The sequence below is a fragment of the Bos mutus genome, chromosome 11 (assembly GCF_027580195.1).
Source record: "Bos mutus isolate GX-2022 chromosome 11, NWIPB_WYAK_1.1, whole genome shotgun sequence".
Lineage (NCBI taxonomy): Eukaryota > Metazoa > Chordata > Mammalia > Artiodactyla > Bovidae > Bos > Bos mutus.
Window position 1 is genome coordinate 106,231,258 of NC_091627.1, and position 144,179 is coordinate 106,375,436.

The 144,179-nt window shown below is 39.7% G+C and overlaps 1 protein-coding gene and 2 pseudogenes across 2 annotated transcripts; all 3 read left to right on the top strand.

Annotated features, from left to right (window-relative positions):
- Nucleotides 1–9,965: 9,965 nt before the first annotated feature.
- Nucleotides 9,966–86,045, top strand: ZC3H6 (zinc finger CCCH-type containing 6). 2 transcript variants are annotated; one of them, XM_070380068.1, is made up of 12 exons: nt 9,970–10,758; nt 40,082–40,262; nt 47,483–47,605; nt 55,993–56,245; nt 60,144–60,277; nt 68,645–68,761; nt 69,352–69,463; nt 74,126–74,235; nt 75,313–75,563; nt 75,870–76,360; nt 76,682–76,915; nt 79,871–86,045. In XM_070380068.1, exons 1-12 carry the CDS (start codon nt 10,727–10,729, stop codon nt 81,343–81,345), a joined length of 3,513 nt encoding a protein of 1,170 aa, XP_070236169.1. In that variant the 5' UTR covers nt 9,970–10,726; the 3' UTR covers nt 81,346–86,045. The 2 variants fall into 2 exon arrangements, with proteins under 2 accessions (XP_070236170.1, XP_070236169.1); XM_070380069.1 differs by lacking the exons at nt 55,993–56,245; nt 60,144–60,277 and having other exon boundaries at nt 9,966–10,758.
- Nucleotides 86,046–117,295: 31,250 nt separating this feature from the next.
- LOC138990014 (olfactory receptor 10AG1-like) lies at nt 117,296–118,526 on the top strand (annotated as a pseudogene).
- A 22,849-nt stretch (nt 118,527–141,375) lies between these two features.
- LOC102269237 (olfactory receptor 10AG1-like) lies at nt 141,376–142,324 on the top strand (annotated as a pseudogene).
- Nucleotides 142,325–144,179: the final 1,855 nt, after the last annotated feature.

Here is a 144,179-nt window from a genome sequence, read left to right on the forward strand (position 1 = left end):
ATGGATGTTAATGTATTGGTCTTGGTTCATCAGTTGTAACAAATGTACCACACTAACCTAAGATGCAAAGAATGGGGTAAACCGTGTTGGGGGGGCAAGGGAAATTTGTACTTCCCAGTTTTTGTGTACATCTAAAACTGCTCTAAAACAAAGTCTATTTAAAAAAGACTGTTGATAGGGGACTTTTGTGAAATGAAGATGCTCAGGGTTAGTTGGAGGGGAAAAAAAGGGTGGGTATTAAGTGCTAAGAGGATACAGAAGAGAAAAAAGCACATTGGTTGGGAAGACTCCTGAAAAGGGATATTATTTGAGCTTTGTCTTGAGGTAATTTCCATTGGAAGAGATGAAGTTAGAGGTAAATGGGCATCATATGCAGACAGAAATGTATCACACCAGGAAAATAAATCACACATTTGAAAAACAGGGAGTTGGGAATTTTTTAGTTTTGCTTAATATGATGCCAGTATAAGGTTAATCATGAAAAAGAAGTCTCAAAAGGTAGATTGGCCCACCCTACGATAGCCTCACTTGCTTCTTTTTTGGGGAAGGACCATTTGACTCCTGGCCCAAATCAGGGTCTACTTCACAGACAAGCCAAGGGAAGTTCTCTGAAGCCAGACATTTTCCCCAGGGAAGTTGTACCTTCCCCTGTTGTTCATGCTGTTGGCAGTCACCTGCTTTTACACATGAAGCATTACTAGGGGGAAAATTGAATTAAGGTAGTAACCTTTCACTGGAGGAAAGGGCTGTTACTACAAAACTCAAAGTATTACCATGCATACTTTTTGACATAAAATGTCCATCGTATAGCAAAAGATAATCAGGCTGCAAAAGGAAATTAAAATGATATATAAGGGACTTCTCTGGCAGTCCAGTGGTTAAGACTCCGAGCTTCCACTGCATGGGGTGTGGGTTCGATCCCTGGTAGGGGAACTAAGATCCCACATGCCTCAGGGCATGGCCAAAAAGAAATTAGCAAAATCAGGAAGCAGGAAAAACTGACCTGAAAAGGCATCAGATACTAGATTTTTCATATAAAGACTATAAAAGGCTATATATGTTTGTGGTAGGTTGATTTCCTCCAGTGGCCCCCGTTCTCCACCTTTCCCTATATCTGCATCCTTTACAATATGACTTTGCCGCTCCTCCCATCCAGAGATGGACTGTATTTCATTTCCTGTTTAATCCTCCTTAATCTGAGTTGGACTTAAGACTAACTAATAGTGTGCAGCGAAAATAGCATGCCACACTATGAAAAACATGATAGAGGTCCCTTAAAAACTAAAACTAGAGTTACCCTATGATCCAGAAATCCCACTCCTGGGAAGATATTTGGAAAAGATGAAAGCTGTAATTTGAAAAGATACACACACCCCTATATTCATGGTGGCACTACTTACAATAGCCAAGACATGGAAGCAACCTAAATGCCCAACGACAGATGGATGGATAAAGAAGTTGGGGTACATATACAATGGAATACTACTCAGTCATTAAAAAGAAAGAAGAAATGTCATTTGCAGCAACATAGATGGGCCTAAAAGTATCACACTAAATGAAGTGTTAGACAGAGATAGACAAATACCATATGGTTTTACTTATGTGTGGAATCTAGAAAAACAAAAGAAATGAACAAACATAACAAAACAGAAACAGACTCATAGATACAAGGAACAAATCGGTGGTTGCCAGAGGAGATGGGAGTGAAGTAAGGGAAGGAGATTAAGAGGTATAAACTTTCAGTTCAAAAATAGGTAAGTCACAGGTTTATAATGTACCGTATAGGGAATTTTGCACTGGGTAATAAATCCTTTGTTGTGAGGAACAGTCTTGTGCATAATAAGATGTTTAGCAACATCCCTGGCCTCTCCCCACTAGATGCCAGTAGCACTCCTTCCACACTTGTGAAACCAAATATGTGTCCAGACATCACCAATGTCCTCTGGAAGGCAAATCATCCCCATAGTGAGAACCACCGGTCTAGAGTGATTAATTCCCAAAGCAGGAACGCTTGGGACATGAAGATAGTTTAATTAAAGTTGAGACAGCCATTTGGCCACTTAGAAGTTCTTAGGCCAGTGAATCAACAGATAAAGAAAGAGCTTATTATACTGGCTGGGGTGATTAATTGTAATGATCAAGTCATCCTGCTTGTACAATGAGGTTAAAGAAACTCAGGAGAATTCTTGGAGGTATTCTAATTAATTCTATGTCCTATTATTAAAGTCAGTAGAAAACAAAAACCCATAAGCAGTACTATTAATGGCCCAAACCCTTTAGGGATGAAGATCTGAGTTATTCACCAAGAAGGAGTCAAGAACAGCTCAGGGCAAAGGGAATGTAACAAAAAGTAAAGGGAGGAGGCCGTTATTAAACACAACTGTGTGACCAGTAGCAAAAATGATTGTAACGGTTATGAATATTTCATCCTCGATTTGATATAAATGTGTATAGTGTTAGTCGCTCAGTCGTGTTGGACTCTTTGTGACCATGGACTGTATGTAGCTTGCCAGGCTCCTCTGTCCATGGGATTCTCCAGGCAACAATACTGGAGTGGTTGCTAGTTCCTTCTCCAGGGATAACTGTGTATATGTACACATAAATGTGTGTGAAATATAATTGTGTGTACATAAAAAAAATATATGAAATCTTCCTTCTCTCATTTCCCTACTAACACATAATGTATTAATAGTAGTTAACTTTACTTCTCTTTACTCAAGTTATTTGATATGAAAGGAGGAGTGTGAGTGAAATAAAAGAAAAGTTAGAAGAATAAACATAACCCAAAGATGAAAAAGAGACTTTTTATCTTTTTTAGGGAAGAGGGTTAACATGTTTTTGGCTGAACATGGTGTAGTAGGACCATAATAGGCCAAACTATGATTTTGCTATTGTCTTTTCTTTTTTTGGCCATCCTGGGCCTTTGCTGTGGTGCCTGGGCGTCTGTCTCTCTAGTTGTGATGTGAGGGCTCAGTGGTTGTGGCAGGCAGGCTTAGTTGCCTCATGGCATGGGGGAATCTTAGTTTCCCACCTATCCATTCATGTTCAGTCGCTCAGTTGTGTCAGACTGTATTCAACCCCATGGACTGTAGCCCACCAGGCTCCTCTGTCCATGTTTCGGGCTGCCAGTGAGTGAGCGGGTTGCCATTCCCTGCTCCTAGTTCCCCGACCAGGGATCAAACCTGCGTTCGTTGCACTGGAGGCAGTGGATTCTTAACCACTGGACCACCAAGGAAGTCCCCACTACTGTCTTTAATCTGGATGGAAGTTAAGTACCAGTGAAAGAGGTACATATGGGTGCCTAGTTGAAGTGTGTGTTGGTGATTCTGTAGTGTGTCATCTTGGCTGGGCTGCTCTATGTTGTGCAGGATTCCTATTCTTGCATATTTCCAGTTAGAGTGGGCCATAAGAGAGATTTTGCACAAAATTCGGAAGGTGGAAGTGAAATAGCAGTCATATTGTTTTTACGTTCAGAAGGTCAGTGAAGGGGTGACAGATGTTGGTGCAATACATGCACATTTATCTGCTAGTTCACCTTCTTGCTATGGGGCAACAACCAGACCTTTAGCTGACCCACCTTCCCACAGATCTGCCTTTAGCTTCTCCAAATTCTGGGCAAGGTATGTTTAACTTCAAGATAAAGGGCACAAGATTTTCCTTCAGAGCACCCGCATCACAAAAGTTGGGTGTGGTAAGAGATGAAGATAGGTTCTGGTTTGTCTCCTAGGGATTCTAGCTCATTTCTACTCTCCCTCTTTACATCCAACTCCCCTTCCTGAGTCCTTGCCTTGAAGATCTTAAGTTCTAGACTCAGAGAAAAGCTTTACACAGACTATTTTTAACAGTTCCTACGATTGCATAGGGCCAATTGCCTGTAAATCTGTCTCCTAGTGATTCTGCTTCTCTGAGAGAAACTTGATTAATAAGATGGCCTTTCATAGAAAACTAGACAGGACTGAAGGGGAAAGTGGGTAACCGGAAGACAAGTCAGAAGAAATTACTCAGAGATACTCCCCCTTTAATAAAGGAATCTACGAAAGAGACTATTAGAATTAACAATAATAAATCAAAATGTCTAAATATAATTAACTTTAACCACAAGAAGAGAAGAGAAAGAGAAAAAGGTGGATGAAATATTTCAAGGGAAAAGGCTAGGATTTTTAAGAACTGATGAAACACATCAATCTACACATCAAGAAATGTGTATACATCACTCAACAAATACCAAGCAAGATCACTAAATGAAATTCACACCTGGGCACATCTCAATAAAACTGCAGAAAACCAGAGAAAAGTTTTAAAGTAGCCACAGAAAAAGAAGTAAATTTGATGGCTTGATGGAATGTTACTCAATAATTAACTAGGAAAACAAAACAACTTTAAACATCTGTGTACCTAATAAAATATCCTTATAATATATGAAGGAGAAGAACTGGTAACCCCAACATCATAGTGAGGGATTTTTAACATCCTTTACTTGATTGATTTATTAAGTGGACAGAGAAAAATTGGCAAGGATATAGCTAATAAATGTTTCGAAGTTAATAGGCTAGACCTAATGGACAGGTATTAACAGTTCTGCACCCAACAATGAGAGAATTTTATTTTCTTAAGCACACATGGGGTATTCATAAAAATTAATCATGTACATAAAGCATCAACAAATTTTAAATATAGATATTATACAGACCATGGCCTAGGTCACACGATAGTTGAACAAGAAGTGAAGGATGAAAACTTCAGACTGAATCGCAGAGCAAGAACCTAACCAGAGCCTGTGTTTAGTCTTGGACCCCTACCAACAGCTATCTCGTCATTAAAGAAACTTAAAACCTGTTTTTAGTTAAGCTGTATAGTTGAGTTTTCATTACATGCAATCAAGTTCAATTTCAACTGAGTAGGTATCCTTGACCCCACTTAGCATTTTGATAAGTGCAGGCTTCACAAGTACAAATTATTAGACTCTAAGCTCCATGAGAATAGACATCCCAGGTAGTATATCTGTAACTTTGCTCAGAAGATAGCATGATATGTCAAGCATAACGATCAATAAATCTTTCCTGAATAAACAAATGAGTGAATCAATGCTCCCAAGATTAAGATGCTGGGGGTGGGGATAGATAGAGTTCAGTACATACTTTCACTACTGGAAAAATAAACATCACGTTTCTACTGCAGATGAATGTAAGTGATATCTTAAAATAAAGACTATTTTTGGTTTTTTTTTTTGCATCAGAAAATGCTTTCACAACTGCTGAGAGCTGCCACCGAGTTCATTATCTTTGCAGAATAATAATAAAGAATTTGGAGGAAGGTATTTAAGAAACAGGCTTCCCTGGTGGCTCAGTAGTAAAGAATCTGCCTGCCAGTGCATCAGACGAGGGTTCCATCCCTGGGTCAGAAAGATACCCTGCAGAAGGAAATGGCAACCCTCTCCAGTATTTTTGCCTGGGAAATCCATGGACAGAGGAGCCGGGTGGGCTACAGGCCATGGGGGTCACATGACTCAGTGACTAAACAACAAAGATAGTTAAGAAGCAGGTGTAAGGAAGATCTGATATTCTGAAATGCCTTTTTTTTGGGGGGGGGGCGCCCTGTGGGGCTTGGTGATCTCAGTCCCCTGACCAGGGGTTGAACCCTTGTTCTTGGCAGTGAAAGCACAGAGTCCTAATCACTGGGCCACCAGGGAACTCCTCTAATATGACTCAGTGACTTCTGAATTCTACCTTTGAGACAAACGCCTGAAGTGTGCTATGGACCCATCCCAACCTTTACCATCTGAGGCTGTCAGAGAGCATGAACTAGAGAAGATGGAGCCTGCCATGCGTGTCAGTATCTTCATCTCATTTGGAAGCAACATTTTGAAAGCACTTTTGCAAAGTCAGGGCTGATATCCAGGTGCTTGGGGGGGTTTTGGGAAAATTCCAAAGAGTGTGAATAAAACAGGTATTTATTTGTAACCTTAAAGTGTACCATATAGGGAATCTCCCCACCCCCAAATTAACTCCAACCTGATGTCCTCATTCTGCGAGATACGCAAAAATCATAATTGTATTGGGGTCCCCCCCACCGTTACCTTGAGCCCCACAAGCAGTTAGGAACTTTACAAGCTCACAGGAAGATTGAGGAAAAGGCCCCCAAATCCTCCACTTAGAATGATCACCTCGGAGATCGTTTTTGTCCAAGGTTGACCAGTCTCTCTCAGTCACATCATTTTTGTTATGGAATCTAAGTCATATCTGAATCTTTCGCAACCCCATGAATTGTAGCCTGCCAGGGTCCTCTATCCATGGGATTCTCAAGGCAAGAATACTGGAGTGGGTTGCCATTTCCTCCTCTAGGGACTCTTCCAAACCTAGGGATCAAACCCAGGTCTCCTGTATTGGCAGGCAGATTCTTTACCACTGAGCACCTGGGAAGCCCAGGTTACATTAGACCACTGAAAATTTTGCCATAATTGGGAATATGGTTTACTGAGCTTGTTCTTACTGCCCTGGGGCAAAACAAAGACGTGAATTTTTCTTAATGTTAAACGTATTCTTGGTGTTAAAATGTCCTTTCTTTTACAAAATAACCATAATAAGGTTTGTTAAAGTCTTTATTTGGCAAAATACTGACCCCTTTATGTAAATTACCATTTTCATGTGTGTGTGCGTGTGTGTGTGTGCGCGCGCGCGGGCGCACGTGCATTGGTGATGAGCATTATTGTAAAAAATAAACAAAGCCAGATACTAGTTAAAGCAGTGAAAACATATTTTATTCGGTAACTGCTGACCAGAGAGGAAAGAACTGAGCTCCATTTCGACTTGTGCAGAAGTGATTGGGCACGTTAAAGGAAGAATGTAGGATGAAGAAACATATATTGTATAATTCAATTTAGATCGAATGTTTAGAAAAAGCAAATCTATAGATAGAAAGTAGAGTAGTGTTTGCGTCGGGGTAGGGGTGGCAAGACAGGACATAGGCACTTGGGTTGATGGAATGTTCTAAAACGGAATGCTCGAAATGGCTGCACAACTTGGTAAATTTACTGAAAGTCGCTTAATTGTACATTTAAGAATGGGTGGATTTTATAGCATATACTTTACCCATAAAGCTGTTTTTTTTTTTTTTTTAAACACAAAACTAAGTGGCAGCGGCAGGGGCAAGGCAAACGTGCAAAATTACAAAGGGTTCAGTTCAGTTCAGTCGCTCAGTCGTGTCTGACTCTTTGAGACCCCATGGACTGCAGCACGCCAGGCCTCCCTGTCCATCAACAACTCCCAGAGTCCACTCAAACCCATGTCCATCGAGTCGATGATGCCATCCAACCATCTCATCCTCTGTCGTCCCCTTCTCCTCCTGCCCTCAATCTTTCCCAGCATCAGGGGCTTTTCAAATAAGTCAGCTCTTTGTATCAGGTGGCCAAAGTATTGGAATTTCAGCTTTAGCATCAGTCCTTCCAATGAGCACCCAGGACTGATCTCCTTTAGGACGGACTGGTTGGACCTCTTTGCAGTCCAAGAGACTGTCAAGAGTCTTCTCCAACACCACAGTTCAAAAGCATCAATTCTTCGGCACTCAGCTTTCTTTATAGTCCAACTCTCACATCCATACATGACCATTGGAAAAACCATAGCCTTGACTAGACGGACCTTTGTTGGCAAAGTAATGTCTCTGCTTTTTAATATGCTGTCTAGGTTGGTCATAACTTTCCTTCCAAGGAGTAAGCGTGTTTTAATTTCATGGCTGCAGTCATCATCTGCAGTGATTGGGTTGGGCAATTCTTTTCATTAATTCTTTTAATTGTAAATTCTTTTAACCCAGCTGTATCTGCCTGCTGGCCATGACGGAAGTTAGACCCCTCTTCCTACAGAGACTCAGCAGCAGAGGCTTATTTTTCTGATGATTACATTTCAAATGAATGGCTTTTAGGTCCCTGAGAAAGACACTCTGGTATTGTGGGAGAACCAAAGGAACACGGGTCAGAAAGAAGCTCCCACTCACCAAAACTAGAGAAAAGCCTGCGCAGCAATGAAGACCCAGCACAGCCATAAATAATTAAAAAAGAAAGAAAGAAAGAAAGAAAGCTGGGTTTGGTTTAGTCTTCACCTTAAATGTTTTATCTGACATCTCTGAGCATGTCTAGATTCCAAACACATAGCTTAAAGGAGCATGCCTCCTGCCCTGCCTACCACCCACATGGTCACTCCCATTAGCTACAGTAAGATATAAGATGGTAAAGAACTCACTTGCAATGCAGGAGACCTGGGTTCCATCCCTGGGTCAGGAAGATCCCCTGGAGGAGGGCATGGCAACCCACTCCAGTATTCTTGCTTGGAGGATTCCATGGACAGAGGAGCCTGGTGGGCTACAGTCCATGGGGTCACAAAAGAGTCAGACACGACTGAGGGACTGAGCATTCAAATTCTAATGTAACTCCAAAATGCTAATTATTGTTACTCCAGACAAAATGTATCTGCTTTTGAAAGATTTCTAGAAATGTATCACATCCAAAAGTGGGGCATGCCTGCAGAATAATCCACCAGTGTACAACTCCTGTCCATGGCTTCATTCAACTTAGAAAAAAAGAAATGTGATTTATTTTTTAATATGTATATCCACATTTCAAATTTTAAAATCTAATTGCAATTGCTTCTAAATGCACTGTTGTAGCCATGAGTTCCGGGAAACAAACTCATTCAGGACAATGCAGATAGTGGAGTGCAGTCTGTTACACCGGCGGGCCCAAGGCAGAGTCTACTCTTAGCCAAGGACCCTGACCAGTTTTTATGAAAACCTTATATACCCTAAGTGTACGTGGCCAAACCCACCTCCCCAAATTCCCTGAAACTAGTCTGAACAAAGGAAGAGAAAGATATTTTCAAAGTTAACCCGTGATTCATATGTCTTAAGCCTAGGTAGTTAACCGTGGACAATTATCAATAGGCCTGTGGTCATACCCCAATCAGCATAACAGAATTTATGATTCTATTTGGTTACACAGATAATTAGGGTATTCTTTTAGACAATGGGGAGTCTAGGTGTGAGCCCTGGGGTTCTTCCATTCACAGGGCCTGGTTTTCTAGTTGGTATGCTGTTTCCATAGATACTGGGCATATAGCTCAAAGTCCACAGTCCGGCCCAAGATGGAGTCCTGCTTTCAAGATGGAGCCTGTTCTGTCTGTTTCCTCCTACAACACTACAAAACACATTTAACCCACAGGAAGTCAGATATCTGAGAGGACCAATCAATCCATCATGGTAGTGAAAAAAACAAGGACATTTCTTCAAAACTAAGTAGCACACTAGGCCAAAATGGTCATTTAAAAATTCCTTTTCTAAAGACGGGGGCTTCCCTGATGGCTTAGTTGGTAAAGAATCCGCCTACAATTCAGAAGACTCCAGTTGGATTTCTGGGTCGGGAAGATTCCCTGGAGAAGGGAAAGGCTGAGCACTCCAGTATTCTGGCCTAGAGAATTTCATGAACTCTCCGTCCAGAAGTGTAAAGAAATATGATAGCTGTTTTATTTATAAGCTATTCATATGTGTTTTGCATATAGAATAGTGATTGCTTTGATTCTTTTAGCGAGTGTTCTGTCATTATTAACCAGAGAGGTAAATTTAGGATTAAATATCAGAAAAGGCTACATGCCAAGCTATTTTTCTCAAAAAATGATTATTATTATTTTTAAATGTCGTCTTTCCTTTTGATTCTGCATGTTAAACGTTGTTGTGTCTGTGTTGTGGTTGGTCGCGCAGTAGTGTCAGACTCTTTTCCAGCCAGGCTCCTCTGCCCATGGGCTTCTCCAGGCAAGAACACTGGAGTGGCTGCCATGCCCTTCTCCAGGGGATCTTCCCGACCCAGGAATCGTTGTTGTACAAGAAGAGATATTCATTACAACCTTGAAGGAGAAAGTACATTTTTCCATTACTTAAGCAACGAAGGTTTTTTCTTTTTTTAAATGACGACTCGGCAGCCGCGTGCGGATAATGGCTTTATGGGGCCCGTTCGGTAGGGCACGTCTGTAACTCCCTATCTTCTGGAAGCGAAGTCTCGCAGAGAAAACCGCGAATCGCCGCGGACCGGGCCGGGAGGCGCGGAAGGACAGCGGATCCCCCGGGACGCCTCCCCCATGCTGACTACTCCAGGCGCCGCCCGGCCCCGCCATAAGAGACTGCCTCCTCCGCCACTTCGCAGGGGAAGCGGGAGAGTTCGCTCTCGAAGGTGATTGACGGGCCGCGTCCTCCAATGGCCGGCGCGCTCGGCCCCGGCGGGCTGGGCAAGGGCCGCGGCACGCGGAGGAATCTCTCCTGCCCTTTAGTCCCGGGCTAGGTGTTGCGGCAGGCGCCATTTTATCGAGCCGCCTGTCTCGGGTGCCGCCATGTTGGTGAGGAGAAATCACCGTTACGGCCACTGTCCAAATCCCCGCGTCGCTGCGCGCCGCCCGCCCGCTCCCAAGCCTCAGCCACCGGCGGCGAATAGAGACTAAAGCGGCAGCGCCGGCAGCGCGGGGCCGTGGCCCAGTGTTTGCAGTTAGAGCCCCACCTCTCTGGCGTGGTTGTTAATAGACTGGAAAGTCTGTGTCTGTGTCGCTCACTAGTAACCGTGAGTTTTTACCACTTCGTCACCTCCCGGCGGCGGCCGGGAACAGGTACCCGCAGGCGGCGCAGGGATTCTCCCCGCGCCCCGCCGCCGCCGGCCTCGCAGACCTGCCCTCCAGCCCCGCCCCGTTCTTGACCAAACATGACAGACTCTGAACATGCAGGGCACGACAGGTCGGGAACCCTTCTTGTCTGTCTTTCTGTCGGCGGAGAGGAGGGGTCTGGGGCGGCGGGAGCGGGCCGGGGCCGCGCGCCTCCTGCATGACTTAGACGTCTCTGTGTGGCTCCATCCGTTCCCGTGACGTGCGCCCGGACGGAAAGCCCGGGCCCGCGGCCGCGGGGAGGCCGGCCCGGCCGCGCCCGCCTTCCCGCGCGGGGGCCTTCCCGGCCGGCCCCGCCCCCGGTCGCACGTGCGAGCCCCCCGCCCCCGGGCGGGCTCGGCGGCGGCGCCGGGCGGCTGCTGCGCGCGGCTCGGGGCTGAGGTCCAGCCCGCGCTCGGAGGAGGCGGCACCCGGTGCGGGCTCCGGCCTCCCTGCACAACGAGGACCCGCCAAGAATTGTCAGTAACTGGTGATTTCTTTTGACTTCGACCCTAGCTCCTGAAAATAAACATGCGTGTTTTTTTTTTTTTTTTTTTGATCTCTTTTTAGGAAAAAATTTAAGCAATCCCAAAAGCCGTGTATCTGTTACAGGCTTACCTCTCGCAATTGGAAATGGCAAGTTTCAGATGTTGAATACAAAATAGTTAAGATTTTGCAAGCCTGCTCAGTGTAGCACAGTTTTCTCCTACTGTGCGAACTCCATGGATCGTCCAGTCTAGCCCGATTTTCTAAATACTATGTATCATTTAAACATTTATCTGAGATTTGGGGTTTTTTTTAGTTTTTACTGTGACTTAAGAGGCCCATTCTTGGTTCCAAGGAACGGTTTGGGGGGGTTTACATATTTTAAATAGTGCACTTAACTTTTGGTTAGTTTTTTAATTTCTGTTGCTATCCAACTTAATAAAAAAGAAAGGGTGTGCTTTCATTCATTAAAACTGCTGGAACAAAATCCATTGCATCTGATTCTTGTTTAGAATATTTAAAAGATCCAGAACCTCGCAAATTACTCCTTTGCAAATGAATTAATCAAAAGTGTACATTGTACTCTAGGTTGTATACAGATTGCTGAAATTTTACTTGTGGAGTAATGTGACCTGCTTTTGGTAAAGTATACCAAACACTTTTAAATCTAAAAGCAGAAATCACAAACATTCCAGGAATTTGAAATATCAAAACATCTGACAACCTTGAGAGGAATAAAAATGTTATTTTAACAGTTTTGGTACTGTAATAATCAATGTAGGTCACCAGAAAGCAAGTCAAGTAAACATGTAATTTTTAGAAAGTCAAAACGCTCTTAGAAAAATTACGGGCAGGTAAGCTTGCACTTGACACATTTTTCATAATTACTTTCCATTATCCTGTTACTAAAATGAGAAAATTCTTGAAAGGGGTTAATCAATACTTTGACAAGTTTCGCACTCTGAGGATCTGTGGACAAACCAATGATGGGAGTTTGCTAATGCAGCCTAAAATTCATTCTTTTGTGTGGAAGAAGGAACTCTGTTAGTTCACAGAGCAACTTCAGTATGTAGAATTATGTATTCTACATAAGGAAGAAGCCATGTTGCCAAATTTACAGATCTTGATTTAATTTGCTAGTAAGGACCAGTGATGCCAGACTTCAAAAATAATTTGTTTTAAAATACGAATCAAAAGAAAATTACTGAGTCAGAAGTTAAAAATTAAATTTTAAACAGTTCTTTGTAAGATATATATAACCAGATTAGTAGTAGGAATTAAAGATTAAGCAGTAATGTATTTAGTTTTTTTTTTTTTTATTGTTTTATATTAGGATTAAGAAAACTTTTATGGTGATTTCTGAAGCAGTAAGATTAGCTCAGTTTTAATTTATCCATTTGTTAAATGACAGTATTTTTCTGAGGCAAGAATATAGATTTTTCTTTTTCACACCTGTTTTGGTCAACCTGTACGAAAAATAACTATTTAAAAACAAAGTGAACTAGGAGTTGGGAGAAATGGTTCTAACTCCCAACTTTGCCATCTTCAGCTTTGTGAACTTGAGCAAGCTTAGTTTCTTAATGTGCAGAGGGGTTAGAGGTTCTCATCCTTCTCTGCGGACCTTTTTAAAAAGTATTGAAGTCATTTCCATTGGTCTGAGCTGAAGATTTCTTAAAGCTCCTCAGGAAGGTCTGAAAGGTGAAAAGTGAAGTTACTCAGTTGTGTCCGACTCTTTGCGACCCCATGGACTGTAGCCTACCAGGCTCCTCCGTCCATGGAATTTTCCAGGCAAGAGTACTGGAGTGGGTTACCATTTCCTTCTCCAGGGGATCTTCCCGACCCATGGATGGAACCCCGGTCTCCTACCTTGCAGGCAGACACTTTACCATCTGAGCCACCAGGGAAGCCCTTAGGTAGGGCTGCTGCTGCTGCTGCTGCTGCTGCTGCTGCTGCTGCTGCTAATTCGCTTCAGTCGTGTCCGACTCTGTGCGACCCCATAAATGGCAGCCCACCAGGCTCCCCCGTCCCTGGGATTCTCCAGGCAAGAACATTGGAGTGGGTTGCCATTTCCTTCTCCAATGCATGAAAGTGAAAAGTGAAAGTCAAGTCGCTCAGTAGGTCTAGTATGTACCAAATTGAAAACCAGTCTACGAGATCAATATTAATCTTAGCTAACCATCAGAATCACTTTGGGGAATAAAGACTTTTGTCCTGCTCAGAGCAACTGAATCAGAATCTCTAGGGAAGGATTGTAATCTGTAGTTTTTATAAGGTCCCTTGGTAGTACTTAAGAAATTTGTGGGAAAAAATGGACTAATCTGTGGAATCCCCAAATATTCTGTTTCCATGTTATAGTTACTTTATACTGTAGTAAAAATTTCCGTGAATTAGGTGGGAAAGATATATGACTTCTGGTATTTGGAGCTTGGCATTTGTCTCAATTCTGATATTTTGAAAATTAAGGTATATTGTGTGAGTGCAGGAAAAAAGTTAAATCTGATTTTTATTTTCAATTGCTATAATCATACAAATTAAAATATTACTATGATAGTTTACATGAAATTCTACGTGTAAGTGGAAATTCACAGAATGCACAATTTTTTTCTTTTAAAAAATTGTTTTATATGGTGAACATTTTGCATAAAATTTGTTTGCCCAAAGAGTAAACTTATTAAAAAATGCCCATTTGTACTTTCCTTTAAATAGTTTCATTCCTGGAGTGAAAACATTGTATTTTTATAAAGTGTTATGAATATAAAAATACCTATAAATAAACTTGTGGCTCTGTAGACTTTTAGTAGAGGACTTCTGCTTAGAATTAAATCATTGAAGGGAGAAGGAGTTGGGCAAGACAAAGGGAGATAAAGTTCTTGTCTCTCTTTGCATTCAGGTCTTCCCTTTCATCCAGTTCTTTTAAGCACAACTCCAGGTGCCTACCTTTATATTTCAGCTGAAATGTTGACCTAATAAAAACAACTCAGAAATAACTCTTAAAGGCTTGATACTGTGAGTCCCTGCTGAACACATCTGCAGTTGAGAAGGAAAGATAAAATATACACCCAAGTAACTGTTACATAATTTTTAGAAATATGCTAAAGGTAAAAAGTTTTATAGGCCCTACACTAGGAAAAAAGATAATTTTAACATGAATTGTATGAAAGTTTGTGAGTCTCAGAGTCTAGTTAATAGGAGGTGTGGGTAGTACTTTGCTTTGTGCTCCTCCTGGGTTGTGTCTGACTCTGCGACCCCATGAACTGTAGGCCGCCAGGCTCCTCTGTCCACGGGTTCTCCAGGCAAGAAGCCTGGAGTGGGTTGCCATTTCCTACTCCAGGGGATCTTCCTGACTCAGGGATCCAACCTGTGTCTCCTGCATTGCAGGCAGATTTCTTCACTGCTGAGCCACCAGGGATTCCCAGTACCTTCCTTTGGAAGGAGGGTATTCTTTGCCCATTAGGAACAACCTTCCCACCTTCCCATTCTCTCCCTGCTTTCCTTTCTTCCTCATGTAAACCCAGAATAGCAAAACTCCAGCTAGTCAGAACTGTACTAGTTTATATGAACTGTTCCTTTCCCTCCCTCACATAGTGATTGAAACCTGACACCAGAGTGTGAAGGGATGAGGATGAAGATGGTTACACTTTTCTTTTGTAACTGGGCTTTCCTTTGATTCTCACATTAATCCCATGAGGTAATACAGTATTGCAATGCTCAGTGATTTGTCTGAGGTCCCACAAATAGAGCCCTGGTGAGAATTCAGGAGTACAAACTCCTACCTAAAATGTTATTTTTAACTCTTCATTAGTTAAGCATGGGGAATTAATTCAATAAATTCTAGCCTTTAGTTCTTGAATTGTTTGGGATTGTAATGTGGTATATTTAAGACAGCCCTGTATTCTGAATAAAACCTTGGTTCTGATCCTAGTTTTTCCTCTAGGTTGGTTAATGCTCTTTTCTTTTCCATGACTATTTTTCTTGTTTGTGAAATAAGGTGGTTGAACTGAATTACTTCCAAACTCTTCTACTTTAAGAAGTCAGTAATTTTAATTAAAAAAAATTGCAGATGGCTTTTCTTACATTGGAATTCACTTTGATGCCCTACACATCATCTGGTTTGCAAATATGTTTACTGGAGTGTCTCCCCTCACTAGGCAATTAATTAATTTATATATTCTTCCAGTTTTATTGAGTGTGATTGACATACAACACTATAAGGTTAAGCAGTACAGCATAATGATTTGATTGTATATACATGATGAAATTATTATGGCAGTAAGTTCAGTGACCATCCATCATATAAATACAAAATTAAAGAAATAGAAAACAATATTCTTTTCCTTCTGATGAGAACTCTTAGAGTTTACTCTTAACTTTCATATATAACATCCACCAGTGTTAATTACATTTATCTTATTGTACATTACATCTCTGTGCGTGTTCATGGATGCTCAGTCATTCAGTCGTATCTGACTCTATGACCCCATGGACTGTGCTCCTCTGGGGTTTCCCAGGCAGGAATACTGTAGTGACTTGCCATTTCCTACATAACAGCCTTAGTACTTATTTATCTTATACCTGCCTTCATCCGATTCCTCCTCCTGCTTCTGTTTATTTTTAATAAACCCATTTTTAAGTGTACTGTTCAGTAGTGTTAAGTATATTCACATTGTGGTGCAGCCAATCTCCAGAACTCATCTTGCAAAACGGAAACACTATTATTATTTTTAATTCCCGAATCTACTAATTTACTATCAAAACTGTCAAAATGAGTTTTTCTTTAGCAAATGTAAAGCACTCAAGGTATACCTCATGTTCAGGTTTGATGTGGAAAGCACTTTGACTTTTATGAAGACGTTTTTCTTCTAGCCCCTCATGAATTGTTTAATTCACTTTTAAATTTTGTTCATTAAATTTTCATTGAAAAGACTTCTATGCCAAATATAGTGTTAAGCATTGGTGGAAAAAAATCTGAATATAATATCACTGATCTTGCTCTCCAGGATCTTATGATCTAGTAGGAGAAACAGATTGATAAATACATAGTTATTTTTAACACCAGAATGGAGGTAGAGACTTCGTGCAGTGGTGGCATAAATGGGGCCTCAGGGAGGTATGAAATAACTGGGTCTGGAGGATGAGTAAAAGTTTGGCTAAGCGGAGGCAGAAATATAAGAGAAGCTTGAAGAAATGAAATGGCATGGTAGGGTCGGGGATGATAAAAGTGTTAGTATGTGAAATGTGGACAACGTACTTTGGGGAATGAGGAAAAGGATGAAACGAATTAGGAGTCAGATCAAGGATGTAAAGATCTCATCAAAGCTTTGTAAGCAGGAAAATGATCAGATGATACGATACCTGGGGAAAAGAAGAAAGTATGGAAGGGGAGATCAGTAGAAGAAGTTAGGTAGCTTTCAGTCATTCTTATTAAATATCAAGCACTCTGTATTTAATATGTATTATTCTGGACAGCAGCAGTAAAGAAAAAATTCTTTACCTAGCGGACCTTACATTTTCTTTGGAGACAGAGAAAGACACTAAACATTAAAAACAAATGTGTTAGATAAGCAGAAAGGGAGATGGGGCGTCCTTTGCATTTAGGAAGGATGTTTCTATTTTAAATAGAGTTATTTAGGGAAGCACTTAATGAAAAAGAAGCATTTGAGCCAAGCCCTCAAATGAAAGCAATCCAAGTGTAGTACATCTGGGGGAAGAACACTCCAGATAAAGGGAACAGAGACTGGAGCCAGGAATGAGCTTCATGTAATTAAGAAAAAATCAAGGGAGCAGTGTGGCTACGGAGAAGGCAAGGGCACCCCGCTCCAGTACTCCTGCCTGGAAAAAACTATGGACGGAGGAGCCTGGTAGGCTGCAGTCCATGGGGTCGCTAAAAGTTGGATACGACTGAGCGACTTCACTTTCACTTTTCACTTTCATGCGTTGGAGAAGGAAATGGCAACCCACTCCAATTGTCTTGCCTGGAGAATCCCAGGAACGGGGGAGCCTGGTGGGCTGCCATCTATGCGGTGGCACAGAGTCGGACACGACTGAAGTGACTTAGCAGCAGTGTGGCTAGAGAAATTTTGAGCAAGGGTCGTCGTGCATGCGTGCTGAATTGGTCATGTCCAGCTCTTTGCAACCGCTTGGACTGTAGCCTACCAGGCTCCTCTGTCCATGGGATTCTCCAGGCAAGAATACTGGAGTGAGTTGCCATGCCCTCCTCCGGGGGATCTTCCTGACCCAGGGATCGAACCTAGGTCTCCTGCCTTGCAGGCAGATTCTTTACCACTGAGCCACTAGGGAAGTCCTTGAACGTGCTAATAAGAGACAAAGCTAGATGGGCAAAAGGGCAGTTGTGTGGGGCCTTGTAAGCCATTGTAAGAAACTTAGACGTCCCTCTAAATAGTTTGGGGACCACTAGAGGATTTGAGGAGCCTGGTAGGCTGCAGTCCATGGGGTCGCTAAGAGTTGGACAGGACTGAGCGACTTCACGTTCACTTTTCACTTTCATGCATTGGAGAAGGAAATGGCAACCCACTCCAGTGTTCTTGCCTGGAGAATCCCAGGGACGGGGGAGCCTGGTGGGCTGCCGTCTGTGGGGTTGCATAAGTTGGACACGACTGAAGCGACTTAGCAGCAGCAGCAGCAGAGGATTTGAGCAGAGAGGGGCAATAGTGTGGTAAAGAGTGGTTAAAAAAAAAAAAAAGGTGCTGCAGTGACGCCAGGGAGGTGAAAATGGTTGGATTTTGGTATCGTTTGGAGGTAGAACCAATAGGATTTGCTGATGGATGGATGTGTAGCATTAAAGAAGAAAGAAGGCAAAGCTACTGTGAAAATGTGGAAATGCAGAAATTGGGCAATGAAGACCTGATCAAAATAATTGGCAATGAGAAAGCAGACAAAAGGCAACATTCATGAGATTATTTCTTAGAGTTGACAGAACTGGAGATAAATTCCATTAGGCTTGACTCTTGTTCTCCACCCTGCATAGTCCTGTCACTCATACTTGGCACACGAGGTCTGCTTTCCTCATTAGGTAAGCTGCCTGGCCACTTAAGAGATTTGAGTTTGCGACCTCTTGTTATGCAGCGAAGTGTTCACCAGAAAAGACTGGCAATCTAACTACCACAAAACTTAAGAGGTGGGTGCCTTTGAATTTGCCAGGTCAGTCCTTCAGTCTGGGGCTGCCAGAATATTCTTTTGTGCATAGATGCCCCTGGAGGTGTATAACACCGTGGCCCAGGTTTAGGTTTTCAGATTCAGAAATTGATCAGTCTCAGAGCAGATTAGACATGGGGATGTTAATTCATGCTCAAAAATATTAACAGTGGCTAGCATTTATTTTGGAGAAGGCAATGGCACCCCACTCCAGTACTCTTGCCTGGAAAATCCCATGGATGGAGGAGCCTGGAAGGCTGCGGTCCATGGGGTCGCTGAGGGTCGGACACGACTGAGCGACTTCACTTCCACTTTTCACTTTCATGCATTGGAGAAGGAAATGGCAACCCGCTCCAGTGTTCTTGCCTGGAGAATCCCAGGGACGGGGGAGCCTGGTGGGCTGCCGTCTCTGGGGTTGCACAGAGTCGGACACGACTGAAGCGACTTAGCAGCAGCAGCATTAATTTGGTGCTTACTGTGTGACAGGTTCTGTTCTCTGTGCTTTTCATGAATTTAATCTTCACAACAACCTTGGGGAGTAGTCCCTCTTTTTACAAATGAGGAAACAGATAATAAGAGATTAGTAAATATCCAAAATAAGCAGAGTAGATCACTGGGAGCGCAAATAATCTGACTCCAGAGTCTACACTTTTTGTGGTTGAGTAGACATCTTCATCACAAGAAAATATGTATATATATAGAAGAATTCCAGTTAGCTATTAGATAAAAGGGGTCCCAAGTTAATCATTAAAATTACAAAACTACATAAAAATAACAATCTGTTTATGAAAGTGTTACAAAAGTAAAAAGCCTAGATTTAGGACTCATGATACTCAATATTATATATATATTGCTGTTCATAATGAACTCTCATTTGGACCGTATAGACAGAACAGATATTAATGTCTTCATTTTATAATTTAGGAAACAGATTTAGAGGATACAGAACTTGGCCATGGTGACTGAGCAGCTGCATGAGAAACACAGCCTGTGTCTCATAGCTTTCAAGTTCACTACTCTGTGTTGCCTCCATTTTCTTATAAAGTTAGGAAATCTGGTATCAGATGCTGGGTTGGGTTTGGGACAACTAAAAGGGTTTTGTTTTGAAGTATTACTTGATCATGGAAAATTTTCATCTGAGTTCATTATAAATTTATCTTACATGACTAAGGGTTTTTCTATGTTTTAAAAGTGAAATTTATAAAGAATACTGTTTTTTCACATTATTTTTAAAGAGATTATGAAATGAGTTAAATGAACTAACTTAAATCTACACATTTTTAACTATAGAAAACACAAGTTTCAAACTGTTACGGGCATTCATTGAAGATTCGGAAATTAATTGAAGATTCGTAAGAGGTCAGAAGAACCAACACCTCTTTGCTTGAATACTGGCAGCTGACAGTAAAATGTTAGATTGCTGGTGCTTGTGTCTGGGGTTAAGTTCTTTATAACCTCTGTGCCCTATAAAGGAGGTTGTGGGTTGATTTCTGTACTCTTGGAGTACTTGGGAATCTGTTTTAAAATTATGTTTTGTGCAAGCAAATGAAAAGTAAAATAATGCATGTAAGTTAGAAATACCTACATATTTGACAGTATAAATGCAGATACACACATTATTTTTTTTTCTGTTGCTAAATGTCCAAGTGCGAAAACCAGTATTTGACTAAAGCTAGGGCTGAAGCCATAGATTAAACTTTTGGAATATGTGGATAAATCTGAAATATTGTCCCTTAAATTATTATAATTTGTTATTAGACATTTTGCTGATCTCTCTTTTAAAATAGGACATGGGAGTACAGTAACAATCATTTTAAGCACTGCCTGTTGTTAGGTTGCTCCTGTGACTGCTATTGTAATGCACACGATAGTGAATAGAGGATCATTTTCCACTGAGATTAGTGGAATACAATATAGTTGAGGGAACTTTTTTTTCCTCTAACATTTTCATATATATATATTTAATTATCTGGGGCAAACATGATTGATTATGCTGAATATAACTGGAGTTTTTTCTTCTCATGAAATTCAGTTCAGTTCAGTCACTCAGCTGTGTCCAACTCTTTGCGAGCCCACGAATCACAGCACACCAGGCCTCCCTGTCCATCACCAACTCCCAGAGTTCACTCAAACTCATGTCCATCGAGTTGGTGATGCCATCCAGCCATCTCATCCTCTGTTGTCCCCTTCACCTCCCGCCTTCAATTTTTCCCAGCATCAGGGTCTTTTCGAATGAGTCACTTCTTCACATCAGGTGGCCATTGGAGTTTCAGATTCAGCATCAGTCCTTCCAATGAATATTCAGGACTGATTTCCTTTAGGACGGACTGCTTGGATCTCCTTGCAGTCCAAGGGACTCTCCAGTCTTCTCCAATACCACAGTTTAAAAACATCAATTCTTTGGCATTCAGCTTTCTTTATAGTCCAACTCTCACATCCATACATGATTACTGGAAAAACCACAGCTTTGACTAGATGGAAATTTGTTGGCAAAGTAATGCCTTTGCTTTTTAATAAGCTGTCTAGGTTGGTCATAACTTTTCTTTCAAGGAGCAAGCATCTTTTAATTTCATGGCTGCAGTCAATCACCATCTGCAGTGATTTTGGAGCCCCAAAACATAAAGTCTGTCACTATTACCATTGTTTTCCCACCTGTTTGCCACGAAGTGATGGGACCAGATGCCATGATCTTAGTTTTCTGAATATTGAGTTTTAGCCAACATTTTACTCTCCTCTTTCACTTTCATCAACAGGCTCTTTAGTTCTTCTTTGCTTTCTGCCATAAGGGTGGTGTCATCTGCATATTTGAGGTTACTGATATTTCTCCCAGCCATCTTGATTCTAGCTTGTGCTTCATCCAGCCCAGCATTTCTCATGATGTACTCTGCATATAAGTTAAATAAGCAGGGTGACAATATACAGCCTTGATGTACTCCTTTCCCAATTTGGAACCGGTCTGTTCCATGTCCAGTTCTAACTGTTGCTTCTTGACCTGCATGCAGATTTCTCAGAAGGCGGGTCAGGTGGTCTGGTATTCCCATCTCTTTAAGAATTTTCCACAGTTTGTTGTGATCCACATAGTCAAAGGCTTTGGTGTAGTCAATAAAGCAGAAGTAAATGTTTTTCTGGAACTCTAGCTTTTTCAATGATCCAGCGAATGTTGGCAATTTGATCTCTGGTTCCTTTGCCTTTTCTAAATCTAGCTTAAACGTTTGGAAGTTCACAGTTCACGTACTGCTGAAGCCTGGCTTGGACAATTTTGAGCATTACTTTGCTAGCGTATGAGATGAGTGCAATTGTGTGGTAGTTTGAGCATTCTTTGGCATTGCCTTTCTTTGGGATTGGAATGAAAACTGACCTTTCCAGTCCTGTGGCCACTGCTGAGTTTTCCAAATTTGCTGGCATATTGAGTGCAGCACTTTCACAGCATTATCTTTTAGGATTTGAAAAAGCTCAATTGGAATTCCATCACCTCCACTAGCTTTGTTCATTGTGATGCTTCTTAAGGCCCATTTGATTTCACACTCCAGGATGTCTGGCTCTAGGTGAGTGATCACACAATTGTGATTATCTGGGTCATGAAGATTTTTTTTTTGTATAATTCTTCTGTGTATTCTTGCCACCTCTTCTTAATATCTTCTGTTAGGTCTGTCCAATTTGTGTCCTTTATTGTGCCCATCTTTGCATGAAAAGTTTCCTTGGTATCTGATTTTCTTGAAGAGATCTCTAGTCTTTCCCATTCTATTGTTTTCCTCTATTTCTTTGCATTGATCACTGAGGAAGGCTTTCCTCATTGAGCACTGGAAAAGATCTATACAGTCAGCAAAAACAAGACTGGGAGCGGACTGTGGCTCAGATTATGAACTCCTTATTGCCAAATTCAGACTTAAATTGAAGAAAGTAGGGAAAACCACTACACCATTCAGGTATGACCTAAATCAAATCCCTTATGATTATACAGTGGAAGTGACAAATAGATTCAAGGGATTAGATCTGATAGACAGAGTGGCTGAAGAACTATGGATTGAGGTTCGTGACACTGTACAGGAGGCAGGGATCAAGACCATCCCCAAGAAAAAGAAATGCAAAAAGGCAAAATGGTTGTCTGAGGAGGCCTTACAAACAGCTATGAAAAGAAGAGAAGCTAAAAGCAAAGGAGAAAAAGAAAGATATACCCATCTGAATGCAGAGTTCCAAAGAATAGCAAGGAGAGATAAGAAAAATTTCATCAGGCAAAGCCTAATTTTGGATCTAAGAAAAGTCTGATCCTACCACACTCACGAAATCCCAGAGCCCTGGTACCTCATACTATAGTTAATCTGGTTATCAATCAATTTGGGATATTGGACAATTACATAGCAGATATCCTTTTTGGATATTATTGGGTCATAGGCAGTTTTACCTGGCTCATTTTACAGATTCATCCAAAAAGATTTCTTCAATTTTTTGTTTTGACATGATGCTGAGAAAATTGTTTTCTGGCTTTCAGATTCTAAGAGTATTTTATTTGCTGAGATTTGTTTCTGTTGAATCTCTAGCTTCTCCGATCTACATCAGAGAAAGGATAAACTGAAAGGGAATGAAAGTAAGTGAATTTTAGCTTAGTGAAGTAGCTGAGATAGGAAATGACATATAAAAAAATTTTAGGGAGAGGCCTAGTGGTTAGGATTCTAGGTTTTCTAGGTTAGGAACCCAGGCCACGGGCCTGGGTTCAATCCCTGGTTGGGGAACTGAGATACTGGAAGTTGCGAGACAGAGCCAAAAAAACAAAAAAAAAAGGGAATTTAAAAAGTGCAGTCTCAAAAAGAAATATGGCAAGCTAATTCAGTTTTAATGATGTAATAGTCTCTGCTCATGGCATAAAGGATGTTTGAGGAGTGGTGTGTTTTTCTCTCAGGATATTAGGTAAACAAGTTTAAGGATGGATTAAAAATTCTAGTTTCATAAGTTAATACACTGCAGTACCTCTTCTGGCGGGCCTTGGATGTGAGCAGGGAATTAAGGGTTGAGAAAGATTTTATAGAAAACCAAATTTGTGAATTTTTTTGAAGGAACCTTTTTTTTTTTTTTTGATGAAACTCTTAAAAAAATGCATAGCATGCCTTCCTGTCTTACTCGATAGACTGTTACTGATTTAACCTTTTTTTGGTTGCTTAACATGAACATGTGTTGTTGTCATTATCTCTTGAAATACTAGGTATTCTACTCCATCTTGTATCTTGTTGAATTCAGGAGACTTTGGAAATTCGGAAGCTTTCACACAGACTGTTGTTGCTACCTGTTGCTTAATGATAGGACAAGTATTATAGAAATACCCTCAGGAACAGACTTCAAACTTGGTCTAGCTTAGATTCCTTTCCCCTTTTACTTGTTTTGGATAGTGTTTCATTGTTATTCTCTGAAGGAAAATAAAAGAAATTTCCCCTTAGAATCCATGCTCCAGGGATTTATAACCCTTCCCAATTTGTGTGGAAGTACCTGTAGTCTTGTTGTAGCCACGCGTTCCGGGAAACAAACTCACTCAGAAGGACAGTGCAGATAGTGGAGTGCAGTTTATTACACCGGCGGGCCCAAGGCGGTCTCCTCTTAGCCAAGGACCCCGACCAGTTTCTGTGAAAACCTTATATACCCTAAGTGTACATGCCGAAACCCACCTCCCCAAATTCCCTGAAACTAGTCTGAACAAAGGAAGAGAAAGATACAATCAAAGTCAACCGGTGATTCTTATGCCTTAAACCTGGGTAGTTAACAGTGGACAATTATCAATAGGTTTGTGGTCCTTCCCCAATAAGCATAATAGACCCAATAAGCATAATAGAAAGTATGATTCTATTCGGTCACACAGATAATTAGGGTATTCTTTTAGGTGATGGAGAGCCCTGGGGCTCTTCCTTGCAGGGGCCTGGTTTTCCAGTTGGTATGTCGTTTCCATAGATAGTGGACATACAGCGCAAAGTCCACAGATTGCCCCAAGATGGAGTCCTGCTTTCAACATAGAGCCTATTCTGTTTCCTCCTTCAGTCTAGCATACCCATTTTATTCACATGCCAGTATTTCAGGTAGATCACAGAAGAAATGGAACTTTTGTTGAGGGCTGTCTAGTAGGTACAATGCTAACTTATCCAGTTCAGTTCAGTTGCTCAGTTGTGTCTGACTCCTTGCGATCCCATGAATCGCAGCACTCCAGGCCCCCCTGTCCATCACCATCTCCCGGAGTCTACTCAAACCCATGTCCATCGAGTCGGTGATGCCATCCAGCCATCTCATCTTCTGTCGTCCCCTTCTCCTCCTGCCCCCAATCCCTTCCAGCATCAGGGTCTTTTCCAATGAGTCAACTCTTCGCATAAGATGGCCAAAGTACTGGAGTTTCAGCTTTAGCATCAGTCCTTCCAATGAACACCCAGGGCTGATCTCCTTTAGGATGGATTGGTTGGACCTCCTTGCAGTCCAAGGGACTTTCAAGAGTCTTCTCCAACACCACAGTTCAAAAGCATCAATTCTTTGGCCCTCAGCTTTCTTCACAGTCCAGCTCTCACATCCATACATGACCACTGGAAAAACCATAGCCTTGACTAGACAGACCTTTGTTGGCAAAGTAATGTCTCTGCTTTTGGATATGCTATCTAGGCTGGTCATAACTTTCCTTGCAAGGAGTAAGCATCTTTTAATTTCATGGCTGCAATCACCATCTGCAGTGATTTTGGAGCCCCCCAAAATAAAGTCTGCCACTGTTTCCACTGTTTCCCCATCTATTTGCCATGAAGTGATGGCACCAGATGCCATGATCTTCGTTTTCTGAATGTTGAACTTTAAGCCAACTTTTTCACTCTCCTCTTTCACTTTCATCAAGAGGCTCTTTAGTTCTTCTTTGCTTTCTGCCATAAGGGTGGTGTCATCTGCATATCTGAGGTTATTGATATTTCTCCTGGCAATCTTGATTCCAGCTAGTGCTTCTTCCAGCCCAGCGCTTCTCATGATGTACTCTGCATATAAGTTAAATAAGCAGGGTGACAGTATACAGCATTGACGTACTCTTTTTCCTATTTGGAACCAGTCCATTGCTCCATGTCCAGTTCTAGCTGTTGCTTCCTGACCTGCATATAGGTTTCTCAAGAGGCAGGTCGGGAGGTCTGGTATTCCCATCTCTTTCACAATTTCCACAGTTTATTGTGATCCACACAGTCAAAGGCTTTGGCATAGTCAATAAGGCAGAAATAGATGTTATTCTGGAACTCTTGCTTTTTCGATGGTCCAGCGGATGTTGGCAATTTGATCTCTGGTTCCTCTGCCTTTTCTAAAACCAGCTTGAACATCTGGAAGTTCACAGTTCACATACTGCTGAAGTCTGGCTTGGAGAATTTTGAGCATTACTTTACTAGTGTGCGAGATGAATGCAGTTGTGCCGTAGTTTGAGCATTCTTTGAGATTGCCTTTCTTTGGGGTTGGAATGAAAACTGACCTTTTCCAGTCCTGTGGCCACTGCTGAATTTTCCAAATTTGCTGGCATATTGAGTGCAGCACTTTCACAGCATCATCTTTCAGGATTTGAAATAGCTCAACTGGAATTCCATCACCTCCACTAGCTAACTTTATCTCACTTAATCCGTAACTCTGGTGGTAAATTGATTAATCCCTTTTTGTAGATGATGTTCACGTCACTCAGTGGTGTCTAATTCTTTGTGACCCCATGGATTGCAGCATGCTAAGCTTCCCTGTCCTTCACTATCTCTCGGAGTTTGCTCAAACTCAGGTCCTTTGAGTCAATGATGAGGAAATGAATATTAGGGGTTGAGATAATTTGTTCAAATTCATATACCTAGTGTATAACTGAGAAGCAGAACTTGAACCCACATCCTTCTGGCTCTAGAGCTTTTCTTCTACACTACTATGATTTTTTGTTTGTTTAAGTATTTGGTTGTAAAATGCCACAAATTTAAAGCATTAAATTGTCCTTTTAAGAAGTCTGTTGTTGGTTATTTTTCTTGTTTAACACTCCTAATTTAATTTCCAGGTTCAGGTGATCTCACTTTGCCAGAGTCCTGGGTTCTCGTTAAATAAGAAAGGTTTTTGTTTGTTTGATTTTGGTTTGGGTCAAAGCCAACTACCTTAAGTATTTCATGTTCATTTCTGGATGTTTGTGTTGGGCCCCTTCTTGTTTTAATTGAATGTGGAACCTTGGTAATAACATAGCAATTTTCATTTTTTCCAGCATTCCTCTCTTTTCTTCCCCTTTTCTGACTTTGATGTAGAGAATTTCACTTAGTAGGCTGTTACCTGAACTGCACCACTTTTAACAACTTGCTGAGGACCCTGAAACGAAATAGGGAGACCATTTTCCAGTGCTCATGATTTGATCAAGTCTTTTTACCTCTTTAAAAATATTTTCAATAAATTTGCTTTTTTACTGTTACCTTTAGAGCACTTGAAAACATAGTATTCAATAAAAAGAAAACCCTATAGCATTTCATAACTCCAAGCTCTGTTCTGTTACTCCAACTGGTATAACATGGTGGCTCTGTTTCCTGACAAATGTTAAAATAATGCCTGTGGAATTGAAGTAACTCATGTTTACTGGTTTTTTAGTTAATTTTTATTGGAATATAACACATTTACTTTTACATGTCAGAAATGCAACTTCTGGACCTCAGTAGTTTCTCTGTATCATATCTTAAAACACCACCTAAATCATGAAGTTTCTTTTTCCTAAAATTTAGTATGAAAAATTTCAAACTTACAAATATGTTGAAAGAATTTTACAGTAAACACCTTCATATGCTATGTACCATTTGTAGCTATTAGAGCAACAAAGTTAAGAAAGATATTAACTGGGGTATTATCTGGGAATCAAATGGCTTAGACTGGATTCTAGCTGTGTCATCTGTTGGGCTGGCCAAAAAGCTCCTTCAGTTTTTAAGTAAAATAAAAGACACATTTTTCATTTTCACCAAGAACTTTATTGTACAACGTATTCACCGTTTTGTTCCACTGTGCCGTGCAGTGCTTAGTCACTCAGTCATGTCCAACTCTTTGCAACCTGGTGGACCATAGCCCACGGCTCTTCTGTCCATGGGATTTTCCAGGTAAGAATACTGACGTGGGTTGTCACTTGCACCTCCAGAGAATCTTCCCAACCCAGGGATCAAACCAACGCCTCTTGCATCTTGTGGGTTGGCAGGCATATTCTTTACACTGTGCCACTTGGGAGTCCTTGTCATTTTCCAGGCGACTTCATAATTGCATCTTCCCAAAAGTTTTTAATTTTTTGAGCAAAGAACTGTTCCAGGTGACTTTTATAGTCAGGGTATTGAAATTTTTTCCATTAAGAGAATTTTGTAGAGACAAAAATAAATGGAAATTCGAAGGTGCAATGTCTGGTAAATGTGGCTGATGAATCAGAACTTCCCAGCCAAGCTGTAACAGTTTTTGCCTGGTCATCAAAGAAACATGGTCTTGCGGTATCCTGATGGAAGATTATGCATTTTCTGTTGACTAATTCTGGATACTTCATGCCGAATGCTGCTTTCAGTTGGTCAAATTGGAAGCAGTACTTTTTGGAATGAATCATTTGTTTTCCGGAAGGAGCTCATAATAGAGGGCTCCCAATCCTACCATATATACACCATCATCGTCTTTGAATGAAGGCTGGCCTTTGATGTGGTTGGTAGTAGTTTATTTTGCTTGCCCCATGATCTCTTATGTTCCATATTGTTGTACAGTATCCACTTGTCATTGCCCATCACAATTTGTTTTAAAAATGAAATGTTTTCATTATGTTTAAGTAGAGAATCACAAATAGAAATACAGTCAAAAAGGTGTTGTTTGTTTAACTTATGTGAAACTCAAATATCAAAGTGATTAGCATAACTTAGCTGATACAAATGATTTTCGATACTTGATTTGGATATTTTCAGTATGTAAATTTATCTTCTGCGTGGTATAACGTTGATTGTTCTCGGTTAATATCTTGATTTGATCACCATCAACTTCAACTGGTCTACTTGACCATGAAACATTGTCCAGCAAGAAATCTCTAGCACGAAACTTAGTAAACCACTTTTGGACGTGTTCACTCAGTCACAGCCCCTTCTCCATCCACTGCACAAATCTTTTTTTGTGTGTTTCACTTGCATTTTTACTTTTCTTAAAATAATAAAGCATAGTATGCCAAAAATGCTGCTTTTTTCTTCCATATTGAAATGGCTACACAAAAATTCACCGGTGTTGATTTTTTTTAGTGCATGCTGATATGTCACCTGTCACAATGCAATCTAGGGGAATTGTTTCTAATGAAGTTAATGACAACTCAGCATTACTAGAGCCATCATACCGAAAAAACCGAGCAAACCTTTTGGCCAACTTAATACTAACAGAGTTAGTTAAGCTCTTTGTCTCCCTTCTTCACTAGTTATATGGGGATAATAATAGTTATATTTGGACCTTGAACAAACCTGGTTTGAACTGTGTGGGTACATTTTTACTTTTTTTTTTTCAATAATAAAGACTACGTACTATGCAAACTTAGGTTGGTTGAATCTGCAGTTATGAACCTTGAGGTTTCAAAGAACCTCTGATATAGAGGGCCAACTGTAAATTATGTGCAGAGGGGTCACATCACACATTGTTAAGGGTCCACTTTATTTCATAGAGTTAACATGAAGGTGAAGTGAACTGATCCAGCATGCATGGCAGCCTTGTAAGTGCTCAGTAATTGTTAAATATCATATTATATATGATGATATAAATTTTTTATTTTTTCCTACAAATTTGGATTAAGATATTACTTTACTTCAGAATTAATACTAGTTTGTTATGAACACAGCTGGAATTGAAGATAGGCAAATAGTGAAATAATTAGATGATAGAAAGTATAGACTAAAAATTGCTGAGAGATATTTTTATCTGTTAAAGTCATGTATCCATAATACTCTGATAGCCCCAAGCTTTTTAAAGGTTCTGGTTCAAAGCAATATTTTGGCCTTTATGGGGAAACAGAGTTAACTTATTACAGCTAAAATGGAATCATTTACATTTTCTGTTTGTTCATATCTAAATTTGAATGATTGCAGGACTAAAACAAACTGGTACTGTAGTAATGCTTTTTAAAAGGTAGCCTTTTAAAGAAGGTTTTATTTGTATTTTCTATTGTTTTTGTTCTCTATTTTGATTTCTGTCCTCACATTTATTATTTTCACTCTTCTTATTGTTTTCAGTTTTCCCCTTTTTTAGTTCTTTAGTTGAATGTAGAGTCCATTTGTTTTTGATCTTTATTATTTCCTGAAAATGTATTTAAATAAAAGCATAAGTCTCCCTCTGCTGCTGCTGTTGCCATTGGCTTCTCCGAAGTCTCCCTCTAAGGACTCTTTTCTTTGCTCAGGTTTTTTAATTTAATGACTTGGTGGTATGCTCTGTAAAATGGTAGTATGCACAGTATAAATTTATACTGGGAAGTTCACTGGTATGTTACATTGTTTGAATTTAGATGTTTCTTTATTATGTTACTGATATATTAATTACTGCATCAGATAATTATGTCTTCTTTGAATACTTTAAGGCTTAACTGATCGGGATTATGTGCTGCTGTGATAGAGAAGATTAGCATATTATTTATTCATATACTTTACTATATTTAAGGGAAATCTTGATCCTGTTCAAAGGAATGGGCTCAGCAATAATGAGATGACATTTTAAAGGTATAATTCATGGGAATGTTTGTAGTATTCACAGAGGGTTGCCTGAAGGATAATCTATTCATTTCTCTATATGAGTAGTTTTCAGCATTTTTGTTTGTTTGTTTGTTTTGTTTTGTTTTTGTTTTTTGCCTCAAGACTGTTGGAGAAAAAACATTTCCATTAGTAATAGTGTGTATACTCGAGTGTAGTGCTCTAGTGTCAGAATTCCCATATATGTTCCATTCTTCTTTTGGACTCATGCTGGATTGTCACAGTGGCATCCTGCTTTTCCTGCACCTGTTTTGTCTCTCCTCTAGATCTGTTTTTCACTCTCAATTAAATGTATATTTCAGAATAGAAATCTAGTTGTGAAGTTGCTCAGTTGTGTCCGACTCTTTGCGACCCCATGGACTGTAGGCTTCTCTGTCCATGGGATTTTCTCAGCAAGTGTACTGGAGTGGATTGCCATTTCCTTCTCCAGAAATCTAGTTACATAGCCTCCTTTCCTAGAAATACTTCCAAATGTGTTTTGATTTCTCTAGGATACACTCCAAACATGGTAAAAGTAGTGCATGACCTAGTGCTACCCCATCACTCCAGTGTGATGAGCCAGCTTCTGCCCTTTTCTCTATGACCCAGGGACACTGGCCTTGTCTCCCTTCCTATCTCAGTTCTACAAGGAAATGTTGTTTATCCTGTTTTCTTTGTCTGCCAGAGACCCTCCCCTACCCCTTACCTCCTAGGCTGACTCTTCCTTTCAATTCATTCATGGCTCCCTCAGGGAAAGCCTTCCAGACTTCCCTGACAGATGATTTCCTCCTATTGTGTCTACTGGTAGCACTTTTATCTCCTTCATGTTAATATATGGCTATTATATTTATTTGTATGATTCTTTGATTGATGTTTGGCTCCCCCATCACTAGATTGAAAACTTCATGAGAGAAGAAAAGCGTATCTTTTTTGTTTACCATTGTATCCCCAATTAGCAGTGAATAAATATGTTGAATGAATGAATGGTGCTTTTTTTTTTTTTTTTTGGCTAGGAGGACAAAAGATTCTTATATAGTTTTTGAGAATTGTTGCTCTAGCTAGATGTTGTGGTTCTCATCCCTGGCTTAAATCAAAACATCAGATGGTTGTGGTTGAACACTTGGACACTATTACTTTATTTCCTCATATAATTGCTTTTTCTCAGTTGAAGTTTGGCAGTATGACCTTGGTTCAAATTGGGGTATACTGTAAATGATAAAAGGTTGTATTGGTTGTATGGACACTATTGAGGATACTGTCCATTACATCAAGTACTGCCTATTGTATCCAATGATATTGTCTTTATAAGGGCTCAGAGGAGAATTTCTCTTTTTTCCCCCAAGTGTTTAAAATTCTTTTTTATTTTTTAAAATTTATATTTTAATTAGAACTTTATTAAAAAGAAAAATTAATCTGTTAATCTGCTTGCTGGGTAGGAAACAATTTCAGTGTGTCTCCATGCTGAAAGTGGAAGGGATAAAGAGGGATATAAAATGTTTATTACATGTTGGGAGGAATTCTGGGTATTAAGTTCTCATTGGTTAATTTGGGAAATGGAAGTTCTTTTGATTTTTTTTCTGCTTATGTCACAAAAGCACAGGCATTACTTTATGAAGCTGTCTTAGGAGGGTTATGAAAGTATCTGTTAGGCTCAGGGGCATACAGTTTAGCTCTTCTGTATATACATGCTGGGAGCTTGGCAAAGTTTTAACAAAAATCTCCCCTTACTCCTACTCAGATAAACAGCAAGTTACATGTTTACTGCTGTGTAGGTTTTGGTCTTTGTAGGAACTCTGCCTTGGTTTAACTGAATTCCTTTGTCTTCTGTTATAAAAATTGATTTTTGTATCATCTGATGAAATAACAGCGGTGCAGTGGCACATCTGTCTTTGGAGACAAGGCACTGAAGGAAAAGTAAGAGTAGCCATGACTGTTAGAAGGAGAAACTGAAAGGCACTTTAGAATGATGACCAGAGACGCCTTTCCTGGCCAGCGGGTCAGATGATAAAGCTCCCTTCTGAGTTCAATTTTGACAGCCAAGTTGTCTTTTAGTTTGAGTATAGATTGATCAACTTCCACTACGGAATTATTCCATGAGAAGCAGGAAGTGCTAGCTATATATTATATATTTTTCTTGGCTTGCCAGGAAGAAATCCAGGGCTATGCAGTTATCTACAACCACTTGGATCAGTGACTTTAGTTTGTTGTTCTTTTAGGACTTTACGATATTATCTTCTCAGTCAATGTAAATAACACACTTTTTATTAATTTTTCTAATTATATGACCCCCTTAGTTGAAGACAGAGCCCTAATGATTCCGACTTTAAGGGAGTAACTTTTTTTTTTCCTGTAGGGTGGTTAGTACCCCTTCAGATCAATGTCCATTCGTCCCAGAGAAGAATGGTCTCCTGAAGGAGATGGGAAGAAAATATCTAATTATTTCATTGCTATATATATATTTTTTTTTACCTATATATGCAAGTTAGGTTACTTCTTCCTTTCTTTTTTTTTGGCCCCTCTGGCATGCAAGATCTTGGTTCCCCAACCAGAAATCTATCCAGTGCTCCCTGCAGGAAGTGCAGTCTAACCACTGGACCACCAGGGAAGTCCTGCAAGTGAGGTTTTGATGAAGTAAATATGATAAAGAGTGTTGTTGATACAGGAAATAAAGATTAGAAGGACCACATATAGTTTTAAAAACAGAAGAACAGTTACTTATAACAAAAGTAGGGAAGGAATTCTGTTATCTCTGGAGTACAGATAACATATATAGAACTAAACAAAATTTGCAAAGGTTGTCATATGACTATGAATGATATTAGGCTAATTAAAATATGTAATTTTGCCCATATTTTTGTATAAAGTCCCATTCCTGAAAGAATTTGTATTTTGTTAGAGACAGACTAAGTGCTAAGACTGACTTGGAGAAAAAAACAAGCCAAGTGAAAATTGTCATGGCTGTAGATAGTCTTTTAAAGGAATAAGCTAGTTTCTGTAAGCCAAATACATTCTAGAGGGTGTAAGAATGTATTGGGTAAAGGATAAGCATAGAAGTGATCTGAAGGCTTGTAGATATACAGATTTTACCACTGGTAATTTGTAAGGAGAAACCTTTTTCTGGAACACATAAGATGAACCATCTAGTTTTTTAAGTGTTTAAAACATTTTTTAAATGTTCAAGGTCCAGCTTGGGACCTTAACCGCTTGTAAACAAACAAACAAACAAAAATCACAAAAACTCAGGTCAGGGAGCTCTTCCATGACACCAGTATAGCCAACCAGTATTTTCTCGAAGGGAAAATACCTAGTTTTGGAGGTTAAGGTAGGGATTTAGGTTAAAGCTTAATCATTAGAGGATCATACGTAAGCCATACAGGTTGAAGGAAACAGAGTAGGCACAGGCAAATGCCAGACTCAAGCAAGCTTTTTGTGACACCTGCTACAGCTTCAGCAAGTAAGATTCAGACAGCTTATTTCATACGCAGATGACACATGCCCAATCAGCATGGGGTCAGCTCCTCACCTCCCTTGTCTGACAGGTAACACTGAGACCAAAGAGGTCAGAGAGGCGTGGGCAAGGTGGGTGACAGGGCACTGTGTCACTGAGGAGCAGTTTCTGTAGTGCAACTTTGCAGTTTCTTAGTTTACAGCTATATGATAAGAGGTGGGCAAGGTGGAAAATCTAAGGCCTCACTGAAACCAGGGAAGGTGGATGAGAAATTGCCTTACAGCAGCCTGCCTCCAAGTAAGGAGGCAGGTGAGAAATAGCCTTGCAGCAGCACTTTCCTTTTCATAATTGGGAGGATCACAGGGCGTCTGCTCAGGCTTACATCAGCCTGTGATTAAGCCTTGCCTGTGTGGCCTGTGTGGAGACATGTATGGTGGTCAGGGGGGTGCTGGCGCAGAGCAGTTTCCCAGCATTATCATCTATGCTGAGGGAGGAAGTGACAGAATGAATTAGAACAAAGCAGGAAAAGTGCTACAGGCAATAGTTTTCAAGTATCTAGAATTTGTGTTCTCTTGGTTTTAGGATAAGCAGTCTACTTCTGTCAGGTTGTCTACTCTGAAAAATGTCTTTTTTTGTTGTTGTGAACAGCTTATCCCAAAGAGCTGTGTTCATGAGTTGCTGCTGCTGCTGCTAAGTCGCTTCAGTCGTGTCCGACTCTGTGCAACCCCAGAGACGGCAGCCCACCAGGCTCCCCCGTCCCTGGGATTCTCCAGGCAAGAACACTGGATTGGGTTGCCATTTCCTTCTCCAATGCATGAAAATGAAAAGTGAAAGTGAAGTCGCTCAGTCGTGCCCGACTCTTAGCAACCTCATGGACTGCAGCCTACCAGGTCCTCTGTCCATGGGATTTTCCAGGCAAGAGTACTGGAGTGGGGTGCCATTGCCTTCTCCGTGTCCATGAGTAATATCTTTGTAATATCATCCCTCCAGAGTACTTGTATACTCTTTTATTGAGGTTTTGTGTTTCTTCCAGAAGACTCAGCAGGATCCTTTGTGTCTGTCTGCTTAGTCGCAGGAGCCTTTCAGTTCAGTTCAGTTCAGTTCAGTTGCTCAGGTGTGTCGGACTCTTCCCAACCCCATCGACTGCAGCACACCAGGCCTCCCTGTCCATCACCGGCTCCCGGAGATTACTCAAACTCATGTCCATTGAGTCGGTGATGCCATCCAACCATCTCATCCTCTGTCATCCCCTTCTCCTCCTGCCTTCAATCTTTCCAAGCATCAGGGTCTTTTCAAATGAGTCACTTGTTCACATGCCAAAATATTGGAGTTTCAGCTTCAACATCAGTCCTTCCAATGAATCTTCAGGATTGATTTCCTTTAGGATGGACTGATCTCCTTGCTATCCAAGGGACTTTCAAGAGTCTTCTCTGACACCAGAGTTCAAAAGCATCAATTTTCCGGTGCTCAGCTTTCTTTATAGTCCAACTCTCACATCCATACATGACTACTGGAAAAACTACAGCTTTGACTAAATGGATCTTTGTTGGCAAAGTAATGCCTTTGCTTTTTAATATGCTGTCTAGGTTGGTCATAACTTTTCTTCTAAGGAGCAAGCATCTTTTAATTTCATGGCTGCAGTCACCATCTGCAGTGATTTTGGAGCCCCCAAATAAAGTCTGTCACTGTTTGCACTGTTTCCCCATCTATTTGCCATGAAGTGATGGGACCAGATGCCATGATCTTAGTTTTCTGAACGTTGAGTTTTAAGCCAACTTTTTCACTCTCCTCCTTCACTTTCATCAAGAGGCTCTTTAATTCTTTTTCACTTTCTGCAATAAGGGTGGTGTCATCTGCATATGTGAGGTTACTGATAATTTCTCCCAGCAATCTTGATTCCAGCTTGTGCTTCATCCAGTCCAGCATTTCTCATGATGTACTCTGCATATAAGTTAAATAAGCAGAGTGACAATATATAGCCTTGACATACTCCTTTCCCAATTTGGAACCAGTCTGTTCCATGTCCAGTTCTAACTGTTGCTTCCTGATCTGCATACAGGTTTCTCAGGAGGCGGGTCAGGTGGTCTGGTATTCCCATCTCTTTAAGAATTTTCCACAGTTTGTTGTGATCCACACAGCCAAAGGCTTTGGCGTAGTCAATAAAGCAGAAGTAGATGTTTTTCTGGAACTCTAGCTTTTTTGATAATCCAACGGATGTTGGCAATTTGATCTCTGGTTCCTTTGTGTTTTCTAAATCCAGCTTGAACATCTGGAAGTTCATGGTTCATGTACTGTTGAAGCCTGGCTTGGACAGAAATTTTGAGCATTTCTTTGCTAGCATATAAGATGAGTGTAATTGTGTGGTAGTCTGAACATTTTTGGCATTGCCCTTCTTTGGGATTGGAATGAAAACTGACCTTTCCAGTCCTGTGGCCACTGCTGAGTTTTCCAAATTTGCTGGCATATTGAGGGCAGCACTTTCACAGCATCGTCTTTTAGAATTTGAAATAGCTCAACTGGGATTCCATCACCTCCACTAGCTTTGTTCATAGTGATGCTTCCTAAGGCCCACTTAACTTCGCACTCCAGGATGTCTGGTCTAGGTGAGTGATCACACTATCATGGTTATCTGGGTCATGAAGATCTTTTTTGTATAGTTCTGTGTATTCTTGCCATCTCTTCATCGTATCTTATGCTTTGTTAGGTCCATACCGTTTCTCACCTTTATTATGCTCATCTTTGCATGAAATGTTCCCTTGGTATCTCTAATTTTCTTGAAGAGATCTCTAGTCTTTCCCATTCTATTATTTTCCTCTATTTCTTTGCATTGATCACTGAGGAAGGCCTTACCACTCCTTGCTATTCTTTGGAACTCTGCATTCAGATGGGTATATCTCTCCTTTTCTCCTTTGCCTTTAGCTTCTCTTCTTTTCTCAGGTATTTGTGAGACCTCCTCAGACAACCATTTTGCCTTTTTGCATTTCTTTTTCTTGGGAATGGTCTTGATCACTGCCTCCTGTACAGTGTCACTAACCTCTGTCCATAGTTCTTCAGGCACTCTATCAGATCTAATTCCTTGAAACTAGTGTTCACTTCCACTGTATAATCATAAGGGATTTGATTTAGGTCATACCTGAATGGTCTAGTGGTTTTCCCTACTTTCTTCCCTGCTTTCTTTAATATTTTCAGTATCTCTAGTCAGAATTCTAAATATGAATGAGCGGTTTTAAGATATAAAAGGTCTTAACACTTTTAGGAGCTTAAGCTGGTCGAGACTGGTGGTAAAAGAAAGGATGCACACCTCTAGGTTTTATTATTTGCATTTAGAATTTTACATACAGACAGTAAAATACACACTTCTTAATTGAATTTTTCAGACTTGATGAATTTTTACATGTGTGTATGTAGTAATCACCATTCCCATCTATAGAGAATATTTTAATGTACTATACAGGCTCCTTAGTAGTCTTTTTTTGTTAGTTATAAACCTCCAAGAGGTAATTACTATTCTAACTTACGTCACCATCGATTAGTTTCTTGAAGTGCATATAAATGGAATCACACAGTAGTCTCTTATGTCTAGCTTCTTTTGCTTATGTCTGCAGATTCATCATATTGTGTTTAGTGGTACAATATTTAATTTTTTCTTTGCTTTATGGATTCCATTATATAAATAAAGCACTGTTTATCCATTCACTTGTTGATGGATATTTGGGTTTAAATTTTCTACCATTATGACTAAAAGTGTTAAAAACTTTCTTATGCTTGTCCTTCGGTGAATATATGCACTCATTTTTCTTAGGCTGTAAGATACTATAGTATTATAAAAGCTCAAAACTTTTAAAATTAAAATAGCCAGTATGCTGAACCTGTCTCACATGAAATTTTCACATCAACCTAAATTAGACATATACCTCTGATTTTATGATAGAAACTGGGGAAGAATAACACTGACTTCACAATCATCTTAGGGTGATATTGTGTGCCTATTCTAAACTGCAAGGGTTATGGATATTTTCCATTCAGTCATTCAGTAAACAGCAAGGCACTGTGCCAGAGCCTAGAGATACAGCTATGAAAGACACAGTCACATACTCTGCTTCACCAAACAATAAGCGAGTCATTCATATATAATATATAGAGTGCAGATATAAACAACTGAGAATTGTTAGGCGAGTACTTAAGATGGAGGACTTCCTGGTGTCTCAGCGGTAAAGAATCTGCATGCAAGCAGGAGCCACAGAGAGGTGAGTTCGATTCCTAGGTTAGGAAGATCCCCTGGAGAAGGAAACCGCAATCTCCAGTATTCTTGCCTGGAGAATTCCATTGACAGAGGAGCCTGGCAGGCTACAGTCCCTGGGATTGCCAAGAGTCAGACATGACTGAGCAAGTAACACACACACACCTTCTATGTACATCAGTTGATTAATTTGCATTTTAAAATGTTGTTATTGAACATTTGGGTTTCTATAACTATAAAAATGTCATAATATAAAAATTTGTAGATTTTTGCTTTTGCTGTGAATATTTTTTACAGATTCAAGTTGAGGTATTTATTCTGCTTTTGTGGTTCATGTTTTATTACTTATCTACTATTAAAATTTGTTTTCTTATTAAAGTTTACTCTTATGATGAGAACTAATATACATAGCTGTCTGTGGGCCAATAAATTAAAAATTCCTTCCAGTAGTTAGAATGTTTGCTTCCTAAAATATTTTAGTTTCTCCCTTCTGTCCTTCCTTCTTTTCTTTTTTATGGTAGCTTAGTAGATGGTATTTGGTTGGTGCAAATGTAATTGCAGTTTTGGATTGTGAATTTTAAATCATTATAAGTAGACTCAACACATCTTTATTAAAAAGGGAACCATTACAATCAACACTTTTTTGCCAATGAGAAATGAGTTTGTTTATTCCTTTAGTATAGAAATCCATGCTTAAGCATTCGATGAACTCTTAGAAAACATTTTATGCATCCTGCTGTTTGCGGGTGTTTTCCTTGCAAAAAGTTGTCTAAGTGCTTGAAAAAGTGGTAGTCAGTTGGTGAGAGGTGAGGTGAATATGGCAGATGAGGCAGAACTTCATAGCCCAATTCATTTAACTTCAGAAGTGCTGGTTGTGGGACATGCAGTCAGGTTGGGCGTTGTCACTGAGAAGAACTGGGCCCATTCTGTTGACCAAGGCTGTCTGCAGGTGTTGTGGTTTTCAGTGCATCTCATTGATTTGCTGAGCATACTTCTCAGATATAATGGTTTCGTCCTGATTCATAGTGGACCACCAAACAGTGACCATCACATTTTTTTGGATGTAAGTTTGCCTTTGGGAAATGCTTTGGAGTTTCTTCTCAGTCCAGCCATGAAACTAGTTGCTGACTGTAATATAAAATACACTTAAATGGTTTGTTGTTGCATACAATAAGAGAAGATGATACTTCAAAACGATAATTTTTTTTTTTTTTTGGGTCACCCACTTATCAAGCCTTTTCACTTTTCCAACTTACTTCAAATGCCAAATGACCATACAGTGGTCTATGTTGAGTTCTTCGGCAGCTTCTTGATTAGTTGTAAGAGAATCAGCTTCGATGATTGCTCTTGGTTTTTCATTGTCAACTTCCAGTGGCCATGCTGTTCATCTTTGAGAGTCTCGTCTTTGCAAAACTTCTTGAACCACCACTTCATGTACATTCATTAGCAGTTCATGGTCCAAATGCATTGTTGATGTTGCGAGTTGTCTCCGCTGCTTTATGACCCATTTTAAACTAAAATAAGAAAATCACTCAAATTTGCTTTTTGTCTAACATCATTTCCATAGTCTGAAATAAATATAAAATAAGCAGCAATAAGTCATTAGCAAAGAAACATAAAGTGAGAAATGTACATTAAAATTATGTATAACATAGCCACATTTACTTAAGAATGTATTCCAGTATCAAATGGCAAATTTCAACAATGCAAAACCACAATTGCTTTTGCAGCAACCTAACAATTATTGCAGTGTTACTTTTGGACAGTATTGCATTATACATTCATTCATTTGTTTGGTGAGAGTCAATGCTTTTAATCTAAATCCAAGTTTGGCAAACTATAGCTGCTTAAATTGCTGCTTACATTCTTGAAGGGTGTTTTTAAAAAAGGAGGATTTGCAATGGAAACTATATGTGGCCTGCAAATTTAAAATATTTACTATCAAAAAATAAAAAATAAAAAAATAAAATATTTACTATCTAACCCTTTATAGCCCACTCCAGTACTCTTGCCTGGAAAATCCCATGGACGGAAGAGCCTGGTGGGCTGCAGTCCATGGGGTCACGAAGAGTCAGACACGACTGAGCCACTTCACTTTCACTTTTCACTTTCATGCATTGGAGAAGGAAATGGCAACCCACTCCTGTGTTCTTGCCTGGAGAATCCCAGGGATGGAGGAGCCTGGTGGGCTGCCGTCTATGGGGTCGCACAGAGTCGGACACGACTGAAGCGACTTAGCAATAGCAACCCTTTATAGAAAATTGGCCAATCCCTAATCTTACTGAGTATAACTTAAAATCTTGACTCATTTTTCTTTTCTTTTGGAAATGTTTCTATAATATTCCCTTTAGAGTTGACATTTGAAAGTTGACACTTTCATTGCCTTTTACAGAGAAGATGGTGAATTAGAAGATGGTGAAATAGATGATGCAGGATTTGAAGAAACACAGGAACAGGAAGCAAAAGAGGATGAAAAGCAGAAAAATCAGAAAGCCTACCGAAAATCAAGGAAAAAACACAAGAAAGAAAAAGAGAAGAAAAAGTCCAAAAGGAGAAAACGTGAGAAGCATAAGGTTAGTTAGAATCTATTTTTTGTTTCTTTGGTAAATTTTTATGAAATGTAAAACACTACACTGAAAATTAGTGAGTATAAATCATTGCCTATTTTCTTATATATGGATTAGATCTTTTGATTTATGTGCTTAATAGATTTTCTTAATATAAAGATTATGTGAAATATCTTAAAGATTTAAAAATAATCAAAGTAAATTTTTAATACAAATTAGAATAAACCTTTTAGATTGATAGAAAATTGTGTGCAAAAATACTGAAAGCTTAAGGAAAGAAAATTTCATTCTCCACAGATGTAGATTGTCAGCACTGGCCTTGTTTGCCCATTCATTTATTTATTCATTCATAAGTATTACTACATGCTTGCTGTGGAAATCTCTGTGCTGTATGCTGGGGGTTACAGTCATGAATGAAACAGTCTCTGCTCTTACAGAGGTTACACTGAAACGAGAAGGAGAGAGGCATGAAACAGCTGAAAGCCAAATGCTATCAAGAGAATAGTTGAGTGCTGGGTACAGAATGATGTGGATTAGGGTTGAGCAGAGAGAACTTACATTGACAGAGAACTAATGTTGGCAGTAGTAGTGGGGTAATTTTTTTAAACTCCCCGAATTTCCGCCATAAAAACAGCAGTTAGGATGGCAAAACCAAAAATGCATTGGCAACATCTACCGAAAAATGAAGTAACAAGTTACCTCCACAAACCTCAAAAGTACAAAAGGATAAAGCTAAACCACAGACTCAAGACTAGAGTAGGATCAGCAGCTGTGTGAAATGAAGCAGAGAAAAGGTAAAGAAATTTCCAGAAAACAGATTACCAACAGGTATTCATCTCAAATGAAAGAGTCCCCAGTGAATGTGGAGAGCCTGTTGGCCAAACTGAGACACCTCACTGGAAACCGAGAGGGGCCTGTACTAGTTTCCAATTCCTGTGTGCGTATAAGGTGACCGGGTAAAACTGGATGGGGCTGGGATGGTCTGGGTCTCATGAACTCATAATGCTGATCAACTAGATTTCTTCTAGAACAGAGTCCCACCCTGAAGAGACAGCTGCTGGGAGTAGAATCTAGATTGAGAGGATAAGAATAATAGGGCTAAGGAAGGAAAAATGGGTTAGCGAGCAGGGCTGGCTTATCTCAGAACATATACAGCCATATTTTTTCGTGCTTCATGTTAACAACATGAGAGTGAAGCTGGGGCAGTTTCCTGGTCCATTCTTACTTTGATACGTGAGCAGCAAGATTGGACCATGATCACATTCCACACAAGTTACTGTTATTAAAAAGAAGGAGGAAAATGGAGAGAATGACATTCTTCCAGAAAAGAAAGAGTGCCCACAAAGCATGAAAAACTTAACCTAATATTTCAAAATGATTTTTAAAAATTACGAAAATAATACAAACTATGATCAGACAGCATCAGTAGAATTTGCAGGGGGAAACTTTGATCATTTAGGCAAAAAGACCAAGTCACTGATTAAGAAAGGGAAATCAGATTTATAAAAAAAAAATTTTGATGTCACCATTTTGTGCCAGAAGATCATGGAATAACATATTTGAATAAAATGTGAGCCAAGCTTTTTATATCCAGGTACATACCAAATTTCAAATATAATGTCCTCAGAAAAACTGTATATAAAAGAAATCAGGAAACAATGTCATAAGCCTTCTCATAAACTCTACTAGAGAACAAGTTCAGATATCCAAAATGACTGAGTGATAAAGCAAGAGTGATCTATACACACTGCATATTTGTCTATAAAACTAAAAATAAATACTGAACATAAGCAGGGCAGAATATTATGTATCGAAACATTATGGCTATAGAAGGTGTCAGGAAAAGCAGAAGAATATATCGTAAGCAAGATAACTTTATTGGTAGCTTTATAGTTATTAACTGAGAATTTTAAAATATACCTCAAATTATTATCCTGAGAATGAAAGAGAGGAAAGAAAAGAAGAGGTTACTACCTAATGTCAACATTAGTTCTTCTAGTAAACAAATAATATGCAAAGAAGGGACAGGGGCACAGGTTATTGGAAAAAAGCAGTCTGAAAGAAGTAATTGAAACAAAAATACCAATACCTAATACCAAATACCTTCCTAATACCAAAAGATACACTCCCCAAGAATGCAAAATCTAATTCTAAGCTATGTAAAAGAGAAAGATTTAAAAAATGGGTAAAGAAATACCAGGCAAATGCAAAGAAAGAGAAGGCAGAAGTCACAGTGTTGATATATGAAAAAGTCAAGGAACTTCCCTGGCGGTCCAGTGGTTAAGACTCCATGCTTCCAATACAGGGAGCATGGGTTCGATCCCTGGTCTGAAAACTAAGATCCTGCCTGCTGTAGGGGTGTGGCAGAAGAAGAGTCAAATTTAGGTCAAAAAGGTATTGAACAGAGTGCCGTGTTGAGGTGGGTAGGGGAGGGGATTCAAGAGGGAGGAGACATATGTATACTTACGACTGATTCACATTGTATGGCAGAAGAGAACAGAATATTGTAAAGCAGTTATTCTCCAACTAAAAACAATTTTTTTAAAAAAGGCATTGCAAGAAGCAAAGAAGGGTATTTTATAATGTTAAGGATTATAATTCATGAAGCTATGTTGCTAATATTTTATATTCCCTTAAATATCAATTTTAATAAAGTAGGAACTATAGGAACTATGAGAAGAAATAGGAATAGTAATATAAAGGAGATACACTAGTAACCTCTCTTATCCCAAAGACATCAATCAAATGGATGAAGAGTTGATAAGGATATTACAGAAATACTATAAACATATAGTAAGCTCTGAATCCTGAGAATATATCTTCCTCTCAAGTATACTTGGAATATTCACAAAAACAGACCATGTCATAGGCAACAAACTCCAGTTAATTCAGTAGAGTATAAATAATATAAAGAGCAATCTCAAACCACAGTGCAATAAAATAAGACATTAATAACAAAGTCAGAAACCAGAAATGCCTTTGAACACAGATTAAAACTGCAGAATTTCAGGAATATAATGATAAAACTTTGACATATGGAGGATAACTAAAAAATTATCAGAAGAAAAATTATTATGGTATTAAAATCTAGAAAACAGAAAAGAGAGAAACAAAAAGGAAGAACTTAAAATTACAAGCAGAATTTAACAAATTAAAATGTAAAGTCAGTTTTATAAAAGAATCAGCAAGATATATAAATTATTGACCAAACTAGTCAAGAAAAAGGGGAAGCAAAAACAAAGTTAGATGTTTTGAGGCTGCTGCTGCTGCTGCGAAGTCACTTCAGTCGTGTCCAACTCTGTGCGACCCCATAGACGGCAGCCCACCAGGCTCCCCCGTCCCTGGGATTCTCCAGGCAAGAACGCTAGAGTGGGTTGCCATTTCCTTCTCCAATGCATGAAAATGAAAAGTGAAAGTGAAGTCGCTCAGTCGTGTCCCGACTCTTCGAGACCCCATGGACCGCAGCCTACCAGGCCTCCTCCATGGAAAATCCTCCATGGGATTTTCCAGGCAAGAGTACTGGAGTGGGGTGCCATTGCCTAAGAACTTTTGAAACCATCATGCCCTGGTTCATTTTTAACAGTTCTTCCTTTAAGTTATCTATCTTCGCTCATAGAGAGGTACTTTCAACATTTTGCTTGAAAATCTTGAAAAAACTTGAAAAACTTGAAAAAGTTCATTAGGCTTATTTCCTACTTTCCGTTTTACTGAATGTAACAGTGTTGCCAGGTTTCTGCACTATAGAACGGAGATCTTCCTTTGCCACTCCTTTATTTACTTTTGACTGTGCTGGGTCTGTCGGAGAAAGCAATGGCACCCCACTCCAGTACTCTTGCCTGGAAAATCCCATGGATGGAGGAGCCTGGTGGGCTGCAGTCCATGGGGTCGCTAAGAGTTGGACAAGACTGAGCGACTTCACTTTCACTTTTCACTTTCATGCGTTGGAGAAGGAAATGGCAACCCACTCCAGTGTTCTTGCCTGGAGAATCCCAGGGACGGGGGAGCCTGGTGGGCTACTGTCCATGGGGTCGCGCAGAGTCGGACACGACTGAAGCGACTTAGCAGCAGCAGTGCTGGGTCTGTGGCTGCATGGGCTTTCTGTAGTTCCGGCAAGTGGCGGCTGGGGCTGCAGTAAACGGGCTTCTCATTGCTGTGCCTTCTCTTGCAGAGCACAGGCTCCAGAGTGCGTGGTCTCAGTAGGCGTGGCCCCCGAGCTCTAGAGCACAGGCTTAGTATTTGTAACACTCCGGTTTAGTTGCCCTATAGCATATGGAATCTTCCCAGACCAGGGATCAAACCACTGTGCCACCAGGGAAACCCCTCCACTTTTAATAAGATATCTCTCTTTCCTTTAAGTTACCCCAAATTTCAAAATTTTACTAATGATCATTAAGGGTGATCTAGGCTTTCACTAGTGCTCCTTTAAGGTCATTCCAGTATCTATTCCTTGCCTGATTCCAAAACCAGTCCTGCCTTTTAGATGTTTGTACTGGCAGCACCACATTTCCAGAATCTGTATTAGCTAACTATTGCTGCACAGATTGCTACTCCAAACTTAGAAGCTTAAAACAATGAAAGTTTGCCTCTCTGTTTCTGTGGGTCAGAAACGTGGGTATGGCTTAACTTTGTGATTCTGGCTCAGCACTTCTTGTGAGGTTGCAGTCATTTCCTCGTCCAAGTTCAGTCACGAGGCTCTTGGCAGCCTCAGCTCCTCAGCATGTGAGCCTCTTTACATGTCACAGCAGCGTCCTCATGGTTTGGCTCACTTCCTCCAAAGCAAGTGAGCCAACAGTGAGAGCAAGCGAGAGCACCCACGATGACAGCTACAGTCTTCTTCTTAACCTAAGCACTTTGGACAAAATCTGTTTACTAGAAACAAGCTTCTAAATTTAGGCCTCACTCAAGGGGAGAAGAATTAATCTTTACCTCTTGAGGACAGGAGTAATAATTTGTGGACTTTACCTTTAAAACTACCATCCAAGAATAGATAGGAAAACCCCCAAAGGAGGAATATATGGGGTGACCCTAACATATTAAAGCACATTAATGCTCTGTCATTAAAGCAGTGTGATACTGGTACTTGGAAAAATAGACAGTGAAACAGAAAACTATTTTCCTCATTTATGGTAGATTTTTGAAGGACAGGTAGGAATTAGTTGGTTGACTGAAGAGACACAAAGAATACAAAAGCAAAAAGGTGTGAAAAGGCTGCCATGTTCAGGGAAGTCACTGAAGTCTCTAAAGTCTTTCTGGCACTGAATATTTGAAGGGTTCACTAAGTGGCTGTCCTGTTAATTAGCTTTCTACTATCCGTCTTTTGCCCTCTTTACTCACCAGGATGTGGTATCATGCTGTTAAAGAGTCCCACAGAAAACATAATCATTTAGACTTGAACTTTAGTACTTAGCAACCAAGTGGATTGAAAGAAATAATCCACCAGTGTATTATAAGTAAAAAACAAAATTAAAGGAACACTTTCAAACACTAAACAGATACTAAACAATACCCCAAAAAAAGAAACACAAAAATTCTGAAATAAAAAGTATACTATCCTTTTCACTTAAAAATGTAATAATTTTAATTACTCTCTTCTATTTCTAGCTATTTTTAATGTAGTCCAGTTGCTAATTTCAGGTTAATAATTACTCTTATTTATTACTATATATGAACCACATAGTGTATTTTTTTTTTTATAATAGCCTACCTAATGGCTTCTTAAATCTGTATTCTAGACTCATTTTGCGGGGGGATAGCCTGAAGAATGAGAAGGCAATGGCAAGCCACTCCAGTAGTCTTGCCTAGAAAATCCCATGGATGGAGGAGCCTGGTAGGCTGCAGTCCATGGGGTCGCTAGAGTCGGACACGACTGAGCAACTTCACTTTCACTCTTCACTTTCATGCATTGGAGAAGGAAATGGCAACCCACTCCAGTGTTCTTGCCTGGAGAATCCCAGGGACGGCAGAGCCTGGTGGGCTGCTGTCTATGGGGTCGCACAGAGTCGGACACGACTGAATCGACTTAGCAGCAGCAGCAGCAGCAGCCTGAAGAATCTTCTTCTTTCAGCAGAATCTTCTCTTCTCTGATGGCTCTTCCTGAAGCAAGGCCCTTGTTTGAACTTCTTCTTAGGCGAGTCTTCTTAGTGTTTTTCAAATGAGAAGTGTTGTCTTGAGCCAGAGCTGACTTCTGCTAGTAACACAGCAAATTTGGCCTTTAAATCAATAATATTTATTTCAAATCCTAACCAAAAAGATTAGATACTTAAGCTTAAAGTGTTTCATAATATAATTATAAAAAGATCTTCATATCACCTATCATATCAACAGAAACAGAGCAGCACCACAAAACTAAACCCTGGAACGTTTAAGAACAATGTAGAGGAAAACAGTTAGTCATCTTAAGTGAGCATGTAAGAACGGAATCGAGGAAAACAGATCCTTCCGTCAAAAGTATCAAGAGCTCAATTTAGTTTGGCACATTTTTACTGAGTTTGTTCTAGACCTTCATGCTGGAAATGCAAGGACAATAAAATATAGAGCCAGTGTCTTTGTTGATAAGAACTTTAAAAAAAATTTTTAAAGAGGATGCTCAACCTGGGAAGGTAATTATTTTGACTAGATGGAGGAGATTTGGTGATCTGAATGAATGAAATTGCATTCATACTTGAAAAAACTTATTCATGATATTTGTCAATCACTATCAATTACTTGTGGTTTGCATTTCATCTTTGTTCAATTTTGTGGATTGGATTTATTTTATATCTATAATTTGGAATGTTTTGGTATCTTTTAGATTTAGAGTACTTATACAATAGATTAAGAACTCTAAAGCCGTTTTAGGTAAAAAAAATAATAATTCATACTCAATTCACGTTCTAGGACCTTTTTGGTGATGAGGAACCAATTTTATTTCCTTTAAGATTAACTTAAATTTAAGATACCTTTAGAGCATATTTTCTGTTTGAAGTCCTTGGGCCAAAGGGATGATGGAGAAAATGCTGCCATAAAATCTCTGAGAAAAGAGGAATATGTACTTTCCTTCAGAAAATTGTAAAGAAGCTGGGGTGGAGGTGGTCTTTGGAGCAAGAATTTTTCAGTTAATACTTCAGAACCTACTAGGATAATATAATCTATTGGTTGGCCCCTCTGGTTGAAATAAGCTTATTCAGTTACTAGTTAAATTTTCTTCCTTTTGTAAATGTAACAGTTTTGGTTTTTCCTTCTTTTAGCATAATTCTCCATCCAGTGATGATAGTTCAGACTATAGCCTTGATTCAGAGGTCGAACATACAGAAACTTCCCACAGAAAAAGATCTGGTTTCTACAGAGATTATGACATTCCATTTTCTCAGGTATTTCTTTATTTTTATTGTAAAATATATGTATATAATATGTATATAAAATATACATAGCATAGAATTTACAGTTTTAACTATTTTTCTTTCTCTAAAAATTGAAGTAGAATTGACCTACAACACTATGTTAGTTCCAGGTACACAATGTATTATAATAATAGCATTCATTATTTCTGTACATTACAAAATGATACCATCACAAGTCTGGTTACCAGACTTTCACTTATTTCACTTAACATGATGCCCTCTAGGGTTTCATTCTTTTTTATGGTCAAGTAATATTCCATTGTATATGTGCTACATATCTTTATCCATTCATCTCTGCTGTCACCTACAGAGATATTACATTATGTTTTCCCTGTGCTGTACATTTCATCCCTGCGACTCACGTATTTTACAACTGGAAGGCTCTACCTCTTAATCTCCCTGGCCTATTTCTTTTATCCGCATTCCCCTCTGGCAACCACCTGTTTGTTCGAATCTGTTTCTCTTCTGTTGTTTGCTCATTTGTTTGGTTTTTAGATTCCACATATAAGAGAAATAACACGGCATTTATCTTTCTCTGTCTGGGTCATTTCACTTAGCGTGATGCCCTGTAGGTCCATCCACATTGTTGCACGTGGCAAGGTTTCATTCTTTCTTATGGTCGAGTAATATTCCATTGTATATGTGCCACATATCTTTATCCGGTCATCCATTAATGAGCACTTAGGTCGTTTTTGTATCTTGGCCACTGTAAATAATGCAGCAGTGAACACAGGGGTGCATATATCTTTTCAAATTAATGTTTTTATTTTCTCTGGGAAAATATCCAGAAGTGGAACACTGGATCATATGATAGTTCTATTTTTTTAATATTTTGAGAAACCTTCATACTGTTTTCTGTGGTGGCTGCACCAATTTACATTCCCACCAACAGTGTACAAGTGTTCCCTTTCCTCTGCATTTTCACCAATACATGTTATTTCTTAGCTTTTTGATGATGGCCATTCTGCCAGGTATGAGGTGATATATCCTTGTGGTTTTGATTTGCATTTCCCTGATGATTAGTGATAGTGATATTGAGCATCTTTTCATGTGTCTGTTGACCACTCATATATCTTCTTTGGAAAAACTCACTATTTTCACCATTTTAAAATAACAGTTGCTCAGTGACATTAAGTGTATTTACCGTGTTTTGCAACGATCACTTCTATCTGTTTCCAGAACATTTTTGTCATCCTAAAGAGAAGCAGTATCTGCCAAACAGTAATGCCTCATTTCTCCCCTCCCCCCTCCTGGTATCCACTATTCTTTCCATCTCTGTGAATTTGTCTGCTCTGGGCACGTCACACACTGTCCTTTTGTGTCTGACTTTTTTTACTTAACATAATTTTTTCATCTTTGTTGAAAAAAATTTTTCCATCTATGTTGTATAGTATGTATCAGAATTTCCTTATGTTTTGAAGCTGGATAATATTCCATTATAGGTATATACCACATTTTGTTTATTTATTCCTTTATTGATAGTTATTTGGATTGCTTCTACCTTTTGCCTGTTGTCTATGAATACGGGTGTATAGACATCTCTTTGAGACTCTGCTGTCAATTCTTTGGGGGTGTAGACCTAGGAGTGAAATTGCTTGATTATATGTTATTTCTGCATTTAACTTTCTGAGGAACTACCAACTGTTTCCCACAAAGGCTGCACCATTTTACATTTCTGCCAACAATGCTTGAGACTTTTCTAATTGTTCCACATCCTTGTCAAACTTGTTATTTTCTGTTTTTTGTTTGTTTTGTTTTGGATAAGAGCCTTCTTGTGCATATGTGTGCAGTCGCTAAGTTGTGTTTGACTTTTTGCAACCCCATGAACTATAGCCCACCAGGCTCCTCTGTCCATGGGATTTTTCTGGCAGGAATACTGGAGCAGGTTGCCATTTCCTCCTCCAGGGGACCTTCTCGACCCAGAGACTGAATCCTCATCTCCTGGATTTCAGGTGGATTCTTTACCACTGAGCCGCCTGGAAAGCCCAAGAGCCTTCTTAATGGGTGTGAAATGATATCTTTTGAATTGCTGCCTTTTAAAGAGAAGAATTAAGCTTTCAATTTCATTCTTTGCTTTCTGATATTAAAAAAATATTCTATAAAACATGCTACAAATTTCAAATCTTTGAACATAAAGAATACATCATGTATTTGTTTGCTAGGGCTTCCATAACAACATACCACAGACTAGTGGCTTAAACAGCAGAAATTTACTTTTCTCACAGTCCAGAGGCTAGATCTGAGTTCAAGATTGAGGGGCTGGCAGGATTGGTTTTCTCTGAGGGCCACAAAGAAAGGATCTGTTTGGCTTTTCTCCTTGGCTTGTAGACTTGTAGACCTACTCACTGCTTTGTCCTTGTATGGTCATCCCTCTGTGCACGTGGACCCTTGGTTCCTCTGTGTGTTCAAATTTCCTCTTAGACAGAGAGCAGTCAAATTGGATCAGGACTCACCCTAACATCTTCATTGTGACTTAATCACCACTTTAAAGTCCCTTTCTCCAAACACTCACATGTTGAGGTATTGAGGGTTAGGGCTTCAATATACAAATTTTGTGCCATCTACCTTTTCAAGTGCAAATGTTATTTGATGTGTTTTAAACAGAAAAAAAAAAGTAAAACATGATATACTTTATATCTTCCTTAAGTATATTGCATTGTATGAACAAAACTTCAATATAAATAATTACTTTGTGCTGGAAAAATCCTGGCGCTCTCAGGAGTACTGAGGAGTATTCATGTCAGTGTGCATAATCCTCAAAATCCACAGACTTACTGGGGATTTCTAGGTTTCCACTTTTTCCAGACTCTGGACTTCTCCTTTTGTTCCCAAAGGTTAAAAGGATAGTCAAAAGTATTGTTGAACCTGTCAGATGATTTTTCATGATGGGCCAATGCTTTCAGAGCAAAAACAGCTCCAAGTACTGCTCACTTCTGGGGATTTTCAGCTACTCCATGAATAATGGTCCAGAAATCCTTCACTAATTTGTTAGCTCTCTGATGTCTATAGTAGTTTGAAAAAAATTTTTTTTTCTGCATTTTTTTTAGGAGAAGGGCTGATCTGAATTAAATTACCTAATCTGGCATTAGAAAAGAAAGTTCAGGATCATTTCCTTCACATACGCTTTAGGGTTGACTCACTGATATTAGAAAGTATATCCTAAAAATCTCATTTAATGAGATAAAAAGTAGGTACTATATGTAAGTTTTACTCTAAAAGGCAATAATAGAATATAGTATTAGCATCTAACTATGAAATTGAAATGCTTAATATGTTTTCCTTTTTCCTCATCCTTGTTCAGGGTCCCCTGTACTCTTATTTCATGTTTATAATGATAGCCTGTATTACAGAAACCAAATCTGCCCCCACAGACATTCTAGCAGGTATATAGCCTAATAATCAATAAGCAAAATGATTGGAGAAATTATATCTTTTGGTAGAATTTATAGTCTTTTTCGTTTCTTTTATCTTTAGGAGGGCTTTTAAAAATACTTGCTAGATCCTTGCTGCTGAGTACATTTTGTTCATTCCAGATGATGAACTTGTGAAGCACGAGGAGCTCTTCTTCTCTGGGGCTGCTCTGTAACCCCTCAGTCCATTTAGCACTTCCAGGAGAGCTTGGGTGGTGCCCTGATGTAAACACTAAGCACTGCAGCAGGCATGTTAGAGTCTGTCACTGCAGAAGGAGCCCTGAGATGGGAGATTTGCATCATTAGAGGGATAGGATTATTTGCAGTTGGGAAATCAAGGGAGGGATGAATTGAAAGTTTAGGGGTAATTCTGCTTGAAAAACTAGGAATTATGGAGATTATTTTTGTAAAGGCTGTGAAAAAATTAAGAGAACTGGATTATTATTAATGCTTAAAAGCTTTTGTGGAAAGCATCTAATTTCTAGAGAAAAATTCAAAGTTGCCCATTAACAGTAATCTTTAGTAATTAAGCATTGAAATATATCATTGAAAAATTAATATAATCACATTTTTAATAAAAGGAAATGTAAGTACCATTCAATGAATTAATCTTCAGCTTAATCAAAACAATTCTTTTTTTGTTTTAATAGTGGCTTTTTAAAAAATGTAAGAAACACTGCCTTTTGGCTATGATCCTAAATCCACTTCTGAATTTCTGAAGTGCTAGACTGAGAACAGTTGATAAACTTTAAAAACGTTGCTTTAAGAATGTTGGAAGTCACGGGAGGCCAGAAAGCCGGCACCTGGCACCATGTGTACTAGGGGTCCACTGGAAGGCGAAGGCCGGGGCTGACTGGGCCGGGCGTGTGCGGTGCGGGGCTGGCTGGGGCTTCGTTGCCATGGAGCGGGATGAGGATCAGCTGTCCCTGCGGCCCACTCTCAAGACCGAGGGGCTGTGTTTCCTTCATGTAAGAGAAATTAAGGAAACAATTCCATTCACCATTGCAACGAAAAGAATAAAATACTTAGGAATATATCTACCTAAAGAAACAAAGAACCTATATATATAAAACTATAAAACACTGGTGAAAGAAATCAAAGAGGGCGCTAATAGATGGAGAAATATACCGTGTTCATGGATCGGAAGAATCAATATAGTGAAAGTGAGTATACTACCCAAAGCAATCTATAGATTCAATGCAATCCCTATCAAGCTACCAATGGTATTTTTCACAGAGCTAGAACAAATAATTTCACAATTTGTATGGAAATACGAAAAACCTCGAATAGCCAAAGCAATCTTGAGAAAGAAGAATGGAACTGGAGGAATCAACCTGCCTGACCTCAGGGTCTACTACAAACCCACAGTAAAGACAGTATGGTACTGGCACAAAGACAGAAATATAGATCAACGGAACAAAATAGAAAGCCCAGAGATAAATCCACACACCTACGGACACCTTATCTTTGACAAAGGAGACAAGAACATACAATGGAGAAAGTGAAGTGAAGTTGCTCAGTCGTGTCCAACTCTTTGTGACCCCATGGACTGTAGCTTATCAGGCTTCTCTGTCCATGGGATTTTCCAGGCAAGAGTACCGGAGTGGGTTGCCATTTCCTTCTCTAGAGGATCTTCCCGACCCAGGGATCAAACCCGGGTCTCCCACATTGCAGGCAGCTGCTTTACCCTTTGAGCCACCAGGGAAGCCCAATGAAGAAAGGACAATCTCTTTAACAAGTGGTGCTGGGAAAACTGGTCAACCACTTGTAAAAGAATGAAACTAGAACACTTTATAACACCAAACACAAAAATAAACTCAAAATGGATTAAAGATCTAAATGTAAGACCAGAAACTATAAAACTCCTAGAGGAGAACATAGGCAAAACACTCTCCGACATACATCACAGCAGGATCCTCTATGACCCACCTCCCAGAATGTTGGAAATAAAAGCAAAAATAAACAAATGGGACCTAATTAAACTTAAAAGCTTCTGCACAACAAAGGAAACTATAAGCAATGTGAAAAGACAGCCTTCAGAATGGGAGAAAATTATAGCAAATGAAGCAACTGACAAAGAATTAATCTCAAAAATATACAAGCAACTCCTGCAGCTCAATTCCAGAAAAATAAACTACCCAATCAAAAAACGGGCCAAAGAACTAAACAGATATTTCTCCAAAGAAGGCATACAGATGGCTAACAAACACATGAAAAGATGCTCAACATCACTCATTATGAGAGAAATGCAAATCAAAACCACAATGAGGTACCATTTCACACCAGTCAGGATGGCTGCTATCCAAAAGTCTACAAGCAATAAATGCTGGAGAGGGTGTAGAGAAAAGGCAACCCTCTTATACTGTTGGTGGGAATGCAAACTAGTACAGCCACTATGGAGAACAGTGTGGAGATTCCTTCAGTTCAGTTCAGTTCAGTTCAGTTGCTCAGTCGTGTCTGACTCTTTGTGACCCCATGAATTGTGGCACGCCAGGCCTCCCTGTTCATCACCATCTCCCGGAGTTCACTCAAAATCATGTCCACTGAGTCAGTGATGCCATCCTTCCATCTCATCCTCTGTTGTCCCCTTTTCCTCCTGCCACTAATCCCTCCCAGCGTCAGAGTCTTTTCCAATGAGTCAACTCTTTGCATGAGGTGGCCAAAATACTGGAATTTCAGCTTTAGCATCATTCCTTCCAAAGAACACCCAGGACTGATCTCCTTTAGAATGGACTGGTTGGATCTCCTTGCAGTCCAAGGGACTCTCAAGAGTCTTATCCAATTCCACAGCTCAAAAGCGTTAATTCTTCGGCGCTCAGCTTTCTTCACAGTCCAACTCTCGAATCCATACATGACCACTGGAAAAACCATAGCCTTGACTAGATGGACCTTTGTTGGCAAAGTAATGTCTCTGCTTTTCAATATGTTAACTGAAAATAGAACTGCCATACGACCCAGCAATCCCACTGCTGGGCATACACACCAAGGAAACCAGAATTGAAAGAGACACGTGTACCCCAATGTTCATCGCCGCACTGTTTATAATAGCCAGGACATGGAAGCAACCTAGATGTCCATCAGCAGAGGAATGGATAAGAAAGCTGTGGTACATATGCACAATGGAGTATTACTCAGCCATTAAAAAGATACATTTGAATCAGTTCTAATAAGATGGATGAAACTGGAGCCTATTATACAGAGTGAATTAAGCCAGAAAGAAAAACACCAATACAGTATGCTGCTAAGTTGCGTCAGTTGTGTCCGACTCTGTGCGACCCCATAGATGGCAGCCCACCAGGCTGTGCCGTCCCTGGGATTCTCCAGGCAAGAACACTGGAGTGGGTTGCCATTTCCTTCTCCAATGCATGAAAATGAAAAGTGAAAGTGAAGTCGCTCAGTCGTGTCTGACTCTTCGCGACCCCATGGACTGTAGCCCACCAGGCTCCTCTGTCCATGGGATTTTCCAGGCAAGAGTACTGGAGTATACTAACACATATACATGGAATTTAGAAAGATGGTAACGATAACCCTGTATGCGAGACAGCAAAAGAGACACAGATATATAGAACAGTCTTATGGACTCTGTGGGAGAGGGCGAGGGTGGGATGATTTGGGAGAATGGCATTGAAACATATATAATATCATATGTGAGACGAATCGCCAGTCCAGGTTTAATGCTTGATACAGGATGCTTGGGGCTGGTGCACTGGGATAACCCAGAGGGATGGGATGGGGAGGGAGGAGGGAAGGGGATTCAGGATGGGGAGCATGTGTATACCTGTGGCGGATTCATGTTGATGTATGGCAAAACCAATACAATATTGTAAAGTAATTAGCCTCCAATTAAAATAAATAAATTAAAAAATAAATTTATATTAAAAAAAGAATGTTGGAAGTCTAATACAATGTCTTCAAAATTCAAAATCGATGTTAATTGATTTTCTTGATTGCTTCAGTTAGTATTTACTTTTTCTCTATTTTATAATTACTAGAAAGGACTTAATATTTCTCTGTATTTTATTAAAAATGCAGTCTCATGTTGGTATTCTGCCAGGGTAGTATTTTATATCACATTTAAAATGTACTAAACTGAAAATGAGTCATGGTCTGACTTTTTCTAGATCCTCAAGTTGTAATTATGTGCAATTTTTTTCTTGCTTTCTTATAAAAAAATTGACAAGATATGATAGAAGTAATGAAAATATTTCAGTGAATAGAGAAGTACTTGCATACTATCACTAAATAAACTTCTAGGACTACAATGTATTTTTTATTTTTACATGCTTTAGTAAAAAGCAATAAAATTCATAATGGATAAATGCAATTAGTAGTTTCTAATGAGCAATTTATTCATTAGATGTTTTTCATTATTAGGGACATCTGTATTTTTTTCCTATTAAATCTCATATACAAGCGTTTCCTTTTTACAAATTTGACCTTACATAATTTTTATTAAATATAATATGCTTAAACATGTCATTTGGGAATTTTTCAATCTTAAGGAGACTCTGCATATTTTCTACCCTTTCTCCAAGCTATTTTACTATTTTTTTTTTCTATTTTCAAAAAGACCTCTTTGGGTTTTTGGAGAAGGAATTCGTGTATGTTGATACGGATTTTAAAGTACTCTTGTGGATACAAATATTGAGGTATGGAGCATGAGAAATGTAAGACATGGGCATGGAAAACAAAGTGAACAAGACACACTCACCAGCAAGGTTTTATGAACATTACAGTGTTTAATAACATCAGAGTAGCATTTAGCTTTTTAAACTTAGTTTTAAATAGTTCCATAGATAAATTCTAACCACAAGACAGAACAACTCTTTTCCCTTTTTTCTCCCAGCTTTCTGGGGATGGAGGGGTGGGGGAAGATGTCCTGTGTTACGATCAACTCCTCTATATGTAACTGAAAAATCCTGACAATGGTTATTCATTTTCACTTAGCATGGACATATATCAGGAAGCTACATGGCATCAAAGAAGAGTCAACATAACAGAAAATTTAAAAGTAAAGACTATGATGAGTACAGTACCTACAGTGATGACAACTTTGGTAGCTACAGTCAGGAAACAGAGGAAGATTTTGCCAGTCAGCTGAAACAATACAGGCAAGCTAAAGAAACCTCAAATACTTCTTTAGGATCATCTTTTTCTAAAGAACCAGGGAAAAAACAAAGATTGAAAGGAATTCAGCAAGGTAAGTTTGAAATTGTCTGGTTTTGACTATGAAAACTTTATTAAGATAAACAGGTAGCTATGAAATAAAAACTTAAATTTCTTAGTCCTTTGTAATGGTCAGTTTATTCCTGTGGTTCCTGAATTTGTTTTTCTTTATTTAGTAGACCTTGAGGACAAAAATCTATAGATATTTCAATCTGCATGATATCTTAAAATTTGTATTTAATAGATTTCCTAATATTTTTAAAGTATATAAAATGTAGAACAACTTTCCTGTTATGTCTTTTCCCCTCTCTTCTATATGGTATCAGTATACTGAAAAAAAAATTACCTACACTTTTCAACAGTTACCTTGTGTTACTTTATATTTTAGACCCTATAAAGACAGAATCCTAGAAAGCTATTCTTTTATTAGAGTTTAAAATATAGTGATCCTCTTTGCTGTTTAAATATACTCAAGACTATAGACTTTTTAAAGAATATATGTATTTTATTGAAATATAGTTGACTTAAAATGTTGCAGGTACACAGCAAGATAATTCAGTTATACAAATACACAAATACTATTTTTGAAATTATTTTTCATCATAGGTTATTACAAGATACTGATTATAGTTTCCTATGCTATACAGTAAACCTAAATAAATGCTAGAAATCTAGCATTCTACTCATACTAAGCCAAACAAGTGAAATCAAAATGTCATAATTTTTTTGTTATGTAAAAATTCATAATTTTCTAAATACATATGTATGCAAAAGCTTTTCTACTATACTTGATAAAGGCTTGAGAAAGAACATCAAAAAATAAAAAGAAAAAAGAAGAGATCAAGAAATTGGAAAACATAAACTAAATGAAATGGGGGCACTGAATATGAAATACAAAAAGTGAAACAAACTAGATAAAAATAAAAGATCATCATATAGTCCAGTTTAGTCAGTTCTGTCACTCAGTTGTGTCCAACTCTTTGCGACCCCAAAGAGGAGGACTGCAGCATGCCAGGCCTCCCTGTCCATCACCAACTCCCAGAACCTACTCAAACTCATGGGTGATGCCATCCAGCCATCTCATCTTCTGTCATCCCCTTCTCCTCCCACCTTCAATCTTTCTGATCATCATGGTCTTTTCCAATGAGTTGGTTCTTCGCATCAGGTGGCCAAAGTATTGGAGTTTCAGCTTCACCATCAGTCCTTCCAATGAGTATTCAGGACTGACTTCCTTTAGGATTGACTGGTTGGATTGCCTTGTAGTCCAAGGGACTCTCAAGAGTCTTCTCCAACACCACAGTTCAGAAGCATCATTTTTAAACACAACTGCTCATTAGAAACTTATCTGGAGCTCTGGAGAAAAAAAGCAATACCTGAGCATTTGTATTTTTCAAAAAGTTTCAAGATAACTCTGATATGCATCTGGAATTTAAAAAGTGATTACAGGTCTTTTTGTTAGATCCTAGTTTGGGTGATATGGAGTTCTATTATTTTTCTGTTGACCAATCATGATATAATGGTATTAAGTGAGTAACAGTTACATAATCACAAGAGTAAAAGATGTTTATCAGTTTTCACAATCAATAGCCATACAAAAAATAAAAGAATTACAATTGCAAGCCATAATGGGAACAATGGAAACATAATGGATTAACTTAACAATGTAAAATAACTACAATTTGCCGGGGGGGTGGGGGGTGTGGGAGTCAAGCAGAGTGGTGTAGTAAATGGAAGTGCATACATGCATATGTTTTCATCCACCCAACCAAGGACTATACACATTTTTCTGAATCAGAAATAAGAACAAAACCTAAAGAAATTTTTGGAATGATAACCTATTCATCTGTTATATTGAGGTACATCATCCCTGGGAAAACCAGGACAAGTTTCCATAGAAATTATGGATCACATAAGGGTCAAATTAGCCTTAAAATTGTCTAGTTAGCATGTCTGCTTCAAGAAAACTGGTGCAAGATGAGGCTGAGGTGAAGTGGTGAAACCCAAACCCTACATAACTTTTTTTTTTTTTTATTTTTTTAAATTTTAAAATGTAAATTTAAAACTTTATTTATTTTTATTTTATTTTTTAAAATATAAATTTATTTATTTTAATTGGAGGCTAATTACTTTAAAATATTGTATTGGATTTGCCATACATCAACATGAATCCGCCACGGGTGCACACGTGTTCCCCATCCTGAACCCCCCTCCCACCTCTCTCCCCATCCCATCCCTCTGGGTCATCCCAGTGCACCAGCCCTGAGCATCCTGTATCATGCATCGAACCTGGACTGGTGATTCATTTCACATCTTTTAATTAGCACTGAAAAAAAGAATCCATTATGAGTAAATTTGGTTATTTTTATGGCTTTATTTTTTCTTGATTTCCTAGCAAAATTCCTTTGAAAAATGTGAACCGAGGCTTTGTTGAACTAAAGAGAAAGGAATTTGTCTATACATGTGCTATTGTAATTAGCACGTTTGTTCTGGAGTCAGACATAGTGGTGTTGGGGATCATTCCACTTGGGGAATAAAGGGAATGTGGAGTCCTTGTTCATCCCTTCCTACCTGGGGTTTTTCCTTTCAGACTCTTTCTTTTTGTTCTGTTAATGAATTGACTATTGCGATTTATTCTGAATTTCATTTTTTTCCCCCAGAATTATGAAAGTAATATATGGACAAATGCAGAAAACTTTTTCTATGTGTAAAAAATGATAACACATAAAGCAAAGACCAAAGATAAAAACAATTTGAATCTCTACACTCAGGGACAATTACTATTAATATTTTTGGCAAACATTCTTCTAGAATTTTTGAGAATTATTTTTAACAAAAAACTATACACTGTTAAAACTCGTTTTTTCTAACTGTGAATTGTATTTCTGTCATTCTTACATTAATGAGTAGATTCTAATGCCTACATTCTAATAGATGCACCATAATTTATCTATTAAATTGCTAAATTTGTTTGTTAGTAATTATTTGAGATTTAAGTTGCATCCATTTTTTAAAAATTCTGTGATTAACCCTGCATATTTATACATATCTCATCTTGGCAAACTTTTTTCCTAATAATAAATGCTGAAATGTAGAATTGAGTCAAAAGGCATAGGCACATTTGAAGATTTTTGACCCATATACCAAGCTGATATTCAAAAAAGTATTATAGCAATTTATAACACTTCTGCCAGTGTGCAAAAATGCCAGTTTCTCCAAATCCCTACTACCGTTATTCTTTGAGGTGAAAATTGGTATGTTAATTTTTAATTTCTTTTAATGAAGTGAAACTTTTTTTCATGCATTTATTGGCTGTTTTGTAGATTTAAGATCATTGCAAAACTTAATAGTTCAATATGACTTTGGTAAGATGAGAAATCACTTTGTATTCTAACTTACTACCCTAATATATAATTTTATAATTTAAGTATTTTTATAATTTAAGTATAATTTAAGATACTTTTAAACATCAAGTTTTTCAAAAGTAAAAGACAAGTATGAATTTTGCTTGGCAATATATGTGATATCCAGAATTATCAATAGAAACAATTTGCTACAAATTAATCACTAATAATATTTCATTGTCTTCCTTAGAGAGGAATGTAATGTTTAATTCTCTTAAAAAACAGAAAACCTCCTTAATTGTGTATTCTAAGGAGCAATGAGAAGGATAAAACTAGATTTGACTTCTCCAGCCATGTGTATCCTTGTTCCTTGCCTTCCTTATGTTGCTAACATCACTTGAGAAACAAAACAATAAGAAGCAGTACCTTAAAGTAAAATGTAAAGATGGAATTAGTTTTTTCATTGAATCTAGAGGGAAAAAAGAATGCACTGTACATTGTAGACTATTTAAAATATGCTATTCTCTGTAAACTAGTAGGTTGGTGTGCTGTTTTATTTATAATGTCTAGAGTACATTTTAACTTTTGTAGGTACTGAGCAGAGGGTTAAAAGTTTTAATGTTGCTCGTGGACGAGGTTTGCTGAAAAAAATCAAACGCAAAGACCGTGGCGGAAGGGTCAACAAAGGGCCAAATGTGTTTTCAGGAACTGATGACTATCATGAGGTAATGAGAATTTATATATATTGAGGATTCTACCTTTTAACTTACTTGGCTGCAAATAAAGCATTGTGATTTTAATGCTACTTTCCTAGTAAGTGAAAAATTTCTAGTGCAGATCAAATGAATATAGATGAATTTCCAAATAAAAGTTTTGTTTTACTTAGTTACGATGCTAGTATACAGGTGCACGTTTAGGTGGCATTGAAATAAAACTGCTAAACTCGAGAGCACTTCAAAATAAAATTGATACGTCTGAAAGCAAACATTTTTGTTCTGTAGGTTCTCTGTTGCACTTTTCCTTCCTAGGGGTCATCTTCCCTAGATGGAAATGGCAGTAAAATGCTTGGTAGCTTGATACGTGGCAGGACCAAGAAGGGAGACAGTGGTAAATTCACTTACTTACTAGGATTGAAATCCTTGAAAGAGAAGAAAGGAGGTATTAATGTTTGGAAGGGTCAATTTATGAACCATGTGTATAGTAGAGACTGAATAAATGTATGTTGAATTGAACTGAACTCTGAACAAATACATTTCAACCTTGTAGTGACTTTCTAGATTAGAGTGATCCAGTTTCTGTATTCTGCCATTGTTCCAGTAAGATTTGATTGAATTATGCAGAGCAAGGGTGGGTTATCAATAGCTGTAACCCTGATTGATAGAAAAGGGATAGTAACATTGTAATTGGAAAATGCTCAGTTTTCTAATCTCTGGGTTTAAAGATAACAGGCAAAGATTTTTTAATATACTCCTTAGTATACTGTTTAGGGAGTTGCTAGCAAGTATGACCTTAAAAAAAAGTTTAGGACCAAATAAATGTGTGAAACCCAGCACATAGTACTCTACTCTGGGTGATTCTTAGTCAACATGAACTTTAAAGGCTCTGAGCAGGTTAGGCAGAAAGAAGTCTGTATGACTTTGTTCAACCCATCATTTCTAAAATTTGCTTCACCATGAACTTTTTTTTCCCCACACACCTACAAACATTCACTCTTAACTCACTATTCTGTGGAATAACAGCTTTGCAAATAGGCTTAGAATTTCTGGGAAACTAACCTGCCTCCCCATCTTTCTAGGCAGCTGTGGTGTCTAGGATGCGCTGCTTTCTCTAGACCAAATCCATGTGAATACTTTCTGAGTAAACCTTCTCCTACATTCAGTACTTATACCCCATACATGAAAAAATGTTAGCTTCCAAGAAAGTATGGTTTTGAGGGAGTTACTGCCTATCTCTGAGCTTCAGTTTGCTTAACCTGTTGTATTAGAGTACAGTATTAAATTAACTCTAATGGCCCCTTCAAGCACTAACATTTTAGATGTTTCCAGATCTAGCTCGCAACTAAAAAATTTCTTAATCTTGTAATAGAAAATCAGAATAAATTCTTTCTTGTGCATTTATCAGATTTAGGACATTTTTCCTTTCCTGAAGAATCTGCCTGTCAAGCAGGAGACGCGGGTACTGTCCCTGGGTTGGGAAGATCCCTGGAGAAGGAAATGGCAACCCACTCCAGTATTCTTGCCTGGAATATCCCATGGACAGGGGAGCCTAGCTCACTATAATCCATAGGTCACAAAGAGTCAAACATGATTGAGCGACTAAAGGGGTTCCCAGTTGCTGCTACTGGTAAAGAACCCACCTGCCAGTGCAGATAGACATAAGAGACATGGGTTTGACCCCTGGGTTGGGAAGATCCCCTGAAGGAGGGTGCAGCAACCTACTCCAGGATACTTGCCTGGAGAATCCCATGGACAGAGGAGCCTGATGGGCTACATAGTACACCTTGGTGCATTTTTCAGTGGGTTTTACTGGGGGGGAGTCATTACCTAATATTTTTACTTTTTGATTTCAGAGTTATATTCCTCAAGTTGGCTTTTTGACTTCTCATGGTGCACTCTTTGGCTGCCTATTTATTACAGCCACAATCCTTGTGGAGAAGGCATATATGAACTGGTCATTTATATCTACTTGTTCTAAGTGAGCCTAGAAATAGAAAATGTTTCTAAAAAAAGTTTTAGTTCAGTTCAGTAGCTCAGTCACGTTCGACTCTTTGCGACCCCACTGCAGCACGCCAGGATTCCCTGTCCATCATCAACTCCTGGAGCTTGCTCAAACTCATGTCCATCAGTTGGTGATGGCATCCAACCATCTCCTCCTCTGTCATCCCCTTTTCCTCCTACCTTCAATCTTTCCCAGCATCAGTGTCTTTTCAAATGAGTCAGTTCTTCACATCAGGTGGCCAAAATATTGGGACTTTAAGCTTCAGCATCTGTCCTTCCAATGATTATTCAGGACTACTTTCCTTGAGGATTGACTGGTTGGATCTCCTTTCTGTTCATGGGACTCTAAAGAGTCTTCTCTAACACCACAGTTCAAAAGCATCAATTCTTCGGCACTCAGCTTTCTTTATGGTCCAAATCTTTCTTTATGGTCCACATCCATACATGACTACTGGAAAAACCATAGCTTTGGCTAGACAGACCTTTGTCGGCAAAGCAAGGTCTCTGCTTTTTAATATGCTGTCTAGGTTGGTCATCGGAGAAGGCAATGGCACCCCATTCCAGTACTCTTGCCTGGCAAATCCCATGGACTGAGGAGCCTGGTGGGCTGCAGTCCATGGGGTCGCTAAGAGTCAGACACAACTGAGCGACTTGACTTTCACTTTTCACTTTCATGTATTGGAGAAGGAAGTGGCAACTCACTCCAGTGTTCTTGCCTGGAGAATCCCAGGGACAGGGGAGCCTGGTGGGCTGCCGTCTATGGGGTCACACAGAGTCGGACACGACTGAAGTGACTTAGCAGCAGCAGCAGCAGGTTGGTCATAGCTTTCTTCAAGGAGCAAGCGTCCTTTAATTTCATGGCTGCAGTCACCATCTGCAGTGATTTTGGGCACCCCCCAAAAATAAAGTCTGTCACTATTTCCATTGTTTCCCCATCTGTTTGCCGTGAAGTGATGGGACTGGATGCCATGATCTTCGTTTTTTGAATGTTGAGTTTTAAGCCAACTTTTCACTCTCCTCTTTCACTTTCATCAAGAGACTCTTTAGTTCCTTTTCTCTTTCTGCCATAAGGGTGGTGTCATCTGCATACCTGAGGTTATTGATATTCCAGGTTATTGATATTCCTCCTGACAATCTTGACTCCAGCTTGTGCTTCATCCAGCCCAGTGTTTCGAATGATGTACTCTACATAGAAGTTAAATAAGCAAGGTGACAATATACAGCCTTGACATACTCCTTTGCCAATTTGGAACCAGTCTATTGTTCCATGTCTGGTTCTAACTGTTGCTTCTTGACCTGTATACAGATTTCTTAGGAGGCAGGTAAGGTGGTCCAGTATCCCCATCTCTTTAAGAATTTTCCAGTTTGTTGTGATCCACATAGTCAAAGTTTTTGGCATAGTCAGTAAAACAGAGGTAGATGTTTTCCTGGAACGCTCTAGTTTTTTTGATGATCCAACTGATGTTGACAATTTGATCTCTGGTTTCTTTGTCTTTTCTAAATGCAGGTTAAACATGTGGAAGTTCATGGTTCATGTTGAAGCATGGCTTGTAGAATTTTGAGCATTACTTTGCTAGTGTATGAGATGAGTGTAATTGTGTGGTAGTTTGAACATTTTTGGCATTACCCTTCTTTGGGATTGGAATGAAAACTGACCTTTCCAGTCCTGTGGCCACTGCTGAGTTTTCCAAATTTGCTGGCATATTGAGTGCAGCGCTTTCACAGCTTCATCTTTTAGGATTTGAAATAGCTCAACTGGAATTCCATCACCTCCACTACCTTTGTTCGTAGTGATGCTTCCTTAGGCCCACTTGACTTCACATTCCAGGATGTCTGGCTCTAGGTGAGTGATCACACCATCATGGTTATCTGGGTCATAAAGATCTTTTTGTATAGTTCTTCTGTGTATTCTTGCCGCCTCTTCTTCATATCTTCTGCTTCTGTTAGGTCCATACTGTTTCTCACCTTTATTGTGCTCATCTTTACATGAAATGTTCCCTTGGTATCTCTAATTTTCTTGAAGAGATCTCTAGTCTTTCCCATTCCATTATTTTCCTCTATTTCTTTGCATTGATCACTGAGGAAGGCCTTACCACTCCTTGCTATTCTTTGGAACTCTGCATTCAGATGGGTATATCTCTTCTTTTCTCCTTTGCCTTTAGCTTCTCTTCTTTTCTCAGGTATTTGTAAGACCTCCTCAGACAACCATTTTGCCTTTTTGATTTCTTTTTCTTGGGGATGGTCTTGATCACTGCCTCCTGTACAGTGTCACGAACCTCTGTCCATAGTTCTTCAGGCACTCTGTCTATCAGACCTAATACCTTGAATCTATTTTTCACTTCCACTGTATAATCATAAGGGATTTGATTTAGGTCATATCTGAATGGTATAGTGGTTTTCCTTACTTTCTTCAATTAAAGTCTGAATTTGACAATAAGGAGTTCATGATCTGAGCCACAGTCAGCTCCTGGTCTTGTTTTTGCTGACTGTATAGAGTTTCTCCATCTTTGGCTGCAAAGAATATAATCAGTCTGATTTCAGTATTGACCATCTGGTGATGTCCGTGTATAGCGTCTTCTCTTATTTGTTGGAAGAGGGTGTTTGCTATGACCACTGTGTTGTCTTGGCAAAACTGTTTGCCTTTGCCCTGCTTCATTTTGTACTCTAAGGCCAAACTTGCCTGTTACTCCAGGTATCTCTTAACTTCCTGCTTTTGCATTCCAGTCCCCTATGATGAAAAGGACAGCTTTTTTTTTGGTGTAAGTTCTAGAAGGTCTTGTAGGTCTTCATAGAACCATTCAACTTCAGCTTCTTCAGCATTAGTCGTTGGGGCATAGGCTTGGATTACTGTGAGATTGAATGGTTTACCTTGGAAACGAACAGAGATAATTCTGTCATTTTTGAGATTGCATCCAAGTACTGCATTTCAGACTCTTTCGTTGACTACAAGGGCTACTCCATTTCTTCTAAGGGATCTTTGGCCACAGTTGTAGTTATAATGGTCATCTCAATTAAATTCACCCATTCCAGTTCATTTTAGTTCACTGATTCCTAAAATGTCAATGTTCACCCTTGCCATCTCCTGTTTAACCACTTCCAATTTGCCTTGATTCATGGACCTAACATTCCAGGTTCCTATGCAATGTTGTTCTTTACAGAATCAGACTTTACTTTAATCACCAGTCACATCCACAAATGGCCATTGTTTTGCTTTGGCTCTGTTGCCTCATTTTTTCTGAAGTTATTTCTCCACTTTTCTCCAGGAGCATGTTGGGCACCTACTTACCTGGTGAGTTCATCTTTCAGTGTCATATCTTTTTGTCTTTTCATACTGTTCATGGGGTTCTCAAGCAAGAATTCTGAAATAGTTTGCCATTCCCTCCTCCAGTGGACCACGTTTTGACAGAACTCTCCACCATGACCCATCCATCTTGGGAGGCCCTACACGGCATGGCTTATAGTTTCATTGAGTTAGACAAGGCTGTGGTCCATGTGATCAGTTTGATTAGTTTCTGTGATTGTGATTTTCATTCTATCTGCCCCCTGATGGATAAGGATAAGAGGCTTATGGAAGCTTCCCATGGAAATAGAAAATGTTTGTAAATAAAATTTATGTGGGTTTAAGACATTTATTTCTGCTTTATTGACTATGCCAAAGCCTTTGACTGTGTGGATCACAATAAACTGTGGAAAATTCTGAAAGAGATGGGAATACCAGACCACCTGACCTGCCTCTTAAGAAACCTATATGCAGGTCAGGAAGCAACAGCTAGAACTGGACATGGAGCAATGGACTGGTTCCACATAGGAAAAGGAGTACGTCAAGGCTGTATATTGTCACCCTGCTTATTTAATGTATATGCAGAGTACATCCTGAGAAATGCTGGGCTGGAAGAAGCACAAGCTGGAGTCAAGATTGCTGGAAGAAATATCAATAACCTCAGATATGCAGATGACACCACCCTTATGGCAGAAAACAAAGAACTAAAGAGCCTCTTAATGAAAGTGAAAGAGGAGAGTGAAAAAGTTGGCCTAAAGCTCAACATTCAGAAACCTAAGATCACGGCATCTGGTTCCATCACTTCATAGCAAATAGATGGGGAAACAGTGGAAACAGTGGTTGACTTTATGTTTTTGGGCTCCAAAATCACTGCAGATGGTGATTGCAGCCATGAAATTAAAAGACACTTACTCCTTGGAAAGAAAGTTATGACCAACCTAGACAGCATATTAAAAAGCAGAGACATTACTTTGTCAACAAAGGTCAGTCTAGTCAAGGCTATGGTTTTTCCAGTAGTCATGTGTGGATGTGAGAGTTGGACTATAAAGAAGCTGAGTGCTGAAGAATCAATGCTTTAGACTGTGGTGTTGGAGAAGACTCTTGAGAGTCCTTTGGACTGCAAGGAGATCCAACCAATCCATCCTAAAGGAGATCAATCCTGGGTGTTCATTGAAAGGACTGAAACTCCAATATTTTGGCCACCTGATGTGGAGAGCTGACTCATTTGAAAAGACCCTGAGGCTGGGAAAGACTGAAGGCAGGAAGAGAAGGGGACGACAGAGGATGAGATGGTTGGATGGCATTACCGAGTCAATGGATATGGGTTTGGATGGACTCCGGGAGTTGGTGATGGACAGGGAGGCCTGGCGTGCTGTGGTTCATGGGGTCACAAAGAGTCAGACACGGCTGAGCGACTGAATTGAACTGAAGACATTTAAAATAATCCTATTGGAGTAGAGTATAATCAGTTTCTTTGCGTTTTCATGGGATACACACGTGTGTGTATATGTGTATATATATGTATATATGTGTATATGTGTGTATCTATATATACTTTTTAAAAAGAAACTCAAAAGATTATGTTTTCCTGGTATTCTGATACTTTTTTTTTTCCCCAGACATCTGGTGAATTATATCATTCATCAGTTGTGAGCTCTGCGGATCAGATTTAACTTTACCTATCTATTGCCTCAGGCATTTGCTATGAGAGATTTCAGTAGATTGTGCTTTATTCTCCATAGTCTAGCAAATTGAGGAAAAAGGGAAAACTGATATCAATTCAGAAAAGTAAATAGTTATGAACCTCCTACAGTGTGCAAGGCACTGTGCCTGCTAGGAGCTTGAAAAGCAGTGCTCTTTTATAGAGCTCATAATTTGTTGTTAGTCAGCCTTCTTGTACTTGCAGCAAAAGTTGAATAGGGGCCTGAGGAGAACTAAGGAAAGCAAGTAGGGCTGTGAGATTTCCTATCATATACTGCTGCTGCTGCTGAGTCACTTCAGTCGTGTCCGACTCTGTGTGACCCCATGGACGGTAGCCCACCAGGCTCCCCTGTCCCTGGGATTCTCCAGGCAAGAACACTGGAGTGGGTTGCCATTTCCTTCTCCAACGCATGAAAGTGAAAAGTGAAAGTGAAGTCGCTCAGTCGTGTCCGACTCCTAGCTACCCCATGGACTGCAGCCTGCCAGGCTCTTCCTTCCATGGGATTTGCCAGGCAAGAGTACTGGAGTGGGTTGCCATTGCCTTCTCTGTATCATATACTAGTTTTTCTTAATTTTCTTAAATTTAAAAGTTAAAGGTAATATATCCTCAATTTTTTTCCCTAAAGAAAATACAAAATAACCACACGCACAAGCAATCTATAACTCTGTAGAAATTCATCTAGAGATACACAGTCTTAAAGGTAGGGGTATATTCTTTTAGTTGTTTTTTTCTTTGTCTTTATTATTATAAACTCGGATCACTTTTTCACTTGGTAAGGTATTGTGAACATTTTGTGTCCCCAGATTGTCTTTCCATCTCATGATTTTTTAAATGACTTTATAATATTCTAAATGTACCATAATGTGTTTTATTTGTGTTCTAGTTTTAGATGTGTAGAGTATTTCCTGCTTTTGTTTGTTTTACTTGTAAATAATTCTGCAATGGTTATTTTTGTGGATAAATCTTCATGTGCCTTCCTGGTAATTCCTTCAGAATTTCATGCTGAAAAGTACAAATTTTGTGTCAAACAATATCGGTATTTTAAGTTTTCAACCAACTATACATGAAAGTGCATATTTTATTGTGTCTTTGCCAAAACTGAGTATTATTATTAAGTTTAAAGTTCTCACAATTTTATTTTGAAAAATGTAGTTAGATGTCTTCATTAAATTAGAGACAGGGTTGTTTGCAACTACCAGTACCAGTAAGCAGTTTTCCAAAAGCATGCTTTCATGCATCGCCTCTCTCCAGGTAAATAAATAGCATCATAATGTTCAGTCTTCACCACTTTTAATGATCAGTGTGTACTGCTTTCTAGATCCATTTCAGTATGAATTTTAATGTCTTTTTAAATACTTCATATGTTTTATTTAAGTAAATTTTTTTCTTGCAGTATAGTAAACCAGGGAAAAGATGGAAGATTATGACTCAGGAATTTATTAATCAACATACAGTGGAACATAAAGGAAAACAAATCTGCAAATACTTTCTGGAAGGGAGATGTATTAAGGTAAATTTATAGGGGTATCATAAATCACTTTAACTTCTGAAACAATCTTTAAAACTTAAGGTCATTTTAGGGGGTAGTGAGTGTTTTCTCATATAGTTGGAATAAAACTAGTTCTTCAAAATGGATCTTGCATTGAATACTGTATAATTCATATAATTATATTCTGGGACAATAATATAGCTTGTTGAAATCAGATTTTATTTTACTGACACATGATGCTATGTGGCACGTACTGCTCAAATTGGCTTACTAATATTAAATGTTTTCATGTTTACAATGATGCAGTAAAGTTCAGTTACTGTTATTATTCTCATTTTAATCATGGTCAAACCAAGAGGTTAAATGAGTCCCCAGGGTAGCTCAGCCAGACATGGTGAGTGCTGGAGCCAAGCAGTGTCCTCTGAGGTCATGTTCACTGTTCTGCCTCTCCGCCCAAAGCCACCTCCACTATCCTGGGCAAGAATTCTAAGAGATTGTTTGAATTACTGAGCTCATTATTTAAAGATTGGAGATATGACCATGGTTCTACCATGAAACACCACAGAGAAAATTCAACTCAATGGTTTCTTTTTTTTTTTTTTTGTGAACAGGGAGATCAATGTAAATTTGATCATGATGCAGAGTTGGAGAAGAGGAAAGAGATCTGCAAATTTTATTTACAAGGATATTGTACCAAAGGAGAGAACTGCATTTATATGCATAATATCCTTTATTAAAAATGTTAACCAAAATATTGTAGTTTTCTAGTGTCATTGAGGCTTTAAAAATCTTAAGTACAATCTGGAAAGCCTAGTTTGGTTTTATTTATTTATTTATTTTATTTTTTAACTTTACAATATTGTATTGGTTTTGCCATATATCAACATGAATCTGCCACAGGTATACATGTGTTCCCCATCCTGAACCCTCCTCCCTCCTCCCTCCCCGTACCATCCCTCTGGGTCATCCCAGTGCACCAGCCCCAAGCATCCAGTATCGTGCATCGAACCTGGACTGGCGACTCATTTCATATATGATATTATACATGTTTCAATGCCATTCTCCCAAATCATCCCACCTCTCCCTCTCCCACAGAGTCCAAAAGGCTGTTCTATACATCTGTGTCTCTTGCTGTCTTGTATACAGGGTTATTGTTACCATCTTTCTAAATTCCATATATATGCGTTAGTATACTGTATTGGTGTTTTTCTTTCTGGCTTACTTCACTCTGTATAATAGGCTCCAGTTTCATCCACCTCATTAGAACTGATTCAAATGTATTCTTTTTAATGGCTGAGTAATACTCCATTGTGTATATGTATCACAGCTTTCTTATCCATTCATCTGCTGATGGACATCTAGGTTGCTTCCATGTCCTGGCTATTATAAACAGTGCTGCGATGAACATTGGGGTACACGTGTCTCTTTCAGTTCTGGTTTCCTCAGTGTGTATGCCCAGCAGTGGAATTGCTGGGTCATAAAGCAGTTCTATTTCCATTTTTTTAAGGAATCTCCACACCGTTCTCCATAGTGGCTGTACTAGTTTGCATTCCTACCAGCAGTGTAAGAGGGTTCCCTTTTCTCCACAGCCTCTCCAGCATTTATTGCTTGTAGACTTTGGATCATAGCCATTCTGACTGGCATGAAATGGTACCTCATAGTGGTTTTGATTTGCATTTCTCTGATAATGAGTGATGTTGAGCATCTTTTCATGTGTTTGTTAGCTATCTGTATGTCTTCTTTGGAGAAATGTCTATTTAGTTCTTTGACCCATTTTTTGATTGAGTCATTTATTTTTCTGGAATTGAGCTGTAGGAGTTGCTTGTATATTTTTGAGATTAGTTGTTTGTCAGTTGCTTCATTTGCTATTATTTTCTTCCATTCTGAAGGCTGTCTTTTCACCTTGCTTATAGTTTCCTTTGATGTGCAGAAGCTTTTAAGTTTAATTAGGTCCCATTTGTTTATTTTTGCTTTTATTTCCAATATTCTGGGAGGTGGGTCATAGAGGATCCTGCTGTGATATATGTTGGAGAGTGTTTTACCTATGTTCTCCTCTAGGAGTTTTATAGTTTCTGGTCTTACATTTAGATCTTTAATCCATTTTGAGTTTATTTTTGTGTATGGTGTTAGACCTAGTTTGGTTTTAAATTTAAAATAACACATTATGTAAACCAGATCTCTTCAGCCTTTGCACTTCAGAAGGTCAACTGAGTTTTTTTCTTTAGGGAAATGAAATAACTTCCCTTTGGAAAAAAAAATCTGAAATAAACATACTTTAAATAATATTTATAAGTATTTCAAGAGGCTGTGCTTTCTGAAGGAGTTGGCAACATATTTATTCTGTGAATTATTATTTAGTTGCGTTCGTAAGTAATAAATTATCATTATTGGAAATTATGAAATTCAAGTATTGTCAAATCTTACCACCTAATGATAAGCACTACCCTGTATATTCTTCCCTACTTGATACATTTAAATTGTATTCCTGCCTCTACCCATGTGGCATTTCACTGTATATGGTCCATATATATATATATATGATTCGTGTTGATGTATGAAAACCAATTTGTAAAGCAGTTATCCTTCAGTTAAAAATAATTTAAATATATATATATATATATATGAAACATTTCCTTCGTAAAGACCTTATTATTTCCCAAATGGTTAGTTCATTGTCTCCTCTTCACAGATTTAAAAGGTCACCTGCCCATATTCTAAGTTTTCAGCGAACATAGTTCTGTTTCTGTACTATACCATTATACCTTGTGCTATCTGACCATTCTGCTCTGTAATAGTATGTTTGATACTTACTAAGGCCAAATACTCCTTTTGTATCAAAATGTTATAATAAATTTGTCTTATTCAAACAATTTATTTTTTAAGATTTGATGTATTTCTTTAGAAACCAGACACCTTATTGAACTGTTTCTGAAATCTTTCCATCTATTCTTATATTTTTCTCCATAGTCATGCCATCTGTGGCATGACAATTTTAATAGTATTGGCTACACTTCCAAAAAATGTTAAATACTAGGTATTGTGAAGCATAAAACATGTTTCAAAGGTAATGCCCTTTTGCTTTGGCTTGTGGCTACAATTTTAAGATTGATTTTTAAAAAATAGAGTTAAGTATGTAAATCCTTCGGCTTCCTAGGTGTCTCAGTAGTAAAGAATATGCCTGCCAAGCAGGAGATTCGGGTTCGATCCCTGGGTCAGGAAGATCTCCTGGGGAAGGAAATGGCAACCCACTCCAGTATTCTTGCCTGGGAAATTCCATGGACAGAGGAGTCTAGCAGGCTACAGTCCATGGGGTTGCAAAGAGTCAAACATGACTTAGAGACTAAACAACAACATCTAATATATATCCTTATTTTACTAAGAGGTTTTAATATTAAAAAAACTTGAATTTTATCAGTTGTCTTTTGTATCTGCTAAGATAATCACATGATTTTTCTTTCTTGACCTTATCATTGTGATGATTTCAGTAATAAATTTCCAGAAACTACTCAGAAATTCCCAGAACATATACCAGCTGAAATGGTATATTTTTCACTATACTTCTAGATTTAATATTTTCTTTAGATCTTTGTCTCCAAAATTTTAAGATTAGCCTGTGGTTTTGATTGTTTGGATATTTAACTTTAACATTACATATCAGACCCCTTTATTTTCTTCATAGATATAAACATTTGCTGAAAATTTATTTGTTCAGTATTTTGTTTTATTGTGGAAAGTAACAGAGTTTACATAATTAAATTATACCATAGCCATTATAAATAGCTATAGCCGTTTTTACTTAAAAAATTGTTTTCTTGAAAGAGAGTAGATATATATATATATACATATGTATAACTGAATCACTTTGCTGTATACCTGAAACTTACACGACATTGTAAATTAACTATACTTCAATTTTTAAAAAATGGTTATTGAAGAAACCTCAGTGTCCATTGCAGCTCTACTTACAATAGCTAGGGCATGAAGGCAACCTAGATATCCACTGACAGATGAATGGATAAAGAAGTTGTGGTACATATACACAGTGGAGATTACTCAGCCATGAAAAGGAACTCATTTGAGTCAGTTCTAATGAGGTGGGTGAATACAGAGTAAAGTAAATCAGAAAGAGAAAAACAAATATACGTGGAATCTAGAAAGATGGTACCGATGAACCTATTTACAGGCAATGGAGACACAGACACGGAGAACAGACTTGTAAACACAGCAGGGGAAGGAGAGGGAGGGACAGATTGAAAGAGTAACGCAGAAACATATACATTATGATATGTAAAATAGATAGCTGGGGGAATTTGCTGTGTGACACAGGGAGCTCAAACCTGGTGCTCTGTGACAACCAGGAGGGGTGGGATGGGGAGGGAGGTGGGAGAGAGGTTCGAGAGGGAGCGGACATAATGTATACCTATGGCTGATTCATGTTCATGTACGGCAGAAACTAACACAATTCTGTAAACCAATTATCCTCCAATTAAAAAAATAAAATTGGTGTAACTAACAAAAAAGAATCCACCAGCCAAGGCAGGGGACACAGGTTCAATCCGTGGTCCAGGAAGAGTCCACATGCTGTGGGGCAGCTAAGCCAGTATGCCAAAACCACTGCGCCCCGTGCTTTGCTACTGCCTAAGCCTGCACACCCTAGAGCCCGTGCTCAGCAACAGGAGAAGCCAGCGCAGTGGGAAGCCGGTGCCCCACAGCTAGAGGGCAGCCCCCAGTCACAGCTAGAGAGAGCCTGCACACAGCAGTAAAGGCCGAGTGCAGCGAAACATGAGTGTAAGTAAATGAGTGACATTTTAGAGGAAGTACTAGTGGAGTTAGCTAACTATCCAAGCTCTATTTATATGTAACATTTTCCTAGCATGGTACTCTCAACAAACTATTGAAACCTTAACATGACTCTCTTGATGAGTGGTGAAAACAGCTAGAATTTGCACTAAATTTTAGACATAATTTATTTACAATGGTAATTTGGGAGATGATTTGTAAATCTTGATCGAGAGCTCTTTTTAAGGAAGTCTGTGTTAATTACCCACATTACTAACTCTACTATTATAGAAGACATATATATCTATCACTGACAGAAAAAATAATACAGTTTGTACAGTCAAGTTTTTTAAAACAGAAAAATTAAGCTCTTAAAAAATTGTTTTCTAGTTCTAATAGAGTAGAAGAGACTTAAAATTTTTGAATGTTCTGCGACAGCATACTTAAAATATTTAATCTTAAAATTAAAAATTAAATAATCTGTGACTGTTGAAAATTTAGTATAATATATGGTAATAAAGTTATATTGATTTCACAGTTGTATTTTTTGTTTTAAAATATGAGAGTTTGATTTTACTTGGTCTGTTCCTTAATATTTTTATTTACATGAATTTCCATGTAAGTTCTATCATAGTGGAGCAAAATGTTACCAAGGAGACAACTGTAAATTTTCACATGATGATCTGACTAAAGAAACAAAGAAACTTTTGGACAAAGTGAGTAATATTTTTGCACCTTGATTACAGATTCATTAGACTTTAATCATGTTTTATAAGTCATATTTTATGCCTGGAGAATCCCATGGACAGAGGAGTCTGGCAGGATACAATCCATGGGGTCGCAGAGTCAGACACGACTGAGCAACTTCACTTTCTTGCTGAGAAAGCAAGGACTTATTATTTTATGTTTTATTTTGTTAATGTAGTGTGTTAGAAAAGCAGGAATATTGGACTAAGAATTAAGAATATTTTGTTCTTATAAGATTCAATTGTGATGTACATGAAACACTTTGTACCACTCCTGGTAAAGAGTAAAAGCTCAGTTAGTGGCACCTATTACAGTTCTTTATTTATTAATGATAGCAAATAATATAATTGCCTTAACCTTAAAAAAAAAAAAACTTTTGTTCTTATCATTGTTCTGCCATTAAAAAACAGTCCATCACAAATTTTTTCAACCAGTCCATCATAAATTTTATTTTTCTTGGTTGAGCTCTTGTTCAAATGTCATTTACTTTCCAATTTTATTTAGATATAATTGGTATACAACACTGTATAAATTTAAGGTGTACAACATAATGATTCAACTTACATACATCATGAAATTATTGCAAGCTTAGCAAACATCCATTATCTCAAAGAAATATGAAATTAAAGAAACAGAAAAGATTTTTTTCCGTGTTGAGAAGGGTGTTAGGACTTAACACCCTCAACAGATTTCGTGTATAACGGTCCAGCGCTGTTAATTATACTCACCGTGTTGTGCCTCACATCCCTAGTACTTACTTACCTTATAACTCGAAGTTTGTACCTTTTTAGTGCCTTCATCCAGTTCCTCTGCTTTTGGTAACCACAAAATGTGATCTCTAAAAAAGCTAATTTACTTTGAGAACTATCCTTTACCTCTTTGAACCTCATATTCTTTATAAAAAAGTAGTTCACTATCTCCGATCTATTTCAACTTTAATACTATATTTTTCTGTTAACAAAACTAGTTTATTCAAGTCTTCTCAGTTTTAAATGTGAGGAAGAAAGCTTGTTTGGAAATAGTAAATCTTGGCCAATTATCTTTAGGTGTTGAATACTGAAGAAGCTGCAAATGAAGACGAAAGAGAATTAGAAGAACTTAGAAAGCATGGCATAACTCCTCTTCCCAAACCACCTCCAGGAGTTGGACTTCTGCCAACCCCACTGGAGCATTTTCCCTTTTCTGATCCTGAAGATGGTTTTCAGACAGATCTCTCTGATGATTTCAAGAAAATTCCATCTCTTTTTGAAATAGTTGTAAAACCTACTGTGGATTTAGCACATAAAATTGGAAAGAAGTAAGTTAAATTTGCATTCCTTCCAATGAATATTCAGGGTTGATCGCCTTTAGGATTGATTGGTTTGATCTCCTTGCTGTTCAAGGGACTCTCAAGAGTCTTCTCCAACACCACAGTTTGAAAAAATCAGTTCTTCAGCACTCAGCTTGCTTTATGGTCCAACTCTCACATCCATACATGACCACTGGAAAAACCATAGCCTTGACTAGGCAGACCTTTGTCAGCAAAGGTCCAATATCCATTTAGAGATGTAATGCTCTTATTTGCCTCTTTTCTTTGAACTAAGAAATATTCTTTTGTCCACAGGCCACCAGCATTTTATAACAGTGCCTCACCACCAGGACCACAATTTCAGGAAAGCAGCCCACATCCTCAACATGTCTATAGTTCTGGGTCCAGTCCAGGTCCTGGCCCTAACATGTCTCAGGGACACAACAGTCCTGTGATCCACCCAGGCTCCCCCGGACACTGTCCTGGCCTACCAGTGCCACAGAGCCCACCTTTGCTGCCTGGCCCCCCAGGAACTGTGGGCCCTCACGGTCAAGCCGGAGTACTTGGTCAACCGGATACGCCTTTGACACCACCAAATATGAGTGGTGCTTACCACTGCCCGGGCTTTCCAGAACACGTGATGAAAGTACCTAGAGAGAATCACTGCTCTCCAGGCTCATCGCACCCACCTGGTGAAAGGCAACTCAGTACCAGCTATGAGTCCTTACAAAATCCCGCTGAGTTTTATGATCACTACTATTCACAGCATGCTGTCCATAATTTTCAGCCACCCAGTCACTCTGGTGGTAAGTTTACCTTTCTAAATAATTCATTTCTAACTTAAAATATCTGGAGTCCTATGTTTCTTTAGCAACAAGAAAGGCATGTGTGTTTTAAATAAAGGAAAATATGATGAAATTGAAATATTAAAATGTGTTTTCAATTTAACCAAATATTTGTAACAGTAGACCTTGAGATAACTTTAAACAGTGCTTACTGTTACATGATAATCTGATAATCAAATGTGATATTGTTGTAACTCAGTTTCTTACAAGGCTCAGCGGTATTTGCCTCCTGGAGTTTTGCACTCAATCAGTGTCTTGTGTCTTTTTGTGCTGTGTATATAGACGGGGTGTGGCACGGTGACTTTGCCCAGCACCAGGCTCCAGTTGTTCCAGACTCACCTAACCGCGGGAGTGGGTCTGACAGCAGCAGTAAGGTGGCAGGCCATGGTGCCCTGCCTGCGCTGGGTCTCCTCCCTGCTGTCCAGAGAGCTCTTTTTGTCAGACTTACTCAGAAATACCAAGAAGATGAAGAGCCAAGCAGCACCCAGCCTCAGAGGGCACCGAGCAAGGAAGAAGGTGCGTCAGGTGTCACGATAGCGTCATATCTATTTGGATCTACATATTCTATTTCCAGCTACCACTACTGTCTTCTTGGGATTGATTGTCATTTCCAGTGCCATTGATGCATTAGTAATTAATTGCAATAGGTTTGATTTGAAGCAATAAATCAGACTGGAGTGTGAGGCCTTGGAAGCACACTTGTTATTAAGCTTTGCTTTTGAAGAGAAATAGAACAGAAACAAGATAGCCTTGAGTTTAAGAATTTTAACTTGTAACTCAAGTTCAAAATTATTTGGTGATTAGATTTTTATGGGCAGAGGCTGTTTCCTTCAGGTTCTGCTATACTATTAAAGGATATTATTTTTAATATAAAATATTATATTTTAAGTTTCCTTAGTATTTTTGATACAGATAAGTCTACAGCAATTAGTTAATTCAGTTAAGGGGAGAAAACTTGAAATCAACCAGTTGTTATTATGAGTTAAAAAATTGATATGTTTGGCCACTCTTAAACATGAAATTAAGGGCTTCCCTCGTTCCAGTGGTTAAGAATCTATGCTTCTGCTGCAGGGATCAGAGAAGTTCACATGCTGTGAGGCATGGCCAAAGATGAGCAAAACATGAAATCTATGAATGACTATGTAAAACTGGATAACGCTAGTAGTCACAAGTTATATAAACATTGTTACATTTGGAAACATAGTATTAAACCTTCATTTATTTACCATGACAGGGAAATGAGGAATTTCTAATAAGTTAATTTCCTGTATAATTTATATTTACTCCTTTAGGTGCTAATTTTAAGAAATAATCATTTTAATGTGAATCTTTCTTTAAAGTGTAACAAAGTCTTATATTTTCATAAAGAAAAAAATTAAAACTTTTCTAAATGACATAACATTTTATATATAATACTATAAAATTGGTAATGTTTTATAAGGCTTGTTTTCTCGAATCAGAAAAGATCTTAAACAGATTTTTTTGTGTTTGTGTTCATTCTTGCAAATTTTATTGCCTTTGTGAATTTATTTGTCCTTTGATAAAAAGCTGATAGGAACCTTTTAATCATTTTCTAGTACCTGCTTTCCACTGACTTCTCTGCTGTTCTACTTTCTTTCTGCTCCATATTCATTCTTATTCCAGAAAGAATTTAAGACTGTTTATAAAATATGTTTATATGAAAGTGAAAATTAAATAGCATCTTACCTATTTGGATCGGATTTGGATTAAGTACCAAATTCTATGAGGAGTGAAACTCCTACACAGAAATGTTTAAAATAACTACAGTTATTTTAAATAACAACAGTTGAAAGTGAACCACAGGTCTAGCTCTAGACTTTCTGGAGGTCAGAGAAAAAAAAGAGAGATCCAGTGTCTAGAAGTAGTTTTTTTCAGACACTGAGGTATGAATTAAAGTTTTTGCCATTGTGATATAGTGTATACTATTTTAAAGGCACATCCTCCCCTAAATGAGTGCTTGTTCTGTAGCATTCTTCTGTTCAAACTAACTGTGTAATGCTAAATTTCCATATGACAGAAATGCATTGGTGAGCAGTGAGATAAAAGTGAGAATATATGTGCTACTCTATTGATTCAAGATGTTCTATGATATACGTAAGTGTGTGTGTGTGTACATATATATATGTACATGGCTAATTCAGAGATAATCTATGTATGTTTTAATGGAGAGGAAGGAGACCCACCCTCCTGAGGCATCAGTTTTTATTTCCTTTTCTACTAGAGGGAAGACCTCTGATGGTTAAGCTTCTTAACATTATGGCTCACGCTGAAGTTACATAGGCTTTAAGAGTAAGGCCCAAAGTTCTTATAAAGTTAAAGTATGTAAATTTTATGGTGTTAGTTGCATTTTTTGCTTTTAATTTAGTGTTTGAGTAATATATTCACAAGGTCAAACATTTAAAAATATATGAGAGAAAAGCCTGGGGCCCATATATGCTCAGTTCCCTTTGCTTTCCTAACCATCATTGTTAGTGTTTTGTTTTCTTTCCAGGTTTTTTTTTTTTTTTTTAAATAGCTCTCCCTTGTTATCTGATAAATCCAGAGGTATGAAATTTAAGGGGTTGCTTGAATTAAAGAGGGCTTCCCTGGTGGCTCAGATGGTAAGGCGTCTGCCTGCAATGCAGGAGACCCGGGTTTGATCCCTGGGTCGGGAAGATCCCCTGGAGAAGGAAATGGCAACCCACTCCAGTATTCTTGCCTGGAAAATTCCATGGATGGAGGAGCCTGGTAGGCTACAGTCCATGGGGTCTTAAAGAGACTGAGCGACTTCACTTTCACTTTCACTTTGAATTAAAGAGAGCCATTATCTGGAGAAGGCAATGGCACCCCACTCCAGTACTCTTGCCTGGAAAATCCCATGGACGGAGGAGCCTGGTAGGCTGCAGTCCATGGGGTCGATAAGAGTCGGATACGACTGAGCGTCTTCACTTACACTTTTCACTTTTCACTTTCCTGCATTGGAGAAGGAAATGGCAACCCACTCCAGTGTTCTTGCCTGGAGAATCCCAGGGACGGGGGAGCCTGGTGGGCTGCTGTCTATGGGGTTGCACAGAGTCGGACACGACTGAAGCGACTAAGCAGCAGCAGCAGCAGCAACACATTTTGGTATTTCTCTTTTAGAGTGTTTTCCCTGCTCCCTCACCCCTGTCTTCCCACACATTTCTGAGTTCCCTTTGGCCAGCTGGAATGAAAGGTCCAGAGTTTTCTCTGACTGGAAGGACATTTTACATGTTCTGATGCCACACTTCTTTCTTTATCGAGTGCAGTGACTGAATTGTTAGTTGTTATATCACATCTTATCTTGTTCCGGTGTTGAAACTGTCATTTCTATGATGCATTGTCTTGAAGTTAGACTACCCTTATTTCAGAAATAGTCTATGTGTTTTTTAATCTTAATTAAAGCCAAATATGAATGCTTCACTCTTTACAATAGTTTTTGTCTGCATTTAGATGAAACTGTTAACTGGTACTCCAGTAGTGAAGAGGAAGAAGGGAGCAGCGTCAAGTCAATACTGAGAACGTTACAGAAACAAACAGAGACTTTGAGGAGTCAGCAGCAGCCTTCCACAGAGCTTGGCACTCCTACTGACCCGAGACTTGCTAGGGAGAAGAATAAAGGAAACCAAGTCGTCGACCCTAGACTCAGGACTATCTCAAGGCAAGACATTAGAAAATCTTCTGAGTCTGCCCCACTGGATCTCAGACTTGCATGGGATCCCAGGAAATTAAGAGGGAATGGAAGCGGTCATGGCAGTTCTTCTGCTGGTGGAGCCAAGTTTGATTCACATCATGGCAACACTGGCCCTAACATCAGACACAAAAGAGGAGATGATGATGATGAAGATACAGAAAGAGAACTGAGAGAAAAGGCTTTCTTAATACCTCTGGATTCTTGCCCTGGTGTGATGCTGCAGGACCCAAGGTCACAACTGAGACAGTTTAGTCACATTAAAATGGATATTACCCTAACCAAACCCAACTTTGCCAAACACATCGTGTGGGCTCCAGAAGACTTACTACCAGTTCCCTTACCTAAACCTGATCCAGTCTCTTCAATCAATTTACCTCTGCCCCCTCTTATAGCTGACCAGAGGCTCAGTAGGTTGTGGAATACAAAAAGTGATCTTCGTCAAGACACCGTGCCCACTGATAGAAAACTAGCAGCCAAAGCCAAAATGAACACAGCAAACAGAGAAGGCTACCCAGACCAATTTGGAGACTCACATAGTTCAGGAAGTAAATTAGGAGATCCTAGGCTGCAAAAAAATTTTGATCCTAGACTTCACAGACTGCACAATACAGAGCCTCATCAAGCAGTTATGAAGGACCCCCATATGTCTAAGACTGCCCCTCCTTTAGGGACCAGGTCAAACCTGGGGTCATCACAGCCCTCAGGGGCAGTACCTAGCAGTTCTGGTCCTGGGGCTTTACCTCCATATGCCCCCAAACTCTCATCTTCAACTGGCCTTCCCCTGGGAACTCCGGGTTCAGTCCTTAGCGGTATTAGTTTGTATGACCCCAGGGAGCAAGGTTCATCCTCTACATCAGAGCTAGCAGCAGAAAATGTAGAGAACCAGAAAAAAAGCAGGAGTTTAAAATGTAGCGACAAAAATGAGCCTCCTCCTGGAGAATCAATCCTACCACAGAAAATGGCTCCAAATGTGGACGTCCCTGTTGACCGCCCAGCTGACCCACAGACGGATGTTCGCCGGAGTTCCGGTACCGTTCAAGTCCCAGCAGTGCACAGCCTTCCAATCCAGGCGTTAACAGGCTTAATCAGACCCCAGTACAGCGATCCCAGGCAGTCAAAACACCTGGGACAGGTGAGCCCCACCCCCGGTGATGATCCCAGCAAAGAAACAGATGACAAATCTCTGAAGGAGGTTTTTAAAACTTTTGACCCAACAGCTTCACCATTTTGTTAGCTGTTGTATAAACAAGCAGTTCTTTTCTCTCTCCTGACTGTTGGCAGTCCCCTGCTGTTTTGTAACTGTTTTACCTCTATAGTTTATTTATTTTTAAATTATAAACACTTTTCAGCTGCTAGTATCAGAACCACACGAAGTTATATCCTCCAAAGCCTGTGGTATTTTATATAGTATTTTTATAATTTTAAGAGACTGTAGTCATTGACATAGAAACCTATATATCATGTTAGTTTCAGTAAAAGTACTTTTATTGTAAATAAACCATCATGAACTCAACACTTTGCCTGAATATATGCCACTTGTCTTTCATAATCAGTGTTTAGATAAATGATCACCACTTTTATATGGTTGTTAGTTTCAAGCAATATAATGTACATTACTTTTCAGAAACAGTATTTTGACTAGGATCCTCTCAAATTTGTCAACACAGAACTGACTAATATGTAATGCTAACTGCTAGCTAAAATGTAAAGTGAAGTAAAGAAAACATTTTTTTAATCTAATATTAGCAGAGCAGTTCATGTTTAAGGGCATCACTTTTATTATTACTGGCAATATTATTTGTGTAAATGAAGCATTTGAATGTCATATCTTTTAAATGTATTTTATGGTATACTGTATCATAGAAGTTGGAGATATATAAATAGAATGTTTTGCTAAAGTAAAAAATTTCCAAATTCTCTAACATAACTTTTTAAATTTAATTTTTCATAATAATAGTTATGAGTTATTGCTGTTAATGTTATGATGTTTATGCATTTTGATGTCTTTGTCTTTAGCAGCATAATTTATATTACTTTTTCAAATTGTGTAGCTGCAATAATTGTATTCATCATGACTTTGGCAGTTTTAAACAAAATTTTAAAAGATCCAATGTGTCTGTAGTGATTTATTGCACTGATAATGTTTTAAGTGTGCAGGTTCTATATTTTTTCTTAAATAGTGAGAAAACACAGAGATGGTATAGTCAACTGTATATGGCTATCAATAAAGACTCTCTTTCGGATCTTACCTGGCTGGCATTCTATAACAGAGGAGACTGCTTGGTGTTTTAATGTATTTAATGTCCTCATAGTTTGGAAACCACCTCAGTGGATTCGAAATTGTACTTTTATGAAAAATAATTTGTATTCATTCTTGTATATTTATTGCAGTATATAAATAATGGCAACCCTACTTACTTTATACATATATTATTTATAACTAAAACTAAGAATTACACTTAAGTCTCAGGCTAAGTGTATATATTAATATCTTCAACTAGAGGTATCGGACAGTGTTTGCTAGTAACAACTCCAGTAAGTAATTTAAAAGGAGCATTTCATTGTAAAAGGTAATGGAAGTAGAGGAAATCAGCTCTTGAGAAGTGATTTTTAAAATATACAGCCAAATTTTTGTGTGGGAACCTAAGGCTCAGCACATGGCTTAATACTAATGTATATCTTTCCTATTCCCGTCTTCACTTTTTGCTTTTTTTGCTCTGATTCCACGCTGAAATGAGGTTGCAGTTAAGTGAACAAGAACAATGCCTGTCTACCTCAGAAGTTCATTGTGTTCTAAGTGGAAGGACAGTTGTTCAAAGGAATGTGAGTTCCTACTATTTTTACTTTGGTTACGTTGTTGCCTAAAATGATTCTGGATAACATTTTATAGTTAAAAAATGAAATTTACAGCTATTATAGAAAGTATTTTCTGACTTGCTGTCCTTTGGAAGCAAGTCGAAGGATAATTGATTAGTAAAAAAATCCTTTATGAATGTTCATATAAGCTACTTGCTGAATTAATTAGAAGAGAGAGAGGGAGGAAAGAACTTATGAGGGTTAGAGGTTTATGACAGGGAATTCATATGCTTTTTCTGAACTGATTTATAGGTGTTTTATCTCAGCGTCTAGTTTGTTATCTGTGAAATGGGTATGATTTTGACTTCACAGATCTGATGTAAGGAGTGAATGAATTATTATTTTAAAGTATTTGTAAATATAAAATTGATTTATGACTTTCATACACATAATCATTACATTCCCACTGGGTTTGCATTAAGTTGTACAGATTCAAAAATAATATAATGCGGTTTGTGTGGTTCATCAATTCTGTGAAGTTTCAGATGATAGTAAGACACAGTAGAATTGCCTGAGAAGTTGTTTCAGGGAGTATTAACCCATCAAGTTAGCAATTTCCTTGAACATTTTGTGTATCAGTAAGTCACAGGACTTTTTCTACTTTAGAACTCTATGGGCTTGCAGTGTCTATTCAGGGTCTGACATCCATGTTCACTTTAGACAGGTTGGATGTGACAGAAGGTGAAAATCCTGTGATGGTCTGTGTTGTGTTTTCCTCACTTACGTGTTATGACTTCGTGTTCTGTGACTCACGTGTTTGCTTCAATCGTAGCATGTGTGGTGCGGGTGAAGTGGCCACCTCAGTCAGTGGGGGCTGTTGGCTTTTAGAAACAATGAGGGTATTTACTCCCACCTCTTAATATGTATTTCTGCACGCATGCGACATTGAGATCTTTCTTAGTGATCACTTGTTGGAAAAAGGTGCATTTTTCTTTGGTTAATGGCATCTTGAAGTTTGGAAATTCCCAGTGACCTGGAGGTTAGGGCTTGTCAATGTATTTCCATTTGCACAGCACAGAGTCTTGTGATAGAGACGCTCTCCCTGAGTTCACTCTTCTGGGCTGAGGACTGCACCTCGCAGAGGCTGTCTGTGTGAAAGGCTGTACCGTGGAGGGCTGATCTGCAGTCAAGCAGTCTGCTGATAGTGCCCCTGCCTCCTTCAGTATTGGGCCTTCTGGGAATTTCTAGGATGAAGAGTTATAATCATCTCTTCAGAAATGGTTTGGGAGCACTTGATAATATTATGTTCAAAGTTTAGTAATCATTAGTAAATTTGCTTAGTTTAAATAAGGCTTAGTTTAGGAAGTGTAAGCCTTGACAAAATGGAACCGAAGAGTGTCTGAGTGTTTGAAGTTGTTTTCCTCACTAATGTCTTATGACTTCGTGTTTATGTAATGCCTTCTCCCCCAAGTAACTTCATGTGATTTGCAGAACCAGCGTCAGTAGTTACCAATTGCTGTACTGCTGGGGTTATGTTTCTGAGTATGTTATTTATCAGCAGGACCTACCAGTTGTAACAAAACCCAAATTTAACCTGGCTTTCTTGAAAAGGATACAGACCTAAGAAAGGACTTTAAGTTAATGACAACATAACATTTAGAATTTCTGATTTTAAAATAAGAAATGAAAAGTATGTCTTAAAATTTATGCTTTTGGAGGCTGAACCCATATGCGTCTGCTTGTTCTTCTGTTTCCGCACGGCAACAAGCCTAGTTCTGTGCACGCAGTAGGTGTTTTGTTAAGTGCTTCTTGATTGCTTCCCAACGTCCATCTGAGTTTAGATTTTGCAGGTGCCTCCATCTGTCAGAATAGATGTGGTAGAGCCACTCCAGGATTGTATTAGAAAGAGTGTGGTCATTAATTATGCCTCTTTGATTAGACATTGGGCACCAGCCTTCTCTTTTCTTGTCTCTTCTCCCCACCACCCACCCAAACAATGTGAGCGTAGGGTTAAGGCAGCTTTTATTTAAGAGTTAACATGTTTCTACAATAATTCATGATTCTAAGAGTCCTCCAAGCTTTACAAGATGATTTTACTACTTCATTGTGGAAGTTTGACTAGATCAATAATTTATTCCCATAGATCTATGAAGGATTCTTTCTGTACTTTGAAAGAACTGCATACGAAAGTCTCATGTTTTCATTTTAAACTTTGTTTCTCTAATTTTCCCCTTCCGATTCTCCTCAAAATTCAACCAGAATTATGAAGATATTTCTAACCTAGTGAATTTCCAATAGCATTTTATTCTAACACCATGAATAAATTTGAGTCTTGTGTTTTGTCCTTAAACATGCTTCATTACCCTTTGGAATACAACAGTCAGTTGTTACAGTTGGGAAAATCACTGTGGGCATAAAGAAAATCTGTTTGTCCCAATGACTGTGAGTTCTTGGAATAATATATTATAGCTTGGTTTATCATTGAATCTCTTGTTTTTTAAACTTAGAATTTATGAGAAAAAGGTTATTATAGAGCTAGTTATAGCATTTTAGAAAAAAAATCAACCTTGTAAATTATCAAGCTCCTTGTTCCTTGGCTTAGTGAAAGTGAAAGTGAAGTCGCTCAGTCGTGTCCGACTCTTTGCGACCCCATGGACTGTAGCCTACCAGGCTCCTCCGTCCATGGGATTTTCCAGGCAAGAATACTGGAGTGGGTTGCCATTTCCTTTTCCAGGGGATCTTCCCTACCCAGGGATTGAAACCAGGTCTCCTGCATTGTAGGCAGACGCTTTACTGTCTGAGCCACCAGGGTAGTCAGGACTCTATTAATTTTAACACCTCTGTGAGGGTGTTAAGGTTGAGAGGAGTGATGAAATTTGCATTAGGTAGTATTATTTTGTCAGGAGTCTGATATATAGATTATTGTAAAGGAATTAAATACATAGAGGCCCAGTTTTTAAAAAATTAATTACGTTTCCAAACTTCCATTACAAGCAAGGTCTTGGGGATTTGTCATTAATGATAGACTCTACATTTTATATGCTTTTTAAATAGAGAACACATGTATACCTGTGGTGGATTCATTTTGATATATGGCAAAACCAATACAATATTGTAAAGTTAAAAATAAAATAAAAATAAATAGAGAAGGTGGCAAATAATTAATTATTACCGATAAGAGGTTTTAGTCCACCTCTATTTTATAGGAATTTGCCCTCCAAATATTTGAGAGAGAAGTCAAATAAGATAGGAGAAAATCTTTTCCTGAGGTAGAATATTTCCTTTAAAAGTGACAATCGAGAAATAGTCATTTCTATACTTACTTGCCAAAGTTTAAAAAATTTTTTATGTTTCTTATCTTAAACCCACTGCTCCCCCACCAAGGATTCAGAAAGGGCTCAGTGTCGATCCAGGGTCCCAGTGCCCAGGTCATTTCACTTTTGTCACTTCTAGGCTGCTGTGCTTGCCCATGGTGAGGGCACTGATGCACTTGTGTCCTAGGGTGGAGTGTGTGTTTGGTAAGGGGTGGTGCCATGTCCAGATTTCTGGTCACCCTTTTTCTATGAGATTTATAAGCACCATCTGTAAGCTGAAATCCAGATTAGACCTATTCAGTATGAAGTAGTGTTTTTTAATTAAAAAAAAACTTCCTACAGTTATTATTTCAATTCCCCATGTATCTCAAATGTTGGGGAAATGCTTTCTTGACTGTTTGACTTTGGAGGATTTCAGTAGCTATTAATTTAGTAGATTAACTAAATCATTAATCTATTGTCTGTTCAAAAGATACCAGCAAAGGGTATACTTTGCTGAACTGATAAATTATTCTACACCAGGACTAACAAATTCCTTGGTAACATCAGGAATATCTTTTTTCCCCCTTCTCATTTACTAGTAACTTTTCCAAGTTGCATTCTGTTGTTGCAAGTTTCTGTAGTTTTCTTCTGTGACATCTTTCTATTGTCTGACTTTAAATAAAAATATTTCTAATAATATCTGTCTCACAGTGCATTGCTTTGCTTTAATATTAATAAATATTCAGTAGTTAAAGCTGGACTGTCAGGGATCCATGTCCTCATGAGAGTTTGTAGATGGAAAGCCTCCAGGCCTTCCTGAAAGAACATAGCAGTAAGCCATCCTTCAGTTTATTCTTAGTGCACAGAGATTGTACTTTACTTAATCACACAGATAAACAGCATTTAAGGTCCTTTTCTATGTAAGGAAGTGTATCTTACATTAGCTTATTAATTTTCTGTTAAAAAGATCTGAATCTGAGAGATTGCTAGCAAGTGTAATGCTCAGAGTAGAAAAAGAACTCTTTAGGGTCAAAATAGTTGTGAAAAGAAGAGAAGCGAAAAGCGAAGGAGAAAAGGAAAGATATACCCATTTGAATGCAGAGTTCCAAAGAATAACACGGGGAGATAAGAAAGCCTTCCTCAGTGATCAGCGCAAAGAAATAGAGGAAAGCAATAGAATGGGAAAGACTAGCGATCTCTTCAAGAAAATTAGAGATACCAAGGAAACATTTAATGCAAATATGGGCACAATAAAAGACAGAAACGGCATGGACCTAACAGAAGCAGAAGGTATTAAGAAGAGGTGGCAAGAATACACAGAAGAACTGTACAAAAAAGATCTTCACGGCCCAGATAATCACAATGGTGTGATCACTCACCTAGAGCCAGACATCCTGGAATGAGAAGTCAAGTGGGCCTTAGGAAGCATCACTATGAACAAAGCTAGTGGGGGTGATGGAATTCCAGTTGAGCTATTTCAAATCCTAAAAGATGATGTTGTGAAAGTGCTGCACTCAATATGCCAGCAAATTTGGAAAACTCAGCAGTGGCCACAGGACTGGAAAAGGTCACTTTTCATTCCAATCCCAAAGAAAGGCAATTCCAAAGAATGCTCAAACTACCGCACAATTGCACTCATCTCACACACTAGTAAAGTAATTCTCAAAATTCTCCAAGCCAGGCTTCAGCAATACGTGAACTGTGAACTTCCTGATGTTCAAGCTGGTTTTAGAAAAGGCAGAGGAACCAGAGATCAAATTGAAGCCTGAAGGACAAACTGGAATCAAGATTCCTGGGAGAAATATCAATAACTTCAGATACACAGATGACACCATCCTTATCGCCGAAAGTGAGGAGGAACTAAAGAGCCTCTTGATGAAAGAGGACAGTGAAAAATGTGGCTTAAAATTCAACATTCAAAAAACGAAGGTCATGGCATCTGGTCCCATCACTTCATGACAAATAGATGGGGAAACAATGGAAATAGTGACAGACTTTATTTTCTTGGGCTCTAAAATTACTGCAGATGATGACTGTAGCCATGAAATTAAAAGATGCTTGCTCTTTGGAAAGCTATGACAAACCTAGACAGTATATTGAAAAGCAGAGACATTACTGACAAAGGTCTGTCTAGTCAAAGTTCTGTTTTTTCCAGTAGTCATGTGTGAATGTGAGAGCTGGACCATAAAGAAAGCTGCATGCCAAAGAACTGATGCTTTTGAACTGTGGTGTTAAGACTCTTGAGAGTCCCTTGGACAGCAAGGAGATGAAACCAATCAATCCTAAAGGAAAGTAGTCCTGAATATTCATTGGAAGGACTGATACTGAAGCTGAAACTCCAATACTTTGGCCACGTGATGCGAAGAACTGACTCACTGGAAAAGACCCTGATGCTGGGCAAGATTGAAGGCAGGAGAAGGGGATAACAGAGGATGAGATGGTTGAATGGCATCACTGACTTGATGGATATGAATTTGAGCAAACTCCGAGAATTGATGATGGACAGGGAAGCCTGGGTGCTGCAGTCCACGGGGTCCCAAAGAGACACGACTGAGTGACTGAACTGAACTGAACTGAACTGGTGGTCCATTGGTTAAGAATCCATCTTCCAATGCAGGGAACGTGGGTTTGATCCCTGGTTGGGTAATTAAGATCCCACATGGTGTGGGGCAGCTAAGCCCATGCACTACAACTGCTGAGCCCATACACTCTGGGGGTCATGCAGTACAACTAGATAAAAGCCCATCAGGATCAACAGAAGATCCTGCATGCTACAGCTGACACCAAGACAGCCAAATAAATAAATTATATATACATATTTAAGGTGATTTTTAAACCGAAATCTGATGTCTGAGTGGGCCGGAAAGAGATACATTCTTTTTTTTTTTTTTTATACTAGCTTTATTTTCAGAAGTCAAATTCTAGAAACAAGTCAAATACCCATAAAGAGAATGGATAAACTAACCGTGGCATATTGAAAAATGTCATATTTTTGTCAGTCAAAATACAAAAAGCACTATATATCACTGATGAATCTCAAAGTAATTATGATATATAAAGGAAAGAAAAATATGGTAAATAGCATATGATTCCAATAATATCAATTCAAGAAAATGCAAGTTATATATTTTAAGGAAAGTAAATCAATTGTTACTTGGAAAGGTGGGAAAGGCAAGGAGACTATAGAACAAATGAGGTAAATACACCATGACAGATATGGTCACTATCAGGACTATGTGATAGTCTCAGAGGTTCACACCTGTGTCAAAACTTGTCAAGTTGTACTTTAAATACACTCGGTTTAGCAAATGTAAATTATACATTGTGTGTGTGTGTGTGTTTGTAGCTCAGTCGTATCTGATCCTTTGTGACCCAGACCGTAGCCTGCGGGGTTCCTCTGTCCATGGAATTTTCCAGGCAAGAATACTCTAGTGGGTTGCCATTTCCTCTTCCAGGGGATCTTCCCAACCCAGGGATTGAACCCTGGCCTCCTGTATCTCCTGCACTGCATGCAGATTCTTTACCACTGAGCCATCAGGAAAGCCAGAGATATTATACCTTAGTAAAGCTTTAAAAAATAGCTCAACTTAAAGATCTCTATGCCCCAGTCTTTTTGACAGAGAGGTATGGCAACCATACACTCCATCTCTCTTTATGCCCTGGGGGGCGGGGGTGGTTGTCAAACTTGCATCAGTGCCAACAAATATGGTGAGTAATAGAGAACATTTCCACTGAGAGTCAACGGGAATGCTGTCTGGGTCACAAGAGCCACAGCCAGGGACTGCTGCTGCTGCTGCTGCTAAGTCGCTTCAGTCGTGCCCGACTCTGTGCGACCCCATAGATGGAAGCCCACCAGGCTCCCCTGTCCCTGTCCAGACAAGAACACTGGAGTGGGCTGCCATTTCCTGCTCCAATGCATGAAAAGTGAAAGTGAAGTCTCTCAGTCGTGTCCGACTCTTAGCGACCCCATGGACTGCAGCCTACCAGGCTCCTCCACCCATGGGATTTTCCAGGCAAGAAGACTGGAGTGGGTTGCCATTGCCTTCTCCCGGAAAGAGATACATTCTAAGGAATGGTAACAGTTTGTGCAAAGACCCTGAGGCAGGACTTCTGTATCTGAGGAAGTGAAGTGAGGGTAGTGTGGTTGGATCAGAATAAGAGAGAACAGGGTGTGAAAGGCTGAAGGTGGAGAAGGAGGCCAGAATGAGGTCAAACATGGCTTCTCACAGATTTTGTTGAGAATTGGGAGGAATTGGTGAAAGAAAAGGAAGCATACAGGAGGGGCTTGTTGCTTCGAGTACAGTTGTTAATGTGTGTCTGGGTTAGAGAAATGCCTCCTACATTTAGTGGGTGCCCAGTTGGCACTTGGCAAAGGCAGCCATCATCAAAAAAGAAACTGGTAGCTACAGTGGCCACCTAGTCTTGTAAATAAAGTTTTTTGGGACAAGGGCCAGCATCGGAGTGATGCAAGCAGTCAGGGCTATGCAAGGGTGGAATCTGATCCTGTCTTTATTAAAAATGTTGATGTCTGTTTCCTTAAACATTTATGAGTTCATTTTGATTCTTAACACTACTGTATTAAAATGTTTAAGTGAAGTGAAGTGGAAGTCGCTCAGTCATGTCCGACTCTTTGTGACCCCAGGGACTATACAGTCCATGGAATTCTCCAGGCCAGAATACTGGAGTGGGTAGCCTTTCCCTTCTCTAGGGGATCTTCCAACCCAGGGATCGAGCCCAGGTCTCCTGCGTTGCATGTGGATTCTTTACCAGCTGAGACACCAGGGAAGCCCATTAAAATGTTGTGTATCTTCAAAAAAACATGCCTAATAGAAAAGGATACAGTTAATCTGATTTCTTTAAAATAAATATGTTTGTTAGATGGATTGGAGCAGGGATTTATGAAGAGGAAAGGGTGAGAGCAAAAACATGGAAGTATGAAATAGAAATATCTATTCAGATGTCTACAAGTGACTTTTTCTTACTGGTCTCATAAGGCTAGAGCACATATGGAAATTAAGTGGAATGGTGTGTCTGTCTGTCTGGGAGGCATGGAGAGTAGATAACATAGATATTTCATGGCGAGTCTGGGAAGTCCTGCAAAGGATTTTGGGCTGTATCTCATATGCAGTTAAGGTCACTGAAGGATTTGAAGCCAAAAGGAGGCATGAATAAAGTTGCCAATCAGAGTGGTTAAAATGGCAGCAGTGTGGAAGAGATAAGCAGTGCAGGTGGAATGAAGCAAAAGGGCATCAAAGGTCATAGACAGCAAAGATGAAAACTGCAGAAAGGAGGCCAGTGGAGAACAGAGTGTCAAGAAGGGAGTAATCATTAGGGTTGCATGGGTCAAGAACTCTTAAGAGACTGAATTCTGAGATCACATTTCATCTGACAAGTTGGAAAAAGATGAAAAACTAAGCCAGATTTTTGAAGACTTTATGGATGGTAATAAAAACTGCAAAGATAGATTAAGTCTACTTATAGAAACGTAGTTGTAACTGGAAGGAGAAAGTCCAGTGAATGTTACCCAAGAAAAGAGAATTGAACATAAACCAAAGGGAAGGTAGTCCAAAAAGAGAGAGTAAGTACTTCTGCTGGCCAAGACTGAGCAAAATATACAAAACATTGGTCTTCAGATATTGGACATCAGGCAGCATAAGACAATGATTCTTCTTCTTTTTAATTGGAGGATAATAACTTTATGGGCTCAGACGGTAAAGAATCCGCCTGCAATGCAGGAGACCTGGGTTCGATTCTTGGGTTTTAGAAAGATCCCCTGGAGAAGAGAATGGCAACCCACTCCAGTATTCTTGCCTGGGGAATCCCCATGGACAGAGGAGCCTGGCAGGCTATATATAGTCCATGGGGTCACAAAGAGTCGGACATGAGTGAGCAACTAAGCATAGCACAATCACTTTACAATATTGTGTTAATTTCTGCTGAACAACAACATGAATCAGCCATAAATATACATATATCCCCTCCCTCTTGAGCCTCTGACCCACCCCCAACCCCATCCCATCCCTCTAGGTTGTCACAGAACACCAGGCTGAGCTACCTGTGTTATACAGCAGCTTCCCACTAGCTATCTATTTTACACAACAAAGGTCCGTCTTGTCAAGGCTTTGGTTTTTCCTGTGGTCACGTGTGGATGTAAGAGTTGGACTGTGAAGAAAGCTGAGTGCTGAAGAATTGATGCTTTTGAACTGTGGTGCTGGAGAAGACTCTTGAGAGTCCCTTGGACTGCAAGGAGATCCAACCAGTCCGTTTGAAGGGAGATCGGTCCTGGGAGTTCATTGGAAGGACTGATGCTAAAGCTGAAACTCCAATACTTTGGCCACCTCATGCAAAGAGTTGACTCATTGGAAAAGACCCTGATGCTGGGAGGGATTGGGGGCAGGAGGAGAAGGAGACGACAGAGGATGAGATGGCTGGATGGCATCTCCGACTCGATGGACGTGAGTTTGAGTGAACTCCGGGAGTTGGTGATGGACAGGGAGGCCTGGCGTGCTGGGATTCATGGGGTCGCAAAGAGTCGGACACGACTGAGCAACTGAACTGAACTGAACTGAACTGAAGTGTATATATGTCAATGCTACTCTCTCAATTTGTCCCACTCTAGGGCAACAATTCTTAACAGAAAAAAAAAGATGAGCCCTTGACTAAGCCAGCTTAATTCCTGGAAAGTTTCCAAGCTGTGGTAAGCTGAGGGGGAATCCAGGGAGAAGCCAGCAGTCTCAGTATGAGAAGACCTAGTTGGGAGTCCAGGGAACACAAGGGAGCTCTAGTCTGTAGGGTGGAGAATGAGAAGATGAGAGATACACAGAGAGAAAGCTCAGAAAGCCACACGTCTTCAGCTATGTACTCATCAACACATGTGTATGGGAAAACTTTCCTGGGGTCACGAAAAGGATTAGAGGAGACATTCCCCAGAGCTTACAACAGAGGTTTCTTGCCATCATCCAGAATGGATAAATCATGTAAGCAAAGTGATATTGGAAAAGGCATTCAGAAAAACACTGCTTCAGTAGTGAGGCAAATAAGTTCTAGAAGAAACACAGCATTGATCCTATCCAAAAAAAAAAAAAAAAAAAAGGCTTAAAATTAAGACTTGAAAGGACCAGACTGTTTATAGATAAATTAACTGCATCCCAGACTTCAAGAATACTTACAGGGATATTAAACCCCCCAGCACATATTCAAGTTAAAGGTCACAATGACTGGCATCCAATCACAATTACTGGACATGCAAAGAAACAGGAAGTGCCCAGGAAGAGTCTGGAAGTTTCCTTAAATGAGACAAAGCGGAAAGACCTGGGAAACCAAAGGATTTTGCAGAATAGAGTACCAGAGAGGAGAAAGCTGCACAAAACTTTGGGGGATCTGCAGCGGTTTCAGGGAGTACTGATGAGTGTATATCTGTGAGGAAACTACCAGGAGCTGAAAAGATTGGAGATAATTGTGCCTCGGGCTACTACAGGGCCAAGAAAAGCACCTGTTCTCACCAGACAGAATGGAAAACCGCGTGATTCACTAAGTGTTGGACAGAGCACACAGCAGAGCTTGCCTCAGAAGGAGCTACTTCACCTTAGACTGAACCCTGCTCTCATCCCGCTTAACAGATCTTAAAAGCAAGACAGAAAACAGGAAACTGTTTCCAAGTAACTGTCTCCCAGAACCAATTCAAGAATATTTACAGGAACACAGAAATAGCCAGCAACCCAACAAGACAAGGGTCTGGCACACAGTAAAAAGTCACCAGGCATGCAAAGAGTCAGGAAATATTGCTCACAGTCAGGAGGCAAATGAATCTATTGAAAGCAATCGAGAACTGACACAGATATAAGAATTTGTAGAGACAAAGATATTTTAAAAAATTATCAAAATTGTATCCCACAAGTTCATAAGTAAAGGCTTAGGAAATATTTTAAAAACCAAAGTAAATTTTAGAGCAAATAATATTGCCAGGAATGAAGAGATTGCTTTATTAATGATGACAGATTTAATTCATCAAAGTGATATAAATGTTTACACACCTTTAAAAATAAATGAAGCAACTCTGATAGAACTGTAACATAGAAAATTCACAAATACAGTTGCAAATTTCAATATCCTATTTTAAAAATTGATAGAATAAGTAGAAGGAAAATCTAAGGACATCAAAGACTTGAGCAACAGTGTCAGTCAACTTGACCTAACTGGTTTTTATAGAACACTCCAACTAACAATAGCATAATGTACTTCCTTTTCTAGTGTACATAGAACATTTGTCATGATAGGCTGTAATCCAGACCACAACACAAGGCTCAATAAATTTAAAAGGATTATGAACTACAAAGTATGCTTCTTGACTGCAAAGGAATTAAATCAGAAATCAAAACAGAATATCTTTGGAAATTCCACCCCCACACACAAAATATTTTGAAACTAAGTAAGTACAGTTCCAAATAACCCATGAGTCAGCAAATAATTGTAAAAAAAATTAGATTGTATAATGAGAAAGGAAAAAATAAAAATTGGTGGGAAGAAGCAAAAACAGAGCTTAGAAATCTACAGCAGTAAAAGCCTATATTAGAAAAGAATGCCACAAAATAATGACCTTACCATTGACATTCATAAACTTGAAAAAGAAGAGAAAATTGAAACAGAAGAAATATCAAAAAGAAGGAATTCATGAAATAGAGAAAAAATCTTAGACAAAGCTAAATAAAAAGATAAAATTGATAAATCTCTATATAGACTTATCAGGGAAAGAAGAGTGAAGACAAATGAACAGTATCAGGAAAGAGAGAAGTGACCTACATAAACTTCTGCAGTTTCCGTAAAAGTTAAACGTTCACTTACGCTACTATTCAACCATTCCACTATTTAAAATTTTCCTGAAGGAATGAAAGCATAGAAGGTTTATCTGTTACAGCTCCAAACTGTAAGCAATACAAATGTCCATCAACAGGTGAGTGGATAAAAAGATTGTCCTACGTCCATATAATGAAATACTACTGCTGCTGCTAAGTCGCTTCAGTCGTGTCCGACTCTGTGCGACCCCAGAGACGGCAGCCCACCAGGCTCCCCCGTCCCTGGGATTCTCCAGGCAAGAAAACTGGAGTGGGTTGCCATTTCCTTCTCCAACGCATGAAAGTGAAAAGTGAAAGTGAAGTCGCTCAGTCGTGTCCAACCCTCAGCGACCCCATGGACTGCAGCCCACCAGGCTCCTCTGTCCATGGGATTTTCTAGGCAAAAGTACTGGAGTCGGGTGCCATTGCCTTCTCCATGAAATACTACTAGGCAATGAAAAAGAATGAATCATGATATACATAGTATTATGGATATCAAAATAGTTACACTGAATGAAAGAATCCTGAGGGGGGAAAAGAACACCTATTGTATGAATCTATTTTTACACAAGTCCTATATACTGCAAACTAATCTTTTTAATTGAAGTATAATTGATTTACAATATTGTATTAGTTTCAGATGTACAATGTAGTGATTCGATTTCTTTCTACATTACAAAATGATTACCACAGTAAGGCTAGTGTCCACCTGTCACCATACAAAGTTATCACAATATTACTGACTATATCCCTTATCATGCACATTAAATCTCTGTGGTTTATTTATTTTACAATTGAAATTTATACTCTTGATCCCCTCACCTGGTTTACTTATCTCCTCACCCCTTCCCTCCGGTTCTCACCCATCTGTTCTCCGTAGCTATGAGAGTCTGTTCTCATTTTGTTTGGTTTATTTGTCTTGTTTTGTTTTTTTTAGACCCCATGTATAAATGAAATTGTATGTGTTTGTCTTTATCTGACTTATATCCCTTAGCATAATACCCTCTGTGTTGCAAATGGTAAGATTTCATTCTTTATTATGACTGAGTAATACTCCATTGTGTATGTATATTTATCCATTCTTCTGTTAATAGACACTTAGGTTGCTTCCATATCTTGCCTATTGTAAGTAGTACTGCAGTGAACATAGGGCTGCATATAGCTTTTCAAATTAGTGTTTTCATTTTCTTTGGAAAAATACCCAGAAGTGTAATTGCTGGACATTTGCTAGTTCTATTTTTAATGTTTTAAAGAACCTCTATATTGTTTTCCATAGTGGCTGTACCAGCTTTCCTTCCCACCGACAGTGCATGAATGTTCCCTTTTCACCACATCCTCACCAACACTTATTTGGTTTTTTTTTTTTTTTGATAATAGCCATTTGACAGGTGTGAGGTGATACATATCCTTGTGGTTTTGAGTTGAATTTGCCTGACAATTAGTGATATTGAGCATCTTTTCATGTGCTTGTTGGCCATCTATATGTCTTTGGAAAAATGTCTGTTCAGGTCCTCTGTCCATTTTAATTTTTTTTTATACTAAGTTGTTTAAGTTCTTTGTAGATTTTGGATATTAGCTCTTTATCAGATATATTGTTGTTAGTGTATGAAAATGCAACATATTTGTGTTATATTAATTTTGTATTCTGCAAATTACTGAATTCATGTGTCAGTTCTGATAGTTTTTTGGTGGTGTCTTTGGGATTTTCCGGGACTTCTCTGGTGGCTCAGATGGTAAAGAGTCTGCCTGCACTGCAGGAAACACAGGTTCAATCCCTGGGTCGGGAATGTCCCCTAGAGAAGGGAATGGTTACCCACTCCAGTATTCTTGCCTGGAGAATTTCATGGACAGAGGAGCCTGGCGGGCTACAGTCCATGGAGTCGTGGGGTCAGCCACAACTGAAGTGATTTAGCACAGCGCAGCACAATCAAACTCATCTTTAAGTGACAAGGCAGATCCATCGTTGTAGGACACTGGAGGAAGAAACCGAGGGGTAGGAGAGAATAAGGACATTTCTGGGGTTATGGATATATTCATTAGAGCGTCCCTGGTGGTTCAGCGGTAAAGAATCCGCCTGCCAATGCAGGAGCCATGCGTTCGATCCCTGGGTTGGGAAGATCCCCTGGAGAAGGAAATGGCACCCCACTCCAGTATTCTTGCCTGGAGAATCCCATGGACAGAGGAGCCTGGTGGGCTATAGACTATGGCGTTGCAAAAGAGTCAGACGTGACTGAGCAAACAACAAATACATTCATTATCCCAACTGTGGTGATGGTTGAATGGGTGTATATAAGGCAAAACTCAACATATTGTATTTTTTTTAATGGAAAGAAATCCCTTTATAAACTGTAAATCTGAGCCATGATCCCACTGGATTATGGGAAATTCAGCCTCATCTAGTGTCAGCCCTCCTCCCTGTGGGCGGCACAAGAATCTAAGAGGCTGGCACGGTGTCCCCCAAACAAGCGGGACCTCAGCCCCCAGGGCACCCCTGCTTCCACGCCCACAGTCCCTGTCTGTGGCCCCCTCCTCCAGACTCAGTTCTCCACTCTTGGCCCATGCAGTTCAACCCCCGAGGTGAAGGTCACTGCTCGCCTCACTCTCCTTTTCCTCATTCCTTTACCAAATAGGTTTTGTGAAAGATACTGAGAATTGGAAAATACCCACTGACTGTCCAAAACCTTAACACCCAGCTCTTCCTCTCTGTCCCAAATGCTAAACCCAGATTCACCAAATGACAGCTCAGGGCCTTCAGATTCGCAGATTCTTGCCCTCTGTCCTAAACGAACACATCTTCAGTTTTCCCACACCTTGAGTATCTGAACACTGCCAAGTTACTCAAGCTGGGTGTGCTCTGACTGCCTGCCAAGCTCATCCATACATCTTTTAGTTCCTGGCTCCCTAAAGAACGTACTGGGGCTGTTCTCACATTGAAGTATCTTAATAAAGGCTTCAGATAATGGGGCCTGGATGTTTTTTCCTGCATCCTTTCACAATCTACATTTGAGGTTCCTTTTGAAGCCAGAAAGCTAAATATCCTTCCAGGAGGACAGCAGTCTCACCAAGGACCCAGAGCTGTCCCCTTAACTGAGAATGCTGTCTGGACGGCTCTGCTCAAGGCCTGGCCCTGGCCACCCTGCACCCACGCAATCCCCCACTCACCCTATGTCCCTACAGGCTGCTTTGGCCTAAGAGGCACTTCCCAGGGGCTCCCAGAGTCCTGGGCCCAGTGCACACAAGCTGGAGAATATCACTCGGCTTTTACAGTGCTTTTTAAAGCAGGGCTATGAGTGTCGAGGGCCTTTGGTGCTGGTCTTTCGCAGGCCCAGCTCATCACAGACCAGGTTTGAGGTTTCTTGAAGTCTGTGCCTTAGCAGTTTTCTTCTCCACTGCATGCAAAAGGCAGCAACTTCCGGTTCCTCTGGGTCTGGGGAAGTTTGTCTGAAACCCTGGAGGAGAGAAAGATGATTAAGTGCTAGGAGACGTTGTACTCTTCCCTGGTGTCAGCCGATCGGAGTGCCTAGGCCATTCTTCTGAGTGATGTTGGGGCTGGTTTTCTGATGGCACCCCACTCCAGTACTCTTGCCTGGAAAATCCCATGGACAGAGGAGCCTGGTGGGCTGCAGTCCATGGGGTCGCTGCAAGCCAGCCACGACTGAGCGACTTCATTTTCACTTTCACTTTTCACTTTTATGCATTGGAGAAGGAAATGGCAACCCGCTCCAGTGTTCTTGCCTGGAGAATCCCAGGGATGGGGGAGCCTGGTGGGCTGCCATCTTTGGGGTCGCACAGAGTCGGACACGACTGAAGCGACTTAGCAGCAGACCTAATTTAATGGAGAGCAAGGAATCACGACTGGAGAGGTCCTCTGAATTGCAGCCCACTCATTCTTAAAGGAGAAGCACAACAGAGCAAAGGATCTTGTCTATCAGAATGTTGTGGGACAGTAGTCAATTAAAAAACATTCTCTCTATGACCGAAATTCTGTCTCATTCCGGATCTTGTTTTATTCATTTTGCTTTATGCAAACAATCCGTGGGTCTTTGGCCAGCAGCCTAAGCAGAGTCAGGACGCAGGTGTACACTGCAAGCATTCAGCCTCACTCTCAGGTTCTCCTGCACTCGGATGGTCTGGGCACTGGAACTTGGGGTCTGGCCCTGCCCTGGGTGATGCCGCTGGATCAGTGGGAGTCTGTGGCTGTGGCCGTGCCGGCATGCTGGCAGGACAGACATGGATCCATAGGACCAGTCCTGAGCTTTTCTGCCAGCCTTCTTTATAGTCGAGAAATTCTGGAACTTGTAGTTCAAACACATTTTTCAAATGCTTTTCACTGTCTATTTTATGTACTCTTTAATTTTAATTGGTACAAAAAGAGAGACAAAGCGATAAAAAAAATGAGACTCAGATATAAGCCACATGTTGAAACCATCAGATAGGAAATTAAAAATGACTATGATTAATGTATTAATGACTTTATTGGAACAAGTTGGAAGTCCTTTTCACATGATTGATATATTAATGACTTAGAAAAAGTAGACAAAATGCATAAACAGATGGAGAATTTTAGCAGAGACACAAAACTACTAGAAATAATTGAATGGAAATGCTAAAATGAAAAAAATAGATGGCAACAAATGGAACAACGCTTTGATAACTCATCAGTAGACTGGACACAACTGAAGAAAAAGTGCAGCTGAAGGTAGGTTGATAGAAATTAGCCAATCTAAAGCACACAGGAAGTCAGGTCACAGGTCTGGGTTAGAAGTGAGGTTGAATTTAGTAGCTAGGAAGCTGGTAGAGTTTCCTCAGGAATGCTGCAGTTTCCCCTGTTCCTCTCAGCCTGTGACCTGAGTCATGGTCCTGTGAGTGTGTACTGTATGCCAGCGTCCACCCACCTGAAGACGTGCGGCTTCTGTCGCCCTCACAGTCTTAGAGACAGCACGGAGGAGCTGCTGTGCATTTTCCACCAGGAGCTCTTCAGAGGACTTGCTTCTTGTCAGGGAGGCTTTTACACTTGGGAGTTGGCAGGAAGAAAGCCGTTAACATGATACCAGGTAAAGGCATAATCTCAAATAAACACCAGAATTTACAATGGAAGCCTCTTCCAGGAAAGTAGGATGCCTTTGTGGGGACCATTCAGAGAAAGTTCTAAAGGTATAATTTAACATCGCATTTTAATTTTGATACTAAAAAAAGTATGAGTCATCTTGAAATTAACAAGAAGTATTTTTTTGTTTTTGTTCAAGTATAGTTGATGCACAATATTATGTTACAGGTGTACGATAGAGTGACTTATAATTTTTAAAGGTTATACTCCATTTATAGTTATTATAAAACATTGGCTATAGTCCCCCTGTTGTACAGTATATCCTTGTAGTTTATTTTATACATAATAGTTACTCCCTTACCCTTATATTGCCCTTACCCCCTTTCCTCTCCCCATTGGTGACCGTTAGTTTATTTTCTATATCTGTGTGTCTAAGAAGTATTTTTAATGAAAATAGCTGAAGAGAACATGAAGGATAAATGCTGACATCCGTATGTAATGGAAGGGGACAAAAAATTTTGTTAGAATTGCAGGCAGGACTTAAAAGTTGTAATCAAAGATAAGACTGGTGGTTCTTTTTTTTTTTTTTTTAATTTATTTGGCTGTGCCAGATCTTAGTTGATGCGGTGAGCTCTGAGTTGTAGCATGCAGGGTCTAACTTGCCAGCCAGGGGTGGAACCCGGGCTCCCTGCATTGAGAGCACGGACTCTTAACCGTTGGACCACCAGGGAAGTCCCAGACTGTTATTTCTTAATTGAATTACACATTTCAGTGATATTGGCTTTAAACTGAGTGTAACTGAATTTAGTGAGACAAGTTATTTTTCAGCAATGAAAATGAAGATGCTGTCTATAAAATATGTAAACAAGGACCTACTATGTAACAGGGAACTGTACTCAATATCTTGTGATAACCAACGGTGGAAAAGAATATGACAAAGATAGATAAATGGATGTAACTGAGTCACTTTGCTGTACACCTGAAACTAACAGAAAATTGTAAATCAACTGTATTTCAGTAAAAACAATTAAAAAGAAAATGAAGATGCTGTGAAATGTAAGTGACTAACTTTGGTAAAAATCTCAGGACTTCTGGATCCTTTAGAGTACTGAAAGCTTGATAAATATACCTGTGTTAATCACACCTTTTCATTTTCTATATTTCTGATGTACATTAGGGACATCTGATGTTGGAAAGACTGCACATTCCCAGGGTTAGCCAAGGTGGCTCAGACAGTAAAGAATCTGCCTGCAATGTGGGAGACCCAGGTTTAATCCCTGGGTCAGGAAGATCCCCTGGAGAAGGGAATAGCTACCCACTCCACCCCACTCCAGTACTCTTGCCTGGAAAATCCCATGGACAGAGGAGCCTGGTAGGCTGCAGTCCACGGGGTCGCTAAGAGTCAGACACAACTGAGTGACTTTACTTTCACTTTTCACTTTCATGCCATTGCATTTCATGCAAATGGCAACCCACTCCAGTGTTCTTGCCTGGAGAATCCCAGGGACGGGGGAGCCTGGCGGGCTGCCATCTATGGGGTGGCACAGAGTCAGACACGACTGAAGCGACTTAGCAGCAGCAGCAGCCAGTGTTCTTGCCTGGAGAATCCCATGGACAGAGGAGCCTGGCGGGCTACAGTCCATGGGGTCGCAAAGAGTCAGGCATGACTGAGCAACTAACACTTTCAGAAGTAGTAAACCACTTGGCTACAAGTACACTTACACATGCAAACCAACTGATCCCAAGCTCACACCCTCAACCATCTTCTTTATGGACTCTTATACTCCCCAGGGCCACTATTCCCTTACCCTAATCAGCCTGGGCAGTTTTTCCCCAGAGCCATTTTCTACCTGGAGAAGATGTGGAGCTGGCTGCTCATTGTCTCAGTCTGCTGTACCACACACAAGGGCTCCTGGGGACATCTGTGGTCTACACAGTTCTTAGCAATGATATGGATAAGTTTGGCGAAGGTCTGCCCAAAAGTTGCAATTTTTCTAGCAGAGGCAATGAGCTGATCTTTGGTCTGTACCAAAAGAAGCGAAAGAATTAGAAGTAGGCAGAGGTTCGGGTTTGATCCCTGGGTGGGGAAGATCCCCTGGAGGAGGCTGTGGCAACTCACTCCAGTATTCTTACCTGGAGAATCCCATAGACAGGGGAGCCTGGTGGGCTACAGTGCATGGAATCACACAGAGTTAGACAGGATTGAAGTGACTTAGCACTCACACACATGCAGAGATAAGAGACCACCAAATGCTATCTTCCTACATGAGTTTCAACGTGTCTAGGAGGACAGTATGGGCAGAGAGTTCTGACTGCCAGTCCCCCACCTATCTTTATCATACATTTTTTTTTTTAAATTGAGGTATATTCTCCATAAATGGAGAAGGAAATGACAACCCATTTCCAGTATTCTTGCCTGAAAAAACCCACGGAGAGAGGAGGCTGGCGGGTTACAGTCCATGGGGTTGCAAAGAATCGGACCCAACTGAAGCAACTTAGCACGCATGCAGGTCAACAACACTCTCACAGGTTTTCCCTAGGAAATCGGTGACAAATTGTAAACATCCCAAACTCACTTGGCACAACTGGTTTCAGCCCCAGAATGAACATACTGGGCTGTTCATTGATGAACATCCATGGGATGTTATGGGAAAACCTGAACGAACTTTTTGGCCAATCCAATATTGCATTTGGTCTAAGACCATGATCCTGAACTTGTGCCACAGGCTTTAAGTCCAGCCACTCTGGGTTAATAAGAAGCTTATTCTCCTGAAAACCACAGAACGAGGCGGTTCAGGCCCATCTGTCCGTGGGGGGCTGCTGAAGGGAGCCTGGCCGGGCCCCCTGGTCTTGATCTAGACTTTCTCCACAGGAGCTGTGGCCTGCATGAGCTCAGAGACAGTTCTCACCAGGCCCAGGGCAGAAACGAGGCCCCTGAGAAAGGCCAGGTGTGGGGAAAATGCAGCTCGAAGATCTTGGCTTGACCAGAGGGGCAAAGGATAGCAGTGATGCGTAGAGCTGGGAATTGATGAATAATGTGCAGCAGCAGCAGCAGTGTTGGTGACAGAAGCCACCTCTTACCTGATTCGAAATTTTGATCATTTTGGACCTTATTTTTCTTCACTTGAAAATAGAAATTTGGACAATATCAGCAGTTTCCTTTCTTCATCTTAAAAAACAAAACAACAGAACACTTTATTCAAAGAAAATCTTAGGGACTTCCCTGGTGGTCCAGGGATTAAGAATCTGCTTTGTAATGCAGGGGACGAAGGTCTGAACCCTGGTGGGGGAAGCAAGATCCCACATGCCTCAGGGCAGCTAAGCCCATGCCCTGCAGCAATGACTGAGTCCTTGCACTCCAGAGCCCACGGCCCGGCCCACAGCTACAGAGTCCCTGCTCTGGCAACGAAAGATCCCACATAAAATAAGTAAATAAATACTTTTTAAAAGATTTTAACAAAGATCTTAAACATAACAGTAAATGTTGAGGCAACTAATACAGATAAAACGTGGGCTATTCCAGCAAACGTGAAACTCAAACCAAAACTTCAGCTGCTTGTCTGGGATGAGCAGATAAGTGGCCAGAGGAAAGTAGATGTAGCTTGGAAAACGAAAACCCAGGAAATGTCACAGGTCCTGCTGTTTTAGCCACTCTGCCAAGACAAGGATGGACCCTTCCTCTGAGAATTTGGTTTGGATGATGCCAAACATGAAGCATGAAGGTATAAAAAAGCCTTGTTACACAGACGCTGAAGGTTTCAGGGGAGAGTGAGGAGGGCAGGCTCCTAACCATCTGAAGAGGCTTGAGAGAACAAGGAAAGGAGACTGGCCTGGCTTTGTTGTGGGCAGGGGATGGGGCCAGGGTGAGGGTCTCCACTCACAGGGCTCGTGTGGTCTGAACTTCAGGCTGGCACCAAAGGAGACCATGCCTGGGCTTTTTTGTTGACTTCCCTTTTGGAGCTCAAGGAGAAGGAGGCGTGGGTGGGGCTTGGAAGCTGTCAGCTGTCACTTCTGACCTAATGCCTTCAGGATAAGTGTCCCATGAGAAACTAGCTGAGGTGGACGGGAGTTGGGAGAAAGATGAGGGCAGTGTCTGTGGTGCTGAGGCTGGGATGGGAGCTGCTGGGTTTCCCTTTGCACTCACCTAGTCTGGAGGTGCCCCCTCCTGTACCCCTTGGGCCCAGCCATGGGTTTGGGGACCAGTAGTTAACCTGGCAGACCTGTGCCGGAAGGCATTTTCTAAATGGCTCTTGATGGCATCCTATCTTGTCCCTTCTAGTGCTCACATTCAGTAAATGGACTTTTTTCAGTGTTGGTGGGTTGATGGTAAACGATGCTTACACTGAATCAAGAGAAGGGCTAAAGACGTTTGCAGCAACATGGGTGAACCTAGAGACTGTCACACTGAAGTAAGTCAGCCTGAGAAGAAGTATCACGACTCCCCCTACATGTGGAATTTAAAAAGAAATGATACAAATGAACTGACTTACAAAACAGCAAGAGGCTCACAGACTTACAGAACGAACTTACGGCTGCAGGCGGTGGGAAAGGATGGAGAGAAGGGATAGTTAGGGAGTTTGGGATGGACAGTTACACACTGCCATATTTAAAATGGATAAACAACAAGGACCTACTGTACAGCACAGGGAGCTCTGCTCAATGTTATGTGGCAGTCTGGAGGGGAGGGGAGCTTGGGGGAGAATGTGTGTGCATGCTAAGCCGCTTCAGTCGTGTCTAACTCTTTGTGATCCCACGGACTGTAGCCCACCAGGCTCTTCTTTCCATGGGAGTGGGGTGCCATGCCCTCCTCCAGAGGGTCTTCCTGACCCAGAGATCGAACCTGCATCTTTCGTGTCTCTGCATCGGCAGTCGGGTTCTTTACCACTAATGCCACCTGAGAAGCCCTTTTTTGGGGAAATGAATACATGTATATGTATGACTGAGTCCCTTTGCTGTCCACCTGAAACTATCACAACATTGTTAACATTATCCAGAGAATGACAATAGCTGACTTGTGGTTGAAGTTGGAATGCAGCCCCTGACCTCCAGGATGTGCTGGGCTGAATGGCCATCCTTCAGATGCAGGCCATTCTGCAGCCCTGTTACTGCTATGTTGGGGGAATTTTTATAGATGTAAATGGTCCCTTCAGTTCATCCTCTGGGATATGAAAGAGTCCTTGACTTTACTAAGTTGCAACTTCCAGCAAATCATCTTCCCTGATGGACCAAGAAAATGTCTTAGTAACAAGCCCACAGGAGGAGGGAAGAGAGAAATGAGGTGAGCTCTATGATACCCCCAGATAGAGAAGACAGCATCTAACAATGCTATGTGCCCCACAGCCCCGAGCATGGCTGGGAGCTGCCTGGCTGGCCTGGCTCCTGTGGGGCAGCAGCTGGGACTCCTGTTTCCCCAGGAGTGTCCCATCCTCCCATCGCCCGTTGAAGGTCAAGTACTAAGATGCATTCTTTCCTCCTCAGACTCTGAGCCATCAGGAACACCTCCTTGGCCATCTCCTGGGTAATCTGGGTGATTCTGTTTCCACTGTTGGTTGGAGCCGTCCTCTGGGAGAGGTGGGTCCATTTCTGCCTGCAACCAGGCTGGGCAGCTGGGGGTGGCTGCCAGGGGTGCCACTCTGCTGCTGCTGTAGGAAGAAGACAGGGTGAGACTGATGACATTCCAGGTGCTCAGACCTTTGGACTGCAGTGGGGGTGTTAATGCCCTTTTTGTCATTTTAAAAAATAACTATTTTTTGGCTGTGCTGGGTCTTTGTTGCTGTGCTTAGGCTTTCTCTATTTGTGAAGAGCAGGGGCTACTCTCTAGTCACTGTGTGGGGCTTCTCATTGTGGTGGTCTCTCTTGGTGCAGAGCCCAAGGCTCTAGGGCTCTAAGGCTCAGTAGTTGTGGGGCACTGACTTAATTGCCCCTTGGCATGTGGGATCTTCCCAGACCAGGGGTGGAACCCTTGACCCCTGCATTGGTAGGTGGATTCTTAACCACTGGACCACCAGGGAAGTCTGGTTCTCCACCATTTTTAAGAGTGGGAATCAAGAAGGTATCCTGATCCCCACATGCCAGCGGCTCTTGGCAGTCTCCTCCAAATACTTAGGAAAATACTGAGAAGAGGAAACAGTGAATCCCTATTAATTCTGTGCTCCATGCATCTGGAATCTGCATAAACTGCCACCCAGCAGACTGAATCCCAGTATAGTTAAAACATCACGTTTTCTTCCCCTTGGTGAATTTTCAGGCCTTACCTGGGAGAAAGGAGAATCTCTACCTTCTTGAAGAAATTCAGGAATCCTTGAATGTCCCAACTTTGGGATAGTTTCATATCAATTATTCTATGTCATAGGATTTTACAGTTCTGATATGAATAATTATTTTTCCCCATTAACTTGCTTGTTATTTTCTAGTGAGAAAAACTTCCGCCATTGTGGAAGAGGCTGTGTTATTCTTTTTTGGATGCTGAGTGGGGCCTCCCCTAAGCCTTTTCCAGACTCTGGAATTGAGATGAGATGTTCTGCACTTGAAGGTAAAATGTTAGTCCCTCAGTTGTGTCCAACTCTTTGGGACCCCATGGACTGTAGCCCACCAGGCTCCTCTGTCCATGGGATTCTCCAGATAAGAATACTGGAGTGGGTTGCCATGCCCTCCTCCAGGGGATCTTCCCAATCCAGGGATTGAACCTGCATCTCCTGCATTGGCATGTGGATTCTTTACCGCTGAGGCACCAGGGAAGGTAAATCCAAAAGCAAGAATATCTTTGATCATCCCTCGGCCTCACCCACCAGATCCTGAGCTCCTGGATGCAGATGGAAAGGAGAATAGGGGTGGAAAAAACTTCTGGGCCTTCCTGTACCCCAGCTTCTCCTGCAAGACCCCATCGTAGCACACTAATACCTCAGAAGGGCCACAATATAATTGTTGGAGAAGTGCTAGTGTGATAGCAAATTCTATTTACATTGGGAGATACACATTCATGATTCCATTTGATCTGAGGCTGTATATGTAGCAAATATTTCACCAGAAGGAGAAAGGAAATCAAAGGGTAACTGCTCCAGGCACATGTCCTCTTCACCCCCACCCTGTTGGCTACTCTGTTCAGTCTTTGTCATGCTTTTCTCACTGCCAAGCATGCAGGAAGGTCACTGGGCTAACAATGCAGAATCAGGAGACCAATGACCCAAGGAAGGGTTGGGTGAATTGCATCCATTGGCTGTAGCTGTAGAGCTCAGGTGGGTGTTTATGTGAGCATTTGCCATATGACAGATGAGGGGACATGTGTGAGTCTGGGGCCAGGAGACCATGGAGGCTGGGATCTAGGTGACCTGCCTGGGACATGGGTCCCCAAGCTTGGCCCTGGAGCAAGCAGAGGCAACAGCTGCCAAGCATGGGGGAAGAGTCCTGATCACTCAGGTTCAACTCAGAAGTTGTCCAGAGGCTGAGAACAGCAACCAGCCAGGTGGATGGATGGCTAGAGGTGGTGCAAGGTATCCATAGTGACGGATTAACTATAGACTGTTTTCCTCTCCAACCATTAAGTATTAACTTCTACATTGGGAGCAAAGATGAGCACAGGTATGCACGCCGCTGCCCCTGCCACTCCCCCCCACCCCCCACCCAGACTCATAGGCACTTGTAAACCGGAGCTATTCAGAGCTATTATTGCCTAGAATGTCCTTCCCATCCTTCCTGGAAAATGCAAATCCCAACTTTCTTTGAAGCTCAACTCAAGACCACACTCCTTTCAGGACATATCTAGCATATTTGCTCCATCCTTCCCATGACCATTTTGCCCCAAATTTGAATGTTGTCTGCACTTCTCAGCTTTTCTAGCATCTTAACAAGCAATCTAAATCACTCACTGTGCACCTGTGCTTGTCCTAAAGGATCTAAAGATGAGTAAGATGACATCCTGGAACTTGAGCAGCTAAGAGTTTAGACTTTCTGTGCTAGTGTGTACTGGGGAGTCACCTGGCTTTTTTTGTGTTTCATCTTCAATGATTCCCCACCCTCTGAAAACTGTTGACCTTGCTTTAGACAGATTGGAGTGCCCCTGAATGCTGGGAGGGGCAAGCCAGAGCCCTTCCTGGAGACAGACCTATACACTGAGGGCCAGTAGGCTACCCAGATAGGGTCCCAGAGTAGGTGACACAAAGAGAAAGGAGAGAACACAACTGAGACTAAGACTCAACCGCAGTGATTAAAAGCAAGGGCAAAAATGGCAAATACGCGATTTGGTGGGCCTTGAACTAAGGGATAGGAAACGAAATATTCAACTCATGTCTTATATTCAACTCTCAGGGACCCTAAGCATCCAAAATGAGAAGTGTCTCTAGGCTCTTTAATAGTGAAGGAGGCTAGGACTCTGTTGGAGAGCCCACAGCTGGAATAAAGAATTTCCAGGTTAGGAACTTCCCTGGCAGTCCAGTGGTTAAGTCTCTGCACTTCCAATGCAGGGGGCCTAGGTTCAATACCTGGTCAAGGAACTGTGATTCCACATACCGCCATTAAAGATCTTATATGCTGCAACTAAGACCTGGCACAGCCAAATAAATCAAAAAGGAAAAAAATAATTTCCGGGTTGTGACAAGTGTCTAGAAGATGCATGAGCTCATTTCCAAAGCCTCAGGGGCTCACTGTTTGAAGTTATATTCTGGGCCATGTGGAGGGCGTCTCTGACCCCTGCTAGGGAGTGGCCAGTGGAGCAGAAATTTATGGATGGTGACTCTCCCTTCTCCAGTTGCCATCCCACCAGGGGTAGCTGTCCAGACAGGACCACCATCCCCTGTCTCCAATGCACTGAGCTTGTGTGTGTGTGTGTGAAGGAGAGTGCTTCCCTGTGGTAGGAACCGTGAAGTGTGAGGCCTTGCTCTTCATCCTGGGGAAAGCAGCCTGCAACAGGAGAGTGGACAGTCCTCCATGGACAGGAGCAGTAACAGGGGCTGAGTGAGCCTGCTCTTCTCCCTGTCTGAACGCTGGCCAACCTGGGAAGTCAGTTCTGGGAAATGCTTGTGTCAGAAGGCTTTGATGAGAAGGGGACTGTGTCAGGTGAACTCAGAGAAACAGAATGTGTTATCAGTGAAGTTAGTGACAACAGAGGAATGGGTAAAGAAGATGTGGTTTATGTATGTAATGGAATACTGGTGGTGGTGGTTTAGTCGCTAAGTCGTGTCCGATTCTTGCGACCCCAAGGATTGTAGCCCGCCAGGCTCCTCTGTCCATGGGATTCTCCAGGCAAGAATACTGGAGTGGGTTGCCATTTCCTTCTCCAGGGGATCTTCCCGACCCAGGAATCAAACCCCAGTCTCCTGCATTGCAGGCAGATTCTAAAAAGGAACTAAGTTGGGTCACTTGCAGAGATGTGGATGGAGTTAGAGACTATCATACAGAGTGAAGTAAGCCAGAAAGAGAAAAACAGATATTGAATATTAACCATACATGTGGGGTCTAGAAAAATGGAACAGATGATGTTAGTCACAAAGTAGAAATAGAGACACAGACATAGAGAACAAACATATGGATATCAAGGAGGAAGGCAGGACTGGGAGGAGCTGGGAGATTTGGATTGACATATATACTATTGATACTGTATATAAAATTCATGGGCTTCCCAGGTGGTTCAGTGGTAAAGAATCCATCTGCCAATGCAGATGTCAGTTTGATCTCTGGATGAGGAAGATCCCCTGGAGAAGGAGATGGCAACCCACTCCAGTATTCTTGCCTGGAGAATCCCATGGACAGAGGAACCTGGTGGCCTACAGTTCGCTGGGTCACAAAGAGTCGGACACGACTGAAGCTACTTAGTACACGAGCACATAAATATCCAAGGGGAATTAGGACATCTAAGTTGATGGAGGAGTAGGTACTAGACCGATGGAATCTAAGACATTTAAAAAATTTCCCAACACAAATAATACTAACTGATTTTTGACAAAGGTTCAAAATCATTCAATATATTTAAGAAAAAATATATTGTCTTAAAAAAGTTATTAAAGCATTACACATGCAAATCCAAAGAAACAACAACAAAACCCCTGAACTTCTATATAAACCATAAAACCTTATTTAAAAATTAACTCAAAATTGATCGAATGAGGGAGAGAAATGGTGATGCCATCCACCCATCTCATCCTCTGTTGCTCCCTTTCCCTCTTGCCCTCAGTCTTTTGCAAACATGCACACACACACACACACACACACACACACACACACACATGCGTTTCCAGAAACTGGATGTATGATTCCGGGGGCTGTGTGTGCACGTGTGTGTGCTCAGTTGCTTCAGTCCTGTCTGATTCTTTGTGATCCTCAGGCTGCCCCAATTGGTTTGCTGTAGTTTCTCATTAAATTTAAAAATTGAATATTTTAAAATTAATATATATTAACAGATACAGAAGACTCTTGAGAGTCCCTTGGACTTTAAGGAGATCCAACCAGTCCATTCTAAAGGAGATCAGTCCTGGGTGTTCTTTGGAAGGAATGATGCTAAAGCTGAAACTTCAGTACTTTGGCCACCTCATGCAAAGAATTGACTCATTGGAAAAGACTCTGATGCTGGGAGGGATTGGGGGGCAGGAGGAGAAGGGGATGACAGAGGATGAGATGGCTGGATGGCATCACCGACTCGATGGACGTGAGTTTGAGTGAACTCCGGGAGTTGGTGATGGACAGGTGCTGTGATTCATGGGGTCGCAAAGAGTCGGACACGACTGAGCGACTGAACTGAACTGAACTGAACATACACAGACATAAATTAGATATCTAGATACAGATACAGATAGAAATATTCTGTGGCTTCCCAGGTGGCGCTAGTGGTAAAGAATCCATCTGCCAATACAGGAGACCTAAAAGATGCAGGTTCAATCCTTGGGTCGGAAAGATCCCGATAGTCTGTAAGCTTTGAGGAATCAGTCCATTTCATCTTATTGACAGTTTTATAGACACAGAGTTATTAAAAGCATCTTTATTAACCCTTTAATAATATCTATAGATTTCAGTGTGCCAAGTCTCATTCTTTGTGTTTAATACATGTGATGTGTCTTTTTTCATTGTCTATTTTTAAAAAATCATATCTACTTTATAAAATTTACAAAGTATCAGCTTTTTACTCGATTGCTTTTCTCTATTTTTTTTTTTTAGTTTTGATGACTTCTACTCTTTTTGTTTTTCTTCCTTCTGTTTGATTTGGATTTACTTTACCATAACTTTTAGAATTTATTGCGGTGAAAATTTAATTTATTGACTTAAGATGTTATTTTAATGTTCTAAGTGTTCAGTACTATAATATTTTATTTAAGTACTGCTTTGGCTGCATCTCATAGATTGTGATGTTACATTTATATTAAGTAAAAATGTAGATCAATAAGAGGAAGACCTCCAGATACTTGAAAAGTTACATAACATATAACCATTCAATAGTGATAGCTTTCAATGCATGGACAAAATATTTCTAAAATTTATTGTTCTAACTCTCTTTCCATTGTTCTTTATACAAGTCTGTTTATTCCTGCTTACGTGTGTGCATGCTTAGTTGTCTCTGGGACACTTTGAACTGTAGCCCACCAGGCTCCTGCTTCCAGCTTGTACACCTGAAAAGGAATAAGTGTGTGTTCCTCTTCCTCTCATTCCCCTTTCTGTAGTCTAGGAGATGGTGAGGTCTACCTGGTTAGTGTGAATGTGGAGATGGAAAATTCATGTTGAACATGACCTAATTGTCCCAAGTCTTCTAGATTTCTTACTTTTGAATTTTTAATGACAAAGACAATTCTCTTCAAGACATTATTCATTTACATCTTTTTTAGAACATCTTTATTTTATAGGATAAGTAATTTGCAATCATAAATTTCTGATTTTACAATGCTCCCATTTCTTAATAATCACAAAATACAGGAAGAGAGGTAGAAATTTTTAAGGAATACTATGGAGAGATATGATTTTGCTTGTCATACCAAACTCCTCCAGTGGCAGACAGAAAGGTTTAGTTTAATTAAGAAGTGACATGGGGAATAAGTTGATCCAACCCACTCCAGTATTCTTGCCTGGAGAATCCTAGAGATGGGGGAGCCTGATAGGCTGCTGTCTATGGGGTCACACAAAGTTGGACACGACTGAAGTGACTTAGCAGCAGCAGCAAGGGTAAAGAATATTTTCTATTTAAAGAGCACTATTTTTTATGACAATGAATATATTATAGACTGTGGTTAGCCTCTGTTCCAAATAAATGTAAATTGCCTGATTGCCAAAACAAAAAAGGTCTCACTTTTTTTCTGTCTTTTAACTTTATCTGTAAAGGTAAGCATTGCATTTAGCTTCAATTCGAACAGGTAAGCATGAATCATTTTTTCCAATAGCAAATTTAGCTTTACAAATATCTATGTATATTTAGCATCAGCAAAAAAGGCATTCATTTCAGAAGAATTAAAAATAGATCCTTTCTCCTTACTGTTAATTAATTTAGAAAACCCTGATTCAGATAATCTTTTTACTTTTCTCATTCTCATCATTATATTATCAAGTGAGAAATTACAGAGTACTGTGTAATACACATGTGCGCTCAGTCGCTTCAGTCTTCTGAGTCTCTGGGAACCTATGCACTGTAGCCCACCAGGCTCCTCTGTCCATGCATTCTCCAGGCAAGAGTACTGGAGGGGGCTGCCATGCCCTGCTCCAGGAGATATATCTGTCCCAGGGATAGAACCCACTTCTCTCATCTCTTACATTCCAGGCAAATTCTTTACCACTGAGCCACCAGGAAATGTCTCGTAATATATTTGGCCAATATATCAAAGATTACAACCTCATTATCATTATCATGAGTCATCTTAAGTATTTAGATTTATTAAATGATTACTACATAGTAAGCATATATTTAAGTAGTTTGCATGTAGCATTAAATCAGGATATATCACAAACATTTTTAAAAAATTATTTAACTAAGTTGTATGATAGTAAAAGAAGTTATTAAAATGTGTTCTCATCCAATACCAAGGGAATCATTTGTTTGTTAAAATTAAATTCTATGGCAAATGAATGAGAAAACATTAAAGTAATATTGGCATGTTTTCCTTTTTATCCAAAAGGAAGCAGGCTCTGAACTGCATTCACCAATTTTAGGTTTCCATTTCCTATTTCAAATTGATTTCATAAACTTGCTCTAAACAGTATTAAATGCATTGTGATATAGCTGATTTACATGATATCATAATCTCTACATCAAAGAAAATTGTCATTTCAGTGGAAATACCAGAACAATAAACATGAATTATTTGAGGGAAAAAAAAGTGGCTCTATTTAGCTGAATTGACTATGCCAAAGCCTTTGACTGTGTGGATCACAATAAACTGTGGGAAATCCTGAAAGAGATGGGAATACCAGACCACCTGATCTGCCTCTTGAGAAATTTGTATGCAGGTCAGGAAGCAACAGTTAGAACTGGACATGGAACAACAGACTGGTTCCAAATAGGAAAAGGAGTCGTCAGGGCTGTATATTGTCACCCTTTTTATTTAACTTATACGCAGAGTACATCATGAGAAATGCTGGACTGGAAGAAACATAAGCTGGAATCAAGATTGCCGGGAGAAATATCAATAACCTCAGATATGCAGATGACACCACCCTTATGGCAGAAAGTGAAGAGGAACTCAAAAGCCTCTTGATGAAAGTGAAAGTGGAGAGTGAAAAAAATTGGCTTAAAGCTCAACATTCAGAAAACGAAGATCATGGCATCCGGTCCCATCACTTCATGGGAAATAGATGGGGAAACAGTGAAACAGTGTCAGACTTTATTTTTCTGGGCTCCAAAATCACTGCAGATGGTGACTGCAGCCATGAAATTAAAAGACACTTACTCCTTGGAAGGAAAGTTATGACCAACCTAGATAGCATATTCAAAAGCAGAGACATTACTTTGCCAACAAAGATCTGTCTAGTCAAGGCTATGGTTTTTCCTGTGGTCATGTATGGATGTGAGAGTTGGACTGTGAAGAAGGCTGAGCACCAAAGAATTGATGCTTTTGAACTGTGGTGTTGGAGAAGACTCCTGAGAATCCCTTGAACTGCAAAGAGATCCAACCAGTCCATTCTGAAGGAGATCAGCCCTGGGATTTCTTTGGAAGGAATGATGCTAAAGCTGAAACTCCAGTATTTTGGCCACCTCATGCGAAGAGTTGACTCATTGGAAAAGTTGACTCATTGGGATTGGGGGCAAGAGGAGAAGGGGATGACAGAGGATGAGATGGCTGGATGGCATCACTGACTCGATGGACGTGAGTCTGAGTGAACTCCGGGAGTTGGTGCTGGACAGGGAGGCCTGGCGTGCTGTGATTCATGGGGTCACAGAGTCGGACACGACTGAGTGACTGATCTGATCTGATCTGATATAGTGATTTTCTCTTTGAGTTGTATAAAGAGAAGCATTGACAGTTTTTAGAAGTCAGAGAAACCAACAAATATGTCACAAGATTTGAGGAAATCTTTGAACCTGAGATTGAGTTTAGAATATAAGTACAGTTTGTATAGAATTTGAATAATTACAGTATTTTTTACTTCAGAAATGGTTTTATACTGACAATTCCATTTACTATTCATAAAAAGTTTCCATTTGACAAATAAAAAGTTGAGACAAAAAATATTTTAATAAATGTGGAACACTCCATTCTTGATATTAAGTTTTGCTTTCTTACTTTTTTGGGCTTTTCTTTGACATCTTAGTTTCAGTATGCTTTTCAAATGTACTATTCTACCTGAACAGCAAGGAATAATTTACAAAGGGGATTAAAAATGAGAGAAAACCTTACATACATAAACAGCAGATACAATAAAAAGAATAAAGCAGATGACAGTTTCTGCGGGAAATGGGTGGCTCATCAAATGTAGGTGCATGCTGCTTGCTGAAAAGATTGATGATTCATTCAATAAGCAGTTTTAATCAGTATCCAAGTACTAGACTTTACATTGATTCAAGTATGTGAATAAAATTTGGTAAAGGTGTTGGGACAAGGTATTGAAAAAAGGAGGCATGATTGCATAGACTCATATATAATGCATCTGTCAGCCACTAGCTTCTGACCGTTTAAAAGACTCATTCATAGCAGTTTTGCATTTATAACAATCACATTTTTATTGAGAGAATTGTATAATAATGGAAAAGTTTGAATATCTTTAGTACTGTAATGTGTAGTTTAGGATATTGTAGATGGTACATATATAAATATTATATGGCTTCCCTGATGGCTCGGACAGTTAAGAATCTGCCTCCCACGCAGAAGACCTGGATTTGACCCCTGGGTGGGAAAAATCCCCTGGAGAAGGGAATGGCAACCCACTTCAGTATTCTTGCTTTTGCATGGACTATTGGTTCTACCCCATGTTTGTCTACATTTTTGCAGCAGAAATCTTGACTTTTGTCCTCACTTAATACCCTTAGAATATGTAGTTAGTTGTGTATCTTATTTTCGTTGATTTATTTTCTATTGGCTTTCAAATAAGTTAACATATAATATGAAAATACATGTATAACATGCTGAAAACAATGAAGCAATTTACTACTTCTGCAAGAATGAGTAAAAAGAGTATAATTTCTAAATATACACACATGCATGCCCCACGAAAAGTATGTTTGATCTCTAACAGGAAAGAGAGGAAGGAGAGATTTACATTTTCACTGGGAATCCATGTTTATACTTTGGAAGTGAAGTGAAAATCTCTCAGTTGTGTCTGGCTCTTTGTGACCCCATGGACTATACAGTCCATGGAATTCTCCAGGCCAGAATACTGGATTGGGTAGCCTTTCCCTTCTCCAGGGGATCTTCCCCACCTAGGCATCAAACCCAGGTCTCCCGCATTGTGGGCAGATTCTTTACCAGCTAAGTCACAAGGGAAGCCCAAGAATACTGGAGTGGGTAACGTATACCTTCTCCAGCGGATCTTCCCAACCCAGGGATCAAACCACGGTCTCCTGCATTGCAGGCAGATTCTTTACCAGCTGAGCTATCAGGGAAGCCCAAAATAACCTCCGCCTGAACAGGGACTTGAGCCCTGGACCCTCAGACTAAAAGCCTGATGCTCTACTGACTGAGCTATTTGGACTCTCATACCTTGGGGGAAATTCCAAAGAAGCAGTCAAATTGATTCATCTTTAATGTATTCTAGAAGTTACTGAATCACACTTAGTGGAAGAAATGTACCAAGTATTGCCCAAAAAGATCTACAGGAAAAACAAGAAGCTAGTAATATAGTTAAAATAATAAGAAAAATGCAAAAAAGATGGAAAATCTCAACCTATTGCATTCACATGCATGACTAACACAAACACATGCAAAAAAGAAAGAATGAATAAATTGAATGGGATCATCAGTAAAACAGCAATATTGAGGATGTGGGTAATTTAGGAAGATCTCACAGATGAGTTGTGGGTGGTGTCTCTTTCATGCAGTAAATGAGTGAGAGGTGAACATTCTGGCTAGAACTGCTTTCGTGAACATAAACCTGGATGTACTTGCCTCTTACGTCTAGAGTGTTCCTGGGCCAAAAGAACAGCTTAAAATTCCTTTTCTCTCAACTGAGAAATCTGAATAGAACTTATCACTACTGATTTATGGACTTTACACTGAAATGCACATGTTTGAAAACTAGTAACATCCCATTATATTATATAGTCAGCTCATCAATTTTTTTTATAAGAAAAAAATGAAATATGTAGAATGTCAGTGCCAAACAAGACTTTGGAAATACCACAGGGAAACTAACACTTTAAAAATTAAATATATTCATCCCTAAAACTATCTTAGGTCACTTACAATATATTTCACCATGCAATCAAATTAACTTTCAATTGATAATAATTAAACACAGAATTGAGAGGTGAAGAGAAAACACAGGCTGTAAGAGCAAAATCACTAATATAAATGAATTTAACTCAAATTTTTGCATTTTTGAGCACTCAGATGAAGAGCAAAATTATAATCACATATCTTCAGAAAAAGTGATAATTCACGGCAGAAAATAAAGATTAAATGGATAACTTTTCTTACAAATTGATTTAATAATAATGAAAAATGTAATCCACAACCTGTTAGATACCTAGCAATTATAGGTTTGTTTTCTAATGGAATTGGAAAAAATGAATGGTGTACCATCGTTTATATATATAAGGAAACAAAAGCCAAAGAAAGTGAAATAACAGTACCTTTGATTGAATCATTCCCACAGATGAAATATGAAGAGATGGAAGCAGAAGACAACATGTCCACAGTGATGCAATTTGTACTCCTGGGGTTTTCTGACCTTCCAAACCTTCAAGGGCCATTATTTGGGGTGTTCTCCATCATTTACATCATTATCTTAACTGGAAATAGTCTCATAATAATACTAACTAGGCTTGACCCTGTGAAGAAGGCAATGGCACCCCACTCGAGTACTCTTGCCTGGAAAATCCCATGGACGGAGGAGCCTGGTGGGCTGCAGTCCATGAGGTTGCTAAGAGTCGGACACGACTGAGCAACTTCACTTTCACTTTTCACTTTCATGCATTGGAGAAGGAAATGGCAACCCACTCCAGTGTTCTTGCCTGGAGAATCCCAGGGACCAGGGAGCCTGGTGGGCTGCTGTCTATGGGGTCGCACAGAGTCAGACACGACTAAGCGACTTAGCAGACTTAGCAGCAGGCTTGACCCTGCACTACACAAACCCATGTATTTTTTCCTGGCAAATCTTTCCTTCTTGGAAATCTGTTATGTGTCCATCACTCTCCCTAAGATTCTGGTGAACCTTTGGACTCAGGACAGAAGCATTTCTGTGCTGGACTGTGCTGCCCAAATGTGCTTCTTCTTTATCCTCGGAGCCACTTAGTGCTTCCTCCTGGTGGTGATGGCCTATGACCGCTGTGTGGCCGTCTGTGGCCCTCTGCACTGTCCCCTGGTCATGACCCCAAAGGTGTGCCTCCAGCTGGCTGTGGGCTCCTGGGTCAGTGGGATCCCAGTGCAGATAGGGCAAATGTGCCGGATCTTCTCTCTGCATTTCTGTCATTTGAATGAGATTAGCCACTTCTTCTGTGACATCCCCCCATTCTGAAGCTGGCCTGTGGAGACACTTTTGCACACACGCTGTCAGTCTATGCAGTAGCTCTGTTATTTGCTGCCATCCCTTTTTTGTTGATCCTTGCCTCCTATAGCCAAATCATTTCCACTATTCTGAGGTCACCAACAGCCAGAGGACAGGCTAAAGCCTTCTCTACGTGCTCTTCTCACCTGTTGGTTGTGGTGTTATTCTTTGGATCTGCTGCCATTACCTACTCAAGACCAAAATCCAGTCATTCTGCAGGAACTGACAGACTCCTCTCTCTGTTCCACACCATAGTGACTCCGATGTTCAATCCCATGATATACAGCCTCAGAACAAGGATGTGGTTACAACGCTGAGAAAATTATTACTTAAAAAATAATGTGATGATTTTAATTATAAATGTTTTAACTGTTTGCTAAACAGTTAACAGAGAAACGTTTTCAGCTTCTATCTTCCCTCCTTAAGGAGTTAGGCACTTCTATTCTCAGATGCACTTATGAATACTTTAGAAAACTAACCCACAATTTACTGGGCTTGGATATATACCAGATAAATGAGTCGTCAATCCTCCATGCCTAAAGAATAATCCTGCCTCATGAATTACATAGTAATTTACATATTAAAAAAGCTCAAACAAAATTGAATCAGTTAGGGTTTTTGGCCTAAATACACTGGGAAGTATATGTTTCTTTATCTAAATAATTATTTCTATCTCCACACTTGCATTTGTTGGCATTCTTTGATTCTATAGCACAGAAAATGACTACTGGCAGTTGAAAATTGGATGTTTGAAGGAGGGATTGAATGAGTGAATGGGTAAATGAACATTGCTGGTGCCAACATCAGACTGCTAGCAAAAAAATCTAGATTTTTCAGAGGACCAGTAATATTGGGAGCATATTTGCTTATCCACTATAAACTCACGTGAAATTACTCCAATCATAAAACCCAAAGAATAGCATTCATAGACTTTGTTCTCTTCCTAAGTGCATGATAAAAGAGTACCTTCCTACTCATCTTAACTGGTTTACTTTGCACATATTTGCATGTTCTGCTTAGCAAATTTGATCCAAAATAATTTGCTTTGCCTTGTTTCATCTGTTACATAACTGCATTCTGACAGCTAAATCTATGTCAATTTGAATTTTTAAAAGAAAATATATATAGATATAAAAGTGAAGAAAAGTTTTAGAAGTTATTTTCAGAATTACCCACAGTCCATACAATTGCATCACATTAGTGTGTCTGGACTAACCTCCCATGTCTTTATCTCTTTTAAATCATTGACTGATATAATGAAGGAAAGTGAGCTTATCTCACTAGGATTATTAACGCCCATCTTCCCAATTCTATCCTCATATCAGCAACATTAAGAGATGATTTGTTGTAGCTGTCCCTGAGAACTTCTGCTACAGTTCTTTTGACAATTATTTCATTCTCTAGTTTTAGTTTTAATTATAACCTAACTGTCAGTCCTGGGTGTTCATTGGAAGAACTGACGCTAAAGCTGAAACTCCAATACTTTGGCAACCTCATGAAAAGAGTTGACTCATTGGAAAAGACCCTGATGCTGGGAGGGATTGCGGGCAGGAGGAGAAGGGGACGACAGAGGATGAGATGGTTGGATGGCATCACCGACTCAATGGACATGAGTCTGAGTGAACTCCGGGAGTTGGTGATGGACAGGGAGGCCTGGTGTGCTGCGATTTATGGGGTCACAAAGAGCCGGACACGACTGAGCGACTGAACTGAACTGAACTGAACTGAACTGTCTTTATCCTGGGATGTACTATCATATGGTGTATCAGAGAGAAATTTATGGAAGTTAATGGTTCAATCAAATGAAGACCACATAAGCCAGTCATGCTATTTCATTGGGAGATTGTGATAGATATGTCTCCAGGTGAGATGAACTAGAATCCCTGGAAACAAGTATACTACATTACTTGACAAAATGGACTTTATAGATATGATTAATATCATGAATCATTGAGATGGGGAGATTATTCAGGTAGAACCAATCTGATCACATAAGCCTTGAAAACAAGAAGAGAAATAAAAGCAGTATTCAAAACATAGGTTATCACAGATGGAGCAGAGAAAAGGAGGGCTCATTTTGTCATTGTTGGCTCCAACGTCTGTTGGGGCAAAGAGTAAGGACTGTCCTGATCTCTAGAGAGTGAGCATGGCATTTGGTGATCTGCCAGCAAAGAATCAGTCCTCTGTCCGACAACCTCAAGGAAGAAAATTCTGCCAATAATTTAATTGAACAAGAAAGATGGAATACTCACTAGAGCATAAAAAAAAGAATGTGACCCTCCCAACACTTTTGACCTATCATCTACAGAACTCTAAGATAATAAATTTTAAGGCACTCAGTTTGTGGTAATTTACTAAAACTGCAAGAGACAACTAATACACAGAAAATAATATAAGAGATGGTGTAGACCTGCTCAGGATATACAAATTCAAAACTTCAATCTCATAACCAATTTAGCTGTACTATGTGGATTTGAAATATTCAATTTCTCAGCCTCTATTCCAGCTGAGTATGAAGCAATGACTCAATTTTGGCTAATAACATGAAGATAGGTGCCAGCAAGTGTCCAGTCTTTTGTTTCCACTACTTTCATCCTTAGTGTTAGTCACTCAGTCATGCCTAACTCTTTGTGACCCATGGACTGCAGCCCACCAGGCTCCTCTGTCCATGGGATTTTCTAGGCAAGGATACTGGAGTAGGTTCCCATTTCCTTCTCCATCTTTCATCCTTGGAAGGGTGCAGAAGTCATATCTTAGAATGGGAAAGCAGGAAAGCACAAGTAACCTGACACTCCAATGTCTTTATTTTTAAAGTATAAGACTAGTCAGAACACCCCACCAGAAGTGCTCTGTGAAGTAATCTCACAGGCTTAAATAAAATTCTAAAGGAGAATATATCTGCACACATATTAATGTTTCACAATGGTAGGTGGTAGTAGGTAGTACCTCTTTTGTGTCTGTTCATCTGGTGAAAAGCTGTACTGAGGCAGGAAATGTTTCTCAGGAATGTAGATTTTGGTGCCTTTTTATTTTTATTTTTTTAATTGGAGGATTATTGCTTTACAATGTTGTATTGATTTCTGCCACACAACAAGGTGGATCAACCCTAAGGATACATATGTCCCCTCTGTCTTGAACCTCCCTCCTATTCTCCACCCCATCTCACTTCTCTAGGTTGTCATAGAGTACTGGGCTGAGCTGTGTTATACAGCGACTTCCCATTAGATCTGCTTTGCACATGGTAATGTAAATGATTCAGTGCTACTCTCAATTTTCCCCACTCTCTCCTTCCCCTGCTGTGTTCACAAGTCTCTTCTCCATGTCTGCCTCTCCAATCCTGCCCTGCAAATAGATTCACCAGTACAAATTTTCTAGAGTCCATTTTATTTGCATTAATATACAATAGTTGTTTTTCTCTTTCTTACTTACTTCACTCTATATAGCATGCTTTAGATTCATTCACCTAATTAGAACTGACACAAATTCATTACTTTCTATGACTGAGTAATATTCCATTATATATAGGTACCACTACTTCTTTATCCATTCAGCTGTCAGTGTACATCTAGGTTGCTCCAATGTCCTGGCTATTGTCAATAGTGCTGCATATTTCTTTGAATTATGGTTTTCTCAGGGAATATACCCAGGAGTAGGATTGCTGGGTCTTATGGAAGTTTTCATGGGGATGGTTTTGATCACCACCTCCTTTACAACATTACAGACCTCCATTTATAGTTCTTCAGGCACTCTGTCAGATCTAATCCCTTGAATTGATTTGTCACTTCCACTGTACAATCATAAAGGATTTGATTTAGGTCATACCTGAATGGCCTTGTGGTTTCCCCTACTTTCTTCAGTTTAAGTCTGAATTTTGCAATAAAGAGTTCATGATCTGAGCCACAATCAGCTCCCAATCTTGTTTCTGCTGACTATATACAGCATCTCCACCTTTGGCTGCAAATAATATAATCAATCTGATTTTGGTATTGACCATCTGGTTATGTCCATGTGTAGCGTCATCTCTTGTGTTGTTGGAAGAGGGTGTTTGCTATGACCGTTGCATTCTCTTGGCAAAACTCTGTTAGACTCAGCCCTGCTTCATTTTGTACTCAAAGGCCAAACTTACCTGTTACTCCAGGTATCTCTTGACTTCCTACTTTTGCATTCCAGTCCCCTATGATGAAAAGGACATATATTGGGTGTGTTAGTTCTAGAAAGTCTTGGAGGTCATAATAGAACCATTCAATTTCAGCTTCTTTGGCATTAGTGGTTGGACCATAGCCTTGGATTACTGTGATATTGAATGGTTTGCCTTGGAAACAAACAGAGATCTGTCATTTTTGAGAGTGCACCTAAGTACTGCATTTCAGACTCTTTTGTTGACTATGAGAGCTACTCCATTTCTTCTAAGGGATTCTTGTCCACAGTAATAGATATAATGATCATCTGAATTAAATTTACCCATTCTCATCCATTTTAGTTCACTGACTCCTAAAATGTCAATGTTCACTCTTGCCATCTCCTGTTTGACCACTTCTAATTTACCTTGGTTCATGGACCTAACATTCCAGGTTCCTATGCAGTGTTGTTCTTTACAGCATCGGACTTTACTTTTACCACCAGACACATCCACAGCTGTGTGTTGTCTCCACTTTGGCTCAGCCTCTTCATTCCTTCTGGAGCTATTTCTTCACTCTTTGGTAGCATGTTGGGCACCTACCAACCTGGAAAATTCATCAAAAAGTGTCATATCTTTTTTCCTTTCCATACTGTTCATGGGGTTCTCAAGGCAAGAATGCTGAAGTGGTTTCCATTCCCTTCTCCAGTGGACCACACTTTGTCAGAACTCTCCACCATTACCTGTCCATTTTAGGTGGCCCTACAGGGCATGGATCATAGTTTCATTAAGTGAGAAAAGGCTGTGGTCCATGTAATAAGTTTGGTTAGTTTTCTGTGATTGTGGTTTTCATTCTGTCTTCCCTCTGATGGATAAGGGTAAGAGGCTTGTGGAAACTTCTTGCTGGGAGGTACTGGCAGTGGGGAAATCTGGATCTTGCTCTGATGGGTGGGGCCGTGCTTAGTTCAGTTCAGTTCAGTTCAGTCACTTAGTCGTGTCCAACTCTTTGCGACCCCATGAATCCCAGCACGCCAGGCCTCCCTGTCCATCACCAACTTCTGGAGTTCACTGAGACTCACATCCATCAAGTCAGTGATGCCATCCAGCCATCTCATCCTCTGTCGTCCCCTTCTCCTCCTGCCCCCAATCCCTCCCAGCATCAGAGTCTTTTCCAATGAGTCAACTCCTCGCATGAGGTGGCCAAACTACTGGAGTTTCAGCTTTAGCATCATTCCTTCCAAAGAAATCCCAGGGCTGATCTCCTTCAGAATGGACTGGTTGGATCCCCTTGCAGCCCAAGGGACTCTCAAGAGTCTTCTCCAACACCACAGTTCAAAAGCATCAATTCTTTGGCGCTCAGCCTTCTTCACAGTCCAACTCTCACATCCATACATGACCACACGAAAAACTATAGCCTTGACTAGACGGACGTTTGTTGGCAAAGTAATGTCTCTGCTTTTGAATATGCTATCTAGGTTGGTCATAACTTTCCTTCCAAGGAGTAAGCGTCTTTTAATTTCATGGCTGCAGTCACCATCTGCAGTGATTTTAGAGCCCCCGCCCCAAAAAAGTCTGACACTGGGCCATGCTCAGTAAATCTTTAATCCATGTTTCTACTGATGGGTGGGGCTGTGTTCCAAACCTCCCTGTAGTTTGGCCTATGGTAGGGGTAATGACAGTAATGGCGACCTTCAAAAGGACTTAGGCCAGTATTCCACAGCTCCCAATGATTGTTGTATTCAATATTCATTGGAGGGATGGAAACTGAAGCTGAAGTTCCAATACTTTAGCCACCTGATGTGAAGAGCTGACTCATTAGAAAAGACCCTGTTGCTGGGAAAGATTGAAGTCAGGAGGAGGGATGACAGAAGACAAGATGGTTGGATGGCATCACTGACTCGATGGACATGAGCTTGAGCAAGCTCCATGAGATGGTGAAGGACAGAGTAGCCTGGCGTGCTGCAGTCCATGGGGTCTCAAAGAGTTGGACATGACTGAGTGACTGAACAATAGCATTGTAGTTTTATTACTAGTTTTTTTTTTTTTAATTCTCCATACTGTTCTCCATAGTGGCTATATCAACGTGCATTCCTACCAACTGTGCAACAGTGTTCCCTCTTCACATCCTCTCCAGCATTTATTGTTTGTAGACTTTAATGATGATCGTGTGTGTATTGTGGCTGAGTACTTCGGGTGTTTCAAGGATGCTTTGCTTTGGTATGCGTGTACTCAACACACTTTCATCTGATATATGAACTTCTTGGGATATGGACTGCTGAGGATACAGACACATTTCACTATTATTTTGTAATATTTTCATATGCTCCCAGTGTCAATGGGAGATTAGCAAGAAAGGTCTAACTTTAGAAAGATCTATCGATCTATTGATATTTTAAAGAAAAGTGTTGCATGTTCCTGTTACTTTGTTTTTCATAAATATAACTTTTTACAGACATTTGATCATCTAAAAGCATTTTATTTTTTGGGCAAATACTATATTTTTAAAATAATATTTAACTTTGTCATCAACATTGTTCTGCTGTTACATGATCTTTGATATTAAAAATCATTGTTAAATCTGTAGGCTTTGCAGATTCCTTAAAACTTGGCTCACAGCAAGTATGACACTTTGACAATTATTTGAAATAGCATCCCAAAGTAGGGAAAACTAGTTCAAGAGCTTGTGATTAATAGTAGCTACATCAGTACTGATACGTGATTATTTCAATGTCTTTCCTTTGAACAATCAACGAGTCATAATAAGTTCCTATAACTAAAATTGTATTATTAAGATTAAGTCTGCTAAATATGTAAAAAGGGACTCATAAGGAGAAAATAAGTTGTCTTCTTGTCTCAACAAAACATGAATGCAAAACTGAGGTGTGGAAGTATTTGTGAATCACATATTCAAAAAAGTGAAATGTATATAGATGATACAAAAACTCCCAAAGACCAGTAGCAAAAGCAGAAGCAACCGAATCAACAAATGTGCAAAACTCTTTGATAGATACTTTACTAAAAGGATACACAGAATTAAAATAATAACATAAAACTTGCTCACCATCTTCAGCATTGGCATTTGCATTTTGAAATGCAAGTTAAAATTAAAGTAAAATTATGATACACATGTACTTTAATGGCTAGAATTAAAATAAAATAAAAAAAAAACCACAAAATAATATAACAAAATTTGTAGGTAAATATATAAGCCTTGAACAGTGATATCATTCCATGTATGGACATAATGTTTCTAAAATACATTTTTCATCTTTCTAATCATTAATCTTTATAAAGTATAGCAGCAATCTGAATAAAAATTATGAATGCTGAATTTGCAGACACTATATTGAAATACAATCATAAGGGATTTGATTTAGGTCATACCTGAATGGTCTGGTGGTTTTCCCTACTTTCTTCAATTTAAGTCTGAATTTGGCAATAAGGAGTTCATGGTCTGAGCCACAGTCAGCTCCTGGTCTTGTTTTTGCTGACTGTATAGAGCTTCTCCATCTTTGGCTGCAAAGAATATAATCAATCTGATTTTGGTGTTGACAATCTGGTGATGTCCATGTATAGAGTCTTCTCTTGTGTTGTTGGAAGAGGGTGTTTGTTATGACCAGTGCACTTTCTTGGCAAAACTCTATTAGTCTTTGCCCTGCTTCATTGCGTATTCCAAGGCCAATTTTGCCTGTTACTCCAGGTGTTTCTTGACTTCCTACTTTTGCCTTCCAGTCGCCTATAATGCAAAGGACATCTTTTTTGGGTGTTAGTTCTAAAAGGTCTTGTAGGTCTTCATAGAACCATTCAACTTCAGCTTCTTCAGCATTACTGGCTGGGGCATAGACTTGGATTACTGTGATATTGAATGGTTTGCCTTGGAAATGAACAGAGATCATTCTGTCGTTTTTGAGATTGCATCCAAGTACTGCATTTCAGACTCTTTTGTTGACCATGATGGATACTCCATTTCTTCTGAGGGATTCATGCTTGCAGTAGTAGATAATAATGATCATCTGAGTTAAATTCACCCATTCCAGACCATTTCAGTTCACTGATTCCTAGAATGTCGACATTCACTCTTGCCATCTCTTGTTTGACCATTTCCCAATTTACCTTGATTCATGGACCTAACATTCCAGGTTCCTATGCAATATTGCTCTTTACAGCATCGGACCTTACTTCTATCACCAGTCACATCCACAGCTGGGTATTGTTTTTGCTTTGGCTCCATCCCTTCATTCTTTCTGGAGTTATTTCTCCACTGATCTCCAGTAGCATATTGGGCACCTACGGACCTGGGGAGTTCCTCTTTCAATATCCTATCATTTTGCCTTTTCATACTGTTCATGGGTTCTCAAGGCAAGAATACTGAAGTGGTTTGCCATCCCCTTCTCCAGTGGACCACATTCTTTCAGATCTCTCCACCATGACCTGCCCATCTTGGGTTGCCCCACAGGCATGGCTTAGTTTCATTGAGTTAGACAAGACTGTGGTCCTAGTGTGATTAGATTGACTAGTTTTCTGTGAGTATGGTTTCAGTGTGTTTGCCCTCTGATGCTCTCTTGCAACATCTACCATTTTACTTGGGTTTTTCTTACCTTGGGCGTGGGGTATCTCTTCACAGCTGCTCCAGCAAAGCACAGCCATTGCTCCTTACCTTGGACGAGGGGTATCTCCTCACCACCACCCTTCCTGAAGGGCCTAGATCTGATAGATAGAGTGCCTGATGAACTATGGAATGAGGTTTGTGACATTGTACAGGAGACAGGGATCAAGACCATTCCCATAGAAAAGAAATGCAAAAAAGCAAAATGGCTGTCTGGGGAGGCCTTACAAATAGCTGTGAAAAGAAGAGAAGCGAAAAGCAAAGGAGAAAAGGAAAGATATAAACATCTGAATGCAGAGTTCCAAAGAATAGCAAGAAGAGATAAGAAAGCCTTCTTCAGCGATCAATGCAAAGAAATAGAGGAAAACAGAATGGGAAAGACTAGAGACGTCTTCAAGAAAAGCTGAGATATCAAAGGAACATTTCATGCAAAGGTGGGCTCGATAAAGAACAGAAACGGTATGGACCTACAGAAGCAGAAGATATTAAGAAGAGATGGCAAGAATACACAGAAGAACTGTACAAAAAAGATCTTCACAATCAAGATAATCACGATGGTGTGATCACTGACCTAGAGTCAGACATCCTGGAATGTGAAGTCAAGTGGGCCTTAGAAAGCATCACTACGAACAAAGCTAGTGGAGGTGATAAAATTCCAGTTGAGCTATTTCAAATCCTGAAAGATGATGCTGTGAAAGTGCTGCACTCAGTATGCCAGCACATTTGGAAAACTCAGCAGTGGCCACAGGACTGGAAAAGGTCAGTTTTCATTCCAATCCCAAAGAAAGGCAATGCCAAAGAATGCTCAAATTACCACACAATTGTACTCATCTCACACGCTAGTAAAGTAATGCTAGTAAAGTAATTGCTGAAGCCAGGCTTCAGCAATATGTGAACTGTGAACTTCCTGATGTTCAAGCTGGTTTTAGAAAAGGCAGAGGAACCAGAGATCAAATTGCCAACATCTGCTGGTTCATGGAAAAAGCAAGAGAGTTCCAGAAAAACATCTATTTCTGCTTTATTGACTATGCCAAAGCCTTTGACTGTGTGGATCACAATAATCTGTGGAAAATTCTGAAAGAGATGGCAATACCAGACCACCTGATCTGCCTCTTGAGAAATTTGTATGCAGGTCAGGAAACAACAGTTAGAATTGGACATGGAACAACAGACTGGTTCCAAATAGGAAAAGGAGTATGTCAAGGCTGTATATTGTCACCCTGTTTATTTAACTTATATGCAGAGTACATCATGAGAAACGCTGGACTGGAAGAAACACAAGCTGAAATCAAGATGGCTGGGAGAAATATCTGATATCTGTTTGTCTCAACACTTTTACTTTGTACATATTTCTATATTCTATGTAGCAATTTTGACCCCAAAATAATCTGCTTTGAATTATTTCATCACTGCCTTCCAAACTACCCCAATGCTAATTCATATTTTAAAAATAAAATATATGCATTTTTAATGTAAAGAAAATGTTAGAAGTTCTTTTCAGAATGGCACAAAGTTTCCACAATTGTTTTTACATTAGTGTGCCTTGCCTAATCCTCCATAGTTTTAACCTTCTATAAGTGATATAATTTTTAAACCTTTGAACTGATATTCACAAGGAAAATGAGCATCTGTCAATAGAATCATTAACAGGTATCCTCCCAATTCCATTCAGATGGCACGGTGGTAAAGAATCTGCCTGCCAATGCAGGAGATGCAAGAGACACTAGTTCGATCCCTGGGTCAGGAAGATCCCTTGGAACAGGAAACTGCAACTCACTCCAGTCTTATTGCCTGTGAAATTTCATGATCAGAGGAGCCTGGTGGGCTACAGTCCAGGCGTCCCAAAGAGTCAAATACGACTCAATGACTGAGCACACACACACACACACACACACACACACTCAGCAACTCATTTAGAGATTACGTCTGCTGGCAGTGCTTTGGACAGTATGCTCTTTTGTTGTTTTAGTTATAATTGTCCACATGTGTTAAGGCAATGTTAGCTCCTGTGGTGAAGCTAGTTATAGTTCACGTCTCAGTCTATTTGCTTCCTTTAATATGTAGGCAGTACGAGGTTTAGTTATTTATGCATTTTATTCATAGTGTCTATATGCATATATACCTTCTAATTAAATGTTTAGTATGTTTATATACTTTTATATATAGTCTGTAATGTAATCTAGAATGAGGATTATAATAGTGATGATAAAGATGATGATAGCAGTTTTGTTTCTGAAATTTAGGAAAGCAGGAATCACAACGTCATGGAAATAGTGCTGTTCCCTAAATTCACCAAATGTCATGTGTATAGCAAGTGATTCAATTATACATATACATGTACCTTTTCTGTTTCAAACTCTCTCCCCTTTTACATTGTTACATAATATTGAGCAGCACTCCCTGTGCAGTAGGTGGGTCTTCATTCAACATCCATTTTAAGTATAGCAGTGTGTTCGTCACATCTTTTCTTTTTAAATTTCTGCATGTAAATGATATCATGCGATATTTCTCTATGTCTGACTTCACTCAGTATGACAATCTCTAATTCCATCCATGTTGCTTCAAATTACATCACTTCATTCTTTTTAGCAGCTGAATAATATCAGTTTTTAATACTTTTAATGTGTGTGTTATGACTGACATTTTGGATGTTCCAAGGGAAGTGTGCTTTTCTTTTCTGTGCATGCATTCAACCCAACTTCATCTGATTTCTGAACTTCTGTGGATGTAGATAGCTGTGAATATAGACACATTTCATAAGCATTTTGCAAGAATTTAATATATCCACAATGTCAATGGGAAGAATAGTAAGAAAGGCCCTGGAATGATCTCTTGATATTTCACAAAAAAAGAATTGCATGCTTCTGTAAGTGTGGCTTTCATAATTATGATATTCCACAGCTAGGAATTTGATGATCTGAAAGCAGTTGTTAGACAAATCCCTTACATTTTAAATAATATTTAATTTTATAATCAATTTTGTTGTTGTATAATTCTGACATGTAAAAGCATTGTTAAACCTGCAGGCCTTGAACTTTTCTTATAACTTGGTTCATGACAAGTATGACCCCTTCATCATTACTTGAAATAGTAGCCCAAAGATAAAAATGATTTCAAGAGACATTGTTAATAATACCTGTATCTGCACTGATCTGTACTTATTTTCAATCTATTTTTGTTTTGAATATTCATAGAGTCCTAATAAACTCCTACATCTAAAATTTTATCATTAAGATAAAGTCAGCAAAATGTTTTTGAAAGGTCTCTAAAGGAGGAGTCAGTTGTCCTAACTGTCTTCACAAATATAAAATGAAAGTGAAAGTCGCTCAGTTGTGTCCTACTCTTTGTGACCCCGTGGACTCTACAGTCCATGGAATTCTCCAGGCCAGAATACTGGAGGGTAGCTGCCAGGTCCAGCCCCAGCAGGATCCTTTGGAAGGAATTCCCTCCCTCAGAGGATCTTCCCAACCCAGGGATCGACCCAGGTCTCCCTCATTTCCTGGGTCAGATTCTTTATAAAAGAGCTAAAGAGAAGAGAAAGAGGATTGAAGAAAGAATATTGGAGAAAGGTAATAAAACTCCTGTGTTCCAAGGAGTCATCCTGAAAAACCAGAGAGAATCAAAAGAGAAAAGAATGACACTGGGAGACAAGCTTTGGTGAGTGAGGCCCCTAACTTTATTTTCAAAATGTTTTATACCTTGACTTGTACATAAAGATATATAAGATGCAAAGATTTAGAGTCAGCTCAAAAGTCATTATATCAGTTTGACCTTAAGAAAGCAATGTTTTCTGCATACCTTTTCAAAGACATTATCTTCTGGCCCTCAAAGTGCCAATAATTATGACTCTTTTGATAAAGGTTGGTCAACCAGAAAACTTGTTTTTTTTTTTTAAATTGAGTGTTTTTCTTTATTTTTTTCAATCTGTCACTCAAAAAGTACTAAACAAAGTTACATTTCTAGTAAAGGTAGTTACAAGAAAGAAAGAACCAGTAAGCTCAAAGGTCTGATGTTTGGTTAATTCCAAGTTTTGTTTTTCTTATTCCAACTATCCTCCTCTGCACTCCCAGGTGACATCCCATAATATAGGCACATTGGCAGCAAGCATTGGCACAATGAAACCTTGAGCTATCTATTTTAATAATTTTTCACCCTTAAAGGACTCTATGCTTATTAGGACTTTTAGAATGTTTTGGCTTCCTGTGCCTTTCAAGGTTGGGGAGTTGTGAACAATCATGTACAAACAATTGCAAAGTATGGATAAACCTGTCAGGCAAGCTAGAAAGCCATCAGAGGGGTTTGAATTGAAACACTCCTATCATGCACAGGAGCCTTATTAATTAGAGCCCTAAGTTGACTTTTTCCAGAAAAAGGTGGTCGGGGATAGCCCCCTGTTAATGTCAGAAGAGTTGGTGAAAGGCACAAAATAGTAAGACAGACAGATTCTGGTTTTGGGGTAGATGCTCGAGCAGATTCAGGGGGTCCCTCGAGGCCTGATCTGCCTTTGCCTGTCAGGTCTCTTCCGCATGACCTTTGTCATGGGTGGGATCTCCCGTGGTGGCTCCCGGCAGGTAGCCTTGCCCTTCTCCAGGGGATCTTTCCAACTCAGGGTTTGAACCCAGGTCTCCCTCATTTCAGGGAGATTCTTTACCAGCTGAGTCACAAGGGAAGCCCAAGAATATTGGAGTCAGTAGACTATCCCTTCTCCAGCGAATCTTCCCAAACCAGGAATCAAACTGAGGTCTCCTGCATTGCAGGCAGATTCTTTACCAAATGAGCTATCAGGGAAGCCCAAACAGAAAATACAAGCTAAAAGGGAAAATATTTGAAAGTCACACATTTCAAATAAGAAATATATAGAAAGATTATGCAAAGAAGTCTCAAAAGCAACAGGAAGAAAAGAAGCAATCTAACATCAATGTACAAGGTTTTTCTTTTTTCCTTCATTGGAGTGTCACTGCTATTCAGTACTGTGCTAGTTTCTACTGTATAGTGAGGTGAGTTAGCTATATGTTTGCATGGCACCTCCTCTCAGACTCTTGACATTCCATCATCTGGATGGAGGAGCCTGGAGCACTGGTTGCAGCTCCATGTGCTAAGAGCAGGCTCCCACTAGCTCTCTGGCCATCATCAAAAATCTACAAACAAGAAACACTAGAAATATAACTCAAAAGTGTTCTTGCCTGTTGAATCCCACTTAAATTAATACAGCCTGGTGGGCATGACAGTATATGGAGATTCCTTAAGTCACTAAAAAGTAGAACTGCCATTGACTCAAAATTCCACTACAAGCAGCAGCAAATGCATCATCCCCTCCCTCCCTACCCCAAACCCATCATCAATAGGTCACCGCCAGAGAACTGAGTTGAGCCCCCAAACTACAGCAGGTTCCCACTAATCATCAAAAAAACTACAAACAAAAAACACTAGAGACCCCAATGAGAAAAAGGAATTGTTGGACATGGAAATTAAATTGATACAACCAATGTGAAACTCTTAAAAATAAAAAGATAGAACTCAAATTGACATAAAGGATAGTCACTGTCATTAGTCATTATAAAATGCAAATGAAAACAAAAATGAGATTATGCTAAACATGTATTTCAATTGTTAGAGTTAAATAAAACAAATTACAAAATGATATAATTCAAAATTGGTTTGTGTATATATGACTTTTGAATAGATTTCAATGCAGGGCATCAAATTTCTAAATTATCTCTTTAATTATTAATCTTCATAAGAGTATAAATCTTTCCTAAAGGAGATGCTGCTGCTGCTGCAAATTGATTCAGTCATGTCCAACTCTGATAGTCACCCCATGTCAGCCCACCAGGCTCCCCCGTCCAAATTCTCCACAAAACACTGAGATTATGGTTGCACATGTATTTCAATTGCATGAAAACAAAACAAATGAAAAATGGTGAAAGTGAAAATGATATAATTCAAAATCAGTCGTGTCCAACCCTCAGCCACCCCATGGACTGCAGCCTTCCAGGCTCCTCTGACCATGGGATTTTCCAGGCAAGAGTACTGGAGTGAGGTGCCATTGCCTTAGTTAAATCTAATATTCTTCTCCATTGCATTTTGTGAGTTGGTGTCTATGTGTGTTTGTAGGGTGTGCTACAAAAATACAGTTCTATTACTTTATAATCACTGTACCAAGAGTTGCCACAATTAACTTAAGGGCATGCTTGGCTGGGGAGACAATACAGTAACTTCTTGGAGCTTTAGTTTGTGACAACTGAGGGCAGTTGATAGAAATGGGAGTCTTGGCTGGACACACAGCAGCACAGCTAGAAATATTTCCATCCTCTCTTCCAGTTTAGCCTGATATTGTAACTAATGTTGATCTGAGGGGTCATGCCTGGAAATTCAGTATTCTGTTTCCAGTTTGTACATCTGAAAAGGAGTGAGTGAGCGTTCCTCTGTATCCCCCTGTAGTCTGGGAGGTGGTGAGGACTATCTGGCTCATGTGGACGTAGAGATGGAAGACCTGTATTGAAGATGACACAGCTGCCCTGACAGTCCTGGATTTCTTACTGCAGAACACTTAATGTCAGAAAAACAAAATTCCCTGTAAGACAGTGTATATTTACATCTTTTTAGACCATCTTTATTTTATAAAAATAATATATCATCATGAATTATTGTTTTACAATGCTTATATTTCTTAGTAATTACAAAAATCAGCAAGAGATATAGAGAATGTAGAGAACACGTGGTGTAGACAGGTTTGGTTTTGCTTGTTGCACCAAATTTCTTGAGTGGCAGGCAAAAGGTTTAGCTCAATTAGAAAGTGACCTGGGGAAGAAGCTGATCCCAAGGGTAAGAATAATTCCTATTTAAAGAGCCCTATTTGTTATGAAGATAGAAGATATTTTAGAGGGCAGTTAAAGCCTGGTATCAAATTCTTGGTATCACGAATTACCTAACTGCCAAAAAAAAAAAAACAAAAAAACAAATACCTTTCACAGTTTCTATCAGTTTTTAACTCAACAACTCAATTAATAAAGGTAAACATTATATTTAACTTCAATCTAAACAGGTAAGCATGCCTTATTTTTGTTCAATGTCTAATTTAATTTTAAATGTACCTATTTATATGTAACATCAGGCAAAAACCACTCATTTCAGAAAATTTAGCAAGGAAATTTTGGTGTTATTTTTGTTGTTATTTAATTTCAAAACCCTGATTCAGATAGCCTTTTTACTTTTCTGACCCACATCATTATATTATCAAATAAAAAATTACAAAAGTACTTTATAATATAGTGTGGGCCAGTATACCAAAGTTTACCAACTTCTGCATCACTATCATAATAATTTAAATGCTAACATTTATTAAGTGATTGCTATGTGTTTGTATGTATTTAAGAAGTTTGCATGTATTAAATCTGGGGATATCTCATTAAAATTAATTGTATATAACTAAGGAATAAGATAGCAAATGAACTTTATTAAAAGGATATTTTTTCCTGTTTACATCAAATCCTGTTTGTTAAAAATAACTTTTATGGTAACTGAATCTGACAATAAGGAGATCCAAGAGTTTTTGATGTTTTAATTTTAATCTTTAGAAGCTTTCTAAATCTGAAACTCAGTTTTGGCCACCTTTGAAGAGTTGACTCATTGGAAAAGACTCAGATGCAGACAGGAATTGGACTTCTGGAGTCACCAATCAGAGACTTCTGGATTTCACTATCTTCAGTCTGAGTTGATTTTGGACAAACTTGCTTTGCTGTGATTCATTGGGTCAGCAAGAGTACATTTTGAAGGAATAATATAAAAAAGATTTGCACCCTATTTACGGAAAATCCCTGTTTGGCCAAAATCCATGGGGTCGATAACTGAATCTGGACAAGACTCAAAGAGGTTTTGGTATGTTTTCATTTTTCATCTTTCATGCATTGGATTAAAAATTCAGTTCAATTCAGTTCAGTGTTCTTGCCTGGAGAATCCCAGGGACCCCATGGACTGCCTGGTGGGCTTAGACTCCTCACCGGTTTTAGACTTTCATTTCCTATCTTCAATTTGATTTTACAAACTTGCTTTCAATAGCACCATGTACATTTTCATGATAATGTACATGCTTATTATAATCCTCACACAGTGGAAAGACCAGAAAAGCAAACATAAGTTATTTGGATAAAAACAAAAGTGGCTACATAACCTGAACAATTTAGTGGCTCTTCTTTCTGAGTGGGGTAGTAGTGCTATCTAAAGGTTTCTGGAAGTTGGAAACCAACAGCGACATTGCAAGATTTGAGAAGAAAAATTTTGATGAGATTGAGTTTATAAAACTAAGTGTAACTTGGGTAGGATTTGAATAGTTTTAATATTTCTTACTTTAAATATGATTTTACATTGGTAATTCCTCTTAAGATTCATAAAATCTTGCTCCATTTGAAAAAGAAAAGCAAAGTTAAGAATAAAAAAATATTTCAGTAAATTAAGAACACTGTATTTTTGATTGCAAGGTCTGTTTTTTGACTTCTTCTGGCTATTTTTTGAACCTGAGTTTCAGTATGATTTTCAAATGTACTACCCTGTGTGAAAAAATGAAAGTGTTAGTAGCTCAGGGATGTCTGACTCTTTGTGACCCCATAGACTGTAACCCACCAGGCTCCTCTGTTCATGGAATTCTCCAGGCAAGAATACTGGAGTGGGTAGCCATTCCCTTCTCCAGGGGATCTTCTTGACCTAGGGATATTCAAATGTACTATCCTACTTGAACAGAAAGGAATAATTTAGACAGAAGTCAAAAAAATGAGAGAAGACCTTATATAAAAAGAAGATACAATAAAAGAAAAAAAAAAAAACTGACAGTAGTTTCTGAAGGCAGAGGTTAACTCGCCTCAACCGTGTCTGACTCTGTGTGATCCCACAGACAATGCAAATCTGTGACCCCATAGACGGCCCCACCAGGCTCCCCCGTCCCTGGGATTCTCCAGGGAACATGATGCATAATGGACTGAAAAAAAGACTGATGGCTCATTCAACAAGGCAATTTTAATTTCAGTATCCAAGTATTACACTCTTTAAATTAAATAGGTGAATAAACATGGATAAAGGTGTCAACATAAGGTAATGAAAAAAAGGTAGGCAAAAAATAGGCACTGTTTCATAGTCTTATACACATAAAATCATATCTTAATAATGTCACCTATCAGACCTATCAGACCCCAGTTTTGAGATCTGATCATTTTAAAGACTCAGTCAAAGCATTTTTATATTTTTAAAATCACATTTTCATTGGGAAAATTCTATAATAATAAGTTAAGTTTAAATACCTTCTGATCCTTAATATATATTATATGTAAAATATAAATATATATAAGTAGTCTGAAATATTGTAGCTGATAAAATAGATTCCTGTTCAGCTTTCCTTTTCCTAGGGAAAAGGAATTCCCCGGGGTGCTCAAGTGTTGGATGGACTGTTCCTTCTGCTCCTTATATGTGTCTACAGTTATGTAGCTGAAATGTTGACCCTCGTCCTCACTTAAAACTGTTAGAATATGGAGATAGGTGTGTCTCTTCTTTGCAGTGGCTTCGTCTCTGTGAACTTTCAAATTAGTAAACACATACCATGGAAGTTATGTATGATATACCGAAAACAATGATGTAACTTGCAACTTCTACAAGAGTGGGTGAAAAGAGTATAATTTCTAGACACACACTCTACACTTGAACTGTACTGGTCTAAAAAGATTGATGATTCTTTGAACAAGCAATTTTAATCAGTATCCAAGTACTACAGTCTACTCTGAATTAAATAAATAAATAAAACAAGAGGGTACAGGAGGTTGTTCTGAATTTTGGGTAGAAATCCTCGCTTACATCTTGGGGACTATTATAAAGAAACAATCAAGTAGTTTAATTTATTCAATAAATTAAGAAATTGCTTTTGTGAGAAAATATACTATATGCTCCATAGAAAGGTGTATAGAATATCACAAGAAGCTTAAAATCTAGCTACAGCAAAGGACAAGTACTTAATGAAGACGGGCAACCTCAGCTCAACATATTCACACTCACATAAACAAACATACACAAAAATGCAAAACAGAACAAAAAAACCACAAGAATGAATGAATTAAATGGGGCCAGCAGAACAACAGCAATTATCAAGGATGTGAGTAATTTAGGAAGATCTCAGAGATGAATTGTGGCTGATGTTTCTTTCATGCAGTAAGTGTGTGAGGGGTGAGCATTCTAGTTAGAACTCCTAGCTGGAACATAAGTGCCAGATGTACCTATTTCTTATCTCTTGGGTGTTCCTGGACAGAAAGATCAGCTTAATGATTCTTTTGTCTAAGTTAGAAAATCTGAATAAAAATTATGACTACTGGGACCTCCCTGGTGGTCCAATGATTAAGACTCCCTAATTCCACTGCAAGTGTCCAGATTTAACCCCTAGTCTGGGAACTAGAATCCCACATGCCCTGTGGCCAAACTAAAATAAATAAATGAATGAAAACAAATTATATATTAAAAAAACTATGACTGTTGCTTTTATACACATTACATTGAAATACACACTTAAAAAAATAGTATCCTACAATACTCAATGGTCAGCTCATTGATTTGGTTTTATAGTTAAAGAGCTAAATATGCATAACATCAAAGACAAACAAGATTTGGAAATACCACTGGAAGATCATCATTTTAAAAATTAACTATCTTTATCCCCAAAACAATTTTAAGTGGCTTACAAAATATTTACAGGAACAATAAAATTAATTTTGAATTGATAATAATCCTGCTGTCCCTCGAATTCAAATCCATGTCCTGCCCTCAATCCCTCTCAGCATCAGAGTCTTTTCCAATGAGTCAACTCTTCCCATGAGGTGGCCAAAGTATTGGAGTTTCAGCTTTAGCATCATTCCTTCCAAAGAAATCCCAGGGCTGATCTCCTTCAGAATGGACTGGTTGGATCTCCTTGCAGTCCAAGGGACTCTCAAGAGTCTTATCCAACACCACAGTTCAAAAGCATCAATTCTTCGGCGCTCAGCTTTCTTCACAGTCCAACTCTCACATCCATACATGACCACGGGAAAAACCATAGCCTTGACTACACGAATCTTTGTTGGCAAAATAATGTCTCTGCTTTTGAATATGCTATCTAGGTTGGTCATAACTTTCCTTCCAAGGAGTAAGTGTCTTTTAATTTCATGGCTGCAATCACCATCTGCAGTGATTTTGGAGCCCAGAAAAATAAAGTCTGACACTGTTTCCACTGTTTCCCCATCTATTTCCCATGGAGTGATGGCACCAGATGCCATGATCTTCGTTTTCTGAATGTTGAGCTTTAAGCCAACTTTTTCACTCTCCTCTTTCACTCTCATCAAGAGGCTTTCTAGTTCCTCTTCACTTTCTGCCATAAGGGTGGTGTCAACTATATCTGAGGTTATTGATATTTCTCCCGGCAATCTTGATTCCAGTTTGTGCTTCTTCCAGCCCAGCATTTCTCATGATGTACTCTTCATAGAAGTTAAATAAGCAGGGTGACAATATACAGCCTTGACGTACTCCTTTTCCTATTTGGAACCAGTCTGTTGTTCCGTGTCCAGTTCTAACTGTTGCTTCCTGACCTGCATATAGGTTTCTCAAGAGGCAGGTCAGTTGGTCTGGTATTCCCATCTCTTGAAGAATTTTCCATAGTTTATTGTGATCCACACAGTCAAAGGCTTTGGCATAGTCAATAAGGCAGCAGTAGATGTTTTTCTGGAACTCTCTTGCTTTTTCCATGATCCAGTGGATGTTGGCAATTTGATCTCTGGTTCCTCTGCCTTTTCTAAAACCAGTTTGAACATCTGGAAGTTCACAGTTCACGTATTGCTGAAGCTTGGCTTGGAGAATTTTGAGCATTACTTTACCAGCGTGTGAGATGAGTGCAATTGTGCGGTCGTTTGAGCATTCTTTGGCATTGCCTTTCCTTGGGATTGGAATGAAAACTGACCTTTTCCAGTCCTGTGGCCACTGCTGAGTTTTTCAAATGTACTGGCATATTGAGTGCAGCACTTTCACAGCGTCATCTTTGAGAATTTGAAATAACTCAACTGGAATTCCATCACCTCCACTAGCTTTGTTCGTAGTGATGCTTCCTAAGGCCCACTTGACTTCACATTCCAGGATGTCTGGCTCTAGGTCAGTGATCACACCATCGTGATTATCTGGGTCATGAAGATCTTTTTTGTACAGTTCTTCTGTGTATTCTTCCACCTCTTCTTAATGTCTTCTGCTTCTGTTAGGTCCATACCATTTCTGTCCTTTATCGAGCCCATCTTTGCATGAAATGTTCCCTTGGTATCTCTAATTTTCTTGAAGAGATCTCTAGTCTTTCCCATTCTGTTGTTTTCCTCTATTTCTTTGCATTGATGGCCAAGGAAGGCTTTTTTTATCTCTTCTTGCTATTCTTTGGAACTCTGCATTCAGATGCTTATATCTTTCCTTTTCTTCTTTGCTTTTTGCTTCTCTTCTTTTCACAGCTATTTGTAAGGCCTCCCCAGACAGCCATTTTGCTTTTTTGCATTTCTTTTCCATGGGGATGGTTTTGATCCCTGTGTCGTGTACAATGTCACGAACCTCATTCCATAGTTCATCAGGCACTCTGTCTATCAGATCTAGGCCCTTAAATCTATTTCTCACTTCCACTGTATAATCATAAATGATTTGATTTAGGTCATACCTGAATGATCTAGTGGTTTTTCCTACTTTCTTCAATTTAAGTCTGAATTTGGCAATAAGGAGTTCATGATCTGAGCCACAATCAGCTCCTGGTCTTGTTTTTTGCTGACTGTATAGAGCTTCTCCATCTTTGGCTGCAAAGAATATAATCAATCTGATTTCGGTGTTGACCATCTGGTGTTGTCCATGTGTAGAGTCTTCTCTTGTGTTGTTGGAATAGGGTGTTTGCTATGACCAGTGCGTTTTCTTGGCAAAACTCTATTAGCCTTTGTCCTGCTTCATTCCGTATTTCAAGGCCAAATTTGCCTGTTACACCAGGTGTTTCTTGACTTCCTACTTTTGCATTCCAGTCCCCTATAATGCAAAGGACATCTTTTTTGGGTGTTAGTTCTAAAAGGTCTTGTAGGTCTTCATAGAACCGTTCAACTTCAGCTTCTTCAGCGTTACTGGTTGGGGCATAGACTTGGATTACTGTGATATTGAATGGTTTGCCTTGGAAATGAACAGATATCATTCTGTCAGTTTTGAGATTGCATCCAAGTACTGCATTTCGGACTCTTTCGTTGAGCATCATGGCTGCTGCTGCTGCTGCTGCTAAGCCACTTCAGTCGTGTCCGACGCTGTGTGACCCCACAGACAGCAGCCCAACAGGCTCCCCCATCCCTGGGATTCTTCAGGCAAGAACACTGGAGTGGGTATCATGATGGCTACTCCATTTCTTCTACTCCATTTCTTCTCAGGGATTCCTGCCCACAGTAGCAGATACAATGGTCATCTGAGTTAAATTCACCCATTCCAGTCCATTTTAGTTCACTGATTCCTAGAATGTCGATGTTCACTCTTGCCATCTCCTGTTTGACCACTTCCAATTTGCCTTGATTCATGGACCTAACATTCCAGGTTCCTATGCAATATTGCTCTTTACAGCATCGGACCTTATTTCTATCACCAGTCACACCCACAACTGGGTGTTGTTTTTGCTTTGGCTCCATCCCTTCATTCTTTCTGGAGTTATTTCTCCACTGATCTCTAGTAGCATATTGGGCACCTACCGACCTGGGGAGTTCCTCTTTCAGTATCCTATCATTTTGCCTTTTCATACTGTTCATGGGGTTCTCAAGGCAAGAATACTGAAGTGGTTTGCCATTCCCTTCTCCAGTGGACCACATTTTGTCAGACCTCTCCACCATGACCCACCCATCTTGGGTTGCCCCACGGGCATGGCTTAGTTTCATTGAGTCAGACAAGGCTGTGGCCCGTGTGATTAGATTGACTAGTTTTCTGTGATTATGGTTTCAGTGTGTCTGCCCTCTGAAGCCCTCTCACAACACCTACCATCTTACTTGGATTTCTCTCACCTTGGACGTGGGGTATCTCTTCACGGCTGCTCCAGCAAAGCGCAGCTGCTGCTCCTTACCTTGGACGAGGGGTATCTCCTCACCGCCACCCCTCCTGACCTTGAACATGGAGTAGCTCTTCTCTGCTTTCCTGCACCTGTGCAGCCAGCGCTCCTTGGACGTGGGGTTGCTCCTCTCAGCCGCCGCCCCTGGCCTTGGGCTGGGGGGTAGCTCCTCCCAATGGGTTTAATGATAGGTTAAACCAGATAGGTTTAATGATAAATAAAAGTATACTTCTCTGTACTTTTAGAGCACCTGGCATTATAAGTTTGGTTTTTATAAGGAAATGAAAAGTAAGAAGACATATAATCTAGTTTATACACAAAAAACAAGAGTCAGTAAAAATGAAATGACAGTGCCTCTGATTGAATCATTCCCACAGATGAAATATGAAGAGATGGAAGCGGAAGACAACATGTCCACAGTGATACAGTTTGCACTGCTGGGGTTTTCTGACCTTCCAAACCTCCAAGGGTTATTATTTGGGGGTGTTCTCCGTCATTTACATCATTATCTTAACTGGAAATAGTCTCATAATAATACTAACTAGGCTTGACCCTGCACTGCACAAACCCATGTATTTTTTCCTGGCAAATCTTTCCTCCTTGGAAATCTGTTACGTGTCCATCATTCTCCCTAGGATTCTGGTGAACCTTTGGACTCAGGACAGAAGCATTTCTGTGCTGGACTGTGCTGCCCAAATGTACTTCTTCCTTATCCTCGGAGCCACTGAGTGCTTCCTCCTGGCGGTGATGGCCTATGACCGCTGTGTGGCCGTCTGTGGCCCTCTGCACTATCCCCTGGTCATGACCCCAAAGGTGTGCCTCCAGCTGGCTGTGGGCTCCTGGGTCAGTGGAATCCCAGTGCAGATAAGGCATATGTGCTGGATCTTCTCTCTGTGTTTCTGTCACTCGAAAGAGATTAGCCACTTCTTCTGTGACATTCCCCCCATTCTGAAGCTGGCCTGTGGAGACACTTTTGCACACGCGCTGTCAGTCTATGCAGTAGCTCTGTTGTTTGTTGCTGTACCTTTTATGTTGAACCTTGCCTCTTACAGCAAAATCATTTCCACTATTCTGAGGTTGCCAACAGCCAGAGGGCGAGCCAAAGCCTTCTCCACGTGTTCTCACCTGTTGGTTGTGCTTTTATTCTTTGGATCTGCTACCATTACCTAATTAAGGCCCAAATCCAGACATTCTGCAGGAACTGACAGACTCCTCTCTCTGTTCTACACCATAATGACGCCGATGTTCAATCCCATGATATACAGCCTTCGGAACAAGGATGTGATTGCAGCATTGAGAAAATTGTTACTTAAAAAAGTAGTGTGATGAGTTTATTTTAAAATGCTTTAAATACTGGCCACAGGGTTATCAGAGAAATTTTTAAAGATCTCTACATTTCCCAGTTTAAAAGTTAACCACTTCTTTTTATACTATATTTTCCAGTTCAGTTCAGTTCAGTCGCTCAGTCATGTCTGACTCTTTGTGACCCCATGGACTGCAGCATGCCAGGCCTCCCTGTCCATCACCAATTCTTGGAGTTTGCTCAAACTCATGTCCATTGAGTCAATGATGCCATCCAACTATCTCATTCTCTGTCGTCCCCTTCTCCTCCTGCCTTAAATCCTTCCCAGGATGAGGGCCTTTTCAAATGAGTCAGCTCTTAGCATCAGGTGGCCAAAGTATTGGAGTTTCAGCTTCAGCATCAGTCCTTCCAATGAATATTCAGGGCTGATTTCCTTTAGGATGGACTGGTTGGATCTCCTTGCAGTCCAAGGGACTCTCAGGAGTCTTCTCCAGCACCACACAGATCAGCCTTAATTATTCCTGTATCCCCTCCCTCCCCGCCACGTCCTGTCCCTCCAGGTCATCACCTGAGACTGGGCTCCCTGTGCAGTACAGCAACTTCCCACCAGCTATCCATCTCATGCCTGATTGTGTATGTATGTTGATGCTACTTTCTCCATTCATCTCACTCTCTCCCTCCCCCATGGTGTAAGTCCATTTCCTACATCTGAGCTGTGTGATTCCTGCCTGCTCCTCTGCTTGACAATTGCCAGCTGAGCTGCGTGATTCCTGCCTGCTCCTCTGCTTGATTATTGCCAGCTGAGCAGCATGATTCGTCACTGTTGAGCTCCATGATTATTTTCTGCTGACTGCGTGATTTGTGCCTGCTCACCTCTTTGATTATTGCCTCCTGAGGTCCCTGTTCGGGCGCCACCTGCCAGGGACCAGCCGCAGCTGATCCAGGGTATTCGAAGGAAAGACGGCCTAGGCGACTATTTATATGCTAGTTAGAGATATAAAGAATAATAGAATGAGGATCGCTCAGTAGGAAAATTCAGTGGAGAAAAGAGACCGAGTAGATTGGTTTACGCGGGAGACCAATTAAACTTCAAGACAAGAAGTTTGCACCACTTACGTAGGCCGCAGGCACCCTCTCGAAGAGCGGAAGGTGCCTCACTCTAGACACCTTCTCGAGTGGGTCTTAGAAGCCCAGGCATAATTATTAAGCGTGGTGGGTTCCGGGCTCCAGTTGGAGACTCAGCTGGAAGTAAAGGGAAGGATGACGTGGGGAGACCAAGCGTTGGTGAGCAAGGTCCGTAGCTTTATTTTCAACAGTGGTTTTTATACCCTAAGTTACACATAGAGGATAATAGGGGATGCAAAGTCAGCAGTCTTTGATTCTTATCAAAAACCAGGGTTTCTTTCCTGCAAATTTATCGTAGACAAATGCTTTAGGTGATTTACATCATCTTCTGGCCAGAAGGCCTACTAACATTTTATGACTCTTGACAAGGACTTGTCAACAAAGTCTTATTTTCTCTAAGAGTAATTATTTTAAGGTTTGGCGCCATCTTCCAAAGAGAAAATTGCATTCCTATAGGGTGGATGTGTAATGGGTTTACAACAAAGGAAAGAATGTATTACCGTAAGGGTCTAAAGTTACTAACACCAAGGCCACTACTTATTTTTTCTACATACCAATTATATTAATTAATACACATTCAAGGATACACTTCAGGGGATGTGAAAACTTGGCAGCAAGCATTGGCTCATCAATGAAATCCTTTACTAGTCTTATTCTGACAGTTTCTAACTCTCTGAGAGGCTCTAAGCTATTTGAATATCTTCAGCTTCCCGTGCCTCTGGAGGCTGGGAGGCTGTAAACAATCATATGCAT

Bases quoted from the DNA above. Each gene is read 5' to 3' on its own strand.
- ZC3H6 (XM_070380068.1), top strand. From the start codon at position 10,727: ATGACAGACTCTGAACATGCAGGGCACGACAG. The intron at 10,759-40,081 runs GTCGGGAACCCT...TGCCTTTTACAG, and splicing joins GAACATGCAGGGCACGACAG to AGAAGATGGTGAATTAGAAG. The intron at 68,762-69,351 runs GTAAATTTATAG...TTTTGTGAACAG, and splicing joins TGGAAGGGAGATGTATTAAG to GGAGATCAATGTAAATTTGA.